The sequence below is a fragment of the Lingula anatina genome, chromosome 6 (genome assembly GCF_051362555.1).
Source record: "Lingula anatina isolate TDL-2025a chromosome 6, LinAna3.0, whole genome shotgun sequence".
Lineage (NCBI taxonomy): Eukaryota > Metazoa > Brachiopoda > Lingulata > Lingulida > Lingulidae > Lingula > Lingula anatina.
In genome coordinates this window covers 8918902-9040797 of record NC_141772.1, presented here as the reverse complement: position 1 = coordinate 9040797, position 121896 = coordinate 8918902, and the positions used below count along the sequence as shown (strand labels likewise).

Sequence of the window (121896 nt, the reverse complement as noted above, 5' to 3'; positions counted from 1 at the left end):
AGATATGCATAATATTCCATACGCACCGAGTCATATTTGATTTGGCGAATTTTACCAGTATGTCCTCTATTTCTTGCAGCTACGGATTTAAGGAAAAAACGCAAAACATCATTTCACAATTAAATATATATTTCCTGTTTGTCATTTAGTCCATCTGTCTGTCTGCTTGTTACATTACAAATGAGTTTCACTAAAACAAAAGTTTCTACAACACCGTATATATTGGGTTTCTTTCACTGGATGACATGGTGTTTCATTTCAACTTACCTTCCGAATCCGTGGACAAACAGACCATCAGTATTACCACTAAGAAGATTGCTACCAACCTGGTGTTCTTCATCTTGAGGATAACGCTGCTTTAAAAGTAAACTGGGTGACAACGGTCCCTTTCCTGGTCTTTTATATTGAGTTTGGCGCAACATACCGTAAAGGCGAAAAACGATTTCCTTTATATTTTCCTAAAAGTGATGATGAACTGTGATGCAAAATTTTAGAATAAATAAATATTAGAATAAATATTGTATGTGTATCTTGTGTTATTCATATAAGTATATTAGTATAAAACAAAGAATAGAATAATTTGTTTGTCGCGCAAAAAGTCTGGTCACTGGGGTAAAATCGTCAATGTTATCTTATACGCAATCGCCATTGGGGTAATTTAAGCCCGATCCATCGCGCTACGTTTGAATTAGAAACCCTCTGCATTATATTAACTGTACCAATTTTTCCAAAAGTCACCTCACAGGTTAACTGTCCTTGGCCCCGATCACGTGCACCCGTGCAAGTACACGCAAATACACCAGTACGAAACGACAACCAAACGCCTCGTTACAGAGTATTGAGTTAGTTATCTTTATGCCAACCCTAAAATGCCAGTGAAATTTTAAAAAGTGCTATTTTAATTGTTATCTCCTACTGCATGTGGGCTATATATAATTTTCTCACATCTGTAAATTTTGTTTTTTCGCCTTCATCCCCTGACGTTGAAATGATGTTTTGGATGACTTCAGCTGTTAAGTTCGTACAACACCTTGTGTCATGCATTATGGTTGTTAAAGACATGCCAGATGTAACCTTGTGGCCTGCAGCTGTCTCCGTTATAATCACCATATTTTACTTCGTATTGTATGCATTGTCACCGGCTTCGTTTCTGATGTGAAGCGTGTTAAATAATCTGACACTGCAATTTTTTCACAATTCCCTGCTGACGTTTATAATGCTGGCATCAATTTTTCTGATTTTTTTGTGTTGCTTTTACCTCCTAATCCCCTGAAGCAAAAGAAACGTTTTGCATGGATACGCTTGTAAAGACACCTTGTGTCATATTACATTCATTAACGACATTCCAGAGGTAACCTGGTGTCCTCCATTACCACCATAATACTGGGTGGAATTAGAACGCATTCAGAACAGCGGACTAACAGATCCGCGGATCAACTATGGCGACCGGTTTAAAAGCTTGCCGCTTACTGATTAGACACGTTTATAAAAATAAATTCCCCGCGGGGATTACACAGCGAGCATTTAAGTTGGTCGGCCATATTTGATCCGAGGATCCTTTAGTCCGCTGTTCTAAATGCGCTCTTAGTGGACTTAATATGTTGTTATTGTCTTTGGCACAGGCTACATTTTAATATTTATTTCTTCCAACTTCCATTAGCCTTAAAACAATTTGCAATAATTGCCTGTTACCATTCCCATACCCTCTGCAGTTTATTGGTGTTTAAGTAGATGTTGTAGGAGTGCAGTTTATTTTCTTGAAAATCACTCAAAATTATATATATTGACTGCAATATGCGATATCTAAGATTTATTTCTGTTTTACATTGAATTTCGTGATTGTGTATAGTTACGGTTAGTATGACATTACACAGAAGAGTGGCACTCATATTTGAAAGAAATAAAAACGAGGTGGGCGTTAAAAATGTAAGATATGGCAACAGCGTGGTTAAAAAGGCTATGCTTTTGTCTTTTCTTGGTGTATCCCAATAATCTTTGGTATCTTTAATCTGTATCTTTCTAACCCAGTATTTTTCTAACCAACAATTACGAGTCGGGATGCATGTCCTCATACCGCGGATAACACCAAGACAGTGGGTATAAAATAAAAAAGGACTCTCAATTCTCAAAGACACAAGTACAAGCAAGTTGTCTATTTATTATACCTAAGAAAGCACAAGTTATTTCCTTTAAAGCACAGTACCACTTGTATTGTCATATTTGCCTCATATACATGTCCAGACTGAGCGACAGCAAGTAACCAAACAGCGCACAGTGCCATGCGGTTCTACACGGAACAGGGTTTAGTCTCTTCAACTGATTATTTAGAATCAACCCCACCTTTTTCTTCCTCGAATTGATCAGTTTTTACATTATCAGATAAGCAGCATTTACTTTAATAATCACTTCAAGTATAAATCTCCCGATGGCGACTAAAGTTCAGGATTGGTGGCTAGTTTGTCGTAGCCAACGTTTACGTATATTTTCAATATATGACTGAAGGTAAACGCTAAGTTTCTTAATATAAAATGTTAGTGTTTGTGCACTGAAGCCTAATAGATATTATATATTAAGTTGCCTACTACATTTCCGGCACAAATTGCGGGCACGGTTGATAGGTGTTGTTGCATTCGTCTCGAGCGGTATGTACGGTAGCAGGTGTTTGTAAATCACTCCCCGTCGATACCAAGTTCTTTATCCTGTTCATCTGATTCCTCCGCAGCCCTCTTCATGATTCTCTTCAAATCGTTGTCATCGTCAATCTACACAAAATCAAAAATTGAATTCAACACAAAAATTCAATGTGCTATTCGCCCTTGTTCATATGTCGTATAGAACAATATATTCAATATTTGGAAGCAATCTTTACTTCACGACAGAGAATACGGAATGTTAAATATTTCCAAAATGTTATGTGCCACATTATCTGATGAAAGCATTCGAGGTAATGTCCATCATTATCAAAATCATCATTATTATCAAAATGTTCTGATATTAAATTGTTTCAGTTTTGATGAATATCTTAAGCTGTGAAATGTAAATAAGCATAATTCTGTTAGTTAAAGTAAGTTGCTTAACCTAGTTCATACGCACCGAGTCATATTGAATTGGGTGAATTTTACCATTTGCTCTTCTTCTTAATTTTGAAACTTTGAGATTAAAAAAGAAACACAAAGTATCATTTCAAAAGAAAATATGCTTCTCTGTTTATCATTTTGTCTATCTGTCTGTCTACTTATTACATTGCAAATGCACTGTCTGTTGTTTAATATTGAAAAGCCATCCAATGTTCCATAAATGTAATCATAATATGTGCTTGTAAAATTCTAAAACAACTATGTTATATGCTTTCACACCCGTTTTCCATGGCATGATGGTTAAATACATGTGTAACTTACGGGCTTCCGAATCCGTGGACAAACTGACTACCAGTAGTACCACTAAGAGGATTGCGACCAACGCTTTGTTGTTCATCTTGAGAAGGTCGGTATGTACGTATAACGCTGTTTTAAAGTGTACTGGGTGGTAACACCCGCCTTTCCCCGTCTGTTATATTGCGATGGACGCAACGTACCGTAAAAGAGACTTCGATTTTATTTGTATCCTACTTAAAATTAATCATTTATGATTCAACGAACTTTGCCTATGCATTATTAGTAAAAAGATATTGTCCTACAAACACATATTGCCCTACAGACACTGATGCATGTTAGTAAAAACAGAAGTAGATTGTATTGAATTTTTGGGCAAAACGCCTCTTATTACTACTGTAAAATCCTGTTGTCATCTCTTGCGCCCGTGAGAAAGATGACCCCGTTCCCCTGCGCTGGGTTTTTAAATCACCTGCCTTTTCTTATTATAATTTCCCCCAATAATGTCACCTTACATGTAAACTGTCCTTGACCGCGTTCACGTGCAATAATCAAGAGTAAAACGCTTGAAACAGAACTTAAAATGCTTCCATCATGCATTAGCTGAGCTTGCTCCTTTATTTGTGTCTTTCCACTTGGTGCAATTAAAATAACTTGGATTACACAGGAACGATTTCGATATTTTTCTCAAATTTCTTTTTCTGTATTATAGTGATAACCCCTGACACTGGCATATCCATATCCATAGGCATAGCCACAAGAACATAAAGTTTGTAACAGGTATAAGGACATTGATGTAGCTATTCAAGAATATTCCGTCACCAATTGACACTTTATCAGTGAACATTTCAAGTGACGATGGATTCTTTTACTTGTTCTAAGTGAATTTACATATTTCGGATCAAAACTATACAGCTATGTTGTCTAATAATACAATAATCCGAGGAGGAGATTTATTTCATTATATGTATCATCTTCAAGGTCAGTTGTTTTAGAACTGGTTGTTTAATAGCAGCGAAATAGCTATCACGGCCACAAAGACTGCAAGATCATGTGATACCTATTAGACTGGCTAGTAAATATTGTCCACATTTGTCTGGTAAATATAAACCGTTTGTCATATCAGCACGGTAAAACACCTTTATTGGTGAAAATGGGAAAGGATGGAATCAGTTTAAGTTTCATAACTAATAAAAAGAGAAAAGATATAGCTGTCTTCACACCGGGGATGTCTATGGACCCATTCAAGTGCTTCTTTTCACTGTAGGTATGCAGTCAAACTGGGACAGTGACGGTGAAAAGAAAAAGCTAAGAGGACACATATTGTCTTAATAAATATTGAATCAACATCATTTTTTTCGAAATTTAGATTCTTAAAGAAAACCAGAAATTAGCATGATTTTGTTTACCAACGCCCTTCGCGAATCTTTTAGCACAATGTTGTTTGTAAAAAAATTATTTGGAAACTCTAGAACAAGCTAATAATTTTTGCTACCACCTTGCACGGAGTGATCTTATTTATTTTATTTCAGTCCAAACTCTGATGGCTGTAACCTCGACACTAAAATGCAGCCTTGCACCTTGAATAATCCTACCTCTAGGGATTTATTATTTCTATACACATTTGTCCCACCCCAGTTGAACCAGTTATGGGCCACTGCTTGTACATAGAAGTTCTCTATTTGTTATGCCAGCCTCTGATAGGTGCAACCTCGACGAGAAATTCGACCCCTCTGTCCTGCCTCTACAGGTCACGCCCACTGCTGGGTACATCACGTGACCAGTTGCACTGCGGATACAGACGCCGCGTATAACACCAATAGAGTGGGTATAAAGCACAGAAGAGTCTCAATTCTTATAGACACATGTATAAGCATGTTATCTGTTTATTTTCCTTAAGAAAACACGTGTTATTTCCATTAAAGCACAGAGGCACGTATATTGTTATTTTGGCCTTACATACATGTCCAGGCTGACTGACAGCAAGTAACCAATCAGCGCACAGTGCCATGCTGTTCTACACGGAACAGGGTTTAGTCTCTTTCAATTATTATTTGAAATCAAACTCATCTTTTTCTTCTTTTAATTGATCAATAACATTATTAGATAAGCAGCATTTACTTCAATAATAACTACAAGTATAAATCTCGCGATGGCGACTAAAGTTCAGGATTGCTGGCTAGTTTGTCGTAGCCAAGGCTTACGTATATTTCCAGTATATGACTGAAGGTAAAAGCTAAGTTTCTAAATGTTAAAGTTTCAATGTTAGTGTTTGTGTATTGCAACCCAACTGATATTATTTATTAAGTTGCCTACTACATCTCTGGCATTAATTGCTGGCACGATTAATAGATCAGAGAAGGTGTCGTTGGGTTCGTCTTGAGCGGTTTGTACGGTAGCAGGTGTTTGTAAATCACTCCCCGTCGATACCAAGTTCTTTATCCTGTTCGTCTGATCCCTCCGCAGCCCTCTTCAAGATCCTCTTCAAATCTTCATTGCCAATCTACAAAATGATTCAACGTGCTATATGCCCTTGTACGTGTTATACAGATCACTATATTTGATTTTGGGAAGACATCTTTACTTCATCACAGAGAATACAGATTATTGCAGGTTTTTAAAGAATAATCTGTTAATCTGATGAAAAACATGAGAGCTTATACCCGCGTTTTATCAAAATGGTCTGATATTAAATTGTTTCAGTTTTGAGTGATGCAAATATTAGTCTGTGAAATCTAGATACGCATAAATCTGTTAGTAAAATCAAATTGCTTAATTGATTAATTATTTTGTTCATACGCACCGAGTCAGATTCAATTGGGCGAATTTTACCATATCGTCGTCTTCTTCTTCCTAAACATTAAGGGTTAAAAAAGAAATACAAAATATCATTAAAAAATTGCTTTCCTCTTTATCATTTTATCTATCTGTCCATCTACATGTACTTATTACATTGCAAATCCACGACGGTATACGAGCCACTGTCTGTTGTTTAATATTGGAAAGCCATCCAATAGGCCACATGTATTAATAACGTGCGCTCGTACAATTTTTTAAAAAAGTATGTCATATTCTTTCACTCTCGTTTGGATGACATGGTATTTCATTTCAGCTTACCTTCTGAATCCGTGGACAAACTGACCACCAGTAATACCACCAAGAGGATTGCGACCAACTTGTTGTTGTTCATCTTGAGGAACTCGCTATGTTCGTATAACGCTGTTTTAAAAGTGGACTGGGTCGCAACAACCCCTTTTCCCGTCTTTTATATTTCGATGGGCGCAACGAATCGTAAAAGAGAATTATATTTTATTTGTATCCTACTTAAAATTAATCATTTATGATTCAACGAACTTTGCTTATGCGTTATTAGTAAATAGATATTGTCCTTCTAACACACAAATTGTACATACAACTTGAGTCACTGATACATATTGATAAAAAAATGAAGTAGATTGTATCGATTTTTTGCGCAAAAAAAGCTCCTGATTACTACTGTAAAATCCTGTTGTCACCTCTTGCGCCTGTGAGAAAATTTGACCCCGTTCCCCTGCGCTGGGTTTTTAAATCACCTGCCTTTTCTTATTATAATTTTCCCCATAAATGTCATCTTACAAGTACACTGTCCTTGACCAAGTTCAAGTGCAATAAACAAGAGTAAAACGCTTGGAACGCTTGGGCTTGAGCTGCTTCCAACATGCATTAGCTGAGCCTGCCCCGTTATTTGTGTTTTTCCACTTGGTGCTATTACAATAACTTGTATTACACAGGAAATGGTTTCGATATTTTTCTCATATTTCCTTTTCTGTATTACATGTGTAGTGATAATCCCTGATGCTGGTGTTAAGCAGCCCATGCAGGCACATCCAACGGTACATAAAGTCTGTAACAGGTATAAGGACATTTATGTAGTTATTCAAAAATATTCCGTCACCAATTGACACTTAATCAGTGAACATTTAAAGTGACAATGGATTCTTTTACTTGTTCTAAGTGAATTTACATATTTCGGATCAAAACAATACAGATATGTTGTCTAATAATACAACATTCTGAGGAGGAGATTTATTTCATTATATGTATCATCAAATTGGTTGCTAAATAGCAGAGAAATAGCTATTACGTGCTAGTAAGACTGAATGATCATGTGATACCTATTAGACTGGCTAGTAAATATTGTCCACATTTGTATGGTAAATATAAACCATTTGTCATATCTGCACGGCAAAACACCATAATTGGTGAATATGGAAAAGGATGGAATCAGTTTAAGTTTAATAACTGACAGAAAAGAGAAAAGATAAAACTGTGTTCACACCGGGGATGTACATGTATATGGAGCGACTCAATTGATTTTTTCAGTGCAGGTGTGCAGTCAGAAGTGGTTAGGCTCTTCAAATTGAAACTGAAACACATTTGTCCTGTCTCTGCTCTTCACGTCAACTCCAGGGTACGTAAGGGGGCAGTGACGGCGAAAAGACAAAGCTAAGAGGACACTAAATGTCTTAATAAGTTGAATCAGCATACATTTTTTTAAAATTTAGATTCTTAAAGAAAACCAGAAAGTAGAATAATTTTGTTCACCATCTCCCTTCGTGAATCTTTTAGCACAATGTTTCATAACTGATAAAAAGAGAAAAGATATAACTGTGTTCACACCGGGGATGTCTATGGACCCATTCAAGTTCTTCTTTTCACTGCAGGTATGCAGTCAAACTGGGACAGTGACAGTGAAAAGAAAAAGCTACGAGGACACATATTGTCTTAATTAATATTGAATCAACATCATTTTTTTCGAAATTTAGATTCTTAAAGAAAACCAGAAATTAGTATGATTTTGTTTACCAACGCCCTTCGCGAATCTTTTAGCACAATGTTGTTTGTAAAAAAAAAATATTTGGAAACTCTAGAACAAGTTAATAGTTTTTGCTACCACCTTGCACGGAGTGATCTTATTTATTTTATTTCAGTCCAAACTCTGATGGCTGTAACCTCGACACTATAATGCAGCCTTGCACCTTGAATAATCCTACCTCTAGGGATTTATTTATACACATTTGTCCCACCCCAGTTGAACCAGTTATGGGCCACTGCTTGTACATAGAAGTTCTCTATTTGTTATGCCAGCCTCTGATAGGTGCAACCTCGACGAGAAATTCGACCCCTCTGTCCTGCCTCTACAGGTCACGCCCACTGCTGGGTACATCACGTGACCAGTTGCACTGCATTAACGGCAAAAAATCAGCGGACACATAAAGATTAAAAAAAGTTGCGGTTAGTATGACATTACACAGAAGAGGGGTGCTCATATTTGAAAGAAATAAAAACAAGGTGGGCGTAAAGATGTATATATGGCAACCACGTGGTTAAAAAAAGCTTTGTTTTTGTCTTTTCTTGGTGTATCCGACCAATTTTTGATATATCCTATCTGCATCTTTCTAACTCAATATTTTGCTGACCAACAACCATCAGTCGGGATACAGACGCCGCGTATAACACCAATAGAGTGGGTATAAAGCACAGAAGAGTCGCAATTCTTATAGACACATGTATAAGCATGTTATCTGTTTATTTTCCTTAAGAAAACACGTGTTATTTCCATTAAAGCACAGAGGCACGTATATTGTTATTTTGGCCTCACATACATGTCCAGGCTGACTGACAGCAAGTAACCAATCAGCGCACAGTGCCATGCTGTTCTACACGGAACAGGGTTTAGTCTCTTTCAATTATTATTTGAAATCAAACTCATCTTTTTCTTCTGTTAATTGATCAATAACATTATCAGATAAGTAGCACTTTCTTTAATAATCATTACAAGTATAAATCTCGCGATGGCGACTAAAGTTCAGGATTGCTGGCTAGTTTGTCGTAGCCAAGGCTTACGTATATTTCCAGTATATGACTGAAGGTGAAAGCTAAGTTTCTAAATGTTAAAGTTTCAATGTTAGTATTTGTGCATTGAAGCCCAATTGATATTATTTATTAAGTTGCCTACTACATCTCTGGCATTAATTGCTGACACGATTAATAGATCAGCGAAGGTGTCGTTGGGTTCGTCTGCAGCGGTTTGTACGTTTCAGGTGTTTGTAAATCACTCCCAGTCGATACCAAGTTCTTTATCCTGTTCATCTGATTCCTCCGCAGCCCTCTTAACGATTCTCTTCAAATCTTCATTGCCAATCTACAAAAAGATTCAACGTGCTATATGCCCTTGAACCTGTTATACAGATCAATATATTTAATTTTGGGAAGACACCTCTACTTTATCACAGAGAATACAGAATATCACACATTTCTAAAGAGTGACCTGCCGGATACCCTGATGAAAAACATGAGAGCTTATACCCCTTTTTATCAAAATGGTCTGATATTAAATTGTTTCAGTTTAGAGTGATTTTTTAAGTGATTTCTAAAGTATAAAATGTATATAGGCATGCGGGTAATAATAAAAAATACATGTAAGATGCTTAACTTAGTTCATACGCACCGAATCATCTTCAATTGGGCGAATTTTGGCAGTTGCTCTCCTTCTTTTTACAAAAGCTTATGGGTTAAAAGAAAAAATACAAATTATCATTTTAAAAGAAAATCTGTTTTCCTGTTTATCATTTCGTCTAGCTGTTCGTCTGCTTGTTACTTTGCAAATGCGGCCCATTTTCTGTTATTTCATATTGGAAAGCCATCCAATGGGTCACGAATAATCATAACATGTGCTTGTAAAATTTTAAAACAACTGTGTTATATTCTTTTACTCTCGTTTTTGATGACACTCTGTTTCATTTTAGCTTACCGGCTTCCGAATTCGTGGACAAACAGACCACCAGTAGCACCACTAAGAGGATTGCAACCAACTTGGTGTTGTTCATCTTGAGAAGGTCGGTATGTACGTATAGCGTCGTTTTAAAGTGGACTGGTAGACAACACCCCCTTTCCCCGTCTTTTATATTTCTATGGATGCAACGTACCGTAAAAGAGACTTTGGTTTTATTTGTATCCTACTTAAAATTAATCATTTATGATGCAGCGAACTTTGTCTATGCGTTACTAGTAAAAAATATTGTCCTTTTAATACACAAGTTGCACATACAACTTGGGTCACTGATACATGTTAAAAAAACTGAAGTAGATTGTATTGAGTTTTTGCGAAAAAAAGGCCTCTGATAACTACTGTAAAATCGCGTTTTCACCTCTTGCGCCCGTGAGAAAATTTGACCCCGTTCCCCTGCGCTGGGTTTTTAAATCACCTGCCTTTTCTTATTATAATTTTCCCCAAAAATGTCATCTTACAAGTACACTGTCCTTGACCAAGTTCAAGTGCAATAAACAAGAGTAAAACGCTTGGAACGCTTGGACTTGAGCTGCTTCCAACATGCATTAGCTGAGCCTGCCCCGTTATTTGTGTTTTTCCACTTGGTGCTATTACAATAACTTGTATTACACAGGAAATGGTTTCGATATTTTTCTCATATTTCCTTTTCTGTATTACATGTATAGTGATAATCCCTGAATCTGGTGTTAAGCAGCCATGCAGGCATATCCACAAGAACATAAAGTTTGTAACAGGTATAAGTACATTAATATAGTTATTCAAGAATATTCCGTCACCAATTGACACTTAATCAGTGATCATTTAAAGTGACGATGGATTCTTTTACTTGTTCTAAGTGAATTTACATATTTCGGATCAAAACTATACAGCTATGTTGGCTAATAATACAATATTCCGAGGAGGAGATTTATTTCATATGTATCATCGTCGAGGTCAGTTGTTTTAGAACTGGTTGTATAGCAGCGAAATAGTTATCACGTGCCAGAAAGATTGCAAGATCATGTGATACCTATTAGACTGGCTAGTAAATATTGTCCACATTTGTAAGGTAAATATAAACCATTTGTCATATCAGCACGGCAAAACACCATGATTTGTGAATATGGGAAGGAAGGAATCAGTTTAAGTTTCATAACTGATAAAAAGAGAAAAGATATAACTGTGTTCACACCGGGGATGTCTATGGACCCATTCAAGTTCTTCTTTTCACTGCAGGTATGCAGTCAAACTGGGACAGTGACAGTGAAAAGAAAAAGCTACGAGGACACATATTGTCTTAATTAATATTGAATCAACATCATTTTTTTCGAAATTTAGATTCTTAAAGAAAACCAGAAATTAGTATGATTTTGTTTACCAACGCCCTTCGCGAATCTTTTAGCACAATGTTGTTTGTAAAAAAAAAATATTTGGAAACTCTAGAACAAGTTAATAGTTTTTGCTACCACCTTGCACGGAGTGATCTTATTTATTTTATTTCAGTCCAAACTCTGATGGCTGTAACCTCGACACTAAAATGCAGCCTTGCACCTTGAATAATCCTACCTCTAGGGATTTATCTATACACATTTGTCCCACCCCAGTTGAACCAGTTATGGGCCACTGCTTGTACATAGAAGTTCTCTATTTGTTATGCCAGCCTCTGATAGGTGCAACCTCGACGAGAAATTCGACCCCTCTGTCCTGCCTCTACAGGTCACGCCCACTGCTGGGTACATCACGTGACCAGTTGCACTGCATTAACGGCAAAAAAATCAGCGGACACATAAAGATTAAAAAAAGTTGCGGTTAGTATGACATTACACAGAAGAGGGGTGCTCATATTTGAAAGAAATAAAAACAAGGTGGGCGTTAAAATGTAAGATATGGCAACCACGTGGTTAAAAAGGCTTTGTTTTTGTCTTTTCTTGGTGTATCCGACCAATCTTTGATATCTCTTATCTGCATCTTTCCAACTCAATATTTTGCTGACCAACAACCACCAGTCGGGATACAGACGCCGCGTATAACACCAATAGAGTGGGTATTAAGCACAGAAGAGTGTCAATTCTTATAGACACATGTACAAGCATGTTATCTGTTTATTTTCCTTAAGAAAACACGTGTTATTTCCATTAAAGCACAGAGGCACGTATATTGTTATATTTGCCTCACATACATGTCCGGGCTGAGCGGCAGCAAGTTACCAAATAGCGCACAGTGCCTTGCGGTTCTAAAAGGAACGAAGTTTAGTCTCTTTCAATTATTATATGAAATCAAACCGATCTTTTTCTTCCGTTAATTGATCGATAACATTATTAGATAAGCAGCATTTACTTCAATAATAACTACAAGTATAAATCTCCAGGTGGCGATTAAAGTTCAGGATTGCTGGCTAGTTTGTCGTAGCCAAGGCTTACGTATATTTCCAGTATATGACTGAAGGTAAAAGCTAAGTTTCTAAATGTTAAAGTTTCAATGTTAGTGTTTGTGTATTGCAACCCAACTGATATTATTTATTAAGTTGCCTACTACATCTCTGGCATTAATTGCTGGCACGATTAATAGATCAGCGAAGGTGTCGTTGGGTTCGTCTTGAGCGGTTTGTACGGTAGAAGGTGTTTGTAAATCACTCCCCGTCGATACCAAGTTCTTTATCATGTTCGTCTGATCCCTCCGCAGCCCTCTTCAAGATCCTCTTCAAATCTTCATTGTCAATCTACAAAATGATTCAACGTGCTATATGCCCTTGTACGTGTTATACAGATCACTATATTTGATTTTGGGAAGACATCTTTACTTCATCACAGAGAATACAGATTACTGCAGGTTTTTAAAGAGTAATCTGTTAATCTGATGAAAAACATGAGAGCTTATACCCGCGTTTTATCAAAGTGGTCTGATATTAAATTGTTTCAGTTTTGAGTGATGCAAATATTAGTCTGTGAAATCTAGATACGCATAAATCTGTTAGTAAAATCAAATTGCTTAATTAATTAATTATTTAGTTCATGCGCACCGAGTCAGATTCAATTGGGCGAATTTTACCATATCGTCGTCTTCTTCTTCCTAAACATTAAGGGTTAAAAAAGAAATACAAAATATCATTAAAAAATTGCTTTCCTCTTTATCATTTTATCTATCTGTCCATTTACATGTACTTATTACATTGCAAATCCACGACGGTATACGATCCACTGTCTGTTGTTTAATATTGGAAAGCCATCCAATAGGCCACATGTATTAATAAAGTGCGCTCGTACAATTTTTAAAAAAAGTATGTCATATTCTTTCACTCTCGTTTGGATGACATGGTATTTCATTTCAGCTTACCTTCCGAATCCGTGGACAAACTGACCACCAGTAATACCACCAAGAGGATTGCGACCAACTTGTTGTTGTTCATCTTGAGGAACTCGGTATGTTCGTATAACGCTGTTTTAAAAGTGGACTGGGTGGCAACAACCCCTTTTCCCGTCTTTTATATTCTGATGGGCGCAACGAATCGTTAAAGAGAATTCTATTTTATTTGTATCCTACTTAAAATTAATCATTTATGATTGAACGAACTTTGCTTATGCGTTATTAGCAAATAGATATTGTCCTAACACACAAATTGTACATACAACTTGGGTCAGTGATACATGTTAATACAAACTGAAGTAGAGTGATTTAAGAAAAAAGCCCCTGATTACTACTGTAAAATCCTGTTGTCACCTCTTGCGCCTGTGAGAAAATTTGACCCCGTTCCCCTGTGCTGGGTTTTTAAGTGACATACCTTTTCTCATTTTAAATCAGCTGTCTTTTCTGATTATAATTTTCCCCAATAAAGTCACCTTACAAGTACACTGTCCTTGACATGTTTCACGTGCAATAATCAAGAGTAAAACTCTTGAAACGCTTGAACTTAAAATGCTTCCATCATGCATAAGCTGAGCCTGCTCTTTTATTTGTGTTTTTTTTCCACTTGGTGCTATTACAATAACTTGGATTACACAGGAATGATTTCGATATTTTTCTTATATTTCGTTTTCTGTATTGTAGTGATAATCCCTGAATCTGGTGTTAAGCAGCCATGCAGGCATATTCACAAGAACAAAAAGTTTGTAGCAGGTATAAGGACAGGTAGTTATTCAAGAATATTCCGTCACCAATTGACACTTAATCAATGAACATTTCAAGTGACGATGGATTCTTTTACTTGTTATAAGTGAATTTACATATTTCGGATCAAAACTATACAGATATGTTGTCTAATAATACAACATTCCGAGGAGGAGATCTATTTCATTATATGTATCATGGAACTGATTGTCAAATAGCATCGAAATACCTATTACGTGCTAGTAAGAGTGCATGAGCATGATATTGGACTGGCTAGTAAATATTGTCCACATTTGTCTGGTAAATACACACACTGGACAAAAGAAGTGTGACCCCCTCAATCAGAGAACTGAAAGAAGGCAGATCTTGGGTAGTTATAATGCCTGGTTTACTTATAATGTGACTAATGAGTAAGAACCCCTGTACCATGGAATCGTATTGTTGGTCTTGTACATTTACAGCAAATGTTATTGATGTCTTCCTCCTATTGACAAGATACAGGCAATTTTCTAACGATTATAGACGTCAAGTTATTAATCCGTAGAGGCGGAATATAAGCAATGTCAGACTATCGATGCAGTTGGTTTGTTCAGTCAGAACCGTGCAGAGGGTCTGGTCTCAGTATAGAAACACTGGATCAAGAGACAAATCGCCACTGATAGGTCGTCCAAGAAAAAATGCTGACCGTGAAGACCGACGACTGATTTTTATGTCCAGGTTGTCAAGGTTCGACATTGCTTGTCAGTGGAACGATTTCACAAATAAGAATCTGTCTGTGAAAACTGCTAGGCGTCGGTTACATGCTCAGAGAGTGTACAGCAGGGTAGCCAGACTGAAACCTCTTATATCATTACAAAACAGGCAAGGTAGAGTGAACTAGGGCCAACAGGATCTGGAACTGGACAGTCCATGACAATTGGTCCTATATAGTTTTTCTGATGAGTGTCGCTTTGATCTGACCTCTATGGACAGAAGGGTCCGATGCTGGCGAACTGCTGGTAGTAAAGTATTTGAACCACATACACTGAATTTTCGAACCCGGAGAAGCATATTCATCATGGTGTGGGGCAACATCAGCATCCATGCCGTTGGTGACTTGGTAGTGGTTGATGGAAACATCAATTACTTGAAATATATCGATGTTTTGGAGTCAAACTTGCTACCATCTATTACTAACATGTTTGGTGACAGGAATTAGCCATTTGTTCACCAGGATGACAATGCTCCTTGTCACAGACCCAGAGCAGTTGATTATTGGTTCGACCAACAGGAAATTCGCAGGGTGATGTGGCCTGCCCAGAGTCCGGATGCAAACATAATAGAAAATGTGTTGAATGATAAGTCAAAACTTTTGACAAATGCCCGTCCAACCAGCAGACAAACTCTGTTAGATTCAATGTTTCATGCTTGGGCCAGCATAAGCCCTGAACGCAACAGACAATTATATGAATCCTTGCTTCGCAGACTGGCAGCTATTATTAGGTCACGTGGCTATGCCACTAAGTACTAATTTTGGACTTGAAACTGCATATCTTGGTAGAATGTATATTTTGTTCTCATTTTGCTTTTTTTTTTTTTTTTTTTTTTTTTTGTGAAATTTGATGTTAATAAAATGATACCAGGAGCATATTATTCCACAGTCATTTATCTCCCCCAAAGTATTGGTTCAGTAGGGGTGACACTTCTATTGTCCAGTGTGTGTATAAACCATTTGTCATATCAGCACGGCAAAACGCCATAACTGGTGAAAACGGCAAAGGATGGCATCAGTTTAAGTTTCATAACTTTTAAAAAAGGAAAGATGTATATGGACCCATTCAAGTGCTTCTTTTCACTGCAGGTATGCTGTCAAACGTAGTGTGGCTCTTTAAACTGAAACACCATTGTCCTGTCTCTGCCTAGCCACGTCCACTCCACGGTAGGTAGGGGGGGGCAGTGACGGTGAAAAGAAAAAGCTAAGAGGACACAACTGCTCTCTATAGTTCTCTTCACATCTTCTTTTCTAATCTTAAAAAAAAACAAATCGTGTAATACGCCCTAGTACACGTTATACAGTGCATAAATTTCATTTTTTTGAATCAATCATACTGTCTTTTTTACTTCATGACAGAGACAACAGTTTCACAAATTCCTAAAAAGTGTTCTGCTGGATAATCTGATAGAAAACATTCCGGCAAATAACCACGTTTTTTCTCCCGAAAAAGTCAGAAATATTTCAATTTTGAGTGATAGATGTGCATCATATTCCATACGCATCGAGTCATATTGCATTTGGCGAATTTTACCAATAAGTCTTATTCTTCTTGCAGCCACGGATTTAAGGAAAAACCGCAAAACATTATTTCACAATTAAATATGTTTCCTGCTTTTCATTTAGTCCATCTGTCTGTCAGCTTGTTATATTACAAAAGTGTTTCGCCAAAAAGAAAAAGGTTCTAAAACATTACCAGGTATATCAACACCGTATTGTGTTTCTTTCACTCTCGTTTTGGATGACATGGTGTTTCATTTTAGCTTACTTTCCGAGTCAGTGGACAAACAGACCGCCAGTAGTACCACTAAGAGCAACCAACTTGGTGTTGTTCATCTTGAGGTGCTTGGTATATTCGTATAACGCAGTTTTAAAAGTAAAGTGGGTGACAACGGTCCCTCTCCCCGTCTTGTATATTGAGTTTGGCGAAACATACCGTAAAGACAAAATATGATTTCATTTATCTTTTCCTAAAAGTGATGATAAACTGTGAAACAAAATTTGTGATGCAAAATTTTGCTTATGCGTCATTAGAATAAATATTGGACGTGTAAATATTGCATATTACTTGTATTATTCATATAAATATATTAGTATAAAAAAGAATAGAATAGAATAGAATAAAAAGTTTGATCACTGGGGTAAAATCGTCAATGAGTCATTGAGGAAATTCGAGCCCGATCCCTTGCTATGCACTTGAACTGTAAAGTCGTCTGCATCATATTTACTGCACCAATTTTTCCAAAAGTGTCACCTCACAGGTTAGCTGTTCTTGGCCCCGATCACGTGCACCCTTGCAAAGACACGCCAATAATACGCCAGTACGAAAGGACAATTAAACTTACAATCGATATTACAAAGCATTAGTTATTTATCTTTATGCCAACCCTTTGCCAATGGTGTTTTGAAATAGTGCAATTTTAATGTTATCTCCTATAGTCTAGTGAGATTTTTGAAAAAAGGCTCTGCATAAGAGACAAGGGGCATTTTGGGGTAAAAGTTGGGAACCAGGCTTATTAGCACAATTTTGGGATGCTGAATCCGATTTACCCGGTTCCCAAGCGAAATTTTGCGTTTTTAACGGTCTAATTTGCAAAAAAACAAAATGGCCGCCAGATTTCCTATTTTCTGCAATACCTCTGGAACTAGACAGGCAAATATGACAAACGAAGTGTCTTAACCTATATTTTCAGGGTCGAGGAACATTATTAAGATGTTTCTGTTAGAACTAGATTTACGCAATTTTCCTAAATATGCAAATTAGGATCGCCATTACTGAAAAACTGTTTTACTTCTGTATCTCTGTAACTAGGCAAGCAAACATGACAAATGAAGTGTCTACACCTATGTTCTCAGGGTCAGGGAATGTGATAAATCAGATGTCTTGTATTATGGGTAGCACTGACTTTGTGAATCGTGTCCAAGTATCACCTTTTATTGTTTCTTCCCTGTATCTGTCAAACACAAGTCAATCTGCTGATAGTTAGAACCTGCCTTCAGAACTGCTCTTACGTACGTGTCAGCCTGCATTGTCAGGCTTTCCCAGTGAAATTGTCAGTGCTTGCCCATCAATTATAAGGCAAGGTGAGCAGAGGCGGATCCAGGTTTATTTGAAGGGGGAGTCCGCGGATGCAAAGCCCCCCCCCCCCCCCCCCCCCCCCCCCCACTTGGCAACGGGTTAGGGGCCTGTTGAAGGGCCACACAAAATTTTGGTATTTAAGAGGGCGAACGGTGCCATTTGGTATGGTTTACAACTATGATTCAGCTAGTCAAAATTATAATTTCAAGGGGGGACCAGAATTCGAAGGGGGGGGGGGGGGTCAGGGCCCGCCTTACGTAATATGTGGCAGTTTCTCTGAGCAGTCCTCTTCGGCTGGTTACAGAATGCGTATAAAAGGGCAGCAGTTCTGCAGAATAAGTCTCTATATTTCGACAACGTCCAGTCAGAAGAGTTTGATATTTTGCAGACTCTTAGCTGACCTTACGGTATGTGAACTAACGGCAGCAACATGCCACACTATTGTTGCATTATGCCAGAATGGACAGAAGCAAACTGCTTGCCAGACAGCTGAATGTGTCCCAGGGAGCAGTTTCTAACGTCTTACAGAAACACGCCCAGACTGGTGCATTAACACAGAGACCACGGCCAGGATGTCCTAAAGTAACCACCTGAAGGGAAGACCGCTTGCTTCTGCGGTTATGTCGCAACAACCGGACAAAGACAACTCTTGCTGTACAAAATGAGTGGCAAATTACCATTCAAAAGCATGTTTCTAGAACTCTAGTGAATGCAAGGCTACTTTTAGCTGGTTAACTCTATGAACAGAGCAACATGGTGGGATAGACGCCATTTGCGTTTCCAGGCACAGCACTGGGCTCATGTAGATTTTTACAGATGAGGCAGGGTTTGAGTTCCACCACCGCGATGGCTGAATCAGAGTCAGTAGGTTTCCAGACGAGTTACTGCACGAAGATTGTGTCACACTACAGTGACTTGTGGCCGTGGCAGTATCTGTGTATGGGCCGGTTTCCACTCTGGAGCCAAAACACTATTGGTGGCAATTGACGGAAACCTCAACCAGATAAAATACAGGGACATTTTAGAGAATACTTGATTGCAATTTGCAAGAAGGTACTTCCAGGACAACTTCATCCTGCAAGATGACACTGCCCGACCACACCATGCCCATGCAATAACTGCTTTTCTGCAAAACCAAGAGGTAAACCAGTTGCCTTGGCCGACGAAATTCCCCTGACATGAATTCTATAGAAAACCTGTGGGCATAAATCGCTTGCAGAATCAAGAGCTTACCCGTCCACCCTACAAATCGGCACAAGCTTAGGCAAGCTCTGGCTAATGCGTGTAACACAATACTGGATCATACTCTCAGAAACCTCTCTGCATGGAATGAGGGATCTGGTTGCAGCTAGAAGAGGCTGCACGCATTGTTATCAGTTTCCATTTTTCACATTTGTATTGATGATTCTTTTGTGTCAGAGAAAATCCTTACCAACTGATATTCTTGATAATATCGAGTTCATAAGAATGTAATACCTCGTTATCAGCTTTAAAATTATCCATGCGCTGTTTATAACGCTGATTTGAATATTAAATTATTATTTAAATTAAATTTTTGATGATGTATTCACACGGGTTGATTTATTAAAGCCATATCGAACAAGATAACAAGTGTTTTTTCATCCATTACTAATATATGGGAAAAATTCAAAGAAAATATGTTTGAAAAAAATCCATTTTAAATGTGAAGTCTGTACATTGCATCACATGAATTACTTGATTCAGCAAATCCCTCCATTGCATTAATACGGTAATCTTTTTTAAATCTAGGTAAAAGGGGCCATTTTGTGATCCAATATGTTTACATCCCAATGGCAGCGCAGTATTTAATTGCAAAATTCAATTCAGATTCGAATAATTGCTACAGTGTGACAGTGTAGCACTCATTGCTGATTTGATTATAGTGAAAATGTCTTAATCACTTTCCCGCTGAAAACATGGGTGTGGGCACTTCATATGTCATGTTTGCTTGCCTAGTTAACGTAAAAGCAGTTCTGAAGGCAGATTCTAACTATCAGCAGAAACAATAAAAGATGCTACTCGGACACGATTCACAAAGTCAGTGCTACCCATAAGACAAGACATCTGATTTATCACATTCCCTGACCCTGAGAACATAGGTGTAGACACTTCATTTGTCATTTTTGCTTGCCTAGTTACAGAGATACAGAAGTAAAACAGTTTTTCAGTAATGGCGATCCTAATTTGCATATTTAGGAAAATTGCGTAAATCTAATTCTAACAGAAACATCTTAATAATGTTCCTCGACCCTGAAAATATGGGTAAAGACACTTCATTTGTCATGTTCACCTGTCTAGTCCCAGAGATATTGCAGAAAATAGGAAATCTGGCGGCCATTTTGCTTTTTTGCAAATTAGACCGTTAAAAACACAAAATTTCGCTTGGGAACCGGGTAAATCGGATTCAGCATCCCAAAATTATGCTAATAAGCCTGGTTCCCAACTTTTACCCCAAAATGCCCCTACTATTCATCTTTTGTGGATATCCCACTAGACTACTACTGCATGTAGATTATAAATTATTTTTTCACGTATAATAATTTGATTTTTTCCTTATCCCCCGAAGTTGAAATGCTGTTTCTTATGACGTGACCTGTAAAATTCGTAAAACACCTTGTGTCATGCATTTTGTTTGTTAATGACATGCCAGATGTAACCTTGAGGCCTGCAGCTGTCACCGTTATAATCACAATATTTTTACTTCGTATTGTATGTTAGTCACAGGCTTCGTTTCTGATGTGAAGCGTGTTAAATAATCTGACACTGCAAGTCTTTTTTTCATAATTCCCTGCTGCTGTAAATAATGCTGGTATATAGTTTTCTGATATTTGTGTGTTGTTTTTATCTCCTAATCCCCTGAAGCTGAAACACGTTTTGCATGGATACGCTTGTAAAGACACATCATTTCATGTGACACCTTGTGTTATATTACATTCATTAACGACATTCCAGAGGTAACCTGGTGTCCTCCATTACCACCATAATACTGGGTGGAATTAGAACGCATTCAGAACAGCGGACTAACAAATCTGCGGATCAACTATGGTAACCGATTTAAAAACTTGCCTATTACTGATGAGACACTTTTATAAAAATAGATTCTCCGCGGGGATTACACAGAAAGCATTCAAGTTGGTCGGCCATATTTGATCCGAGGATCCGTTAGTCCGCTGTTCTAAATGCGCTCTTAGTGCACAGGCTACATTTTAATATTTATTTCTTCCAACTTCCATTAGCCTTTAAACAATTTGCAATAATTGCCTGTTACCATTCCCATACCCTCTGCAGTTCATTGGCGTTTAAGTAGATGTTGTAGGAGTGCAGTTTATTTTCTTGAAAATCACTCAAAATTATATATATATTGACTGCAATATGCGATATCTAAGATTTATTTCTGTTTTACATTGAATTTCGTGATTGTATATAGTTACGATTAGTATGGCATTTCACAGAAGAGTGGCACTCATATTTGAAAGAAATAAACACAAGGTGTACGTTAAAAATGTAAGATATGGCAACAGCGAAGTTAAAAAGGCTATGCTTTTGTTTTTTCTTGGTGTATCCCAATAATCTTTGGTATCTTTAATCTGTATCTTTCTAACTCAATATTTTTCTAACCAACAATTACGAGTCTGGATGCATGTCCTCATACCGCGGATAACACCAAGACAGTGGGTATAAAATAAAAAAGGATTCTCAATTCTCAAAGACACAAGTACAAGCAAGTTATCTATTTATTATACTTAAGAAAGCACAAGTTATTTCCTTTAAAGCACAGTACCACTTGTATTGTCATATTTGCCTCACATACATGTCCAGAGTGAGCGGAAACAAGTAACCAATCAGCGCACAGTGCCATGAATTCTACACGGAACAGGGTTTAGTCTCTTCCAATTATTATGAGAAGATAAACCAATCTTTTTCTTCCGATAATTGATCAATATCATTATCAGATAAGCAGCACTTACTTGAATAAGCACTTCAAGTATAAATCTCCCGATGGCGACTAAAGTTCAGGATTGCTGGCTAGTTTGTCGTGGCCAAGGCTTACGTATATTTCCAGAAGGAAAAAGCTAAGTTTCTAAATGTAAAAGTTTCAGTGTTAGTGTTTGTGCATTGAAGCCTAATTGATAGTATTTATTAAGTTACGTACTACATTTCTGGCATAAATTGCTGGCACGACTGTTAGATCAGCGAAGGTGTCGTTGGGTTCGTCTCGAGCGGTTTGTATGGTAGCAGGTGTTTGTAAATCACTCTCCGTCGATACCAAGTTCTTTATCCTGTTCATCTGATTCCTCTACAGCCCTCTTCATGATCCTCTTCAAGTTTTCATTGCCAATCTACACAAAAATTCAATGTGCTGTATGTCATTGTACGTGTTATACATATAACTATATTTAATTTAGGGAAGACACCTTTACTTTATCGCAGAGAATACAGAATATCGCAGGTTTCTAAAGAGTAATCTGATAGATAATCTGATGAGAAACATGATAGCTTGTACCCACGTTTTATCAAAACGGTCTGATATTAAATTGTTTCAGTTTTAAGTGATGCAAATATTAGTCTGTGAAATCTAGATACGCATAAATCTGTTAGTAAAATCAAATTGCTTAATTGATTAATTATTTAGTTCATACGCACCGAGTCAGATTCAATTGGGCGAATTTTACCATATCGTCGTCTTCTTCTTCCTAAACATTAAGTGTTAAAAAAGAAATACAAAATATCAATAAAAAATTGCTTTCCTCTTTATCATTTTATCTAACTGTCCGTCTACTTATTACATTGCAAATGCGATCCACTGTCTGTTGTTTAATATTGGAAAGCCATCCAATAGGCCACATGTACAACGGTAATCATAACATGTGCTCGTAAAATTTTTTTAAAAAAGTCATATTCTTTCACTCTCGTTTGGATGGCATGGTATTTCATTTCAACTTACCTTCCGAATCCGTGGACAAACTGACCACCAGTAATACCACCAAGAAGATTGCGACCAACTTGTTGTTGTTCATCTTGAGAAACTCGGTATGTTCGTATAACGCTGTTTTAAAAGTGGACTGGGTGGCAACAACCCCTTTTCCCGTCTTTTATATTTCGATGGGCGCAACGAACCGTAAAAGAGAATTCTATTTTATTTGTATCCTACTTAAAATTAATCATTTATGATTCAACGAACTTTGCTTATGCGTTATTAGTAAATAGATATTGTCCTTCTAACACACAAATTGTACATACAACTTGGGTCACTGATACATATTGATAAAAAATGAAGTAGACTGTATCGATTTTTTGGGCAAAAAAGCCCCTGATTACTATTGTAAAATCCTGTTGTCACCTCTTGCGCCTGTGAGAAAATTTGACCCCGTTCCCCTGCACTGGGTTTTTAAATCACCTGTCTTTTCTTATTATACTTTTCCCCAATGAAGTCACCTTACAAGTTAACTGTCCTTAACCACGTCACGTGCAATGATAATGCAGGTGTGCAGTCAGAAGTGGTTAGGCTCTTCAAATTGAAGTCGGAAACTCTTCACGTCAACTCCAGGGTACGTACGGGGGGCAGTGACGGCGAAAAGAGAAAGCTAAGAGGACACTAAGTTGAATCAGCATACAATTTTTTTATTTAGATTCTTAAAGAAAACCAGAAAGTAGTATAATTATGTTCACCATCTTCCTTCGTGAATCTTTCAGCACAATGTTGTTAGTAGAAAAAGTTTGGAAGCTCTAGAACAAGTTTATACGTTTCACTACCACCTTGCACGAAGTAATCTTATTTATTCTATTTCAGTCCAAACTCTGATGGATTAACCTTAAATGCAACCTTACACCTTGAGTGATCTTACTTCTAAGGATTTATTATTTCTATACATTTTTGCCCCACCCCAGTTGAACCAGTTATGGGCCACTGCTTGTACATAAAAGTTCTCTATTTGTTATTCCAGCCCAAACTCTGATAGGTGCAACCTCGACAAGAAATTCGACCCCTCTGCCCTACTTCTACACTGCATGAACAGCAAAAAATCAGCGGACACATAAAGATTAAAGAAATTCATTAACCTACATCCAATTTCCTATTCAATTTTTATTCCTACATCCAATTCCTACATCCAATTTTTATTTTTCTTTTTTAGCGAATTTATGCAACTGTGTATGTCAATCAAATTACTATTTCGTGTCAGTTAGAGTGATCAGGTTATACATACTTTCACCGGCTGAGAAATATTGTCCTCATTTGTTTGGTAAATATAAACTATGTGTCACATACCAGCACGATTAAACGTCATAATTGGTTAAATTGGGAAAGGCAAGAAACAGTGATTTTTCAATATTAATAAAATAGAAAATATATTTACACGCCGCGAATTAGATGGGCCCATTTTAGCATGTTAATTTATTGCAGGCATGCAGTCAGATTTGATTTGGCTCTAAAAATATATAAGACAAAAAGGGCAGCCGTGCCCTCCCCACCCCCCCCCCCACCCCCAGCCACACCCACTGCTCGATACATCACGTGACCAGTGGTAATAAAGAGAAACGTCTCAGCGGACACATAACGATTGAATCAATTTTGAATCAACGTCAGTTTTTTTTTTTATTTTGGAAATTTAGATTATTATTGAAAACCAAAACTTAGACGTAGTACCATAATGATCACCAACGTCTCTTGACGACTCTATTAGCAAAATGATATCTGTAAAAGAGTTTGGAAACTCTAGAACAAGTTCATACTTTTTGTTAACACCCTGCATCGAGTGATCTTACTTTCAGCGATTCATTATTTCTACACATCTTCATGAAAACAACTTACCGGTAGATATGTGTGACACCAGCTGGACTTGTTCTAGGCCACTGCTTTTACGTAAAGGCAATTTGTTGGAACTGGTTTCAATTGTCCTGTCGAAATAGGTGATATATGTCAAGGTCAAAACACAATAGGATATGCAAGGTAACTGCAAATAATTGGGAGTGCAATTTCTTCTTTTTTTCATAATGTATGGCCTACTAGGCGTGAAATAACAATTGGTATATACAGTGCAATTTTGATCTAGCAGAAGACAAGATTTGCGTCAAAAATCCTTTGTCAAAAGTCGTTTAACAGGAATCTGAAAAAAAACTTGAAATGAATTAAAGATTTGAGCATGCAATATTGCAAATGGAAATGATTTTGACATCAAACCGGATCATACTGCTAATGTTAATATCGAAAATATACTCATGAGTTATGAATAAGACCTTCATTTAACTTTCCCACGCTTCTAATATGAAAAGACTCTTCTCGCCACCCCAATATGTAAACCCTCTGATTTAATCTTATTATTTGTTGTCCTGCACCCGAGGGTGACATGGAGCGCGAGGGGAAACACCAGGTAATGTCAACCTGTCAACAGGCCAGCAACTGTTTATTATATACCCTAGTTCAAGGGACGTACATGTACTAAGTACCCGTTTATAACGGATGTTCTGGTAGCTTTTATTTATAGGCCTCAATTATTTTTGGACGATTCAAATCTTACGTCGACGTATGAGCTTCTAAACTGTAAATGAGCACAGTCCACATACTCAAATCCTATCTTATTTTCTGTGCCCTATTTCAGAGATTTTCAAATTTATTATCAAATCCTTTTTTTGTTTTTGTTTCCTTTTTTTAACAACTACCAAGGATGATGAGTGCTCTTCCATTATGGCGCTGACGACAAATGTAACTAATGCCGAGGTATGCGTTGCAGGCCCGTAGCCAGCAATTTCAAAAGGGGGGTTCTTTTTCTGAAAAAGTGGACCTTTTCCCATAAAAAATTATGTACCTAGATCAAATTTTACCCAGAGTGGACCTTTTCCCAGCTAAAGGGGCGAACCCCCCTGGCTACGGGCCTGCGTTGTTAATTGACCATTTAGATATATCCTCGATTGTGACAATCTCATCCGTTGCAATCTCAGCCGTGGTAAAGTCTCAAGCAGTCATTTGTCAACTTTTGTAAATGACCCATGTCGATCTGTTGTTGGTTGTGTCAATCTCACCCGTTGCAATTTTAGTTGCGGTGAAGCCTCCAACAGTCATTTGTGTGTGGATCAGTTGTCAATTAGGACAATCTCACCTGTTACAATCTCAGCTGTCGTAAAGTCTTGAACAGCTGTCATTTGTCATTCTTTGTAAATGGACCACGTGGACTAATCTCATCTGTTGCAATGATGCTTGTACCTGTACTATAGCATAGTATTGGTATATTCTTCCATTACCAAGTCATAGTGCCTCGCACGTTGTCGGGGGTGGTCAGGAGCCATGGCAGCGCGATTATGCATCTAACATGACTTGTTTTTGCTTAGAGGGCTCATCTTATTTCTCATAATAGTTGAACATTTTTCATACTTTATCAAATACGTAGGTACTGATAATTGATATATATTTTTATTTGTGTTTTTATTTCAGAATCGAAGCTTATTATTATTTGGGCATAACTTTCAATGTTTACATTTATTTCTGTGAAATTATTCTAAAATACAGTGTGAACATTTTCATTGGACTAATTTCCCAAAACACGGCGAGGCATTCCTTCAAACAGGTTTCCCAGTGTTTGGGCGGGAAAATATTCGACCGGAATATAGCTGGTTCAGAATTGCCTAGGACCAGTATACCGTTGATTCATGGTCACAGTTTCTATACGGGTGCATACCTGGCGATCTTAATACCCCCGGTAGCCGCTCAGTTCCTTATTTGGTTCTACAAGTAATCTGCAATCACAACTCTGTGTGGACTGGCATTGTCATCTTGTAGAATAAAATCGTTCCTGTGGTGTCCTCCAGCAAATGGGAGGCAGGAGGTTTCCAGAATATTCCGGCATTTGGTGTGGTTCATTTTTCCTTCGATGACTGCCTGTGGAGTTGTCAGTGGTATTGGCTCCAACGTGACTTTGGAACTAAAACAGATCCTCGATTCCAACGTCTTTAATCTCTATAGGCTGGCAAATGCTTCGTACCAGGCCTCTCCAGGAGGTCAGCGATCTCCAATTCGACCATATCGTTGGTACAGATCGCATCCGACCTCAGCAGTGGAAACCACGCCGTGGTTCCAGCGTTGTTCATTATGCATGTACAAAATACACGGGACAAAAATACCGGTATTTATCTTAACGCCACGCGAAATAATTAAAAATGTCATCAGGGTTATGGGAAATATATATATCAAATCAAACAAAGTGATTTTTGTGACTGCTGTCCATAGCCCATTAAATGTGGCATAAATAATTCACATGGGGCACGTTTACATTTTCCTGAGCGTATTTTATTTTCCTTTGTTTAGTTTCAACATATGCCACGTGTAGTTTATGTTGCTTCCTCCTATATTCTCACCTTTCATATCTTTGACTTTTCTGAATATTTTTTCAAGGTACAAGTTGATAAAATTTGGTGATAGAATAGTTTGAAAGCAGTTATTCATTATACATGTACCCATACAATATATTAAATTTTATTTTCTATATATAGTTTCATTATACACTACAGGTACATGTTTAAGTGACGCACACTTTAATATGTCAACATGCATGAACAATTAACACAAACATTCAGACCGGACTTGTTTTTGAGACAAGGGCATGTTTACGGTATTACAGTGTACGTGACCGTGACCCTCACCTTAAGTTTTAGTGTACCTGTGACATCTTAACTAGGTCAACCTTTTCGACGTGATGTGACCTACATTCCATAAATACACCGTGTGTCAATAGAGTCCGGATATATTGACGCTGTGTCATTACAACTTTTGCGCAGTTAGAGAAATCATTGGTCTTTACTGGACTGTTTTTGCCTTGTGGTTCTAAGGTGAGTATATTTTATAATTTAATGTATCTGTACACGCAACAGCATAATAGTTATCGCGCCAAGCTGCACTGTGCTAGTAATCTTTGCTGACACAAATACTGGTAGTCATACGCGTATATTTGATGTACGTGTCGTACCTGTCAACGTCTTAAACACATTACGAAAAGTTATTGTCATATATCGTGATCAAATACAGAAAGCTGATCAATCACATACTGTATTCTCCGCGACCTTTAAGAGATAAGAATATGCCAGCTTGTGGATTATATAGATCACTGTCAATACAGGTAGACAGCGTGCGGCGTTTTGACAAGGGTTGTTCTTGTTGCTCGTCCGTTGGGTTTTTTTGCTTCTCGCCTGTTGGGAATGTAATATGCCTGCATTCAGTTGTTAAACTGTAGGATCTTTTGTACCAATATCTCTTAGAAACTGCTATCTTCATGTATCTACATGTAGTGTACTGGCTGTTACAGGGAATCGCGGGGAGGGTGTTTGCACAGTTTGATGTATTGGAAATGATCATAGGCTTAATATCAGGTCAAGAGAGAGAGAGAGAGAGAGAGAGAGAGAGCATGTTATGTACTCATTTTATTAAGATTTATTATTTTCAGTAAAATTGCTTTAAAAAGCAAAAACCAATGTTAAATTCAGATTCGTATTAATGTGTGGTGGCTCATCCTCGCGTATACAAGTAGGCGTAATACTTATTAAAAGATTGTTCCGCATTCCAATGTTATTAGACGTATTCACCTATAAACTGTCAAAAGTGCGATAAATAAATGAATAAATAAAAAACTGGTTCGGCGATGTTTTCATCGAAGACTGCCATCTTTGTAGAATTACAAAAAAAAAAAAAAAAAAAAAATTAACATATTTTATTTCAGATTATCTAAGAACATTATATGTTGCTGATTTTAGGTATCCAAAGAAATTTGAACAATGTCAGCCAGACAGGTTTTGTCAATATTGTTGTTTCTCACCATCATAAACGTTGGTAAGTAGCATTTCAATTTAATTCAAATTGGAATCGATTTTCGAATTCACACATTTTGAGTATGTTAATAGACTCTTCATTTTGCTTAGTTGCGTGTACTTGAAGCCTAGAAAATTAGTGGGTCAAATTTTGCTTTCTTTTTATCCCCTTTCATGCTTTTGATTCGCCCATCCAATATCTTCTGACCTCTTGTCTGTCTGTTAATCTGTCCACATTTTTATCTATCTGTCTGCCTGTGAAATACTTAATCACATAAAATGGTCTCTTTACAGCGTTTGCGGTACTGTGCTATCATTGCAACAGCCGTGACCACCCAGACTGTGGGGATGACCCTTTCAGTGGACTTAACCTGACCACGACCATGACCTGTGTCCGATGTAAGAAGTGGAAACGATTACAAGATGGTAAGGAGTCCATATAGAGAATAGATCACAGTAGATATGTTTTCGTTGGTTTCACGATTGTCGATATATCGAGAGAATGGGGTTTGTACGGTTTATAAGATGGTGTTATTGGATTTCTAACAGTCTAATTTGACAGACTGGGAACGACGTATCCTTCTGTCACGTGATTTGTCTGCACAGTTGTTTGCAGTTTCCTGCCAATTGCCTGGCGTTGCATATCCAAGCACATGTACGTCTTGGGCGTCTGCGGTTGTCTTTCGCTGGTGCCGGTGTGGCAGGAATGGTAGTCCTAGGAATGGAAGTTGAAGGTCCCATATGATCATTACAGGTTAAGATTGGTCGTACATGTAGTGCTTGCTCTTACGAAAAAGTCATATAGGATCTGTTGGCTCATGCCTTTCAACAGCTATCTCTGAACTTCCAAACGTCTGAAGCCATTTCACTATATATATATATATATATATATATATATATATATATATATATATATATATATCGGTATTCACTTTCAGGATCAACATATATCGAACGTGGCTGTGATACTTCAGGAAGATGGTCATACATAAACGGCTGCTTATATAAATACAAAAGTGGCAGCACTGCGTTTAGCGGATCCCGGAGTGGACCAAACACAGGCGCCATGCCTTGGATCTCGGGGACCGAGAATCACGAATGTTACTGCGATACTAGCCTATGTAATCGAGGCTCTGTCCTCCACACTAAGGTCACCATTCTAGCGTTTTTCATCAGCGTTTTTGGTCTGTTCTAAGTTAATGTTCATTTTGTATATAACCTTCATAGTGTTGTATGAGTACATGTACCGGTGTTACGAAACTGAGGGTCCGCGTAACAGAAAGTCTGCCCTTCATATACTGTAATTACAGTGGTGAGGGTTAGTCTGACCTAAGTGGGTCAAAATCTAGGGCGAAATCAAAATCTTATAGATTCATCTTACAGGTGCAAATAATGGGAAGCGAACAATCTCTATCATGGTTGGACTCTCTGTCTCCCTACACCGGCACATGTGTACATATATGATTTAGGGCGCATTCCCATAGATTTTAGATCGATCTATCCCTGTGGGGAGTCTCACTAGATTACTGTCAGATAATCCGGCTTAAATGTCCGTCCCGCCTACTACAAGGTGTAAGGGGGTAATTAAAACTTCCGTGCCTGGTCGGCTGACTGCAATTTAGCGTGAACCCCCAGGGAGTTAGGTCGATCTAGTAAGATCGATCTAAATCTCTGGGAATGCCCTCTTAGACTAATACCCCAGTGATGGAGCTGAAACTTTCTTGTTTTTGTACTTTTATATGTTACTCAGACAAAAAGATACCAAGATAACAATTGAGCCTGGTGATTTATTTGTAAATAATTCAATGACAAACATTTCATATTATTACTGATTTGTGGAAGGGGTGGGGAAGAGTGTACAACTGTTTTGGATATATAAATCAAAAATTCAACATGTGCAGCGTGCGTCGCAGCACATTTAATCCATTTGATACTGAAGCGTTTTATGGGTGCTACCTTGTCCATGTATATAACCTCTGATTTTTACTACTTAAATGTAAATAACGTACGTAAACACACGAATTGTAAATGCAAATATTTTGTTTAGTTTGTTGTAAAAATTGATAAGTAGACACATACATGTACAGTGAACCTACATGTGAACTTTGCCATCGCAGCCTTCTTCTTGGAAAGCATTGTCACTACCAAATACTCGTACACGCACCTGTACCGTTGAAACTTAGCCTTTTTTAACGTTATTGTACACTGCTACAGCAACAATTATTATTATTATTATTTTATTTTATTTTATTTTATTTTATTTTTATTTTTATAGGAAATTACAACGGAGAACAGAGAAATAATCACATAGTTAAAGAGATAGCAACTGCTCGTATGAGATTCATGTAGAGGCATAGTAAACATCTCATAGAAGCGGGTATCGCAGTGATTCTTTAATAAGTTGTTGCCATCAGACCACGTGGACCTTCATAGGAGGTTATACCTCCGTAATATTCTCTTTAGATATTATTACAAAAAATACAAACTTTTTAGGAAAAAATAATGGACTAATTTTGAATGTCGGAATTGATTCATTAGCCATTGGTGAATATGGGAAAATTGTTGTTTACCCCAGAAAATCAATTTTGGGGCCAAAACGAACAGTTGTTATCCCTTTTAATACATTGTTCCTAGGCATATACATGTAGAGCGTATTAGTTTTGTTTCTCCCTCAGCACAAATCACATAGTAGGGAGTACTGATGTTCTACTGCCTATCCCCCATTGCGTTTGTTGAGATACATGCAAGCAATCAAGCAATGGCAACAGCACCTGTACCATAAAGTGCTTTAGGTTTTCATCGACACTACTGACTTTGTTACTTACTTAATCAATGCAATTGAATGTATGGGTTCGCATCAGATAGACATAAGGCAGATTCTCGAGCTGGTGTGCTTATGATACGCTTGTAGCGCTAGTTTAATTGGTATAACGGTCATATTTTAGGCAATTGCAAAAGGCGTATATAAACGAATGTGATCCATATGTTAAGATAATAAGTAGATTTTGCTGTAATACAGTATTTCCAACCTGCTATAATGGTAGTAGGGAGCCACCAATACACGAGGCTGCACTGTAATAAGCATCCTAAGAAAATAAAATATTATATGCTTTGTGTGTGTTGATGTGCTTTAATACAATTATAGCTGCAGTAATTATGCTGTTTTGTCACAGGTAGAAGGAAGATATAAAAGAGGCTGGTGTGTGTGTGTGTGGGGGGGGGGGGTGAAAAGTTAGGGACGCACAAACGCGCGTGCGCACGAACACACCGACAGGTAATTTATCTTATAACAGTTTTTTCAATATTTTGAGCTCATGACATCTCATTACATTTTACTCTTAAAAGACATACCAGGTAAGCGTAGGCATTATAATAGATTGTATGTGTGTGCTATAGAAGCCATTATATAGAATCAGACCTGTCTCCGCACGTACAGTGTACTAGTATGGTGATGACGGTCTTTTTCTTTCTTTGGGGACAGACAATAAGTCAAAAATCCCTACTATCTTATTTGGAAATATACATTTCTATTGTCAGGTTTTAGGCTAGAACAATTTTGGACATCTACTGCATTTTCGGTGCGCAAAGAAAAAGAGGATTAAAAAAAGTCCACAAAAATCTTAGAGAAAAGAACCCTTCAGAAATAAGATCACTTAAATTAAACGTATTACAGGCAAATAAAGAAATAAAGAAATAAAGAAATAAAAATTAAAATAAAACGGGAGATACTTTTAAAGTACAGCATCTTCTTAGTAAGCGCAGAGATATCAAGAAAGAATCGGCATAAGAAAATGCCATTGCTAATAGTGACGTGTTTGCATGTGAGGCAACAACTATTTTTTAAATATAAGATAACCCCTGATATCAGGACCCTCTAAAACAGTATACACAATTAAGGTATATATATATATATATATGATTCTGTAACAGACTACAAGCGGACACTGTGAATGTGGTAGTTGGGTCGACCCACACAATTGATAGGTCAGATATTATCAATGAAATGCCTCGAATGTACAGTAAGCTACATGTACGTGTATCTGTTTACCTTTTATTCTTATCGTGCGTTAACCATTATCATTACCTTAAACTTCGTCATTTTCATGAATGAGGAGTTTCATATCAACTATTGAAATTTTGCTTTTTATTTGTTCGAGCAGAAAAAGAGCTTAGGTGATCCTTTAAGCAGTTCGAGCACGTAAAGGTGTTAATGTATTGTGTTTTGGTCTTGTTTTCGTCGGGGAGATAACATGCGCTGAGATTCTCTCTTCTACCCTGTAAGGTGTTGCCTGATTGTATAATGCTTAATGTGGCAATAAGTACAAATGCTTCTAACATCTCAGGTCACTTAAGTGCAAAGAAATAAAAACGCTCTTGGCCCAGGTGGCTTGGAGCAGGGCTGGACATAGCGTTTGGCCGGCTGGAGGGGTCTCGATGCCAGAACAAAACAAAACAAGGCAACTCCCCTCGCCGCCTTGGTCAAGCACAAAGGGTGAAAAGTTGGCGCTCCCTAACCAAGGACTCGTGGGTCGTTAAATAAACAGTTAACCGTGTGGAAAGCGTTTGGTGGTTCTCTTTGATATAAAATGGCACTTTCTCTCTTTTATAGCCTTGCACACGCTTGGAAGGGTATCTATAAAAAGAAAATACACATGAAAGTAAAGGGTGATACATAACCTCGGAGTATGTAAAGGTTTTTGCTGTATATGATTATGCAATGACCTCACTATCATTCTTCTAAAAATAATCGGACAGCAACAAAAGATGATTGAAATATTTGCGCGTCGGGTCAAAGGTGGTACTGGTGGCGGCCTTTCTTAGAGTTTCAATATTGGATATCAAAATAACGGGTCCTAACGCTGCACCGAAATGTTACGTGTCTGTGACGTGTAAGAAAAACTAAAGCGTTACCTGGGAAGCGTGTTTATCGATGTCTTACGTAAAATGGTAGAAAGGCTACAGAATTGTGTTATTAAATTTAGTGATAAAGGTCTTTTTTTCTTTGAGGACAGATAATAACTATAAGTCAAAAATCCCTATTATCTTATTGGGCAATATAAATCTCTAATGTCGGCTTTTAGAATATTTTGGAAATCTAATGCATTTTCGGTGTGCAAAGAACCATGCATCAAAACAAAGAACACACGCAATTTTTGATTGGACCAGTTATTTTTATTACATTTTGTGCACTGCGTAAACCTCTAGGTAAACTAGTTTTTACATTTACTTTATCTCTTTGCAATTTGGTATGACTTTTCTGCTTCTCTGCAATCTAAATATCTAGTTCAAATCATAATTTTGGCCTATTTTTTCATAACATTTAATTTAACATGGTTTTACTTTAATAAGTTTAAAAAGTAATCCCCGTATGATACCATAAGCTTCGTTTGCCATTAGGTCTAGACATTACCATTTGTAAGTAAGAAATAGAAACTCGATGATGTTTCCCATTACAATAAATTACACATACTTCAAATCTCCTTTTTCTTCTTCAAATCAAATTTGAATTGAAAGTGCATCATCTAACCTCAATGCGACGCATTAATTTCATTATCCCCACACATTAATTTCAATAATAACTACATTTTATTTAAGCTATAAAATATCACGCACAACCAGCAATAAATTAGGATGAAAAATCTAACACAGAAACAGCACATTAGGTATATCCACTCATAAATTTTCCGAATGGGCAGCAGGCTCGTTTCGTGAAAGGGTCGTAGGTTTTGACGCACCTGAATACCTCCTATTATAATCGCTTTGTTGGGAGCAAATGAGACCTCTCTATTCATCTGTCTGTACATATTTTCAGTCACCGTATATTGCGCCATGGTAATGATACGTCCAAAACGGTAGAGGCATAACCATGCCTGCCTTAATCAAAAACGGACAATGTTGCTGCTTGTTTGAGCTGAGTAGCGCCGTTGTTTGCATTTCACCAACACGATTTTCCTTGTATTACAATGCGCACAAAGAAACAATAACAACCGCTTGCTTCTAACTTTGAACGTAAGTTGCCGCAAAATAAACACGGTCGCAGCGTTCTGAATGAACATTTCATATTACTGTGGGGGGATTTAATGGAATAACCCCCATGAAAAGGGCCCGTGAGTGAAAATGTTAAACACAGCGTTTCGGTTTGTTTGACATTGGTTATAAATAAGGGTACCTTATTATGACAAATATTTTGATATTTTGAAAGGTTAGTGTACCATGTCATAACCCAGAAACATCAACGAGTGAGTATTGATACGAAGACTGGAGACGTGATAGAAAATACAGTGCAAACTTTGTCATACAACGCATGTGCCGCTTATTTAGTTGAGGCTGTTAGATGTTACGTCCATGATAACATAGCTTATGTGTTAAGGTATTTGTCACTAAAGATTTCTGCTTAATAAGTCATTGCACGGTGAATTTTGTGGAGCAATTCCCACTTAGATATTAAGCACATTAAATAACAAGAAATGTTAAAATTTTATGGTAAAAATTAATCGTTTGGAAAGAGCTAGAAAGTGCTTTGACTTAGGTGATATGACGTTTTGGAAATAAAAACGCTTCGTCTCAGTTGAAATGGTTTACAATGTCACTATTTTTACGCGATTGAGAGCTGGTGAAAAACCTATTTCACCATAAAAAATATTAAGTTGAATATTTGAAATGGATTTCTTATAAAACAAATAGGACAATGAAAAATAGAACATCACTAAATCCAAAAAGAAATAAGAAATCCCCCTTTCGTCGCTGTGTTTGACTGTACTAGTACATGTATACTCTCACAGAACAAACAAGCGTAGCAAACAACGGTAAAACCAAGATTCCATTGTACTGGTGTCAATGATTTCCGAGTGGTGTCATTGATCTAACAGTCAGAATGAATATCGCATGATCTTAATTCCCAGCGCACTGCACATCCTATCATGAACAGAAAAAAAACAGAAAAATAAAGAAATATTTACCCCCCCTAATTCTTTCATTTTTGTTCTAGGGGCGAAAAATTGAGACATTATCAAAATTTAGAAAAGAATTGCAACTAACGGTGAACACAAGACCGCAGATTCTCTACTGATGTCAATGATCGAACGGTTAATATCCCGTAATCTTACGTCTACGAGGACTCCGCGAATATATTAGCATGGGTATACAGTCAACGTTCTCCGAAAGAAATACGCAAGGATAATATTTCACTGTTATTGATTCACCGTCCACTTTTTCTACCACTATGGCGTACATCTGTAAAATGTGTATGATATAGTAGAGTTGATTTAGACGTGTTGACCAAAGTGGATTTCAATTAACACCCTGTCCTGCGGCACGTTGCCCACGCAATCAGTCACATGATGCAAAACTGTTGAGTGATGGCTCGGTAGGCATGCTTTAAACAAAATGGTTGAACTGTTATCACCGTGTTTTTAGGAATTTTTATTATCATAACTGTCAGCGGTTATATTTAATTGTTATGCGATTTTGCCTTATTGTTTGTCATAAGATCCAGTGATCACAACAAAATATACGTATGCGCAGCAGTGTCAAACCACAGGCCAAGTATCGATTTAAAGTAGCTGGTATTGCATGAGAGTCATTGTCAAATTGCACGACTATAACAAGAACGTATTTTTTACATTGCATGGCTTGTATCGAATTAATGCCTCTACCTTCCTACTTCAGATTTTTACACGTTTTTGATGATGGCAATAATACGGACAAACTGAAAATGCAAATAAGTCTCGTTAAATCTTAAAACTTAGATATGAGATCAAATAAGATATATTAACATCGTACTGTTGCAATTGATTGGATTGTCGCTGACCTGACAGCTATACTTTTTACTACTCATTCATCACAAGTCACATTATCTTTTAAGTTAAAATCTGGGACAAGACAGTTTTTTTTTTTGCCAAACCACACGCAACCTTTACTGTACATTGGCACTTCTTAGAAGAACACGATGTGACATTGCTTTCCTTTTCGACAAAATATCAAAACCCGGAAACTATCTGAAATAAAGCGGTGTGTACGGTTTCAGAGCGACCGTCTTCGTTTTTCTTCAATAAAATCCATATTCCTTGTATTTTTTTCTTTTACGGCATCTTAAGCAAAATCAGCAACTTATCCGACTCCAAAAATATTATTTATCCCAAAACAATCTTGTTCTACACTGAGCAAATATATAAATCCCCATGTGAATTATTTATGCAATGTAATGGGCTCCGGACAGCAAGCTGTAGGTATACTGACAGCATGGACAGTAATCAGTAACACATTGAACAACAACATTCACCTTGTATAATTTGATATATTTATACAGTAACCCATAATGCTGATAAAAAATTTAAAAGTAACGCGTTTAATGGGGGCGGTTTGTGTTTATGCTCAGTTTATATAGACCCACCTTGGAAAAAAAACACTTTGCTCACCCAATGATCCACAGAGCTAGCTAAGAACAACGGACTAATCACGGTACGTTCCAGCCACGCGTCGCCGGGGTGCTTCATGACGATCTGGTGTCTCCTTCAGGCTCTGATTGGTGCCCAAATGCCATTAAATATCACGACATTCTGAGCAACAATCAAAATATGAGGAGATGGTGGTTTCTAGGCACCCACGACAGAGGTCCTTGACGCTGGTGACATGGTGAAAACTTTACATCAGCTGTTCCCGAAGCCGAAGACTCAAAGATAAGGGCGCTGATAACATCATTCATAAACATCATATATTGCACAAAAAAAAAAAAAAAAACGCTTTTATGCTGGTTTTAGATTTTCAATGCAACCCACTTAATGCATAATGTAAAATACCTTGACGAACTCGTAAACTTGTCTCCTTCGAGTCTATGCCTCGGTTTTGTCTTTTCATTACTATTAAATGCTGGGAGTTTAGTCAGCAATTTGGACAACTGGTTAATAGATTCGCATATTTCACCCTCACTGCGTGACTACCCTGACAATAACAGTATAACTCCGATGGAAATTCATACAAGCTTTGGTTTTTTCCTCCATGTAAAAATTACTCCGATAGAAATTGCAAATTTTGTACATCACCGGTTGATGTTTTGCATTAAATCACAGACATAAGCGAACTTGCACACGGGTTTTCTTTTCAACCAATCAAAAAAAAAAAAAATGAATGGCAACAGCAATAACAACAATAAAAAAAAAAAAAAGAATTATGAAATGCAATATATGCACCAGTATATATATATATATATACAACAACCACTGATGTACCCTTTAGTAACTTGTACAGTCGAATAAGCCGTATTAAAATACTTTGCACTGAGGTTTACATGTCTATATACAGTACTTCAAGGGAAAAAAAGCACCAAAAGTATACCATCATCTAACTGTTTACCTTGTATCTGGTTCGTCTGAACACATCTTTGTACTGCAGAGATGTTAATGCTCTGCAGTAGTCTCCTTTCTGTTGATGGTTCTGGCAAAGAATACTGATCCTACACTTTTCTTCCCGTATTTATAGCAACCCAAAGTGCACAAAGAATATTTATATAAACATGCAGGGCGCGCGATCACGTTTCTCAGCACAGAACAAACATACATGCACACGTTTTTACAATACGTAACACACTGAAAAAGAGATGGAAGAAGCGTGTGTATAAGATTTGCCACTGTAAGTTAGTCGTCGAGGATCCCGCGGCCTCACGTGACGCAGGTTCAAACCTCAAACAACGAAGATCACGTGTCACGGGAGCCGACTGACGTTATGAAATGTATTTCTGTCACACTGAATGTTTGTTTATCGTTTTCAAAAATAAAGTTCCGCCTGTGAGTCTCGTTACACGTGAATTATATAACCGCTATGGATGGTTCAAACTGTTTGAAATTCGGATCTACGTGAGTCCTGAAATAGCTGTTTATTTCAACAATGACACGTTTTTCTAGCTTACCTATCGCAAGTTGGAACAAATTTAAAAAGGCATATTTGCTTGTACAGGTTGAAATGAAAGGCGCATAGCGGTACGTTTTTTTTTTCCGCAGTTGGTGCATTCCAAGTAAGAATTCACCTGCGGGGTAATTTGGTTATCTGACACGTGACCACACCTTACTGGTCCACAAAAAAGAAGAAGAAAAGAAAAACCGTACATCTGAGACTTAAAGACAAAACCTGCTACATGTACCTGGAGAATGGATGGCCCACTGCTGAGATCAGAGAGACCACGTTTGAAATCTGCATGGGTACCTTCTACAGTTCTACGTCAGTATAGCCATAGTGTTTATTTAGGAGACCCATCCACCCACGTGCACTTGAACTTACACCGCGATGTTGATGTCAAAGTTTTATCTACAGAAGTAAACCCGAAAACCACTGGATGCGACCACTCCACGGGTCCTTATCGATGCTATAGAAAAGAGAGTAGTTTGGTTTTCATTCCACGGTTGCCAATACGAGCAAATATTGACACGACATCACTTTATCTGCCTCACCTTAACTTGGTGCTCTAATAATTAACCTACATTGCAGTATACAATATACTTAAATGCATGCGACTCAGCAGAATATACCGGTATTTTATGAAATGTAATATCTCCCACCACAAAAAGGGTATTTTTCTTCAACCTCATGAAGTCAAAACCAAAATAGAAAAAGGGACTCACAGGTTTATTAAATGCCCAGGTAATAGCATCTTATGACGTACCAAATGGGCACAACTGCGCTATTACTAGTACGTGTAGGTGCTACTGAGTACTTGGATTTCCAAGCGACAGATATAGAAAGAAACCGCATGACGGGTCTTAACCTTACTTACGTTGGTGCTTATATTACATCCTACACGAGTCATGAAGACCCTTACCTAAGACAAGAAAATAGCCACAGCCTGCTTTCTGTAAAATCAGAGAACTAAACCGACAAATACTTCCACTCAAACATCAGTCTGTCTACCCCCCTCCCCCATCCGCAGCAGGGCGGCATATGCAGGCCCCTATATGACACATTTCTACTACTTACCTACACACCAACAACCTGGTATTTTTCAACAGTCTCTTCACCACTGATTGGTAATCTGTGAACAATACAAGACAGTACCACTTGCCAGAATGAGTGGCTTGTTGCACTGGACCTTGTTTGGGCTGCGACGAACCTGTGGACGTCTATTAGTACATGTAAATTGCAAGCAGTCGTGAATTTCGCCACCTATAGCTCACTTGCGTCCTGTCTTCATATAAAAGCGTCATATTGGCACACTGCATTACACTGATATTCATATATACATACAAATGTTCAATCTGTACAAATGCTGGTGATAAATACGCAATGATAAGCGAATATGATAATTCATTTCGCGCCCCAGATCTTCAGTGTGGTCTCACTTTCAGTAAAGCTAAGTGCGGAAAATTATGGAGAGCGCCTGTCAATAACGAGGTTTTGGAGCGGAGGGTCAGCAACACGTGTTGACAGGGGCAGTATCTAGCGTAATATAATTAATCTGCGCGTGATGCTGATTGTTTATCGATGAACTTTGGTCAAACCAATCGATAAAATGGTCAAGGATCACTCTCGGCTGACCAGAATGGTGGGATGAATAGCTTGTCACTGGCATTAACATGTGCGTGAGTGACTATTCTGACAGATCTCTCAGCTGACGGCGTCCACACGCATATCAGTTATAAAAGCATGAATGGCGTAGAATTAACAGAGATTACCACAAATTAAACCGTCGTCTATATTAGCAATATGCACTCATCAAAACATGATGCTTTAACAGCTCTCTTTAAAATTGGACCCTGGCTGGCGCTTAGGCCTCTATCTATAGACACGTGTATCAAAATTCTTACAGTTTTGCATTGAATTGCTTTGTTTCACATGGGATATTCTGTCACGTTATTATATGGACCAAACCATCCCAAGAGGAATGGCTGTTTTCTTATGTTTCTGAATCAAGTATATGTATACCGAAAAAAAAATCAATTTTAACTGCGTTATTTTGCCGTTCTACTGACATGCATATTTTTACGACTGATTATGATTGTCGCACACAGTACAGAAACTTTGTTTTTCACTCACGAAGTGTACAACCGTCGCGCTTGATAAATGTAAGTCACGGAGTGTAAATGAAAGACATGAATAGGTACAGAACCAATTTAACCGAGTTAGTATGTAGATACATCTTATAAAACGATGTCCTTATTCCCAGCACTTCATATTTGAGCACTTAAGTCTTTCAGAAAAGGCCATTTGAAACGCACGCGAATTTATTCTACGGATAATTTGAGATGTTAAAGGATTAAATTGGAAGTTATTCCCTCTGACAGCTATTATCAATTAAAGGGGGTATTGGGTGCAGACGCATAGACAGACTTAGTTTTTTTATGAATTAAAAGATAGTGTTTCTCTGCTATTTCTTTAATTGAATCACGAATGACTTACTGTTCCATTTGTTTAGCAATCACATGAAGAAAGATGCATCCGTCACGTAACCATGTAATTTCAAGGGATATTGTGAAGATTTCGTACACCCCATAGCGTCGGCTGTAGTTTCTATCCTTTTTCGCCATAACTACTCACGCTGAGTGATGGCAGGACTGATGACGTAACTTCCTGGCCTGGACAACGTAATGACGACACCAGGGACAGAGACGTCGCTCTCCTGCACCTAGCGACGGGGCGAAGGTCAAGTCCGTTCAGCGTGAGCGGTCGGCGAGAGTTAACCAATCACTGGTTGTTATCTCCGGTGTCGTCCTTTCACGTGGTGCTGATGTCAAATAAAGACTTCACTGTATTTCTGACGATTCCTTAACTAGTCAATGTCCCCAGCTGGTAAAGGTGGCATCTTTCCAAGATGGGTCACTAACCTAGTACCATCCTTCGAGGAGACTCTTCTGTTTTGTGAAAGAAAACGACTCTCACCACTGTGACAATATTAAGGACTTAGTCCCTTACGCGTTTATTTTATTAAGTCAGTCATCAAGATTGCGCCATTCATTGATAGCTGACGAAGCTGATTGAAGGTCACGTAGTTAAAAACAGTCAAGTGAATAGTCCCTAAATCCTCCATCTCCCCCTCTCTCATACATGACGCGTCCCTCTCTCCTTCACCACTCAAGGTCCGGCTCAGCCACGTCCTTCTCCCCCGCCAACGCCGAAACAAGTGAAGTATGCACTGTAGCTTGGTGCAGTCTTTAACAGTGACCCGTCATCTGAACTAATTCGATTTGTATGCACCCTTTATACGGCGCGTTACACGTGGTTTAGCCCGGAATTCTCAGCGCTGTGTCAATCGAGTACAAACCAGTGCGTTTAATGGGCTGGTCGCCTATAAAACATAGGATAATACCGGGGTGCAAGAATTAATATTTGATTTATACGTTCGTTGTGGCGGTGTTGCTAACAATTGGAAGGGCATTAGCTGATTAATGCCATATTGCAGATATGAGCAGTTGACTTATTATAGTTACATTATGGGTCTGCATGGGTAATATTTGGCTCACAAAGAGGGTTGCTTGATGAAATAGGTTTCAAAATTAGGCGGGAACTTTTTTGTATTCCTACACAATGTTGTACACAATGTTGAGATTTGAAATTGTGATTTGTTTTAGGTGATATTGCTCAGTATGAAAATTATTAAAGTCCGATTGATTATTCGTCGGTCTGAAAATATTGTAATTGTAAAAAAAAGGCGCTGGGCGGGACAGTATATATGTAGTTTGAGGAGAATTTGTTTTGGTCTAACAATTACGTAATAAATTAAAATATGAAATCAATCAAAGTAACAAAGCTGCAAAGTAAGAAAGAAGACTTCTGAACAAGAAAATGAAAAGATAAAATCCGAGAAAATATTTATTCATGTGGGCATTTATAAAGGTTTATCATTTTCACAAATAGGAATGCATGCCGAGCTCCCTAAAAAGGAAACATAATCTTTTGCTACAAAATTTATGGGTTTTTTTTCCTAGTTGAACGTTTTTTATATAATTTTGAGATTTTGAAACATGTGATAACCTTGTTTTCAGAGCTTTCTTAGGATTAGAAAAAAATAAATTAATACATCATAAAAAATGATCAATTCAATCTTCCTGATATAAACTATAAGTATAGGCCCAATGTTCGGGTACGCTTATACTTTTCTTAAGAATAAAAACCTATCTTTCAACATGTAAGAATTCTGTAGCTACATGATCTAAGGGAAGAACTTCTCAGCCTATAAAGAGACCTCTCCGTGTGTCACGTCTTAACGATATTCAAATGTATACAGGGATGTAAAGACAATGACACGTCCCTGATTTATGTGCGATGCATTTAGCGCAAACTGAAAAGAAGGAGTTATGTGTTGATTTTAACCGGATGTTACTTGTAAAAACGCTGTCCTGTAGACATTAAATTATGAATGATCACCTGATTGTTTTGCCATTTTTACTAATCTATTTATTTGTCAAGAGTGCTTTTCTTTTTGTGGTGCTCTAAACAATTATCTGCTTAATATTCTTTTAAAAAGATATCAAGTAGTAAAACATTTAAATGTGATATATTTTTGGTCTTAACTAAATCCCATACCGACAGTAAACAGTTTAATTTTTAATTTTTTAATTTTTTCGTTTTGACTACATATAAGTAGTTGGAAAAATTAAAAATTAGAAAATAAAAGGTAACTATATCAATTGACAAACTAAATATGTTACCATGCAGACTTGATCCTATGAAATACTGAAAAAAAAAATGTTAAATCTATTTGAGAATAATGGTTCCCTTTTTGAACACCTTGCACAATTTTATTTAATTTCAGGCAGCATATATACATCCACCAATGTCACAAAAGAAGGAAAACCACGTTTTTTAAAAATATTTTTCCGTTGTGCACTTTTTCCAAAAAGAACGAATCACTGCAGAGATAACTTAGGTAGACACAGTACTGTCAGGCTATAAGTTCAATTATAGTCACATAACTCAGCAATGTTCATAGGCGGCTTTTGCTAATAGGACGGGGAGGGTGGGTGGATTATACTATTAAAAACATAGAACATTAGTCAAGGACAACGTTTTATGAAGGATATGTAGGATGGAAAATAAGTTATATTTTCTATCTCGTTTCGCTACAGTAGTTATTAGTTTAAAGAGGGTGCTAAGGGACAGTCACGCGCCTGCTGCCCTTCTCACCCCCCCCCCCCCCCCCCCCTCACCCGCCTGCCTTCCCCAGATAAGCCACTGATTTGCTGCCATTGTTATTATGTCCTGAACTCTCACGGAAACAAATTTCCAATTACTGGTAACATGGCATTACTCACAGTTTCATATTCAAATCAGCACAACGTGTCGATAATACCGAGGTAAAGAATACATGAATGAAAATATGGCTACGTGATGAAATATGCTTATTTGAATTTTTGCTAATGGTGATAAATTACGCTTTTCTTTGTTAGTAAGATGTACAGTTGACGCCTTATTTGGTCTGTAGCAATTTGGTCGCTCTTCCGTATCCCATAATATATATTATTTGGTTATCCATGTAATGCATAAATCTTTAAGTAGGTCAGAACATTTTAAATTTGTGTTTTATGTGTGTACCAGATGTGAAGTAATTGTTCATTTTGATAGAGGAAAGATGATTCTATAACAATGTTCTTCCTTTGTTAACTGTCAACCTCCTTTTCTTATATATATCAACTCCAGTATTATATCCCAGGTTTATGTATTAGACACTGGCATCTTGGTGCTTTACAAAATAAATAAATAGATAAATAAATATATAAATACATGAGTGTATGGAAATAAGATTAGTTAAGATTAATTTAAAAACATAAATGAAAGTAAAAAGAGGTCTATTAAAATAGATTGAGATGAGCTGAAAAGAGGGGGTTTATAAAAATGCTACAAACACCTACCCCGTATGTATACTAAATTGATAAAAATTACTTATATTAATCATAGTGATAAGTACAATTTTGGTCTTTTAAAAATTGCAAAAAAGTAGCATTTTTAATATTTCAAAATCATACACAATCATACTTGGGAAATCCTTATTGTTCTTTTATTGAGATTTGTACCCGGTTGACCCCCGATATGTAAATGTGTTGGTCACAAGCCACTTCACACTGGGGTGTGGAGCAGGACCGTCCTCAGTACTTTGACACATTGATTTATCTGGCACATATATTTGGTAAATATTTTCCAGGGTAATTAAGTGACCTTGATTTTGTGAGTATGACTTTTTTTTAAAGTAACATTTTTAAAATTACTTAATTCCAAAAATCAAAACCATTTAGAGCAGATCTATCTATCTATCTTTTTTAACTAATGAATGAATATATCTTTTAATTTAATGAATGGATTTGAAACAGTGTACCCATACCGTGACATCAATGTTCACTTGTAGAAGAGCAAAGACAAAAATAAATAAAAAGAGCATGAAAACACAAATAGCTCAAACATGTGCTTCATTTAAAGTAAGATCGATCACGTAAATGTTCACAATAAAATCATATTTGACCCTTGTACACACACACACACACACACATACTTGTCTATGTGTACCAACCGAGGACATCAGCACAACACCATACAACCGAGGACATCTTATTCCTTGGTTAAATCAAAATAAAAACATTCAATTTAGGGTAAAATCTATTCGAGTATGAATGTTATAAATTAATTTTTTATAAAAACTAATTTTTTGCTGACAAGAATTTTACATTCTAACCGAGGACACACACGGACACACACACGGACAGACACTACACATTACAACCGAGGACATGCATGCATCTACATGTAATAATGATTGTACTTTTAATGCAAAGCAAATTTTATATAGCGTTACTTTGCAGCAATTCACATTTTTATGAAATTCTTTCATATTTAAGGTAAATTCCAAAATAACACCAGAGGTGATGATTAAATGAACAGTTATACAATATTTAATGCTGGGCTTTGCCACTTTTTTAGAATTGAAGATTATGAGATAAAACATCAATTAATTTAGGAAAAGAAAGGATACTGATGAAATAAAATAAAAGACCAAAGAAATTCGTTTTCAAACATTTTATTTTCATAATGCTTATTTTCTATTTAGCACTCTTTTATTATCATGAATTTTATATTTTGATAACACAAAGTGTCGTCCATTGGATACAGACTTGCACAGTACACAATTTTACAATTGAGGACATCATGCCAGCAGCACCCAAAATTGTGCTTTCTTCCAATTTGATGCAATATTATATAATGCTTAACAGCATAATGATCATCAATTTTTTATAATAAAATATTAGCATCATGAATATTCAGAAAATGTGACTAGCAAAGGTTTTCAGGTTCATAGAACTCCAAAGTCATACTTTGAAAATGCTAAATGTATACAAGAGAGCACTGTACTGAAATGGGTTTCTTTCCATTTTTAACTTTTTTTACATAAAATAATACAGTTTACTGCCATTTCACATGATCAACTAAGAAAATTGTTGAGATGGCAAAAATATCAATATAACAAGTTTAAATGTCCAATTTCCTCCATTCCGAACATTGTGAATGATTGAATCTGACAAACTACAATGATACGAGTTCATTTCCATTTTGGCACTTTTTTTACACAATACAAGATAACAGGTTTACCACCATTTTTATATAATCAACTAGCAATATTGTCAAGACGCAGAAATTGTCAAACAACCCATTTTACATATCTAGTAAATTCAATAATGAGACTGTTTACATGCCTGACAATCAAATCTGAGGAAAACCACTTATATACAAATAAAAGCTGAAGTCCCTCAAAACTCAACCAATCAATCTTATTTTTAAATTTGATTTGTATATAGATAACATTGATCACTCTTGTGAGTTTAATGACAACAGGCCTATCGGTTCTCCCTGAAATGTGCTTACAGTGTTACTTATATGCTGAAAAAAAAAAAAAACAGCATAAAATTTGAAAGAAAAGGGCCTGGTCATGCTGATTTTCAATCTTGACCATTCTTTTACTCATAATAATCAGTTCTGTGAGTTTCATGAAAACAGGCTTTAAGTTATTGGTTTCTTTCTGAAATGTGCTTACAGTGTTACTTATATGCTTAAAAAAAAACAGCATAACATTTGAAAGAAAAGGGCCTGGTCATGCTGATTTTCAATCTTGACCATTCTTTTACTAATAATCATCAGTTCTGTGAGTATCATGAAAACAGGCCTATTGGTTCTCCTTGAAGTGTGTTTACAGTGTTGCATGTACACTGAAAAAAGGAGAAAAAAAATGCAAAACTTTTGAAAATAATCACCCCATTTCCTCCATTTTGAGACACTGTATTACACAGTACATGATAACATGTTTACCGTCATATTTATATAATCAACTAGCAATGTTGTAAAGATGCAGAAAATTTCATACAAACACTAACATATTTACATATCTAGTTAGTTCAATAACGAAACTGTCAACATGCCTGACAATCAAATCTGAGGAAAACCACTTATATACAAATAAAAGCTGAAGTCCCTCAAAACTCAACCAATCAATCTTATTTTTAAATTTGATTTGTATATAGATAACATTGATCACTCTTGTGAGTTTAATGACAACAGGCCTATCGGTTCTCCCTGAAATGTGCTTACAGTGTTACTAATATGCTTTTAATAATAATCATCAGTTCTGTGAGTTTCATGAAAACAGGCTTTAAGTTATTGGTTCTCCCTGAAATGTGCTTACAGTGTTACATATATGCTGAAAAAAAAAAAAACAAAAAAACAAAAAAACAAACAAAAAAAACAAAAAACAAAAAAAACAGCATAACATTTGAAAGAAAAGGGCCTGGTCTTGCTGATTTTCAATCTTGACCATTCTTTTACTAATAATCATCAGTTCTGTGAGTTTCATGAAAACAGGCTTATTGGTTCTCCTTGAAATATGTTAACAGTGTTGCATGTACACTGAAAAAAGGAGAAAAAAATGCAAAACTTTTGAAAATAATCACCCCATTTCCTCCATTTTGAGACACTGTATTACACAGTACATGATAACATGTTTACTGTCATATTTATATAATCAACTAGCAATGTTGTAAAGATGCAGAAAATTTCAGAGAAACACTAACATATTTACATATCTAGTTAGTTCAATAACGAAACTGTCAACATGCCTGACAATCAAATCTGAGGAAAACCACTTATATATATCAAAACAAGGCTCAACTTCCACAAAACTCAACCAATCAATCCTATTTTCAAACTTGATTTGTATATTGGTAACATTGATCACTCCTGTGAGTTTAATGACAACAGGCCTATCGGTTCTCCCTGAAATGTGCTTACAGTGTTACTTAAATGCTGAAAATGGCAGAAAAAAAACAGCATAACTTTTGACAAAAAATGGCCCGGATATGCCGATTTTTGATCTTGACAACCCTTTTACTAATAATCATCAGTTCTGTGAGTTTCATGACAATAGACCTATTGCTTCTCCTTGAACTGTGTTTACAGTGTTGCATGTATGCTGAAAAAAGCAAAAACAACAGCAAATTTTCTGAAAAAAAAAGCAGCCCATTATGAAGATTTTCAAACTTGACCTGCGTTTAACTAATATTCATTAGTTCTGTGAGTTTCATGAAAATAGACCTATCGGTTCTCTTTAAAATGTTGCATCGCATATAATATTATGCTGAGAAAAGGGAAAAACAGCAACTTTGTAAAATTGGCCAGATCACACTGATTACGTTGATTGCAATTTATATAGCATTCCTTCTGGGAGAGATCGATCCATAGTTAGTACGATAGGATCTGGGAACGGTCCCTTAATCGTTTTTGCCGTGTGCATATCCAAACTGTAGGCCTATATATCAGGACGCGTAATTGTCGGGGCGTCTTTTTTTTTCTTTTTTTATTTCACAGCGGTTCTTGCAAATGCGGTGTTTATGAATATGTGTGCTCTGTGTTAGCGACATGGACCGACAGGGGCCCATTCAAAATATAATTTCACTTCAGTTGTTAGATTTAGTATTTATTCTAGCAGCCAGGTGTATAACAAACAGGTCAGATCTACAGGTGAAAAGAAGTGACTGTAGTTCGCAGAGCCATTATGTAATAATAAATGTTTCATAATGTCATAGCCTTCTTCAAACTGTCAGGGGTAGATTAATTCATAGTTAGCTAAGGGGCCCTTTACACTGGACGGCGTCCTTTCTGCGTCCTGTAGTACAGATCCATTTGAGAGTACAAAATTATAATACTTAACTTTCTGACAACTGGCCAATCACCAAATATTCATTTTTTTCAACCAAAGCAATGCTTGTACCTCCTTTCTACGACCACAGTGATGCCAGTTTCTTGGTCGCACAAAGGACGCCGCCCCAGTGTAAAGGGGGTTTACGGACGATCCATTTACCCTTTTCATTTAATTCTTGCACCCTCAAAAGATTGTCGGTCCTAAGATCTACCGAGTGAGCCACAAATTCAGACAGTTCTTCTTTATTTAAACCACTCCAAGTCAGTTGTACTATACCATGGCCCATAGGAGCCTACGCGTGCGTCTTTTAGATGCCCCTTTACATGCGAAAACGACAAGGCCTATGCCGAGTTCGTCTTTTATTACAGAGCTTTGAGAGCCGAAAATGGCATGGCTGTGTCTCTTTCGCCACTTACTGAACTCCAGAGATGCGAGATTAACACGACCCATGTCGTGTTTGTCTCTCAAAAGACACTGTTATACAACATGAAATAGGCATTACGTGTGATTTTCGCAGCTGAATAAGTAGACCCTTATAAACGAAGTTGACGTGACCTTAGAGTCATGTCGCTTTCAACTTTTACAAACCTCCAACAAAATCTATCTCCACACAGACGCGCGCGACATGTACTATTGGACATGGGTCAGTTGAAAGCGACATTAACCTAAATGGCTCATGTTACTTTCAGCTAATTAATTTGAAACAGAAGGACCGTCTTAAAACCCTTTATATTTGAATCCTTGAAAATAAAAATATGAGGCCATATAATTATTACAAGCAATTAGCCACACTGTTATCTAGATAGCACTAAATTTTGATGGGATTCAAATGAAAAAAATGTTTTGGGACAGCACAACACTGTTTCAAATTAATTGGATTTGACATATAAGAGTTGGCAGAAAGTAACATGAGCCCTTTAGGTTAATAGGGTTTCAACTGACCCATGTCCAATAGTACATGTCGCGTGCGTCTGTGTGGAGATAGATTTTGTTGGAGGTTTGTAAGAGTTGAAAGCGACATGACTCTCAAGTTACGTCAACTTCGTTTATAAGGGTCTACTTATTCAGCTGCGAAAATCACACGTTATGCCTATTTCATGTTTTATAACAGTGTCATTTGAGAGACGAACGCGACATGGGTCGTGTCAATCTCGCAACTGTGGAGTTCAGTAAGTGGCGAAAGAGACACAGCCATGTCATTTTCGGCTCTCGAAGCTCTGTAGTAAAAGACGAACTCGGCATAGGCCTTGTCGTTTTCGCATGTAAAGGGGCGTCTAAAAGACGCACGCGTAGGCTCCTATGGGCCATGGTAGTACTAATAAAGAAGCGTGCCGTAATATGTACAGTGCGATGATAGTTATGTAGTTACGTAACGGCCTAGGAGAGCTTAATTTGATAAAAAAGCCCTTTAGTTTAAAAATATGAACTTACTGAATATATAGACATCTGAGATATAACATTAGTTTCAGTTTAGTCTGCCCTTTACAGCACAACCGAGGACGCGGAATTTGGTCCGCCCTTTACAGCACAACCGAGGACGCGTGTGTATAGCCCATTTTCATACAAAAAGTTGGACAGTATTTCTGATACACTCGTGGCGGGAATTTGGCCCGCGCTATACAGCATAACCGAGGACTGGCTCAGAATAGCGTCAAATTTCACCACCTAACTTGAAATGGGCCCCTTTATGCATTCCACTGCTTATGTCAACCGAGGACGTCCTCGGTTGGAGGTGTGTCCTCGGTTAGTGGGTTTCGGGCGGGTGTGTGTCCTCGGTTAGAATGCGTGCACAAGAGCACACACACACACACACACACACACACACAGAGGACATTGCTACCCTTAAAAATCCCCAGAATTAGCATGTTAAATCGAACGAATCGACTATTTGAAATGACACTTTCACAATTTCCTAAAAATCGGCCACGTGAGATCACATTTCACTTTTCTTGATTACCAAGCAGTTTTCAGTCGATGGGAGTTTCGTGGTCAGATATTTCCTACTCTTTATTAAGCCTGTGGATAAATGAAAATTTCGAAGACCTTTGCAACGAATTATCTTACTGCGCAAATAAAAAAGCACAAAACGCCATTCAAATCTTAGTCAATTGATTTTCAGTTCATCCCCAGGTATTTCAAAATAAGGGAACGCTTCCTTTACCCGGCGATATATATGCACGCAGGCAAGAAGGTCACCGGCGATCGATTTCTAACAGAGGCTCTGTCCATTTCTATAGATAATTATGATATTATTGTGTAAGCACAATATACACACACGTTGTGAGACGGTTAGGGCCCTAGTTTCGATTACTTACGCAAACATAGTTATGAATATCACCTAAAACTGAACTTGCATAATATTGGCACATGGGAATCGCTAGAGTGATATCACAATATTATAATAAATATGCGAAACGTGAATTAAAGGATTAAGCGAATTAAGCGGCATAACGAGGCACTGTGTTCACTCTCAAAATCAAAGCGCTGAACCGATTTGTTCTAAAATTACATAAAAACAAATCAATATTTATACTGATTTGTAACAAGCGGTAATAAAATTGGAATCAGAGCTCCGGTGCACCGGTCATTATTTGTATTAAACCATGATGTGTTTATTGTGATGCGTATCATGAAAGCTGTTATGTAAATAGCGTGTTACACCTGCCTACGGGCCGACGCGCTTTCGGGGAAAAAATTTGGGAATTTCAGATAAAATAATGATTTGAATTAGTTGGATTGTATCACTGGTTCTGGTAAGAAAAGTAATATATGACACACGAACAGTAACGAACAGAACAGTTATTTTATGTTGATTGAATTAAGAAAGAATGACGCTAAAAGCTGGGAATTATTTCACGAAATTATATTATTTATTTTACCGGGCGGGTTTTATATACGACATGCAATTCATACCATGTTATTTTTTATCATACTTGTAGGAACGTTCATATAATTAAAATTTAAATGTGAAAACAGTCAAGCTCTGCTATATACAGAGACTTACGCCAAACTTACGTCACTTTAATGCCTATTTACGTTAAAGTTACACTGTATGTACCCGGTATAACATGGTCAAAATTTTTCATTTATCCAAAGGCACTTTATGGTGGTAAATGAATTAAGCTGTGTTCTGGAATATGCAAAACACAGTCGAAAGTGAACTGACATATGGGTCGCATGCACTGAATCTGAATAAATTGTTTTATAAGTTGTGGCTTTTTAGGGATATAACAACACGGATTAACAATGATTAGATGCTGCCTAATACAAGAAACATATTTATCATAAATGCCTCTGCTTGAAATTGCTGTCTTTGATTATGCCAGTGACAGGTGTCTCTGTCAGCCCTAAGATTTTTCTCTAGAAAGTGGACAGTACCTTTTGTGTAATGTTTAGTACATGTTGTATTATTTTTTGACATGATTGAGGGGCAGTTTTATTAACTAATAATCTGACAAACTTTTATTTTGACAAATTAATTCATAGACTGATTAAATCATCAATCAAAAGGGAGTGTTTGCCTTCGATAAAAATGAAAGCAAAGTTTACCAAATGGTAAATATGAAAATGAAAAATTCAGAATCCAATTGATCCCGGTATTAAATTCGTACTAAAAATATTAAATTCGTACGAAAAACATCTACACCCAGCAAACGGGGAGATATAACTCTATCTACCTTTGTCTGAGACAATTAAGTCCTCTATTGAGGATATCAACGAGTAGCAATATTTCCAACACATTTTTAAAGGAGGGCGAAGCATCAGAGACGTGCATTTTTATAACATTAATCCTTAACGTCTACCTCTGATTCTGTCAAGTTCGGTTAAAAGAAGATCTTAGACTGACATATGCCACCGCAAATGACTGCCTCGCGAAATGTTATTAAGACAAATTAGTGTCATACGGAGAGGGGTGTTCTCAATACAGGTGATGTGGAAGAGTTCATGTTTATTAAGCAGTCCAAATATCGCCATCGTCTTCAGACATAGAATGATGAGTATGTTATGTATTGAAAACGTGGGACTTGCCTGTTATCTAAACCTTGTCAGCTTGTGACACCGTGTACGCATGTAATCCTGACATATCATTATAGGTACACGATTCCCCTAGCTTCTCTTTCTCAAACTGAACATACGTTTATGTACAGTGCAGTCCACGCATAAAAACATGCACACACGCGTGCACACATAGATCCTCATACGTAATAGTACATACAGTGTATAAAATCACTTGTACTATTATGAGCTGGCCCCAGTTTCACAAAAAATCTTAAGTCAGTTCCCTGGCTTAGTTGACTAGGATTTCCTTGAGAGTGCTGTTACACTGCTCCTGGTAGGGTAAGATGTGCCCATGTGACCATGTAACCTTGATAATTAAGTTCTTAGCCAGGGAACCAGACTTAAGTTTTTTTGTGAAACCAGGCACTGAGCTCAGGATTGGGACTAAACAACTCACACTAGCAGTCACGGGTAAATATACCCGTATCCATATACTACGAGTTGGTAACGAAGTACCCAGAATTCAAATTTTGCATGCTGATTATGCACCTTCTGCAACACCTCTAGAAGAAGTGGATTTAGGGCAAACAGATTCTGTTATAGGATCGCACTACTTATGGGAGAAATTATCCTATAGATGCCATGGGTTTTCAGAGGAGAGCAGTGGCTATGCAGGCAATTCGGTAGGGGACTATAACACATTCAAAGAAATATATCGGTATGTGGCGCATTAGTTTAACTTTACACCTTTGGAATGCTTTTTTAAATTAAAAAAATTGCTTTGAGGCTTCAGCTTCATGAGAAATAAATATTTAAAATTTTAGACGTATTCTCCACATTCTCTGTCATTTATGTTTGTGTTCATATTTTATTTCAGAAAATTTCAAAGATTGTCATTGTGGTTCTTAGCCACACGCGCAATCCAGCGCAGTCGCAACTGATGCATTTACTTTACTGATATATTGAATCCGTCCTGCACGAACTAAAATTGTGCTGCAATGTGCCGCACATCTGATGCAATGCAATCACCTCTTTGAGGAGCAGAAATAATTGGAACTGTGCATTCAGCGAAAGAAAATCAACATGGTTCTGTAGCAAAGTACCGTTAACATTCTTGTTCGCATAGATGATACATGCACATTTGTTCTCTGGGGCCTTAACCGCGTAGGTGATGATGCAATTTTGTTCTGCGCGTTCTTATTCGCATAGACGATGACGCAAATTCACTTTCCGAGTTCTTATTCCCATAGGTGATACATGAAAAACTGTTCTCGGGTAAGAAGTACCATTAGTCCTCGTACAGTAAACTAACGAGTCCCTGGCCAGTAGACCAGTAGGCTAGTAGATGAGCGGTATCCTGGAGTTGACCACCGCTGGACCATGGTGTCTCTTGGCCAGGCTTTGCTGGACCCAGTGGGGTTTGTAGTGACCCCTGAACCCCAGCATGGCAAAAGCATCTGGAAGATATATACACACACAAATAATACCAATATACAAATACATACAAATATATAAATTTACCTACAAATATACAATTATTACCAATGTCAAGATTATACACATACATGTAGGCCCGTAGACAGCAATTTCAAAAGGGGGGGGGGGTCTTTTTGTGGAAAAAGTGGACTTTTTACTATGAAACCTTCGTGTACCTAGATCAAATTTCACCCAGAGGCGGGGAGGGGGGGTATTTACTGGCAAAAGTGGGGGGGGTCTGTTGAACCCCCTCCCTGGCTTTGGACCTGCCAGTGTAACTTGTTCAGTCAATCTCTCTATACCTCTAGATGCATCACATGTAGATATATCCTCGGAATATGTACAATTAATATAAAGGGATCTTTTGTACGCCCCAATGACATTTTATACAGATTGAATGCAGGTATATCATCTCTACCTGTGACGTATGTTCTGGGAAATAGTATGTTGTCAAGGGTAAATTAAATCTATAGCCCACAGCAGCATACACGTATATTGCTGTGTCATTGACGTCACATTATGAATACAATCATCTGAGTGTAATAAAGGTTTATTGTGTTCTTTGCAATATATAAGACATATATTGAATGTATATATATAAAAGTATAAAGATGTAGTACTAAAATAGAGCTTTAAGATAAATTCTAAGTTATAAAACCAATAATGAGGTTAAAAATGGTGATTCGTTGTTGTTTTCAAAAGCTAAAAGTTAATGGATAGACCTAGATCATTGACACGTATATAAACAGTATGGGATAAAAGTGTTTCTATATCTTTTTGTCCGACATTTTGGTAAAACATATCTATAAACATTCATTCATATGTCATTGTAACTGTAAAATGTGATATTTCCCTCTCCAGTATCTATTTTATCCATTCCTCTTTTTTCTTTTTGACATGTATAATTTGGGACAATTACAACAACCGACAGCATACAATAGCAACGTGTCAGTGAGAAATGTTTATTTAAAAAAATAAGTTCCGACTTTAAAAAATGACAGACCTCTGTAAGCCAGATTCACATCGGACGCTCCAAGCATTTTTAACGCCTCCTTGGCCATTACCGAATTTTTAGAAGCTTCATCAAAGGTAAACACCACCACTATAGCACTGAAATGATCAAGAATTGTATTTAGTTTTAACTTAAACGCCAGGTGTTTAATTGCCATTAATGTCCTCGTGTTCATTGATTGGATTAAGTCGTTAATTGGCTTTGAAATGTGCACACTCGATGTTAGCGACGACGCTCCTTTCAAATAAAGGTCATATGTTATACTTAATAAAATTACCACTTAAAATATTACCAAGCGTTATTCTCGTTTGTACTTTGAATTTTTTGTTAGATCTGTTTCAAATGTCAAGGCGAGGATTGATCAAATATGTATCAGCTTCCCAAGCAGCTCGTTATACGGATTTCTACTGCATGAAGAGAGAAACAAAAATCGAAAAGCCAAGCTCATTCAATGAACACAAACCACATGGCATGCAAGCGTACTCTCCTTGAATATATTTTTTATTACTTTTTAACCGAACTCACCCAAATGGTATACTATTTTTCACGTAGTGGAACACTGCGTTGTCGTCGTCTGGTTTGCCAAAGGGATCGAAGCACACGTGCGCCATTTTGGCCCCTGAGGTGCCGTTAAGGACCAGAAAGTTGAACCCGCGGTTGAAGCGGTTGGAGTACATCCTTCCGTTAACCTGTAGAAATACACATGATCTGAGGCTGTGTTCAAAATAGAAGTTATCGTACTAGCAGGATCGATCCTTCTCAGCGGGGAATCTCGCCAAGGCGCATTCAATGTGATCAGATTAATTGTCTGGCGCGCCCCCTTAAAGAACTTGGGTAAAGTATGGAAAACTTTGTGGTCCATGATGTTATTCATGTTGCTTTGCGAGGGGGCGTGCCAGAAAATTAAGCTGATTACACTGACTGAGATAAATCGATCCTGCTAGGAAGATTACTTCCATTCTGAACACCGCATGCAGATGACATGTATGTATTTACAGCGACCCCTCCCTCCCCCGTGACATTTTGTTACTAAGGACATTTTATCCTTTCATTTTCTATTTCCTTTCAATATAAGGTAAAAGGATAAAAATGTTATTATTTACCAGACAAAATATTTGCGCAGCTCTATGTTCGTATTCTACAATAAAGGCTTCTGAAACATTAAAGTAGCGTTTTGAGTACGAGCATAGTGTATCATCTGTATGTGCCTGCTTAAAACATTTTAAAATCATTTTTGATTTAGAAAGAGTAATTGTTGCTGGCACTGTGGGCCACACATTAAACAAATATACATACTTTTGCAAAAGCTTGTTTGGTGAGACCCTGTGTATCGTCTAGCCCCATTCCTTCAGCATACACATCCACGAATTTGTGCTTGTTCAACTCTGGAATGACACGTATAGGCTGATCGTTTATCAAGGTCGTTTATCAGGGTGGGTTAAGCTTTTTCTAAAAACCGTTATCATATTATATTTTCGTAATTCTGCGAACTATTTACTTGTTAAAGTCAGGTTGAAAAATCATTCTTCGGATAGAATTAAGTGGGACACATCAGATTACGGTCTGTTGGAGAAATATTGTCGAAGCATGCTCTCAGTGGAGCGAAAGAAGGCGATAAGGAGAAAAACAAAATTCTGCACCTCTACTTCTGCACCTCCACTAAATATCATTGTTTTGTTTTGATCGTTCACAAAGAAATCCCCCTCTCTACTCTCTTTGTAAGCTTGCTTTCTTTTGATTATTCACAAAAATAGCCTCTCTCTCTCTCTCTCTCTCTCTCTCTTTGTAACCTTGCTTTCTTTCGATTCTTCACAAAGAAATCCTCCCTCTCTCACTTGACGTGACTGATTCAATTCACCTTGCAAAGCTGACTGAAATTGTTCTTCAGCTCTGGATCGCTGCTCTACTTCTCTTGTCAAGGCTTTGGACAATTCTGCCAACTGTAAAGAAATGTTGAAGAAAATCACAATTTTTATTTTTTTATACATTTCATGTCGTCCGTGACATTTAGTGCAGAGAATGTGAATTCTATTTTTCATTTACAAAATGTCAAAGGTATATTTTGTTCAGCTGGGAGAAAGAAATCTAATTAATTTTTCATTACGCGATGCTTCATTATTAGGAAAGCCCGAAGGGGGAGGGGCAACTGGGTAAAAAAATCATAGACATTAATATCAATATTAAAAATGTAATGGAATTGTTAAAATGATTGTCAAAATATATTTTATTTGCAAAGATATTTGTTCTAGGACTATGGAAACTATTTTTTTTCCGGGAAGACGTATTTAAGTCTAACTTATCATTATTGTAGATTTTCACTTAATGATGCTATTTAATTAATAAAGTAATTTGGGGGCAGGGGCAGATGGATGTATAGAAGCGATATATCGAACCTAGTTAAAGATTGTCAAATTAAGTAACCTGTTTACTCTTTGATTCATGGCTGCTTTTTTCGGCCGCTAACACTGCTTCCAGTTGGTCAATACGGTTCTCTTGCTGCTCACATTTCACGTGATCCCCTTTACCAGGTCTGTTGATGTTCTGCTGAGAATCGAGAAAGCGAAAATTGTTTCTGAACGAAAATCTTGGTTTGGATTTAGAAATGTAGTTTTCTAGCTGTATGATGCGCTGTTCTTGCTTTTGAACGATCAGAGTTAAATTGATGCGCCTTGCGCGTTCCTCTAGAAGAGATTTTTGGAAATTGGTTAAGCGCAGCGCTTGCTCTGTCTGACGATTCACTGAAGGCAATCCGTTGCCGCTGTGAGCCGCCACATGCGCGTTCTGACTAGGATTCAGCAGGGGCGGTGGCTGCGTCGTCGTCGTTGGTGGTAAGACCTCGTTTATAGCGTTAAACTTACTCTTTAATCCCTTCGTTTCGATTTCTTTGCTAAGTTCCTCCCCAATGTCATACAGCAACTGCTCGAGTGCCGCGATCTGTTTCTGCTGCTCCAAAATGACGCTTTCAAAGTCCGAGGAGGCGTTTTTGTGGACTTTCTCCTCTTCGAAATACAACCTCCGTAGTTGCGCTGTCTCATTTTCTACCTTTTTAATATGTTTCTTGCTCTCTTCTAACTCGTTTCTGATCGTTTGTTTTAAATTCCTGAGGGCTAGATCCAGCTGGGTTATTTTCCGATATTGCGTGACGAGATCCTTGTCAGCCCTACAGGTCAGATTCAAGCGTTTCTGGCGTTCCTCGCCGAGGTTGGTTTCCAGCTCCAGCAGCCAGTGGCGGTGCTCCAGTATGTAGTCGTGGTGAAGGCGGGACAGGTTGTACAGGGATTGTATGTCTTCTGGTACCGCGGTACTCTTCATACTGGTCATTTCGCTGTTCCCTGAAAATCATACGTGTAGTTGTCACTGTAAGATTATTTTTATATTTTAATCTTTTGAATTAAAAAGAGAAGATAAAAAGAAAAAATCGCTGCGAAAAAACCCTCATTTTCAGCAATCGACCAATTTTCTCTTGTAAACAATAACAGCATCAAGATTAGGTCGGTAAAGATACAGTATATTTTTAATAAAAAGATGATCAAAAGGCCTCATGTCAGAGAGAGTCCGATTCCCTTGATTTTGACCAAATTACGTCACGCTAGCCCTACCCTGTACGGATCTAAGGGTGAGCAGACTCATTCTTTTCAAGGGGAGTAAGTATGTTTAAACTGATCACTTAGGAGGGAGGGAGGGAGGGAGGGAGAGAGAGAGAGAGAGAGAGAGAGAGAGAGAGAGGTGGGGGGTAAAGAAAAACGATGATTTTATCATAACCTTCATTGTTACTAGAACAGAGACCTGCACACCCCCAAATATTAGATAAAAAAAGATTTTAAAATAATTTATATGAAATATGACAGTTCACAAAAGAATTACAATGCTATAATTGATTTTTTTTTTTTTTTTTGAAATTGAGAAATAGACTTCATTTGGGGTTCTTCATAACAATAAATTGTTACCATAATTCACCACGGTCAAAACGCAACAGTTTCTACAAACAATAACTGGTTTCACCTGGTCGGTTTTCCATCAGTTTATACCTATGATAAATGGATCCTTTCTCTCACCTTGAAATGAGTTCTTACCAAGCTTTGTTCTGTTTTCTTTAAGTCCTGCAGCGACGGTGACCAGAAAAAGAAGAAGCACCACACACGAGCCGAGAGTTTGGATCGGCATCGTTCTGCCCCGCTTCCCTGGCGAAAAGTGTCGAAATTGTTTTGCGAGAAGCGTTTTCTATTTATTCGGCCCATTTAACATTGACCTTTTAAATGGCCGGGTAAGGTTAGAATTAACACTTCATAACGTTTGGCGTAACCAGCTGTCACAAAAATTTGCACGGTATAAATTAATTTGACAAGGCCTCTTGCAGTTGAAAGAAAACCCTTGAAGTGAAAAAAAATATTTTGCGTCATTCAAAAATAATGACCAACCGGACTGTGATGTTCATTTTTGTGGGAAACCAGAAATTTTCTAGAAAAAATGGGAGAAATTTTGCAAAAAAAAGTATATATATTTATTCAGTTAAGAGAAAACTAAAACTGTTCTACCGCTATAGTAACTGATACGTTGGGGCAATCATGTACCTCGTTTTTGATCAAAGTTGATGAAGCACATTTAGCAAATATGAACTAATATTATATGAAGTTTACTTAAATTTCACATTATGTATTGCTGAAATATGAATATAGATTTCGTTATCTGTTTGCATTTAGAAGCTTTCAGCATTGCAATGTTGATGTATCTGGCTTCTTTTCTACTTTTCCATTTGATCTCTCTCTCTCTCTCTCTCTCTCATTCCTTTTCCTTCTACCGCTACTGCTGCTAACGTTATTTGACTCAGACCCTGGGGGAGCATGGTTACGGATGACATCTCTTATTAAAGCTCGCCTCATTCAGCGGTCCAAGAAGTGCACCTCTGGAAGCATTTATGGGCCTTTGATACAAGGATCGGGACGCCTTGACTAGGGCCAGCTAAGAAGTTGCGGTTACCAAGTTGCAGGAACACGTTCCAGTTGCTGCCAATATTTCACCTCTGCATTGCCGCTTTATCAGTGTTTGCTCTCTCACACTCTGGGGGTAACGGCCCTGGCGAGGAAAATGTTTGAAACACATAATTCTAAATTCCGGCATTAAAAAAAATTCGGTTAAGTCAAGTGAGTGAACGGTGTCCAGGAATTAAAAAAGGAAGGCAAGGGCAGTGCTCACCTCCATTTGTTCTCTAGGCGCCACTCCCTGATAAATTAAAAAGGTATAATAATAAAAATAGGTCCATTGGAAAACATAATTAAGTTCAAATATCATAGTAAACAAGGCAGTTTTACCAAGTCATGCAGTGCTGGTGGTAACAAAAAATGTTGTAATTTCAGATAGTTTTTTATTTAATGTTTAAATTTGATATTAACACAGTCATTTTCCGTTTATTTTAATGCAAAAAGGTCTCCACTCTCGCCAGGAGACAGTCACACACGTCGTTTTATCAGAGAGAGGGTTGTGGGCGGTTCAGCTACTTGGTACAGATCTTATAATAACTTATAATAACTTGTAACTAACTTGGAACACAAGCGAGCCATGCGTGTTTCAGGGAAAGGTAGTGGGATTATAGTTTTTTTTTTTCGTGTCTATTTACATCGTTAACTAAGCAAGTACACTAGTTATAGATTGAATTGAATTAAAAATAGGAAATTAAAATATGTAGACCATTAAAATGTGCCGTGATAAGATGAGCTTTCTACGGAGAAAAACAAGAAATGCAATATAAAAAATACATAATTAACAAATGGCCACTATCAGCCACCAATTATAAATAGTTATATATCCTGATCTCACTGAACCATGTGGTAGTATCTTTGAAATATGCCATATAGAAAATCAAACCATGAAGTGACAATGTTCAGGCGATGTACAGGTAAGATCATTGCCCTTTCCATTTAACGCGCGATAAGAAAAGGTAATTGCCACTTCCCTGTAAACCAGACCCTTTTTTAGGTGGAATAAAACTGTAGAGACAGGCTCTTTGTCTCATTAAGCCATCTGCAACTAGGTTCTACATGCAGGTTCTCTGAAACGAACCCGATTGACCCGAGTGTGTTGTGGATCCATAGCCGCAAGTCCACATTTCTTTTGCTAGCTGTTGGGTGATATTTCATCTGAAGAAACATAAATCTAGCTTGGTTGACGAAGAGGCAGCTGATCTATTCGTTGAAGGCATGACACCATCCAAAATATGCAGCTACTGTGTCATTAACGTGAAAGTGGCACACGTCCGCTGTTAAAAAATGAAAAAAATAAATCTCAAAGTCGTGTTCAGCATCGTGATGAAAAATAATAAGATATAAAAGGGGGTGTGTCGGGGGGCGGGGTAGCATTTGGAACTTTATTGTTAAAAATAAATGTCAAATTGCTGGAAAGTATGCGCTTTTACAGTTCACAACTAGGTCTTATCATAGTTTTTTAATTAAATCACAGTTACTTTTTTGTTTTGTCAAATATTCATCGGGAAATCAGTTGTCTGTGGTATGATGAAAAAAAAAGAAAAACAACAGAAAGCTCATTGCATTACAAGTCTAATGAATTCCTTCAAGAACTAGGGAATATGATGTTACATGTTTAATGCAGGTTTGACGCTTGACGTTTTGGTTATCTTTGATTTCAACCTGGGAGCAGGATTAGATTTGGAAAGCAGGCATTACTCCGGTCCTGTGAGGCTATCGTTTGCATTGACAGTACTTAGGGATGGGTTTCCTGACATTTGCATGAATCCATAATTGTCCTGTCTGACTTCTGGATAACCAGTGGCCGGAGAAGGGAAAGGGGGTGTTCTCGAAAATAGGTTCCAGGCGTTTAAGGGTGCATTCCCAGAGATTTAGATCGATCCAGAGATTTAGATTTAGATGGACCTTACTCCCTGGGGGTTCACGCTAAACTGCAGTCAGCCGAGCGCGCACCATAGTTAATTACCCCCTTACAGCTTTTAGTAGGCGGGACAGACGCTTAAGCCGGCTAAGCTGACAGTAATCTAGTGAGACTCCCCACAGGGATAGATCGATCTAAAATCTATGGGAATGGGGTCTAAAAGGTCAGTTTACTTGTCATTTTTTTTTTTTTTTGCTTGTTTACTTGTCCAATGTGGACATGTGACATATTCATTTGCAATGCTTTAAGCATTCTTAGTAACAAAAATATAGAACGAGATCAAAACTGTCATCAATTACAAGTCCAGAAAGGTTTTTTTTATTGTTACATAAATGTTGTATTCTATGTATAGTCAAAATAAGTTGCACACATATATACACACACATTAAAAACTCTCACCAACCGCATTTGGCATTCGAACTCTTTATCTTGATATGCGATGTATTTACTTCATAATCATCCTGCATAAATATATTGTATATCCAAGAAAGCCAGTGTGCTATCACATAAGGGGAAATAACTAATACTGGTTCACGGAAATAAGCTACAACTGGACCTAGGAATCGAGCTGTATTACTCCGTGACTCCACGTCGCTATACCATTCATGTTTTCTCTTATATGATACTGTATTCAAGTAAGTGTTGAGATCCTGTTGTCAGGAGGACAGACAGACAGACAATCAGTCAATCAGACAGACAGACTCTTTTGAAGGAAAATATGACCAAAATGCGTAAATAACTTGCAACGAAAGACAAAGAACAACAGGAAGAAGATAATTATAATATCAAATTACAACGTATATCAGAAGTGAAACCATGCACTATTACTCTCCAGAGCTAATAAATCTCTTTTGAAACATATGAATATTAACACCACAAATGTATTTGCGTGTGCGTACAAATTAAAACGACCAATGAACTGATTGCACATGCTAGTTAACGAGCTCTGGGTTGGAGAGAGAGAGAGAGAGAGAGAGAGAGAGAGAGAGAGAGGGACAAGTTGGGAAGGGCGTTACATGTAGAAAGCCAGCAAAATACCAGCATCCGTTAGCTGGATTTCCATCTTAAGAGGATTGTACAAAAGAACATTACGAAAACAACCTTTTTCTGCGAAATGTTTATCATCAGGTCATTCTCAACGATAAGCTATAGGGTTTAGGCGATTACCTGCTCTGAATAATACGCCGTACACGACTACATCATATCAATAAAATTCGCACTTCATAGAAAAGTAATATTATTGTGACAAACGCTTATTGATCAAACAGGAAAAAAAACGGAATTACGCATAGAGGAATTACGTATATCATAGACCTACAAATTAGGTAAGACAGAAGTGATTAGGATAGCAATCCCTATGATATTACACTGTACCATCACGTAGGTACACCACGTGTATCACCACCGAGTGCGTAACGAATAACGAGTATTCTAAGGATGAAAGGATGAACAGCAAGAAGGCCTCTTAACATGTGGATGTGAAAGCGTCCGAGAATAAGAAAGGGAAACCGCATGCTTAAAGATCAAAGAGAGCCTGTTGTCTTTTAGGCATTATTTTTCTTCTGTATTGGACGCATTTAGAGGACATTATGCTGATCTGCGATAAATGGCTTGATATTTCGCCATTGTAACTCAAACCCACACACGCTCTCCCATGTGTGTGAGTGCGCGCGCGCGCGCGCGCGCGTGTGTGTGTGTGTGTGTGTGTGTGTGACTAACCTATTTGGATAAGAGTAGACAGTTATAATAAATGTCAGCTGTAAAAAAATCAGAAACACGTGTGTTTGGGGTGGGGTAGGGTGGGGGTTAATAAGTTAGAAAGAGTTGTTTCAATAAGATAAGTGCTTCGTACATTTGTATACCTGTTGGTATGTAACCGAATGGACAGTAAATGACGTTTGTTTGACCGCATTAACTCTTTTATCATTGATACAGTCAACTGTTTCATAGTGTCGCTTTCCCTTTGCGTACATGTATATTCTTTCTTTAGTTCATCACTCTTTCAGGACTATCGATTCCATTCTAATCCCTTTGTTTGGATATAATGTCATCACTTACGTCTGTTTTCGCCGTCATCGTGCACCTCCCTCTCGTAAACACAAGAAAAGAAAAAAGTGTTACTTATTATTCACAAAAGTAGGCCTACATGTCAATGTATCGGTATGATTTATAATTCTAACACAGTTCGAGTTCAAAAGACCAATCTCACTGAATACTTTTTCGACGTTTGAAGTTTTCTTTATGAATTTTGCAATCACCACAACTTTTGAATTCCCATAGGATAGAAGTCTGTGATGTATACATGTTTCAGCGTCTACATTAACACCAGTGCATGTTCATAATTTGGTGCTGAGAATGTATCAAAATTGAAGAAATGTACACTGTTTTCGTTTAATTAGTTATTGATCATTTTTATAAATTTTGATGTCACTACGTCTATATAGTTGTCACCATTCATGTCACTGTCCATTTTTTTTGTTTTTTGTTTTTTGCTTGTTTGTTTTTTTTACTATTTTCAAAGTTATTTCAATGAGCTAATAAACCATACTTTATAAATTTTGGGAAATTGTCGGTATACCTAAGTGAACTTATAGGAACGTGACCCAAATCATGACAAACACAATTAATTTAATATCACCTTAATGTAAATGTTTAATAATGGAACTTACACAGAGGAATAAAATCCATCGGATGACCATAAAATGACCATTAATGGTTTTGATTAAGCACCAGAAAGCGCCTAACTGACCGAGCTCCTCCAAGAAGCGATCCAAAGGAGATAAACCTCTTTTTTAACACAATAACTATATCCCTGCATAATGAAAATTTATCGTTTTTTTTCAGTGCATCTATCACGCAATCATGTCTTAAGATAGATAAACCAGTGGCAGGTTTTCACTTGTGACTAACGAACATATATTTTTCTTAATGAGGGCCATTTTCCTCAGGACCATGTCACATGTACGACGAAGACTCGGACATATTTATCACTCTAGCCTTACTTATCGCCGGACGAATTCAAAGTATACCAAGGGATGTTAATCCCTGATGACATCCAAGCGTCGTTAATTCTTTAAGCCTCGGCGTTACATCGAGGCATCAGGGTCGAACAGAACCAATTTGTCGAGGGAAATCGAGTATAGCTTTACATTAACCTTAAAGACCAAGCACCATATCCTTTGGCGCTTCACAGATTTTGTGAAAAAAAACGTTACGACTGTACGGCCGTATTTGTGGTAGACTGCAGAAATTGCTGTCAATTCTTTCAACAGCTGCAGTTTTGAATGCAAGTGTAATGATAGAAACATCTAAAGCAGACGTCATTAAAACAGACGTATTTCTTCTTCTGAACTACTACCCGGCGATAATGCAACAGGAAGCTAATCGTATTCCTGTTTCTTAAGTCAGTAGTTGTCTTCAATAGGTCTCGATCAGCTATCCGTTATAATACCTCAAACAGACGACAGTTATTTATAGGTCACGCTGAGCGTAATTGACGTCTTTGAAGGTGCGATTGTCGAGCTCGCACGCAAATTATAGATTCATTGCATTTCGACAAACGTTGTTTGTGTCTTCACCAGAAATGGATGGTCAATTAAGTGAGAAACGGTTTTGTTACTCATGAATGGACAAATGAGACGGAATGATCAGACGGTGAGCAGAAAGCATGCAATCACCAAAGGGTGCGGTTGTTGAACGCGAGATGTGTAGTGAACCGCTTGTCACCGCCAACGTGTATCGAATCTCTCGTCCAGGTGGTCGGGACTCTAGTTACTGTTGGCTTAAAAGATGCATACAAAGTCAATTTTTTGTCACAAAAACCAACAAAATGCCAGCATTTAGTTTCAAGTATTATAACTAAGAGAATTACCAAAAGGCAATATTGTTTAATTTTACCCAAAAATGATGTTTGAACAGATTTTTCTGCTAGCATTCTATGCTGTATGTCAATGGGGCAGAAAAGTAGGTCACGAAAGTAGTTTAAATTTCCGACCAAAAATTTAAGAATGGAGCAGTCTGAAGCTTTTTTATGGCTGATCGAGTGATCTATTCAGTTTATCCCTTGGCATTTCGAATTTATTTGAGTCGTATAAGAAACTAGTAGAAGTGGTTTACATGTGTTACTGGGATTCCACGCTCCACTAATGCTCGGTTTGTATGTACCTTTAATTGAAATTGGGCATTTTTTATGTGTGGATTGTGGTTAGCCACTTCGTAACATCCGGGTAGAAAAGCGCAGTTGACGTCGTGGACAGTAGTAAAGTAACAATACTCTTTAGGAATCATTCTTTCTGAGTTGAAATAAAAGCTGATAGTACCTAAATGGAATGTCTTGCTTGACTTCGCCATAAACACATATTTGACACACTTAGCCATGTTTTGAAAATAACTCAAATTGTACATTTTGCGCAGAAAGTAAATTAGATAAACATATGCATGTGCAAGACAAAACATTCCCATTAGGAACATACTTCTGTTTATCGTCGTTTAAATATAAAACATGAGGCTATCTCACTCAAGTTTTAAGTAGCTTTACCGCATGTACTCTAAACATTTGGTCTTTCTATTTTCCTCGTGTTTCCAAAACGTGACTAATGCTCACGCGGGAATAAAATATGCAGATAAAGGGCAGTGCAGATAGGTGTTTTAGTTTCAGTTAGCGCACGGCGCGCATATCTAGCATTCCATGAAAAAAACGACACAGTAAAGTGTCTCACAAGCGGGCATGTCCACAGGTTCAGTTACCTGATTATGACGTGATTTATGTAAATAAGGCGGGGATTATATTTCGGAAAGGAGAATATTCTGTGGATTATCTGAGCTTTGAGCGAGATTTAAAAAGGCTCGCTGGGCCCCCGTACAATCATTTCCAGCTACAGAGGCCAGCAGAGCACCAGCTAGTAAACTTTTTGTTTTTGAAGAGTTCTCCTGCTGTATGACAGGTAAGAATGGTAGTTCAAACACAGGGATCTGGTCAGTTGGAGTGGGGGGAGGGGGGGGGGAGGGGGGATGATGGTAAAACAGCGGAATACTCGATAAATAGAAAAAAATTGGCTCTGGGCTATGGTACCTGTAGAAGAACAGTATGTCAAGTCTTCTGCTTAAGCTAAAAAAGAGAAAAGAAAAGAAAAAAGGCTTTATCTCTGTCCAACTGATTCGTAATTCTCTGCACCTGGACAGAGACTACACGTGCTACCGCGTAAAGCAAATTCTCAATTCTATCGGTAAGAACCGCTGGGATATTTGATTCTTTAATATAATTAAAATTCAGAATTTAAAACGGGAAGTTGACACATATCTATATATGAAGATTTTTGTAATTTATTATGGCATGTTAATAATATATATATTATAAGTAAGGTGTTTTTATTGGAACTATTTAAAGGGACACACAGTTCTTTTTTCGTCTTATTTCGTTGAAACCATTTCTTGTCCTCAGTTGTGCTTGAATAGGTATTTGTATTTCATCAAAATTGACAATTGTCGTATTTGACATTTCTTTCTTGCATTCTGACACCACAAAAGGCCCCCATAGCGAATATTTGCATCAAAATGAATAGGTATTGAGAGACAAATTTCAATGCAACTGAATTCATGATGATGAATGAGCCCAAGCTTGAAAAAGAAAATGTTCAAAAATCTTCAGAACAAAAGAGGATAGGAATCCATACAGATGTAATTAGAAAGACGACCATGAATAAACACAGGGTGAGTAGAAATTACCGCCTCTTCAGTTGTAAACAAATTCAGACTCAAAACCATGGTTTTATAAATTAAGGATCTAATCATCTTGAGTGTTTTTCGGGAAGCGATTTCTTGGATTGATAAGAACTGATAAGAATTCCGCTATTCGGGATTATCCATGGATCTATAAAGGGAAGGTAAGGCATGTCGCTTGGGACAACAAAAAAATCATATATTGATCTGAATACATCTTGTTCTGGTATAAATGCATAAATATTGGAGTTTGACATTAAACAATACGGGGGCAGTTACCAAATCACAACATAAAGGTTCGCTTAATAATTTGCCTTTCTGTCTGTTTTTAAATTATTTTGTACAGAACGTTCCATCCCTATTACCCTTTGCAAATTCAAAGGTTGAATTCGCACCGGGACTCCGTCACGCGATACATCGCTCTCGTCATCTGGGATCAACTCGATGCCCGAGCCCGTCTTACCCTCTGACAACGATCAGCTTAATTGCCACTCAAGGGCCGTTTTGCTCAACAATTTCCTGTAAACAATTGAATGAAGAATCTTAAGTTGTCTTGACGTTTATGCATAGTTAATTTGCTATTTGAATCGAAGATATTCTCTAGGCGGTGGCAAAAGGTAAAAATTAATAATTAAAGGTCGCAGATCGATAAGCGACTGATGGATCAGCTGGCTGATAGGTTGCAAGGCCGACCAATTGGAAAGATTACTTAAAGAATAAATATTCCATAACATTCAAGGTAATACATTTTGAAAATTACACACACTATTTGAAACGATAGCACCAAGTATACCTGTTTGTTTCGCATACCATATATTAAAAGAAGTCTATGTAGGTATTCTCTGTCTCTCTATTGCTTGAATTCAACAAGAAAGAACTGTTTTGCCGCATGGTGTTATTGGCTATATGCATCTATAACCAAGTACCAAACATAAACACTATACACTTGAGTACATTACTGATGTGGACAAATCTGCGATGTCTTATTTTTTGATAGCCTAAAGTTTCATTTACGAAATACATTTCAATTCCATAAGTGTCAAAGCAGTTCACGTAATCCAAATGGTTTTCGTTTGACTCCCATAAAGAGCCCATTATTGCGCCATTACAGTACCAATTCACTGGAAATGGCATTTGCTGGGTTGGAATTATGAGCAATTAATACCCGCTGGGACAGTGTGTTTGTTTCAAGTGCCATGGAACAACGTTCTCCTTTCTAAAACTCATTTCCTAATGTCATCTAAAGATGATTTTATTTCGTCTCAATCGGCCAAGAAACCAAGATTTTTAGAAAAAGGGAAACATTTTTTTGATGTTTTGATCCCCCCAAGATTTTAATGTGACGTATACTTAGACAAAGCACTGATTGCCCGACCGTCTTAATTAAAGACTTTATCGGTGAGGTCCATTTCAATTATATGCATGTAGGAATAGATGAAAACCGTTCCTTGCCTTTAATGTACTGTAATTTTGGTCGACAGCAAGGTTACAAAGCTGGAATGGAACTGTATTTATTGGTTCAAATGCTGACTACAAATTGTAGCTCAACTGCACCTATTTGTAGTCTCCAAAAGAAAAACAAAAGAAAAAACATATACATTTGAAAAATGTTTTAAAACATCTATCAATTCTTGTGCAATGTACGATTTACCTCAATATCAAATATAGCAAAAACGAATTTTCCTGGAGATTTAAGCATTTGTGTGTGTGTGTGTGTGTGTGTATCCAAAACAGTTGGTAAAAATAGCTATAATATACAAACTTTTTTTAATTCCTACCGTCACAAGTTAGATCAATACCGTATCCTCTATCTCCATTACGAGAGGGAATCAAATCTTTATAAATAAATAAATAAATAAATAAATAAATAAATAAATAAATAAAGATCGTAATTCAGCCAACGGTTTGAATATTGTATATACTTTGGTGATTAAGACGAATGTGTACACATAGCTTTCCTATGTAAAGGTCAAAGGCTCGACGCGGGACTTTCAGTAAAAAAAAAAGAACAACAACAGTCAAAAACACATTATGTGCAACGGAGATAAACTGAATGAGAATTCCTCGCGAGTTTTAGTTTACATACAGAGCTCACTTAATTCAAAGCCACAATAGAGGACGTTTGCCAGTTTAATATATGAAAAAAAAAGATAATGCTTTAGGGATGGCGATCTTTTTCACTGTTTAAAAGCGATCCTAATATTTGTATTTTTAAGTGTTCTCTCTTGTCTGTATACTAAACAGTATGTACAGGATGTCTGTACTAAATTTGAATGGATTTCGAGCCATTGGTCAAAATTCTATATTTTCTATGTGGATTTGGCATTTACAGTGGTGAGATACCCCAAACAAAATGTATGTGTTACAATAAATTGCAATAGCGCGGATATTAAACATGTTATTCATTTCCTCAAAGCGACATAGAAAAGCCGTATCAGTAACAATGGCAGGCATCCAAACCAAATCTTATAACTTGCAAAATCCTGGCAGTAATTTACCCAGAATTCATTAATTAATTTAAGAAAGTATACAGTTTGATCTTCGAGACAGTGTAAAGCTGCATACTTGTATCCCAAACACGTTCGCGTACAAACAGGACATTAACATCAATCCCATACAAGGAAATGGCATTCACATTTGCCACATTGTTCCTAATGACATGTCAGTCCAAGGTAATTATGACTCAAACATGTTTTGTATTTTTCCATCAGATCTAATAACCTACTAAGGACAAGGAGCCGAGCGGGCTGATCCTATTTAAGATCCAGCACCGCATACTGCAAACAGTTACTGTGAGAAGATCGGTCTTTAGCTATCTACTGTGACTGAGCCAAAGACATTTAGTGAAACATTACGCGCAAACCCGCGTAAAAACTTGTACGTTTTTAAAATTTAAAAAGAGACTTACAGAAGAAAAAACAGGTTGACAAGAACAAGGAACACCGCAGGCATAACAATGTTGAATTCTACGGAAGAAAGCACCAACCAAGGTGTGTGCGACGCATTTTGGAACGCCACCAACGCCTCCACAAGAGAACCGGGCAATTTGAACAAGTACATTTTCATTGTAACTGTTTGCATCACCGGACTGGTTTGCATCATCGGGTTATCCGGGAACATTCTGTCTTTCGTCGTGTTCCTTCGCGAGAAGAAGAAACCGTCCACATCCCTCATTCTCCAGGCTCTTGCTGTGTCCGATTTTTGTATATTACTGAACACTTTGGTCGAATTTTCCATCCCCTTCATATACCCGTACACTGGTTATGCCGGCATCTACTTCAGGGCTTTCCAGACATTTAGCATCTATACGTATCCGTTGCATTACATATTCATCACAACGTCAACATGGCTGCTGGTTCTCCTGAGCATTCACAGATTCATTGCCGTATGTAAACCCATGAGCAAATACAAGTTCGAAATCAAGAACACGAAGGTACAGGTAATAGGGGTATATCTGTTTGCACTGGCCTTCAACGCGCCTAAATTCTTCGATGTCCAGTGCGTCGGCATCACTTACTGTACAACAACAACGGATGACATGTGTTACAAGACAATCCTCAACAATGACCTAGCCTTCAAGCTCAGCTACCGGATCGTCTTGACGAACGTCTTCATGTACATTGCACCCATCACCATAATATCCGTCCTGAATGGGAACCTAATTTTGACCCTGAAACGCTCCGGCGAGAATCTGAGTTTTTGGGGCAAACGAAAAGCTGGCCGAGATAGCATCAATGCCATCCTTATCATTGTTGTGGTCATTTTCATGATTTGCACCACGCCCATTTTCTTGTCACAAATCATCATGACATTCGGTGAGCATTTTCCAAAATCCGTCATGGAAGGCTACTTGTATTTCCTACCGATACTGTTTCTGCTGGTGGCTCTGAACGCTGCAGTGAATTTCTTCGTCTACGCCTTGGTGGGTGTGAGGTTCAGAACCATTCTGCGCGAGCTGTTCTGCGGAACGCCAACGGGCACCGCTCTGAACCCAAATATCGCCAAAAACATCCGAACCCCTTTCAACCCAAGTCTCAGTCTTGAGAGTAGAAGCAGTGCTTCGACAGGGCCTTTAATAAAAGATGCTAAGCAAGGCACTGGAACGGACAGTGGACAACCGGCCTCAGATGAGCCGCAGTTAAGTAGCTCTACCCGGTCAGTAGTGACCACTGTAAGTTACACACTGTAGGGGTCTATATAGTAGGAACAACACCTTTAAGGCATGGAAGACGTTAAGGCGTCCAATTGGATCAGTTAGTTTTCAGTTGGGCATGACAATGTAGGCCTATTGTATTTCGTTTTGGATACAATGAAAAGCTACGTGTATTATAAAGCCTCGTTAGCTGTATTTCAAAGCTTTTTTTCATTCGCCATGCAATTTTTGTTTGTTGTAATGCTTTTATTTTTAAGCATTTCATGTTACCATTGATTACTACAATGACAGAAGAAACGGATGCCACCTCCCAATGTGTCTCTTGTATTATATTCTGACTTAAAAATAAAATCAATGAATACTTTTGATAGTAACCTTACTAATGCAATTGACCTTCCTTCACATTGTATTCTGCCGGCGTGACTGCAACCACTGATTACCACACAGAGTATTTATAAATGATAAAAGGAAATGAGAGTGACATGCAGATTTGTGGCGGCATAAAATATTAATTACGAACCACTTCCAAGTGACTGGTAACCCATTTCGTGAGATAAACATGTGCGAATGCGGTTTCTAGGTTCTAGGGCCGGCCGTTCTTAACGTGACCATCTAGACGTAAATGCTCACTTGTATTAGCATTTGCCTTGATACTGATCTTAGACCATACCATTGTGGTATTAGTACATTAAAATTTGTTCCTAAATACATTTGACCAAAAAAGTGAACATATCAGTATCATTTTTTTTTTCGGTAAATCCCGGCAACAGGCGTCATACTATTCAAACATTTACTCAAATATATTTTGTGGGAAGACCCGAAGATGTCTTTTTCGGTTTCTGCAGTTTCTTAGTATCACTGCAATGCTTTTAGCACGCTGTTTTGTAGTCAGATAATATGATGACTTAATTCTGTTTCATTTCCCAATACGTAAAACCCCATTTTCATTGAGGACGGAATGCACTTTGATCACTTATATGAGCACATTTAGTAATTCCATTTGTTTATTAAAAGGTAACTATTTTACTTAAGTTTAGTATAATATGGTAAAAAGGACATGTTCATAGGGTACCATTTACCGGTTATTGACATTTTACAAAGCAAAATGGCATTTTTTCGCATGCTTTATCTGTACATATATTTAATCTACCAGTATATGCCGCATGTTGCTTTAAGTAAATATTGTTAATATGACCCGAACAAAAGTGGGTTTAACCATGAAAAACAAACTGAATAAAATGTTTTATACCGTTTCATTGTCAAAAATAACTTCTTACTGTATTTTGATGTTCTTATGTTTACTAGTACTTGTAATTACATTTAGGGCCATTTCGGTCTTTTTGTTTACAACGAGCTTAAAAAAACTTCATTCGGGAAATCCATTCACCTCGCCAACCACAAAGTAACAAGTGTGGTAAATTTGTATCTGTATATTAACACGTAAACGCCAGCTACATGTAAAAGATCGACGGTCTATAGGCATTTCAACAGACAGACGTCTTCTTAAGTGCGCTGTTGATGGAAATGTTTTCTTCCTTTTCAAATGCTTTCTTGGGAGCTTGAATAGGAGCGAATTCAAAACGACGAAATGTTTCTTTTTGAAAGGTGCATGAGCACTAAGATTAAAGTCCATAGGAAAAGGACATTTATGAAAACTAATACGTTTTATCCACAAGCATTGCGCTGTTTTGGGAATATAAGATCGACATTGCGTGTTATGGAAAATGTTAATAAAGGATAAAAGCAATGGGATGTGTGAGCTAAACCCTGGCGCCGTAGACATTTCACATTTTGACATTTGGGTTTTAATTTTAAAAGAAATTGTTGGATGCTTACTTGGGATCAAAATTTTATCTCCGTACACGTATGAATATAAGACATTTACATATACTGGCGGTTTGCAGAAACAATTGCAAGTGACGACTTGAAATGAAGTGGAAGATGTTTTCTTATTCTTTTGTTACAATTCCCCAAAAGAATACACAAATTACCTTGATGAAATAGTCTTTCCAAACATTTGAGTAATTCATTAAAAACACCACAACCAATCAGTTTCTGTTTGTGATACGCAATTAGGACAACGTCACTCCAGTCGAAATATGATTCCCTTCATAGAAGCAAGTGCAGAACTATAGAAACAAATTGAAATGAAGAACATCATTTGACACTGACAAGCTGAAAATACTGAAGACATCCTTTGTCCTCAATTGAGCTTTAGAGACATATCCACAGTATGCTTAAAACGATGGCATATTATGTATCATCATTATAAATTATTGCATTCTACAAAAGTATTACCATAATTTGGCAGAGGGGTGAGTCTTAGGTTAAAGTGTCAGGTTGGTCGAAATTCTCCGTCATCAAAAGTCTACCATTTGCCATGTCAAGCTCAGTCACTCAATACAAAGAACTCATGTAGTATTCTATCTCGGTATCTTTATCATTAATTTAAATGTTGAAATGGGGATAAAATTTAGACGTATAATCGTGCAGCAGTTTGTTTTATGCCTTCATATGACAAAAAAGACAGGTATCCTATCTACCTGTTTACATTTACAGCGATATAAATATCATGTTATACATGTGCCTTTCTGAAACCACAGCATGGTATACAGACTCACCCGTTGTGTTGTGACATCCGTAAGTTGAGACAATATTTGAGCCATGCAGGTGGAAGTGTTTTCTGTGCAGCTGTCGCATTCTTATTGATCGCGAATATCATCTACAGGTATAAAATTTTCTGATGAAAGAATACCCTATACCCGGCTAGCTCTACTTGGGCCGCAGATGAAATATGTGCATTAAGAAATAAATAAATGAATAAATAAAAATGAATAAATAAACAAGATTAAATAAATAAATAGATAAAAAAAATCTAATATATCATAACTCCCGGTCAGATATTCATATTCAAAATAAAACAAAAAGTAAGCATGTCTTTCATTTCATGTTGGATTGGAGGCAAGCGTAACAACGTTTAACATTGTCTCCAATGTTATTAAGCTTAAGCTTAAGCTATTAAGTTACACACAAAGCAAACACTCAATTACATCTTACCTTTATAACCGTGGAATAAGTAAAACGTCTTAATTTTCACAAGTCCAACATTTCATTAATGCTCACAGTATCAGTACTATATTAAGACGACAGAACAAGAAAATCAGCAAATTGAATGCTGTTTGGAAGGAAACAAAAGGTGTTGGTTAAGTCCACCATTTAACCTAAGTACCAAAAACATTATTGGTAAATGTGTAGCACTGACTTCGGAGACCCGTGTGGTGGCTCATGTAAGAGATCGGTCTAATTGGCACCAGAATTTAAACCTCTTTGGATATAGCATAATCGTGACGTTCCTGATCAGCTATGATCATGGTTGAGTGCACACCAATAACGCGTTTTATTAACTAGACTTATTTTCTCAGCATCAAAGACATTCAGAGGCGGAGACTCACGAATAGATCCGGAAACAGGCGAATGGCTGACGTGGATAGGTTTGTCATTGTCAGCTTCCCCGTCAGGTCTTTGATTTGAAATAGAAATATTCCCTCTTATTTCATTAAACTTTTAAAGTTGTTGTAAATCTGAGATACCTGAGATTCTTTTCATTTTAAACTTATCAACAAGTTTAACCGCTATAAATAATGTGATGGCCAAGATGTTGAATTGGTTTGTTTAAATATGCATGCACACGAGGTAAATATAAACGTACAAATATGTAGTTAAAGATTAATTTTGAAGTTTGACAGCCAATGTGCAAATGCATGTGGTTACGTACTGGCCTTTCTTACTCCTACCCTCGAACAAATAAGATAATATAAATTAATTAATTCGTTCCCTTGTTCTAAATGATTTTTTCTAGTATATCTACTGTATTCTGCGATAAAATGAGAACAATCTTATCTGGAAATTAAATAAATTATCGTTGATTTCTACTAGAAAAAACTACGAAAAATTGTTTAACTGAATTTTTATTTTCTGGAAGGAAAAAAGTTTTCTCTCTCTCTCTCCTTTCAAGAAAGAGTTCAGCAAGAATCTTTTACTTCCATCCAACCAAATTAGACAACCTCTGAGAGTGAGCAAGATAGAAAGTTAAGTATCCGTTACATCTGCCCAGTAATTGCCTACAACACGGCATCATTGGACATTAAACGCGAAAATGCGTGTCAGCAAGCAATCTTGAGAAAATTACGGGGCGAAAAACAGGAAAGCAGCGCGATCATCGTCGTTTGTCCCCTGCGCGAACAGCTGCATTTTCTCCCAAGTTCTCATTTGCAAGGCTTCTAATTACCGGAACGAGAGCGAATGCCTCCGCTGCGGTAATCGCAGAAAAGCGTTATAGAAAAATCGCTTTGCCAACTTCATTAAATTTTCATAATCCTTTCTATTGCATAGGAAATATGCCCATTTCCTCGGCAGTTGAAGGAAAATTGCTTTTCCCCTCATTTCATGTTCCTAATGGCCGCCACACGTATTCAGTTACAATGGGGAAAGCGTACGGCAGCTGCATTACACTGAACTTTCAACCAGTATTCTATAAGCGACATCGTCACACAAGAATCAGGATATACGTACACATTGTAGCTAATTAATACCTGAGCTGTCACGCCTATATAAACCCAACCGAATTTTCAAACTCCAAGACTACAGGGAAACTGTGTTGGATGATAAGTTTAACCTGGTTTTGATAGCGACGTTAACGTAGTGCTTAACAACAAGAGTGGAATCAATGGCAAGCATTCCGAATACAGGTCTGTACGTTTTCTACTGAATCCTTAAACCATTTTTTGACATTTTATTAAGAATTGCTTCCTATGTATGAAATTATCAGACATGTAGTGGTCTCAGACTGTAAGCACACGTTGAGTTGAGTTTTAAGATTTCCATTCAGCCTGGTACACAGTAGAATTAAAAATATACAAATACTTCAGAGGCTACGGTGAAGATTTTTTTTTCGTATTTAAGCAATACGTACATTGCTTTTATTAATTTCATTTAATTTTTAAATATATTGGTAATTTTGTTCTTATAAGTACTTGATTTTATGTAAAGTCTGCTGAACATTTTAAATGGCTTTTGGATTGGTGCAATTAAGTGAACGAATAAATAAATAAATAAATAAATTATTACTTTTTTAGATTAATATTTCAATTTCATCTCACAGGCCAAACAGGTGTCAACCAGCTGGGCGGTGTTTTCGTCAACGGGCGACCCCTGCCGGACCAGGTGAGAATGAGGATTGTGGAACTCGCGATGCTGGGGGTTCGGCCCTGCGATATTTCTCGTTACTTGCTGGTGTCACATGGCTGTGTTAGCAAGATACTGACGAGATTCTTCGAGACTGGATCGACACGGCCCGGTTCCGCTGGAGGGAACAGACCAAAGGTAGGTCGAAAGATTGAGCTTATAGTTTTTAAGCCTACTAATTCCGTTGTTTACATCAACTTGACTGAACTCTCTGAGCTACATTAATTTAACAGATAAAATCTCATGAATTAAATTAACCTTTATCTATCTGTTCCAAACATTTCACCTAATCAGTGAAGAATTTCATCAGCTGTGTACATAGTGTCATATAAGAATAAAGTGCTTCAGTCAGTTTTAAGCCTTATATTCACACGCGCGCGCGTGTTCAAAATATTGATACAATTATAGGGTTTACATGTTTTTTTTTTTCAGCTTCATGCACTTCACACTGGGTCTCTGCTCGGCAAAAGGCACTGCTCTTCAACGACAACATTAACGCCATACAAAGACGACGCACCTGTAATAAAACGTGCGTCGCTTGTAATTAATAAAGATAAGAACATTGCGTCGAACACAAGACAAGGAGGCAACCTGGGATCAAACCAAATGCACATGTCACGAGAGTTTAAGTCTGACATCACAACGGCGAGCACAGGTACCTCACACCAGCCTGCGCTCTTCGGGGTTTCCAACGTTATTCCACGGAGGCCTCTTCGAAATACGTCATCTGCGCTTCTTCATAGGTCAACACCATGCAAACTAGCGTTTGTGTCGACAAAAATGCAACAAACTTACGCGAATAATGACATGAGCGACGCCGTTCCATATCCACAAATTAGAAACGTTTATCAGGCCGCAAGTAACACTTTCAAAAAACTTTCTGCTCAACATTGTAATGACACAGCAAGACTGAAAACGATTGTTTTGACGAAACACCAGAAGCATGATAACATTTACAATGAGGGGGAAGAAGATTCTGAAAGTACTGTCAATAAAATAAGTAGAGATAATGACGAGAAAAATGACGCCATTGTCACATCGAATATTGAAGGAATGATTGATTCTAAAAAGAGGCACATGGCCACTACTCCAGTAGATTTAACGCTGGACCTGGTTCGACACGGACGCCCAATAAAACAGACGCCAGTGAATCAAGAACTCTGCCTCAAAAAGACCAGTCATATTAATGAAGAATTACAAAACCCATTTCTAGTTGGTACCCATGAACCATTTTCTTCTCAAATGTTGACAATGTCAGCAATATCAGTGCGCGATTTTGCAAAAGTAAACAAAAAAGACGATAGAGCCGCTGCCAGATTGCCCCATAGTATTGAAAGCATTCTCGGTAGAAACAGGCCAAATACTGGTGATGCTAGTAATAGTTGAAAAAATTTAGTTGCTGGGAAAGTCATTAATATATATATGTTTTGTAACACGTACGTGTATATTGCAGGTAATGTGCATTTCAGATTGACTATACAGGTACATGTATATAGATTCATGCTGAAGTCCACAAAACGCAATTTTCAACATTCGAGGAAAACCAGCCTTGCTTCGACAGTTCCCTCATTTCCTCTGCAATCGGTTGTCTCTCTGAACAGAAGGGCCGAATCATTAAAACGCATGCGCAAACATTGAACGGAAAATGATCAAGTAGCAAACGTAGCCAATAATTTAACATCTTTGTATTGAAAAGCAATATTTCACATCGAAGAAATTTTAAGGTAGCTTTAGAGGCAAGGGGGTTTGATAATAAAACAATTTTGCGGTTCATAAAATGCGATTTGTAAATGAAAGACTGTTTTTACAAAACCACGCATTTTGATTGGAAATAATTTTTTTAAATAAAATACAAAACATGATCTCACAAATTGCCAATTAAGTCTCACCGTATAAGTTACATCAGTCTTATCACAAAAGTTACAACCAACACGCTATAAACGATACACATCAAGATTAACACTAAGATCACACTAAAAATACATGTTACATACACAATCTAAACAATTAAACACCCACAATAACAGTTCACGTACTAGCATATATCGTTCAACTCATTGGATTGAAGTTGCTTATTAATTGTGCACATCTACCTCTATAGCCTTTCAAAATTCTGCCAATTACTAATGTAATAATAAAAGTATCACCATTTTCATTCACAAACGAAATAATGTTTTTTTTTCTGAAAGATAATTCATAAAGACATAATCGAATAATAGAATATTTCCTTAATTATTCCAAACAAAAAAGTCACGTCTATATCTTATGCCTTCTACTTCTACTTAATTCATTTAGGAACAGAATTCCCTTCTTTTTGGTATAAACACGTAGTTTTGTTTGCAGTATTATACAGGCAGATAATCTAATATCTTACATTTTCATTTTTCAAAAGTTGTATAATTATAATATGAAATATTGCAGAAGTTGCATTTCGCTTCCTGTCTTAGCTAGTCCATTCTTTTCCGACTATTTAACCCGCTTTTCAATCAACAGTAGATATTCAACAAGTACATTTTTTAAAAATTTTGCAACGCATAAAATATGTTACAGTATAAGGATAACACACACCATCCCTGAAAAATTAAGTGGTGTTAGACAAGGGCATTTCACTGTTCAGGTATGGCGTCGTGTGTTATTCTTATACTTTTATATCCCATATCCGTTCATGTCTCTTACTACGTTCATTTTCTGAGTGCAATGCATATAAAACACTTCTTCCAAAGTGGTTCAACAGAATGAGTTCACTTTACAAAGTAACAATATGTACAAAATTTTTGACCAATGAGCTCATTGTTTTGACAAATACAACGTCAAGAAGCATATGTCAATACAGAGCGTTTTGGTCGTATATTAAATTGTTCACAGATTAGGATTAATCTTATAAAATTAAAGACACTCGTTGTCTATATAGCTAAAATACACCTACTGTCAACGACCTTTTTCTTAGAAATATTTCCACTTTGAACTCGAGACCCTGTCTGATCATGCACGTCATCAATGCCTCATGCAAATAAAAATTAAATATCTGTGTTATTTTGTATTCAGCACAAGATGTGTTTACAAAGTAAAACGTTGATAAACACACATCTAAGTGTCATTTTGCCCAGATATTAGGCTATATGCGTTTGGTTTGGGCCAAAAGAGATCTAGTTGCCTTGATGTGTGGGTGTGTTTCGTCCTGGCCATGTAACTTGACCTCTTCGTCCATTGCATAGTTTAAATATTTGCTGGCAGCTTCCATGTCACCTTTCTTCATGTATGTGCGCCCTAAAAGTCGCAGTGAACGAGACAAGTTATCCCTGGTAACATTACCACAGTCGAGTCTTGCACACAGAATTCTGTAATACGTGACAGATGTACTGTGCAACTCTATTGCATCATTAAGCTTTCCCCACATTTCGTATGCGAGGCCGCAACTGTAATAGCACTGTGCTACGTTTTCATTCACACAGTCCGGACCAAACACCATTTGCTGGTAAGTTAAAGTTTTATTACAGTAGTTGATGGACGCTTGGTAGTCTCCAACTTTTCTGTAAGCTCTCCACAGTAGTCTAAACGTTACAAAGATCATATTTTCTGGGATCCTGCTGTTTGTGCTCTCCTTCAAAATACGCTCTGCACTTTTCAAAGTATCGATGACGTCTTGCCACCTTGACTCTTTTTCGTAGTCTTTTCCCAAAGTAAGTAAGTGCCGGAACTCTTTCACCACTGTTTCATCCATGCCGTCACCATGCCAAATTGGTAAAGTTTTATCGGTTGTTGATGGAGCCAAATATTTCTTTTTATCCTGCTCATTTCTCTTCTCATTCAGTTTGATTTTCATTTCTTTTAGTTCGGTATCTTTCTTATCAAGCCTCTGCTGAAGATCGTGGCACTGTCGCTCCAAGTCCGCCGTACCCGCTTCATACTGGTTCAACTTCGCTTCGCATTGCTTGATGTGCATTTCCTGCTGAACCAAGGCCTCGTCTTTCATTCTGCTTACTTCTTGCGCATCTTCCAACTTTGTCTTCAATTCTGCGTTCGCATTCTCTAGATCACTGTATGTTGGACGGGAGTTTCCTTCCGGAACTGAAAAGATGAAAAAATAATTTTGAAAATTTAACGTATTTATTACGTATACGTACATGTACCTGCTCATTTCACAAGAACTTAAACCCGCTTTAGAAATAGCATTGACATATCTGGGAATGGCCACTGTGAGTCTTATCCCCTCTCTCCAGCTAGGTCACCCCCCCTTTCCCCGTCGGCAGGTACCCTCCTCCAAAAAGGATAGCAAGCGAAAGAAAATATAACAACTTTAGTGATATTGGCCTTTTTTTCTACTTCATATTGCAGAGTGAATTAAGAATACAAAACTTTTTTACTTTCGAAGAATTAAGGATATACCCGCTTCATACTGGTTCAACTTCGCTTCGCATTGCTTGATGTGCATTTCCTGCTGAACCAAGGCCTCGTCTTTCATTCTGATTACTTCTTGAGCATCTTCCAACTTTGTCTTCAATTCTGCGTTCGCAGTCTCTAGATCACTGTATGTTGGACGGGAGTTTCCTTCCGGAACTGAAAAGATGAAAAAATAAATTTGAAAATTTAACGTATCAGGCCCGTAGCCGGGGTTTCGGGGGTTCGAATGAACCCCCCTTTTTGGCGGGAAAAGGTCCCCTCTGGGTAAAATTTTATCTAGGTACATGAAGGTTTTATGGTAAAAAGTCCACTTTTTCAGAAAAAGAACCCCCCTTTTGAAATTGCTGGCTATGGGCTGCGTATTAATTACGTATAGGTACATGTACCTGCTCATTTCACAAGAACTTAAACCCGCTTTAGAAATAGCATTGCCATATCTGGGAATGGCCACTGTGGGTCTTATCCCCTTATCCAGCTAGGTCAACCCCCCCCCCCCTTTCCCCGTCGGCAGGTACCCTCCTCCAAAAAGGATAGCAAGCGAAAGAAAATATAACAACTTTAGTGATATTGGCCTTTTCTACTAATTCATATGGCAGAGTGAATTAAGAATACAAAACTTTTTTTATTTTCGAAGAATTTGGGATCCGCTAGTCATAGTGAATCCATTTGGCATCGATAGCTTGTGTAAAATAATACATCAGTGTTCTAATGTACTTTCTATTTTCATTTTATTTGCGATACTCACCTCCTAGTGACAAGAACAGTTTCTTCTCAAAATCAAATTCATTGTATCTAATATGAGTCAAGCGCCGCATATTTCTGGGTAAATCTTCCAAGGAGGCGTCCATCAAGATAGGAACGATGATGTCTTCACTCGTCTCGGCAGCCTTATGCAGCGCCATATCTCTTTCATGCTTGCACCAAGGACTAGTAAGAAAGTCTTTTGAAAGAAAACAGATAACGTATGTGCACTTTTCAAGAGCTTCGTCAATGCAAGTCACTGTTGTAGTACCTGCTCGGAAATCCTTCTTTGAGTAGCAGCAGCTGACGCCCCTTTTCTCCAATGTGTCCATGACACTTTCCACAAACTCAGCATCAACCTTACTATGTACCAAGAACGCATGGTATTTGTTTTGATAAAGTACACCCCTGTAAAAAGCAACATAACTTTTTGAATTTGATGCCCGCAATACGCTTTAGCAGAAAAAAATGACAATAAGATGGAATATATTTAAGAATAAAAAGGAATAAAATGAACTGGTAATAAGATTAAAATGTTGTGAAATAAAAAATAATTCAAAGATTTTTAAAAATAAATAATAATAATTATAATAGTTATTATAACGATTATATTATTACAATCGATTTTTCAATAACTGAAGAATTGATTTTGTTAGCTTTTACTTTTTTGTAGATTTTTCTAATATTTGTCTATACATACAATTTCAAAACCACGACAAGAAAATTAGGGTAAACAGAAAAATGAAAAACATTTACATCAGTTATTCATGTACCTATTTTCTTTAATGTGCGTATTGAAAAAAAAAAGAGGCAGAACAACCGCCATTCATGATCAATCACATAAAAGATATTAAATTTACCCAAATCTTCTTATAGATTAAAACTTATGGACTGAATTAAGCAGCATGACAAGATATTCGCAGTTTCATTTACATTTCCCCCTTCATTAGTTTACTCACTTAGATTCCGTCGTATTGAATTCCGTCAAAGATCTGTCAGTATTATTGACAACATTAGTTGATGTGTCGCCATTAGATGAAGAGAAGTCCATCTCTCTGAGAGAGAGATTGCCCGTACTCGAGGTTATGGCGAAGAGCTCCATTCTGTAACAAATCGACGAGAGTTATTTTGCACACTACATCTTATAAATACGGCATATAAGTGTAAAATGTGTCTTTCCCTAAATCCCGAATCCTTGAGTTAGACGTAAACACACGCACACACACAAGTAATGATGTATAAAATTCATTATTTCAAAATGCATTACATGTACGATGATAACTTGAATGGATTGAAAATGACACAGTACCCTGGACACACACGCACCCATGATAAACCTCGCTTGATCAAGATTTAGACAGTCTCACTTACAGTCTACCTTTCCAAAGTTCATGACTATAGGACAATATGTTCAGCCTACTCGTGGCTGAACAAATAAAAAGCAACTTTAGTTTAAAACTGAGGGACAGGTACAAACAAATAAACCAAATCAACAAATTCGGGTAATTCACCGCATGTACCCATTTGGCTAAGCAGGCCTATACTGAGGTACGTAAATCTGTGACACACAAGCAGCTATTTCATCACACATTTTCCACGTGGATGGATGACAATAGCCTGTCGATATATGCATATGTTAGTTATTCTAAATATCAATATATTATACATTATATATTTGTTGTATATCAAAACGCGCTGACCTCACTTGCCAGTCTGATAAAAAGAAGGTGAAACCAGGCGAAAAATGGCGTCCGGACGTAATGGAAATTCCAATACTCAGATTAAGACGGGTGAAAGAAGGGGAACCCCCAATGGTCATGGACACTAAAGATAAATAATCATAGGGCCTATTCAACAGCTTTCCAGCAAATGCCATCAAATATAAAGTGCCTCGTAGTTATTTTCGTTGCTAACTCGATATAGCTATAGCCCTACTGTTGAAAATCGCGTAAACAACTCTCTTTGCAGAGAACAGGCAGTGCATAAGCGTACCTTGTAATTGATCTGAGACGCGTTTCTTCCTGGTCGTGGGGGATCAACCAGCAGCAGGCGACGACGGGGAATCCCCGAAAATTCAGTTGACGCATTATTCCGGTTCCCCTGAGGACCTTGTAATAAAATCTCCCTTTTTTCTTTGCCGTTTGTAGGCAGGACTGCAGTGGACATGGGCGTCCGCAGGGGGGGGGGGGGTCTATGGGGTCACTTGGAATTTTGGCGGGCACGTTAATTGCGGGTACCCAGCCAATCATTAACTCCCCCTTCAATGACTTTGACCCCCACTGGAATATTTTCTGCGGACGCCCAATCAAGTTGATTAGACGGGGTGCACTTTAACGAGAATCTCCGAATAGATAGATCGATCCTGCTGGTACGATAAAACTTACACACATCGAACGCGCCAGATAATCTTTTTAATCACGCGCTGGAGTGAATCATTTACAATCCTTGAAACAGAAGTATTATTTAACTGGATTCGCCTTTATTTTTTTTTTCTACAAAATATAAGCTATTGGGTGACCCATAGATTCACAGCCGCTACAACCTCTTCAAATCCTAAGCGTCAATCCATTTTCAAAGAAAGAGAAACAAACTCACAAAACGTTATGTCATGCAACAATTAAGAAAGTTGCATTTATTTCTATGAACATTTTACATGCACTAAGTACATGCTATCGACCACGAAATAAAATATGACAATCAATTTCAAAAAGACAAAACACAATTCTTTGAATGAATTTGGGTACAAAACAAATCGAATGATTAAATCAACTTTTGAAAATATTATTACTAGTAAGACCTATTATAGAGAAACTGATCTCTTTTTAAAATAGAATGTTTGATGTGTCATAATTTCAAATATACTGTCTGTGCACTACAATGACCTGATTTAAAAATAATATTGATAACTTCCAACACAATTTAATTAAAAACATGCAATTAAAAGAAAACTTGGGGTAAATCTACTTGTTGAGGTATCAGATATCATTGAGTATCATAATATAACAAGACTAGATAAGGCACATACAGACATTAACAGCTACATGTTGGATGAATCAAACAATTCTCAACTAAATCAGTTAACCCCCCTCCCCCCCCCCCCCCCCCCCGCCCACAAGCATACTTAAATAGCTCATATGCATAATTAAGAGAAATGTTAAGTTTTTCCTTCTGTCCATCCTACAGTGAAACTCAAGCACTTGCGCTTTAAATTAGAAAATGCTGTTTTAATTCTGGTTTTCAACCACTCACCTGGCTTACCAATCTAAAGAATAAATTAATTAATTAATTAAATAAATAAATAAACAAATAAATAAAAATCCCTTGAACTAATCACAAAAAATGGCATTCTTTAACTAATTACATGTCCCAAAAAATCTTCCTGTCTATAAAAGTTTAAGATTAAAAAATTAAAATGAACACTGGGTTAAATGAGTTAAGATGTGAGATAACATTCTGCCCTTCTCTAAGTTGTGAGTTTTTGAGTAAACACTGAAACTTGGCATAAGCAGCACAGGTTATCTACATACATTGAAATATTCCCAATTTAGAGTTAAAGGGATAATAACTCTTCGTTTCTGCCAAAAAATGAATTTTCCTGGAGTAAACAACAATTTTCCCATACTTACCAATGGTTAATGAATCCATTTTTATATTCAAAGTTAGTCCCTGGTTTTTTTCTAAAAAGTTTGGTTTTTTGTTAAAATCTCTTAAGAGATTTTAACAGAGTATAGCCATCAATGGAGGTCACGTGGTCTAAAGACAAGCTCAGATATCAGAAAAAATAGCTATAACTGCTGTTCTTGTGGTAAAACAGAATATATTATATTTCTATGAGTTATTCACAATGTTTTTATTGTGAAATATAGATCTCATACGAAGAGTTATTATCCCTTTAAGGTCCACCTCATTAAGCATTCTATCTCCACCTTCAGGGATGAAGTACAACATATGTTATTTATAATAATCAACATAGAATATGATCATATAACGAGGAAAATGAGGTCAGATAAAACAATAATTGACCAATGACATCATCACTAAACATATCCTGATCAATGATGTAATTGATTTTTTTACCAATCAGAGAAATTGAAAAACATGCAATCATTCAAATGACAACAATATTTGCTGACAATGGTCTTGAAACTTTTGATGCTATCTTGGTATAATTCAGTTGAATAATAAAATAATAAAAAATAATAATATAATAATAAAATAATCAGACCCCAGCCAACGCTAATAACTGAATACTAAGTTAGTTATAAATGACTCTTTTTTTTTTCAATTCTTAATTTTTCACACATCTAAAATAAACTACATCAAACCAAGTTTTATAAAAATAACTTATTTCTCTCTCTTTTGGCATTGCTGTTTCATTATGGCATAATCTTTTTCACAGTGCTTACTTAATTTTTTGGGGCGCAAGAAACTTTTGTTTCTGAACTAAATAAAAACCTGTGTAAACAATTCAGTCATAATAGCTCAATACCCCTCTTTCCTTTCAGAAAAAAATATTTTAAAGGGATTTAATTTAATTAAAAAAAAGGGGTGGGGAATTTTTATCCATTTATACAATGGCAAAATGTCGCTATAACTAGCTATTCTTTTCAATCAGTATCCATAAATCTCCACAAATTACTTCAGCAAACTAAAAATTTTATAACACACGAGTGTTCTGTACTAAACTGATATACAAGTAGGTAAATCAAGTAGAGGACAACAGTCTAATGGTGTGTATGCCATGAACGTCCCCAAAATTAATGAAAAATAATAATTTTCAGCAATATCTGTCTGGAACTTAAGCACGCATCAGTTTACAGCTGATATATGACACAATTTGCCTTTCCAAACACACACCCTATAAATGTAACTTAAAAATCATCAATGGAAATTTTAAATTGAAAAAAAAAAATTAAAAACCAGACATCTTGAAGATGAATGAAATAGGGGATCTTTGTGGATCCTGATGGCCACCAACCTGTTATACCTAATATGATCTTAATCAAGAAAAATATGATAATTCTCCCATCTTAAAATACTGAACATGATCCTTATCTTTTGGGTAAAGCCTAAAATATTAGAGTACTTTGTACTATAGGAGATACCTTAAATTTTACCATTGGAAGGTAGTTAAAGCAATTACTTTTTAAAGTTGCTCATTTTGAACTTCACTAACTAAAGACTACAAAGTACATGGGCAATGCTACATCTTGTACCATGATTAAAAACTCAACCTGCCTACCTACCTATCCTATACCACGATTAAAAAATCTCAAAACTTCAAAAATGTCCCTTGTGACTAACCATTGTTTAACTTACTGAGTATGGTTTTAAAAACAGCACTTTATACTGTCACTAGCACGTACATCACATGTACCTTCTACACTACTTTATTTCTCTTCGTTCTTTTATTAATAAACCAACCAAGCTGTCCTCCCTCTGCTGCTCATTGTCCTGCAGCACTGTTTTGTCCTCCCCTCGCCTCTTTTCTCTCCTTCTTTCCATCATCAGCATTCCTGTGCAGCATGTAGACCCCAGCAGCCAGTCCGCCTATGTTGATCCACAGTACAATGCCTCGGTGCCACAGGTGACTAACTGCCTGCATGGCCTGGGGGTGGACGAGGAAGACTTGATTACTGATATTAATTATTATATCGCTCACACATATGCAACAGACCTTTCCATCTCTCTAACACACACACACACACACACAAAAAATAAATAAATAAATAAATATAATTGCAAAAAAATGCAAAGTAATTAAAACATAATAAAAAAAATTAATTAAGCTCATGCATTCGTTACTTTGCAACAGATCTTGTCTTCATAGATGAAAATTATCAAACACAAGCCAAAAAACTTTCACACCGTTAGCTTACGGCCAACCTGAATGTAGGCCTTCATCAGACTGATGTGAGCAATGTCATTTATAAGAGGTTCCTGGCCACTATACCACCTAGCAGTCAGTGAGTGTCACACACACACACACACACACAGTTACACACACACACACACACACACACACACCTTGGCAATGCTCCTCCTGTCGTGTGTGAGCAGACAGGCTCTCCCAGTCTTAGGTTTGCACACTCTGGCCATCTCAGTTAATGCTTTAGGGTACAGCACTCTGTTGTCCATGGTGGAGCCCAGTCTGAAGTGGAAATAACTGATGTTTATAAATACATATAATTTTAATGCAGAAGTGCAGCACAGCAATTATTCACCACTCTGTATATAGTGGTTCCCCACTGCCCCAGCTACCGTTAATTGTTACATATATTTGTTACAAACAAAGCATGTGGTATATAGGGTGTAGCTGACAAAATGTAAAACAGTATTCACTGTCTTGTTTTTGCATTAGCATATCATACTTACTGCATCATAGCTGCTTTTAAATTTTTTCTTTTAAGACAAATATTGTGATTTATTTTTTCTGTGAAAGCAAATACCCAGTTGAGTCAAAACTGATATTGGAACTCTAATGCAATCTTACTCACAAATTATTATCTTACCTTTTACCAAATGGCTGAAATGAGGAAAGAAAATTCCATTATTAATATCCAGTTTATAACATAACATGTATAGTTTTTATAATAATTACAACAACAGTGCATTTTGCTTTAATCAGTGTAGATCGGGTTAGAATGTTACTGGATAATCAACATACAGTATAGAGTCATTTACACTGAACAAAAAATGTAAAAGTAGAACTGAAAAAAATTAAAAAAAGGTGCCATAGTGGCTGACTTAAAGACACTGGTAAACAAGTGGGTTTTCAAAGGAGAAAATATAAATAAATCACAACTGACACAAAACATTTTCACAACATGACCAATCCTCGCTGTAATTTCATGATTTAAAACAGTATGACTTGCAACTGTAATAAATGAATAAATAACAAATTAATAAACAAGAACCAACTTACCAAGTCTGTAATAAAGACGTCCACTGTGTTATCTCGTAGAGGTAGGTTAGTCACGTCCCACTTCATCACATCACAGGTAGCTGACGACCTGATTTTAAAAGTTATCTTTAGTTAATAATATAATTTTTTTATTTTCCCTTGCTCATTAATACTGAAAAGTAAGTTCATGTAAAAATTTTTTATTTGGTTTTCAGCCTTATGCACCTGTATAGACATGGGGTAGGTAGGTAACAGGTAATTAAAAATCCAAAAATCCAGAAAATTAATATATTTCAGGTGGTTACAACTGGGACTTATTACAGAGAAAACTAGAAAACACTGCCTATCTTTTTCTTCTAATGCTGAATTTAAACACACAAGTTTCAACTTTCCAAAAAGGTTCTGAAAAGATCGGCCACACAGCATCCCACTTCCTCGTTATTGATTAAAAATACAATAAAGGTGAAATTTAAATTTGTAAATATACCCTACCTTCCTTTCACTCTCCTCTTCTCACGGACAAAGTCCAGGTTCTGCTGACATCTAGGCCAGGCCTTCTCATGGTTGTCACCACATATATGATACGCATTGGGCCAGTTTACAGCACCCTGAAGGACAAGATAATATAGATGTCACCACATATATGATACGCACTGGGCCAGTTTACAGCACCCTGACGGACAAGATAATATAGATGTCACCACATATATGATACGCACTGGGCCAGTTTACAGCACCCTGAAGGACAAGATAATATAGATGTCACCACATATATGATATGCATTGGGCCAGTTTACAGCACCCTGAAGGACAAGATAATATAGATGTCACCACATATATGATATGCATTGGGCCAGTTTACAGCACCCTGAAGGACAAGATAATATAGATGTCACCACATATATGGTAGGCATTGGGCCAGTTAACAGCACCCTATAAGAAGTAGTAAAATCCAATATCATACTCTAAAATATATTATCAAAATGAAAGACCTGGTAGTAAACAAAGTAAGTGAAGATTCAAAAGTACATAGATGCCCTAGTAACAGCATCAAATATACTAAACCAATGTCCCTCTTTGTAGATTTTGAGATAGGAATGTAAAAGTGTTTCTCCACAAAACTAGTAAATTTAATTCGAATTCAAATTCCTCATTTTTCATGTCTCTATAGATATAAAGCCACCCCCAAACAGGATCACGTACCTCTATAGATATAGAGCCACCCCCACACATAGGATCACATACCTCTATAGATATAGAGCCACCCCCACACATAGGATCACATACCTCTATAGATAGAGAGCCACCCCCACACAAAGGATCACATACCTCTATAGATATATAGCCACCCCCACACAAAGGATCACATACCTCTATAGATATAGAGCCACCCCCACACATAGGATCACAAACAACATCGCCAGGCAGGATATGAGATAATCTGGAAAGAAACAATTTGATATAATTTTCTTATACATGAGCAAAATCAAATTGTGTCAATATTGCTTTGCATAATAAATTTTAAGTATAAATTGTGCCCATTGTCATTCATTATTTTTTCAAAAGTCTTTTTGTACTTTTACTTTAAAACTGTTACCATATAATAGCTTTAGTTATGTAGTTATAAGTGACATGTACTTTTAGGTAATAATCACTGTAAAATGCACCTAAGTCTTGTAACATAATAAAAAGGATATAACATTTTTCAAACTTTCTCAAAAGCTTAAAGAAAAAAACATCATGAAACAATGTGAAATGCATGAAGGAAAAGACTGATAACTTTAAAAAAATTACATTTTGAAACTGCAGTTACACAACTACACACATACATATAATGGAATTTCTTCATAAGAAATTAAAATGTCTACACAAGCTTGCAGTATCAATTGCTTCAGCATTATTTCAGGCAGTTAACAAAGAAAATGTGCATAAAACAACATATTTTTCCTACCGTAGCATGTTATAAGCTATAGTTGTCTTTAGTGTGGTGGGTCCAAAATCCACAATATTTCTCTTGTGCAGGCTTTCCGTGGTCAGCCCAAGGGTAACATATACGTCATTATCTGCTATATTCAGAACCACTTCCAAATCATGATTCTTCAGATCCACGTTCCATCCAAAATAATCCTGAATAGTCCCTCCAAATTGGGACGCAGCCTCCATCGACTGAAAACTATGATTATTCCCTGTCCTGTAACAAGTGGCCCGAAATTTGGGCAAATTCGGATTGAAAGTCCTCTTCTTTTTGGCGGCAGGTTCGTCACTGTTGTCTAAAGGAGTGGTCCTTAATGCTTGTTTCAACCTAGTGGTCAGTATGCTACACTGAGACGTGGGTTTCCCCATCACAGAATGGTCAGTATCACTGTGAACAGCATCGTCCTGTTTGGAGGAAAAGAAACAATCGCCACTGTGTGGGGCCACTTCAGTCACATTGCTGTTCTGTTTAGAATTAAGGCAGTCCTTGTCCCCATTTTTCTGTTGGATTATCACTTTTGGTTGGCTAACTGGTTGTTGTTTTTGTATCGATATCTGTGATTGGCAGGCTGAGGGGTCTATAGGATGTGGCGACACCTGGTGTGCAAATTTGATGAACTTTGACCAGACGTGGAGGCCCAACTCCCAGTTGACTTCGGGCACTATACCTTTGATTTGTTTCATTACCTCTTCCTGTTTTAAAATACAGAAAAAAAAGAAATTTAGTTATTTGAATTATAAAAACAAACCAACAAACAAAACGTGTAAAAGACACTTTCCCACACCCTGAGCTTCAGAGATAACTTGCCACTAACCACTTCACTATAGCATATCTTCATCGTGTCAAGTTATCTCTGACGAAAATAGTTTGACCTAGTTTACATAAGCCAATCAAATCCATGTTTCAAAATTTTTCACCAAAGTTTGGTGAAAACGCTGATTGGTTGACCGTCAATTGGCAATCCTCGGCTGATTCCGCAAGCTCCATACTAACAACAAAGTTATTGTCAAGTGCAGAGACATCCGAGTAGTTCCAAGTGCATAACCGTACACAAAGAAGGCATGGCGTCTCCTACGAGTGACTACGTAAAATAATGTGTTAAGTTATCTCTTGATTCTTTGCAAAATATGAGTATATCGGAATTGAAACCAGAGCAGTTTGAGGCCCTGCATCATTATCTACTGAGGGATGATGTATTTTGCCCACAGGTTACGGCAAGTCCCTGATATTCAGCCTTATCTTTAATTGGTCCGGATTTGAACAAAGCGCACTTTGACTCGTTCGCGTTCATTGGCTAGATCGTTCAATGAGTTATTGAGTGCGGGCTTTAAATTTGTTTTGCGGGCGGCGGGGGCTATCGAATGTGGTCAGAGGTAACTTGACACGATGAAGATAGGCTATAGTGAAGAGGTTAGTGGCAAGTTATCTCTGAAGCTCAGGGTGCTTTCCCATTGCTTGCAGTATCAATGTATGCTAGGTTTGCAAATAATTTTCAACCATGCAATCATGTAAAAAGTTATTGCATTTATCTAGTATTTATGAATGAAGACTTAATTTATACCAAGTCTTGAAGTCTGATGGCTTTAGTCCATAGGCTAGTCCATTTGCAAAAAAAAAAAAAAAAAAAATGCTGTTCCTTTGACCAATAATTTTACTTCACACAAGTGCTAATAGACTTGCACTGATTTTAGCTTTCTTATCTATTTCATTAAAATAAACAAATAAATATCCTCTGCCACAAAAAGGAAGGGAATTTTTCTAAAATTCAACCACTGTCCAAGCAATCAACAGACAGCATATGAAGTCAATTTTTTGCCACTTAAGCTGACCAACATATCTATAGTTTCAAATAGTATAACCAAGAGAATCACCAAAACACATTGTTCAATATTACCATAAATAATATTTGAACAAATTTTTATGCTAGCTTAATTTCTACTAGTATGTTGTCAGTAAATGGGGCAGATAAGAAGGTTAAATTTACAACCAAAATTTTTTTAAAAGCTCTTTTATGGTTGATCAAGTAATTTATTTAGTTTATCCCTTGTCAAATTTATTTAAGACGCATAAGAAACTACGTAGTAGAAGTGGTTTATATGTGTTACTGGGAATCCACACTCAGTTCATATGTACCTTTAACAGAAATATTGATCAGATCTTCATGACCCCCAACTAGCAGACACCAGGAAATTACTTGCTATATGTATTATATAAGTTCACATTACATTCATTATTCAGTTCAGCTCTGAACCACGTTAAAGGCAGTCACTCTTGTGTTGCTTATGCAAGTTCCAACTTATTGATTATTGCAATTAATATGTCAAATCCACAACAAGCTGTCCATGCACGTGATAATTTGCCTGTTCCCTCAATCATCGCTGACAATTCATATTTACTGGTGGCAGTATAACAACTTTGAAATATGCTAAGCCTTAATATCTACTGTTGGGCTGATATCCATTCTTTGATATCTGCATATTCTATTAAAAATAAGGGTGTTTGGGTGGAAACCATGTACAATATCCCTTTGTATGTATGTATGTATGTATGTCTGACAAATAATACACTGCTGTCTCCTAGACCAATATACACAAATTGAATAGAATGTCTCGCTATCACACAGCATGCTACTGTGTATATTGGGCTGTAGGACATGTTGCATTATTCCTTAAGTTTGTAATTCTGCAACTGTGTCACTTATGTCATTATGGGTGATTTTGTATAAACATAAATAAAAGTAAACACACACACACACACACACACAAAAAAAAAATGTCTAATGTTTAATAATTGTTATAATTGCATGAATATAACATCAAGTTAAGGTTCAATGGGTACCAAAACTTACAAATTTGACATCACTTTAATAATTTTGATTTCATTATTAATTCTTGGTGACTCAGAAATTAAAAAAAAAAGAAAAAAAAAACACAAACCTGGTCCTTTGAAAAGTTGAAATCTTCGTATCGTTTCACTACCACATACAAGTTATCAACACCCCCAAGCTGTAGCACCTGTGAAATAAATATATAAATAAAATATTTTTAATTATTATGATCAATTCAATATTAGATGTAACCCAAGACACATAATATCTTTTGCTCATCTTTCCTCTTTCCTTGACTTGATATATATATATATATATATATATATATATATATATATATATATATATATATATATATATATATATATATATATATATATATATATATATAATAAGGGTATATATATATATCATATTTTTGAAGCATCAGCATTAGGAAGTTAAAGGACTGCATACAGGATATTGATGAGAATTAAAAATAAGCAATCTTTCCCTGACATCATGTATTACAGATAAAATGTACAGGGCCACTGGCAAACATGGACTTTCCTGTAGAAGATTACTTATAGCACACTCCATAATATCAATCAATGAACTCAACTAACGCTATCTACATTTAAAATAATAAAATCACGTCCCTCAAATAATTGACTATTATAATATTTATATAAAGTATGTACTAGAAAGCCTACAGATACACAATTATTTACAACAACATATTTAGCCTGTGGCTAAACCTGAAGATCTGGAGTCATTCAGTACAGTGCAGATTAAGCAACACTGGAGTAATCAAAACAATGCAATCACCTGGAAGGACCAAAATTAGAATATACTATTACAATCAACACACACACACCTGCAGTTTTATAATAAGAAGTTTGAAATCATTTCCACACATTATGACCTAACACATGACCCTATGTCAAATTACATCAAATATAATTAAATAGCAATGTGCATGCTGGCACTGTCCCCTAGAAACAAACAGATATCAAACAATATCATGATTTGTCAACCTATATTTTATCCCTATTAATTTTCCCTTGAAGGCAAGATAGTATCTTATAGAATTTTTTTGTACTTTTTCCAGTTGAACCAAAGGAGAAATAGTAATAAAATTAAATAGGACAGAGCTGGATATAATCAATGTTTGGATTATTCATTTGAAAATGTCTTACATTATCAGAGGTTGTTATATCATTTGTAAATGAACCTTTATATATATTTTTTTATTTTCATTTATTTTTCTTACAAAATTTTGCTGACCATTATGTCGAAAAAGCTTTCAAGGCAAAGACATTAGCATAAATGACTTTAAGGTCACTTGTTTTCTAAGAACAGAACAAAACTAATTTTTTCATTTGTTAATAAAACTATAAAGCAGTTACTTTTACAAGACTGTGATTCTTTCATTATTTTAAATTATAACATCAATATAAATGCTGAGTATATAACTTGCAAATATCATCATCACTCTAATATTTATCTATAACAAGCAAATCATCAAAATTGGAATACTGACAAATAACTTGCAAAAAAAAATCTTGCTTTCAGAATTTTAGAAAGAAAACCAGTTACCTTTACTTTTAGAATTAGTGTTAAGCAGCATTACATATTATTATATGATGAAAAGTCTATAAGTCTTTACTGAACAATGTCACCATATTTCTCTCAATCTGCGGGGTAAATTGTAATTAACAGAAAAATTATCATTTTAAAGGACTTATCTTTTATTTAATGAAACAAAATTAGGTCACTAAAACATTTAATCACAGTATAAGCTACAGGTAAATGCTTAATAAATATTCTACAGTATTTTATAGCTCTCAAAATGGTCAAATGTACAATATAACTCTCCCCGGATGAATTTTTCATCCATCCGTCTTCAAATTACGACCTGCCAGTATGGTATCACAATTGCCATATCTGCTTCCTATACTGGTAGTGCTAGTATGTAAGTACCGTTAAATGAACGAACGTGCCTTCCATATTTTACGTATTTCTTATCCCATAGTCGCTATTTACCTTGAATTCTGCCTTTTTCCGCCATTATTTATTTAACACTTCAATTTAAATCCGTCATCTTGAGAATCAATACACCAGACGTAAATGAGGGCAGTTACGCCACGCGTGTTACGTAATAGTGTCTGGCTTATGTCTGGCTTTTACCAGCCGACTTAAACCCTTCCTAAATAGGTACAAAGAACAAATAAGTCTTCACAACATAAAAGCCATTCACATCATCCTATAACTGCATTAATAAACAGGGTAAAATCCATTACAAATCATTCGGGACAAAAGAATGACGGGGAAAACGGCAGCGCTCACAACCAAAACACGGTCGCGATAACGATACCTTTTCCGCTTGCTTCACAGGGATGTGAATAAAAATCCTGCCTCTTCCTCTGACGACTTTACAGCCCAACTTCTCGACGGCATCTTGCAATGCTACGACTTCAAATCCGCTGGTTACTGTGGCTTCAATTTCGCACAAATCCTGTCTGGAGGAGGCCTCCACCACAGGCGAGATGGGCGCAGACATGTTGACTATGGCAAATCTCGAAGTGGTCACGTGGAGTAAACCGACATCTCGATAATGAGAGATAAGTAGTTGTATCGGTGCTACCTTGTTACCTCGAGATAATAACATGATTTTTTTCGATAAATTCTGCCCTTTGCATGTAATTAGATTATCTAAAATATAAGGAAATTGGTTTTTGTTTAGTTAAACAAATGTAAAATCACATACTTAAGTTAGAAATCTTTGTTGATACTTGTTGATACCTGCAATTGTAGCTTTGGATTGGTCGCGTCATGATGGCGGAATGAGGTGCTCGCTTAAGAAGCTTGCTCAGGGAATTATTTGCATTTATGTCGCCTTTACCTGCTACACAACGTATTTATGGCTGCAGAAAACACTAAGAAAAGCAGAAAATACAGCTTTCCAAAATGGGATCAAATTTGGTAGGGGGAAGACCATCGAATGTTTTTTTTTTTTTTTTTTTTTTCAGTACTAGTATTAAAAGTACAGTTTAAAACTTTAATTCAGGTTCTTTTGTACGCTTAAACTGTTCAATTGCTACAAAATATAGCGCTGTACCAAACAAAGCTTTCGATCACGACAGTGACCTTCTTCAGTCATAGTGTGGGTTACTACTTGAGGCTGAGCAATATTTACTAGTGTATCAATTATAGTGCTGTCCCATATGAGAGATAAATTGTCTCCCCCCACCACCACCACCACCACCACCAACTCTGTCTCTTTGTTCCATGACTCTAGATTTCAGTGTTCTCTTTGTCTCTCTGTCCCCTTGACATTAAGTTAATACATGATAGATTGCACCACTGACAGCCAGTTGTCTCACATTTTGGCATTTTGAAAAAGCTACCAGTGGCTAACGTCCCAGACTGATTTATTTAATTTTGATATACTACTTTTTTCCAGCTTTAAGTGGTACAAGGCTCTCTGCAAAGAGCAAAGAAGAAAACTGGAACCCGTGGGGGGAGGAGTTTGAGAATGAAAAAGGTGGACAGAGAAGACCCCCTTTCCAGGCCCCAGTGTTCAGATTGTCAGATGTTGAAAAGCAGGCACTTCATGGCAACAGTCATCATGGCAGCATGTTGCCATGGCGCCAGTTGGAGCTTGGTGCAGTGAAAAAACTCCCATCACAGAAAATACATAATATTGAATTATGGGGGAAAGCTGCCATTGGTAAGGATATGAATTTCAATGTTTTGTTTGAAGAAACTTTTGACTTTATTCATATTTATCACATTTCCCATTTTATTCTAAGGCCATTCTGTGGTATTTGGTCTGCAGATCTTAAAGTAAAAAATGTAAAAAACTTATAAATGCTGAAAGTAGACTCCGGAATCTGTAATAAATTAGAAGCTTTCTACACATAACATTAACAAAGTACATCAGACTAAAATACATTTAATTAGGAAATAATGGATAAATATCACTTTGCCAAATTACATTTAAGCCATTTTTAAATTTTTTTTATTTAGTATTTTGCTGATATTAAACAAATCTTTTTAGAGACCTATTAACATGCTCACAATAATGACATACTGGTACAGACTTCTGTGAAAATTATTGTTACAGTTATCCATTTATTGAGAGAAAAAGATAAGTGACAGTTTAAATTTAATGCCAGACTAATGTTTCAGGTCTGTACCTGTGGGAGCACATCATGAACAGTACCTTGGAGGACAGGTTGGGAGGAGTCTGGCAATATGGCAGCAAGCGAATACAGAATCTCATTTTTAGGTGATTTGAAGAATTGCACTTCTCTAAAAGGGATTATTGTCACTAAATTATTTTAGTGTGGTATTCTTTCATTTTGTAATATGACTACTAGAAAATGTTATTTTTTATAACTTTTTTGATTCAGTTGTTATAGAATGTATATTTGATGTGGTAAATATAATGTTACATAATATGATTTCTGTTTTAATTGATATTTAGATGAATTACACTGTATATGCATTTTTGCTCAAAACACTGTCCGAAATGAATGTTAATGCTTTTAGTTTTAAGTTTTTAACTGGTAACAGTTCAGACTGCCAGGGTAGCGAATGTTTACATTTTCCCAAATTTTGTCTCCCCATGCCAGGTTTAGGACTGGACCAGGGGTTGTCCCTCACAAAGCCCCCAAGGATGTTGAAAACCTAGTCCTTGTTCTCAATGGACGGGAACAGTCCAAAATAGACTTTGCCAAGATTTGGCTCGATTCGTTGTCAACTTTTGAAAAGTTGAAGAATGTAGCTGTGATACTCTTGGGCAATGAGCAGTGTGATAATGAGTGGATCAAGCCGTATTTAGTTCAGAATGGAGGACTGGTGAAGCTGGTGTTTCTTGTTTATGATAGTCCAGATGTGGACAATGTGAACTTCTACCAGTGGCCACTAGGTGTCGCTACGTGAGTGATCAGACAAAGAATAGAATATTTAATCATAATTATAGAGTACCAGTGCTGGTTGATTGTTTGACTGATTTAAAAGGTATGTAAGTAAATTAAGATAAAAAAAAACATACTAATTACACTGATTATCTGAGACTGACATATTTGAAGTTTATACAAAACATGATGCATTTGCTGCCTTTCTCATGTCATGCTCACAAAGTGCATATTTTGAGATTTAAAGTGACAACAACTATGTATGTTTAATTAATGGTGAAGCTCTATGAAATGATATGATAACATTTCTTTCTTCCATTTCAGGTACAGAGGTTTTCCAAAGTTTAGGGACACAATAATCAATGCAATGAAACCGAGGCAATATATATGTAACTTTTTGGGCACTGTGTACCCTAATTCTTCCAGAGAAACTTTGATGAAAATTCTGACTGCTCACAACATGGGTAACTTATGCTACCTCAAGCCCAGATATGAGTAAGTCTGTCATAAATTATTTTGATGTTATGAAATATTTAAGAAAATGGGTGGAAAATGGTTACTGAAATTGTTTACTGTGTTTGTTTTGTGAATGTGTTGAATTACTATAGTACAAATGTATTTTTGTTTTGAAAGTTCAGGTGAAATTTGTTTTGCTTGGGAATATCATGACTGAAGCACTTGATTTGTGTATTTTGGATAGAGTTAAATTGCTGCTCTTGTGTGCATCTGTTAAGCTTACACTAAAACACATCTTTAAGGCATGAATTTTTGTCTTTTTTCTTCAACAACCTCAACCTGGTTTAACTGTACTACCACTTCTTGAAGTGTTGTTTTGTATTTCTTCTTAAATCCCATGTGTTAAGACTTAAACTAAAATCTGGTGATGTTTGCAGGTGGCTCCCCCTAGAGTCAGAAGATACAAGACAGGATTTTATCCAAGCATTAAAGACGAGCGATCTCACCCTCAACCCAGTGGGGAAAAATACAGAATGTTACAGAATTTATGAAGCGTTATCAATGGGCTCTGTGCCTGTTGTGGAGGATGTCATGACACCAGGGAATTGTGGGAAATCCAAGGTATCCCACAATGCACCATTACAATTATTAAAAGAACACGATGCCCCAGTTATATATGTCAAAAAATGGGAAGAACTACCTGACATATTAAAAGCCGAACAAAAAATGTCAATATCCAAGGTTATTGAAAGAAGAACAAGGGTTTTGAACTGGTATAAAGAATTCCTATTAAAAACAGAAGAGTACTTTGTGGGCATTCTTAAAGACAGATTTTTCAGCAGTTGAAATTAGCTGTCTGGAATGGATGTTGGGTCCGAATTTGGTTTTCCATCTTCTGTAGCAAAAACTAGCAATTATTTGCTATTACATTATTTTTATTATCATGTATCATTTGTAAATAGCCATTAGACATATCAATTTTAGAGCAGTTTGATGGGTTATTTTTAGAATTCAACTTGCTCACAAACGAGAGTGTAAAATATTAACACAACATGCATGTCATTATGAGAATTTGGTATTCTTAGTGTTATGAACGTATCAAAGACTTTTCAAATTTTAAAAATATGTTCATTTAAGGTCCCTCTAAATGTATTACAATTATGAGGTCTTTTTTAAGAAGTTAATATTAACAAATATAAAAGCTTGCTGATGCTAGGCACAGGGCATTTAAATCTCTGTGAGACATTTTAAAGTGCCATAGCAAGGCATTTTTTTTTTATTTTGTCAAACATTATCTGTAAGATATTATTTTATGGTGCTATTCGATTATTAGAGGTATTTATCTGCATAATAAAAAAATCACAGTCTTTTGTACACAAACTTAATATAACCTTTACTAGTCGTTTCCTTTTTTTTTTTTTTTTTACTTTAAGAAATGAGTACAACAGTGCTGACGCTCGTGACGTCACTGGTGACGCTGGCGGAAGTGGGGCCATTGTCTGTCCAGCATGTAAGAATAACGCATTTAGGTTCCAAATTGTTGGCGGGTATCTAAAAAACTGATCATGATTGAAAAAATTAAGTTTATGAAAACAAAACTTGGGAGTTGTTGTAACGACTCTAGCTGCTAGGGTTTTTCTGAAGTCACACCAACTAATGTCGCCTCGTTTGGAGTTGCTTGAGTAAGATTTGGTGAGTTATCGATTTTGCTGTCTCGTCAAGTGAAGCTAAAGGTCATTGGCTGTGTGATGCCCGGCCAATTATCTTGTTTTGCATTGGTTTCCTAGTTGTTGCGAGCGCGCAGTTCAACGGATGATTCATTATTGTCATCGTTTTCAGTGCGACACCCTTGCTGACGTCATCAGACATCCGAACAAAACGCTATCAGTTGTGCTTTCTCAAATTACTGTCATCTAGAAAGGTGGCCCATATATCACAACGTGGATGTGCAGAGATGTTCTACTTTTGGAAATGGCTTCCTATACAAATAAGAGCTAGAAGCAAAGTTTTCGTGCAAATTGATCAATGTTGTACTTGCAATTTAATATCTGAAGGACCTAGCATAATATTGTAATTATAATCTCATCACCGCATTTTCATTCTAAAAAAAAAAAAAAAAAAAAAAAAAAAAAAAAAAAAAAAAAAAAAACAAAGACGAAAGATCTCAGCTGTTTAAAATGATTGAACATTATTGATTGTTCATTAAGTGCCCGTCAGGCATCATCGTGGTCCTCTATTTTGCTATAAAAATTTGATGGCTTGACTTCATCGCTATGCTATCCGTTAAAAGCAAATGTAAGGTATAATATTTGTATGTAGCTCAATGCTGAGAGATATTCAATCATCCAATCCCCTGAGATAATTAGCCCACCTTCATTGTTAAACAGTTCGATCATACGCCCGTAATAATGCTTTGCCACTTACATGTATGGGATAAATGGTAATCAATAATGATGATTCTGTGACACTACTGTTAAAACGGTGTACATTTTATTTATAGAATCGCATGTACACGCGATGACAGATCTTTGTTCGGTTTGCCTAATGTAAAAATCACGTGACGTTTGCGCGTCGGACAGCGCCCAATGTTTTCCAGAGACGGTAGCTAAACTTTCCAGAAAATGGAGAAGGATCGCAATAAAAAGACTATCATGATCGGACCAATGGTGGAAGTTGCTAACAGACCGATCGTCCAGAAGAGCGAGGTGAAGTTGTCATTTGCCATTTATCATCATCATCATCATCTCTCTCTCTCTATTTTCTCTCTCTCTCTCTCTCTCTCTCTCTCTCTCTCTCTCTCTCTCACACACATACACACACACACACACACACGCACGCACGCACACACACACAAACACCACACTTGTTTAAGTCACTAATCAAAGCAATTATAATGGTGATAATAGTAATAATAATGAAAATAATAATGTTAATAAGAAAGTAAATAAAATAAAACCGTTCTTGCAGCCATATTATATTTGTGAGCACAACAAAGCTGGAAATACTTGGAAGCAAATCCGTGTCAGTTATCATGGCTGTTGATGATAATGAAGGGCGCATTACTAGAAGGCTGTTCCAGTCTTTTCAATGGCATGCCTTGGATTGTTATGATAACTAAATTATTAATCATAAATGAATTAACTTTTTATTTGATTGGACAGGCATCCAGATATTTGAGTCTGTGAGTGGAAAGTTTGTGGTTTCATTTTTAACATTATGAAGGCTTTGAATCACATTTATTTCCATGAGCATGTAAATTTCCGATATTGTGACTTACTTGTATATAATGCATATATATTCTAAATTAGTTTTAAATGATATCAGAATGAGTTTTATAAGCACATTTCAACTGACAGTGCATTTTGTTGTAAAAAAAATCCCAAAGATATATGTGATAGAGAACACAGTGCGAAAACTGCGTTGTTGCACCGGGTTACTGCCTAACTACTGGGTACCTGAAACGGTTAAAGATTAAAGGTACGAACCGAGCATCGGTGGAGCGTGGATTCCCAGTAACACATGTAAACCACTTCTACTAGTTTCTTATACGACTCTAATAAATTCGACATGCCAAGGGATAAACTGAATAAATCACCCGATCAGCAATAAAAGAGCTTTAGAGTGCTCTTTCTTTAAAATTTTGGTTGTCAATTTAACCTACTTTCGTGACCTACTTTTCTGCCCCATTAACATTCAGCATAAAATGCTAGCAGAAAAATCTGTTCAAACATCACTTTCCGGTAAAATTAAACAATGCCTTTTGGTAATTCTCTTAGTTATACTACTTGAAACTATATGCTGGCATGTGGTTGGTTTTTATGACAAAAAATTGACTTTGTATTATCTTTAATTCATTTAGTTGATGCACAGTGCATAAAAGTACATGTACACGGTACGTTTATAAAGAACCTTATTTTGGGTACACATGGACCATATTCCGCTTCCAGGAACTACTCGAAGTTTCACAGAAAAAATCTACAGTTGGGGACCGTTCACATGACAAGTCTATTTTCAAAAAATCTATTTTCTATTCGCGGTATCTTGTGATCACGGTCTGTGCCCTGAATACCCCGCGGCTTAATTACTGGCAGCGTGAGCCAGTTACTTCCAAAGCTGTAATTAATTCTCGGCTGCGCTCGGAGTGATCATAAGATACCGCGAATAGAAAATAGATTTTTAGAGAATAGATTTTTCATGTGAACGGAGTCTTGGTCTTACCTGTAAAACCTTGTAATAACCTGCCTTGAAGGTCATTCGGGTTCTTTGGACTCGATGATGCGGTTTCTCTCCAATAAGCAAAGTAATACACACTTTAACACATCTCTACATAGTTTTAGTATAGCTGTGTGTGTGAGTACATGTAAATGAAGTTTTTACAGCTTAAATCAAATTGGGAAGATTCGTTTTGTAAACCCCGGCTCTGGTTGACTAAATTCTCCTCTCTCTCTCCCTCTCTCTCTCTCTCTCTCTCTCTCTCATATCTCTTTTACGGTACAACATATCTACATTTGTAATAATCATTTATAACCTAACTTTGCTATCACTCGATCTTTTCCATCAGTTACAGGCAGGTATATTTATAATATATTGCATGTAACATGCAACTTGTCATGACGTTGCATCTGAATATATTAAAATGATCTAAAATATTTTACAGTTTATAAATAATAATTAAAAGCGTGACTTCTTTATTAAATTTTGTCATATCTATCAATGACGGGTATGCAATATTCTTATAATAAACTGAATAAAGGCCTGTATGAAAAATGTAACTTTCCGTGCTGTTACATCTGAACATATTAAAGGGATAACAACTGTTCATTTTGACCAAAAATTGAAATGGATTTCCCGGGTTATTTTTCCACATTAACCAATGGTTAATGAATCAATTTTGACAAAGTGTGTCCATGTTTGTTTTTTTCTTTCTAAAAAGCTTTCTTGTTGTAATAATCTCATAGGAGATTAGCAATCTCATAAGCGATTATTACGGATGTTTTACCAACTAAGGAGGTCACGCGGTCAGATGGCAAGCACAGATTCTAGAATAACTGCGATAACCGCCGTTTTGGTGGTAAAACAGAAATTATTATATTTCTGTGAGTTGTTTACAATGTATTTATTTTGAGATATGAATCTCATACGAAGAGCTGTTATTCCTATAAAGACCCATCTTAATACAAGTACAAAAATACAGGAGACCATTTCATATTTTAAGGGTTCAGTACAACCTGAAAGTTAAGAACTCTGAATACGTTAAATGACCAGGAAATTGTTCACCAGAATAAGAACAATAAAGCAATAAACAGGTAAGAAACAGCTTGTAGCTGTTTTTTCCTTATTCATCACTAGAGATTTATTCTAAATCGAAATAATATATCCAATCTTATAAAGTGAAAACCGACTGCAATTCAAAGTTCTTTTGTAAAACCGGAGCCTGTTTCATTCCAATGTATAAGGCTTGTTTATGCTGCAAAACATTTGTCATCTGTTGTTAAGCTTTCGGTCAACGTTATACAAGGACAGGGTATGGACAGATCCTTGAACGACTTTGTAGAGTGGCATTTCCTCTACCCAATATGCATTGACAACGAAATGGCTCTCAAACACCTTCCGGTAGTCAGAAAACATTTCCTTTAAAATGTGCTAATGCGGAGGAAGCATAACCTTTAGTTTCGCAGTGACATTTTAAAGCTCGATTATCTCTTTTTAGTCTGTGCCGTTAAGCGTGGATGGCTTGGGCCACGGATAAACGACGCTCCTTTGGATGCACTTCCAAGGGAATACTTGAAGGGAGGGGGCAATAACCTGACCTGCAACTAGCCAGCGATCACCTTAGATGATAAATAGCAAATACACATACTCTTGTCCTTTAGCAAAACATGTCCTTGGTCTATGTTAAAATAGATACATACATTGTAGGGTCCTCCGCTATTTAGACAATGCTAATGTTAAAATGAAAAGGACAGCTGGAAGAAGACCCTTCTGCATGGAGTAAAATATTCACCTGACCAGCATTTCATTACTTTGAGTTTGCAGGATGCCCCCTTTGAATGTGAAATTCAGTCTAAATGTACATGTGATTAAAATGTGAGTGTACCAGTATGCATGCGTGTATGTGTGTGTTGGGGGTGGGGGCATAGCAATAGGCCTATAATATTCCCTTACTTTGTTTAGAAGTAAAACGCCCAAAGTTAAATAACGGAAGAGAGTCAGATAACTTAGCAGCATAATGAATACAGAACATAAAATTTTCCAATATCACTAACAGACAATAATGCTGAACGCGTGAGCAGGGATCAAGTTAAAACCAATCACCCACGGACCGTTTAAAATAGAAATAACGCTTTAAAGAGACGTTCTCTATTTATTTATTGATTAATTTATCTTTATTCGAATAACTTTCGTCAATGTGATATTTTTGTCGCAAAAACATGTTAGGGTCACTTACAAGATGGAATAAAAGCTTTTCTGTGTTCCTGTATGATATAGAGCAAATTAATTATTAATGTAACGTTGTATCGTGTTGTTAGGATTGGAACTACTTTGGAAGCCCCTGAAAGCCGACACTTTTTGTTGTACGGCAGTTACGAAATAGGCAAAGCAAATCACGATTCCTGCGATAATGACACGCATTGCTAAAACCTCTTTTCTCTCACGCATCGCATGTGTTGCCGTGATTGTTAGCGTTGCGTCCGTCACTTGAGCTGAAATTTAATAATACATGTGATGGGAACTGAAATGAAATAAATCCCGACAGAATTATTAACACGTAATCAAATCGGGAAGATCCGTTTCTTAAATGGGAGACCCTGGTATATGCAACAGGCCATTTTGGTCTTAAGACAACGTCGATTGGTATTAGGCCGATAACTTAAGAAACATTGATCTTGTCATTGTGTCCGTCTTGACGTTTAAAAATGTTACGTTCGCTGTGTAAATGTATGTAGACGTAATCGTTAAGTTGCTGTCCGTCATTTCACGCTCCAAGTACTGCATCGACTATACTGCTTTGTCCTGAGAAAGTGGCGACATTTTATTCGTATGCATAATTTAAACTGGGGTAGCGGTGCAAAAATAATTCGTGTTGTAAACAATAACAAGCGCGCTACTTAGAAAGTTTTAATTGACGGTGTTAACTTAAGGCCATTAACAATTCAGATAAACCTTTGTAAGATGTGTTGTCCACCGGCAGTTTTTTCAACAGACTCTGTTAAAATGGGATTTAAAATGGGATATGAGGTGTGCCAAGGAATATAAAAAAGTGAGTAGCCTCAAATATAGATATGAAATTTGAATTGTAATTGCTGAAATGGTAACTTCGTGTATATTTAAAGGGATAACAACTGTTCGGTTTGATAAATAACGGATTTTCCTAGGGTAAACTACGGTTTCCCCGTGCTATCCAATGGTTAAGTAATCCATTCCGACATTCAGAGTTAGTCCACGTAAACTTAGAACTTCGAAGCAACCAATCGCTGAATGAGAGTTTGATAAGCCGCTTGCAGGGGCGGATCCAGAGATATTGTCTGACAGTCTTCCAAATTATCTTTTTTGATTAATCCTCCATTTTGACCTTCTTCCAGCAGAAAAAAATAGATACCCGTCAATGTAAACTTGAATATCTGACCGTCTTCCAGAAGACGGCCTCAATCCGCGTGCCCCAACTCTAAATGTTAAGCAATATAGAAGTTGATCTGCATCGGGTCTAAGCCCAGGCAATATAAATAATGCAATTAATATAACCTTAGCCTTCAAACGGATTCCCCAGGCAAATTCAATAAATATAAATTAAACACAGCCATTTCCTGATCATTTAGCAAATTTCTTCACTTCTTCACCAACAGAATTAATTTCATTCTCTGAATATCCATCTAACTGTTTTAACCTTTTCCAGACAGTATCAATGGACGAAAGCCTTGAGAAGGAATTCGCCACCAGCACCACTGCCCACGGCTTTTCCAGGGCAGCGGCGTCTAAAAGCATCTCTAGAAGGATAGCCTGGGTAGTGTTCATATTGGCGGGATTGGGGATGGCCACGTGGATGATCACCCTGCGCTTTATTAACTACTTTAACTACTCCACATCCACGGAAATAAAAATCACCTTTGAACCCAGACTGGCGTTCCCGGCGGTTACCATATGTAACTTCAACAGGTCAGTGTTCATATAATAGAGACCTCCCACAAAGTTGATATTAATTTTAAAATACGTTTTAATGTGTATTTTAAGGCAGACACGATGTATATGTTTCACATGAATCATTTGTCGTATATACATAGTTACAGAAATATATATTTCTAAACAATGCAGTAAACAACATTGGCAGCCGAAATAAAGTAAAGACAGCTGCTGACTTGAGTATTAGTTCGTTTTTTACCCGGGCGGTTGTAAATCATATGTAACGCCGTCAAAACTCATTTCCTTTCATCTTTGTGATGATAAACAGAATTTGAATTATGTTTCAATCTGTAAAGGTACATGAAGAAATTCCTGACATCAGACGACTATTACGTCATACAAGCGGCAAGTGCGACATCGGATTACTACGACAACTATTACAATAGCTATGGTTATCACTACTCCTACGGTAATCCATACAATTACTACGATTATCCACACCATTACTACGGATACTCAGGCCATTCAGGTTCTGGGTATTCGAGTTATTCAGGATATTCTGGCTATGACGGATCTTCGGGCTCTACTGGGTCTTCGGGATCTACTGGATCATCGGGCTATCCCGGGCCTTCGGGCTATGACGGATCTTCGGGCTCTACTGGGTCTTCGGGATCGACTGGATCATCGGGCTATCCCGTCCCTGCGGGCTATGACGGATCTTCGGGCTCTACTGGGTCTTCGGGATCTACTGGATCATCGGGCTATCCCGTGCCTTCGAGATATTACGGATCTTCGGGCTCTACCGGATCTTCGGGCTATCCCGGGCCGTCGGGATACACCGGATCTACGGGCTCGACCGGATCTACGGGCGCAACTGGGCCATACGGTTCTACTGGAAGCTCCTCTGGGGAGTCTGGATCAGGCGAAACCGACGCTGTATCTGATTTATTGGCTGGAATGTGGGCGAATATATCAGAACTGTATCCAAACGGATTCGATTTTGGGAACTTCAGCATGGAAAAGGGCTGGCAATTAACCAATGAAACTGTACTGAAATGTGAGTTTAAGGGAAGGTCGTGTGACCTTGAAAAGGATTTCCAACATGTTTTTTCTTCCTATGGGAACTGTTATACCTTCAACGGCGAACTCAACGCGAAGAGATCGAGATATCAGGACCAACCGGGACTGGGCAACGGCCTGCATTTGGTTCTCAATATAGAACAGGTGTGAGACTTTCAATGGTTTGTGCAATATATTCATCGAGCATCTAGCACCTGATGCGTCCTGCACGTTCGACCAGTTCGGTTAATTGACAAAAATATCATGGAGTCCACCTGCCCCCTATTGCTCAACCAAGCTGTATTTGCGAGTAGCTTCAGATTTAAAGATGCGTTCGTATAGTAACTATTCGATTCTGTGTCAACTATTATATAACCCAAGTTTATTTACTTGTGATATTTTACAAGGTTTCGAGTGCCATAAATGTTTCATATTATTTAGGTCATCGAACCTTCCAGCAACTGACACTACTTTATCAACTTGAGCATTAATTCTGATGCTTTTACAACACGTGGCAAGACCCCTCACAAAATTATATGTCATAATATTGGGAATAATTTTTGAATAAGTTGACCCCATCCCATAATTAAAACCAAATCAAAGAGCAAAAGAAATGCCTCATATAAACATTTATATTGATATCACCTATTTCGCGTAACCTCTTATCAATACTGGTTTATCCTTTTTTTTTTTTTTTTTTTTTGTCACTTAAAGCACGAGTATTTGGACGATGTTCCCGACGAAACGGAACAAATCGGGATTGTATTCCAAGTCCATTCCCAGTATGAGCCGCCGCTGATGGAGACGAGAGGTTTGGGGGTTTCTCCGGGATTCCACGTCTTTGCCGGGTTGAAAAGATTTCAGGTAAGCTGATGCTCTTGGTCTGAAACAATTTCTATATTCTAATATTTGGCATATGTCTATACACCACAAATAAAACAAATGAGGCATTTGCAAAATATAATAGTAATAATGATGTTACAGCAAATAACAGCGACAATTATCAAAATAAACTCAAAATAAACTGGAGTTAATAAAACAGTGGCACATGATAAACAATGCATGAACCCTTAGTTCTATCAAACATAACTTTATGGCTATCGATACGAATTCAGATTGCATGGCATTTTCATTGTATATAGATTATTCGAGGAACTGTATTTGGTGTAGATATTTAAAAAAAAACTATTTTAGAAAAAAAATTTAAGGAATTTGATAAAATATTACTTTACATAGTTTTTAAATGATGGTCATTTTAATCCTTACAGACTGTCAATATTGAGCCGCCTTGGGGGAAGTGTAACAAATCTCTGCGTCTGGATCATTACCCCAAGTACACGTTCTCTGGGTGTATCATTGAATGTAAACTTCAGAAGACTGTGGAAAAGTGCGGCTGCAAACCTTTAGAATACCCAGGTAGGCCTTTACTTTCCAAGGGTCTGTTAAAAAACATGTCTTAAGGTTTTAGCTGAGATCACAATCTGCCTTAATCGTAAAGCCAATTACGTGAATGACTTAACAGTAATGGTGTACGAGCTTTTCAGAAATGCTTGGACCAATGTAAATTTTGATTTATACTTAAAAGTATAGCGTGTGATGGATGGAAATCCCTTAAAACTAGGCAAGCGGCCTTTTATATTATTTGTGAAGCGCAGCTTATTTGACCAAAATCGTGGATGTCTATGTTAAAATGCATACGTACCACCGTCGTCGTTGAATGGTCGTAGCCAGTGCTTTATGCTTTGCATTTCTTGCTACTGTACTCCTGCTAAATTCTCTACTTTGAAAATTACTGTTAAGATATAAATTTCTTTCACAAGTAGTATCTCAGCATACAGAGAATTGGAAACATCAGTTTCATTTCTTAATATGTATTTGACTAGCAGCTCGATATGATTATTATACTGTTGGTTAATTGTTCCAGGTTCCCATCCCGTATGCAGCCCGCAGATAATACACGAGTGTGTACGAGAACAAATGCGTGAGTTGATTAAAGTTACTAATACGATCTTTGTATGAGTTTAATTAATGATAATTTTAAAAATCAACTCCAATTATCTCATTGATAAGCTGAAGCAGCATATATGGAAGTTTATAATTATAATATTAATAATAGAAGAGTGATCAAAGCTGGGCGTAAAGGCAGAGAAACTTTCGAAACGATACTTCGCAATTTTAGTCGTGATTGTCATCACTTTTAATTCTTTGAAATATATTATGGTGTTGTTTTAGCTGGATGCCAAGGGAATTCTAACAACGCCATAAGAATAAGTCACTTTACAATGTTATAGGTTTGAAATTAAAGAAACGACGCGACACACACACACAGAAATAAATTTAACAATCGGCGTTTCTATACTAAGCTTTATATCTGTATCATTTGCCACACATTACTTATTATTTCGCTCTCTACATTTCTCTACACCTAACACAATGTACCCATTCGTCTTCCTTTGCTTTTTTGCTTCTCCAGTTCTCCAGTTCTCCTCTCTCTTTAATTCTTTTCGTTCCCTTTTTCCTCCTAGAAAGTTAATTAAAAGTTGATACAGTCATGCATATATGTTGCAGGTATCATTAACCAGGACTTCTCGAAGCATTGTTCCGGGTGCACCGTGCCATGTAACAGTACCAACTACAACATACAGCTGTCGTACGTGGCCCTACGGAATGCTACATTGCACCATAAGTATGGCCAGCAGGTTATTCCAACAGGGTATCAAGGAGACTACATACAGTACGTACCCGTGTCTTTTCCGTTGTCTGTCTTTTTTATTCACTTAGTCATCCAGTTATCTACAAAGCTATTAGTCAAGCGCTTTCAAAGAGACTCGACTTTGCTTTTTATATCTTTAATATTTTTAGTATATACGTATGCATGTATGTGTGCTTGCGTGAGTGTGTGCGTCAGTGAGTGTGAGGGTGTTTGGTGTATTTGCTTATTAATCTATCTGTTAACCATCCATTATACATTAATATGTGTATCCTTACAAGTAGGCCTACATACCCTATACGTAAATCCATTGTACATACCGTATATTATAATCCAAATATTTATTATTATTACTATTGTTATCATTGTCATTGTTATTCCATTGACGTTTTAATTGAAATCGTAATTTCTAAATGGGTCATACAAACTAAGTATTTGCGTTACGTCTTAGAGAATTTTCCGTTGGTAACGAGGTGAAATTAAAAGAAAAAAGCACATATAATTTTACATATTTTCTTTCGGTCATTTGAAATTACCCTGTCTTTTGAAAGGTAAAAAACACGATACCTCAACTAACATTCCCATGACATGCTGTGATCACGTACATTAACTAGAAGCTGGGCCATATATCAAGGCTACAGAGCTATCAGACAAAATGAGCGCTTTGAAAAAGACTCGACCTTGCCTATTTGATATGCGATTCAGGTCCTCGGGGAGAAAAACCCATTGACTTAATTGACAAAAACATTTTTGTCACGGACGTCCTTAAAGAGAAGGTTATTCACGTAGGCCTCACTAGTCATCCACCAATTACAAATATGTGCTTTAGAGCTCGTTCTGCGTAGATTGATCGCTGATTGCACATTGATTTCCCCTGGCGTCGAGTCGAATACGGAAAAACTGGTAATTATACGAGTCCGCTGGAAACAAGAAGAGGCGTGCTAATCTGTTAAACTGATTGCATTCAGTGAGAGGCCCTGCGGAGTTGGATCGATCTACGTAGAACCATAGTTTCATTGGGAATGAGACCTATGAATCGTGTATTTTGCGTATCAGCATTGCAGCTGTTGGTGACCTGCATGGGTATCAGGTCGTACAGTCTCGTTTCGAGCAAAGCGAATAATTATGAAATTCACTTAAACTGTGTTATGTTGCAGGGACAATCTTCTGGCACTTGATATATATTACGAAGAACTCAACCTTGAGTCCATGGAACAGAAGAAGGCGGTGGAAGAGTCGGGGCTTTTAAGTAAGTTCACACAAAACGATGCTTTCATTTTTGGGGGATAATTCACTTATTAATAGTAGCGTTGGTGAAAAACACGAGAGGTTGCATTATAGGAGTACAAGACATGATCTCACTTTTCTTAAGCAGCAAGTACTGTAAATATTAAATGAGAGACGAATATGGCTATTTTTGATTTGAAGTCTAGACTAGGCATCTTATTATTCAATTTTCCTTGTTTTTCAGTTTATTGCAAAAGAAATATGTTAAGATATTTGTGTTTATTTCAGGTGATATCGGAGGTCAGCTGGGGTTATTCATGGGTTTTAGTGCGCTCACATTCATAGAGTTTTTCGAGTACATCATTCTCAAATTTCGCAGACTGACACGCCGAAGAAAACAAATTGAGCCGATAGTTTAAGTAGAGGGTTGTTAAGAGGCAAAACCTTCGATACCACATATAGACGATTGGTATTATATTAATAAACGCCACTCGTTGACGTAAGAAATAGCTGCAAAACTCACTGATTGCCGCAGCAGCTATAGGTTTGTGGGGCTATAGGCCTAACATCAATTTCGACTGTACATGTTCAGCGACATGTACAGAATGTGTACAATTTTTTCCAGTATGTAACTACGGGTGAAAATCAGAATATTTTGAAATTCGATAATTAGCACCAGTCTTTTGTGGAAGTTTGGATATCCATATTGGTTTTGGGCTATAATGAGCAAAAACATCAGAGGGTCATATTCCACCCTGTTCCGGATCTTAAAGAGACTATTGCTCAATTTCTTGCTGAACACATACGTGAGTCAAATGTAAAGGTCTAACTTGTTTTTTACCAAAACGTGAAACTTGTGATCCATACTGCATCACCTGTTGTCAATCCTGACCATAAAACCGACATCTGTATTTCCTCCAGAGAAACACTAAACCTGTCCTGCCAAGAAATATATTTTCGTTGAACATTCGGGTTCAGGATACGCGTTACTTCTCATATGGGCAAAACAATATGCATTTTTACTATACAAACGCAATGACACTGTGATAAAGATCTGGAAAGCATAAATTTTATTGGAAACTCTTCTTTCTTCAATCTGAAATAATTCAGTCGTATACCATTCAAACGGTGAGTGAATTGCTAACTGTCAGGCAAATTGTTCTATAGGCTACATTAATGCACACATTTACATCTATGCATATATTTATCACTAATTAATTTATAAAGTGCATAGCATGTATTATACGTATTCACAAGTATATATTGATAATAAGGTCCGTCGTTACTGTGATTATGATATTTAATCTAGCTTCAATAAATTGTCCAATTTTGTGTATATGTGTAGATTTTTTCTTCTGTTGTAGGCGTATGCTCAAGAAGCATATATACTGTACTTTACAGTAGTTAACTTAATATTCTCATTTGCATGAGATATGCAAATTGAAGCCCCAAAAAGTAAATAACATTATTATTAGTTAGTTGGGTTCCTGGGATATATTGTCTAATATATGGTTACCAAACAGAACTGGGGAATACGATATGCGTATCCAATTCTTGGGTTTTCTTCTCCATGCTCTCAATTTTGTAAAAATAACGATAAGCCGTTTTTCCAACTATTATATGCCATGATTTCTGTGATTGTGAATCAGTTTAACTTTTCAGCCATTTCTATCATGTTACACATATGCGTTAATAATAAACGGATACGAAATAAAATGTATGTTTTGTGTTAACACATCTGTCTTCTGTGGAGTCACGAGTTAGCATAGTAACAAGGCAATAAACCTTTCAACTAAAACAGAATACCACATACGTTGTATACTTCATGATATAAATAGTATCACGTGATCATTATCTTAGCTCTCCAAACACATGATACTTGCATCCGGAATACATTTCCGCAAAACGATCATAAAAATAAAATGAACTCTAGAAAAGGCAAAACATACTGATTTTGCATCAAAATTAACTTCGATAATACAACTTTTTGTCCAATACTATAACATTTCTAGAAAATATATATGGCTGCTCGGTCTACTATTTGTTATCAAAGCTACTTTACAGTTTATACCGTTTTCTTGCTTCAGACATTAGGCATGTCCATTAGGCTTACTCGAACTCGATGTTAAACAGACCTTTTGACGAGCTCGTAAAATAGAGATTACTTATAAATACTGTACCATGGTGCTTCATTTTCTTCCATATATGGATAGTTCCTTCCAGTCAGGTGTGCTAGGGGCATCTTGAGGGCCACCTGCGGAACCACCATGCGTGGTTTTGTTGTCCGATCAACGATTGGTGGAGCGTTATTTCGAGTACTAGTAGAAGCCTGCGGTTCTCTAACACCCCTCCAGTCTTGCGAGTCCCTGTTTCCATATTGCGACACGCCTGGCGTGTATCCAGTCGGTTGGTAATTCTGGTTACTGAAACCACTGTGCAGGGGTTCCACTATGTTAACGAAAGAAGAGGAGTTATGAGGGGTAGGTTGCAGGTTCGTACGCCTTAGATTATTGGTTGTATAAATATTTTCTTCGTATCCTGGTATCATCGCCGTAGCTGCACCGAGGTTCAGTGTAGCCTTTTTCCGTTCTGGGTGTTGGGGGTTCCTGTTCCATCCATCTTGGTAGTCAGCCTTCCAGTAAGGCTTCGATTCTGACGCAATTCCAGCCTGTTCCACTGGGGCATATCTGTTATATTCCCCAGAACGTCTTACGCCAGGCGTACCATGTTCTGTAGCATCCATTGATAGCGAATTAGGAGGACGTGTTTGATCCACTGCAAGGTTGACGTATGTATTCCCTTTGGCCCTTGTTGATACGTTTTGGTTCCACAGCTCAGGATCGTTTCTGAAGTTGTAATAGCCATGCTGGCGAGGCACTTCAGTTTGCTTGACATCCTCCTTAAATTGGCCTGGCGTATAGTCATTCGACACGATTCTCTTTGGGCCATCCGGAAAGGGGTATCCTGATCTATTTGGTTGAGGGTAAGAGGCAAGAGCAGAGCCGAAGTCTGACTTAACTTTGTCTTGCTTGGCTTGATGAACATAGGGCTGTTTTGTTTTGTCCTCGTGTGGGAGATGCCAGTAATTTCGGAATTCGTAAGGGTTAACTGGATGAGAGCCGTGGATGTTGTGGCGATCTTGAACTCCATCATCACGAGGATTAGGGAAGTGGCCACCTTTAGGTTTCTTTATGTCAGGCCAGACTATGAAAGCAGCTGCTATCACCACAATAATCAGCAGAGCCACAGCCGCTGAAGCACTACCGATGGCGATTTGTTGAACGGAAGAGACCCTGGAACTGTCCGTGTTTGTTGGTGATGCGCTGGTTGTCGTGGTATACAAAGGTGTTGTATTAGGTTGGGTCGTGTACACAGCTGTTGTGGTTGCTGCTTTAGTGGTTGCTGCCGTACTTGTTACTGGCTCTGTTGGAGGTAACGGATAACTGTAGACAAAAGATACCGAGACGATATTCGACACTTGTCCTATCTGATTTTTGTCATCTGAGGCCAAAAGCGCAATGAAATACGTGATGTTGGAATTGACTGTTTGGTTGAATTGGACGCGAAAAATTTCTCTTGCGCCTGCTGGCAAGGGTGAATCAAGTTTCCCCTGGATAAGATCCTTGTCAAGGAGTTTATAGGTGTTATTGAAGTTAAGTCGGAGTTGTGAGACTGAGGTGCTGTAGCGAATAATGTAACTCGATGCTGAAAGAAGGTAAATAAATGAATAAGAATAATCAATATAGGGCAAGCTGGATGTTAAGGTTTTGCTTTGTATACTGATCATACAATGCATTACGAAACTCTTCAATCTTAAAATAAAACTACATATAAAATCAACGACCCTTTTAGACGGAGAAAAAAATTACTTTGTAATAAAACATTCTTTATTAGCGTCTTTGAAAAGTGGTTTGAAATACTGAATCAGATTTTTTGCATTTATAAATATATATCATGAAACGTGAAGTGATTATCCTTTGTTGTGCCTATAGCGTTATCGACAAGGCCTTCAGGATAATCGCTTTGATTTGCAAGTAAATACATAAGTGCTTTACTTATTCTAAAATACGGATTTTTGAGTGTAACATATAATACACGTAACTTTGCATAACAATAAGATATGGCACTTAGGCCTTGTTAATGTCTGAATGCAACAATATGAGACATAACGCAAACAATTTTCTACTTACCATTTCCTTGGTCCAGATCATCACCAGTCGCTGTCCAGGATAGTGTAACACTTTTGTCATCAGTGTTAACTGCTACCATCGCCAGGTCGTAGATTCTGCCAGGAGGGTACAGGTCAGGTGGTTCTGAACCAGGCGTCGAAGTTGGAAAATTCTTAACGGTGAATAAACCACCGCTGTCGGAACGCTCGAATGGTTCTATTGGTGTGTACACAACCTCCAGCTTCGCTGCATTTGCTGCAGCTTAAAAATGTCAGCAATTTTGCCAAAAGGTTTGTAAAATCACAAATTGCAGGTATTTTTCTCAAATTGCGCAATGACTCAATTCTTTAGAGCAAATAAATATAAAACTGAAAGATTTGCCTAAATGACAACTACTGGTTTAGATGTATACATGCAAACATATTACTTTGTCATATTGCTTGTTGTCGCTATCTTGTGCATTAACACTGCATTACGGTTAATCTGCGTATTATATCAGAATTGATCTAAAAGAACGTTGTACGTTATGATTAAACATACTTGAAACACAGAACGAGAAGGAGACTTACACGTGGTTATTTCTGGTGACAGGAAATTTTTACTAATGTTGACGTTAGCACGAATGGTCATTAGGCAAGTTAAAAATATTCAGAACGAGTTTATAGCTTACTTGTGTTGGTAATGATTGGTAACCTTTGTCCACCAACTACAGACTTAACTGAAACACCTTCTTCGCCTTTCACTACAACTCGAACAGAATGCTCCACGTTGCCTTCAAATTTCAGGAAATATGCCGAGTAGATGCCATCGTTCTTGGTATTATCCGCGCCTCTGTGAAAAACAAAAGACTGACATGTAAGACATATTTTTAATTATTTCCCAAAACTATAATGTGTGCAACTAAGCAAGGTTTAAATAGCAAGCCTAGGGAAATAGGACCAGCATGAACGTGAAAATTGGAACTCTCAATTTTATTTGGGTTAAGAGGTCGTATATGTTTTATGCCAACAGAGTCCATTGCAGTTTATGTAAATTTTGGAGCGCTTCATAATAGGATACACTCACTTTTTCGAGCAATGTATGCTTGTAACGTATTTTCTATCAAAAAAGTATGAAATACCGACAGGGTTTAATTAAACGAAATTATAATCATGGAAGCATTGTCTTCAAACTGAAACAGCAAATACGTTTCTTCACCTGCCCCGTTATCAAGTAGTGGTATTTGGGTACTCCCACTACTTGTGTCAACATAAGCCATCACAGTGGCGCCAACTACCGGTGTGTAGCCTTGACTAACCTCTCCGTATATGGCAATGCGGGACAAACTGGGATCTGGAGCGAAATTTGTACATGTTACTAGAGAATGAAGGATAAGCGTAGGAGCGGGGAAAAGGGTGCTTGACGGAACTTTTAGTCTTCAGTTGTTAAGCCTCATCAGTCATAATACTTTTTGAATGGCTAAGAATACTGTAAGGGGTTATTTATCATACAAAAGCAACAAATGGGATGTTTATTGCACCCGATTATTCATTATTGCATCTCTTTTTGTGCTGATTTAAAACAATGAAAATCTCCTTGAAATATATAAAATATTGGCATTTTTATTTCTCGTTGTTATGTATAAGTATAGATCATTCAAAGCTTTTATCGTCAATTGAACACCTTTCTATTTTGAGGTGAGAAATCTGGATTGTATATACTTAATACATGTAAACAGAAACCATTATCATGATTATTATCATTTGATACGAAATTACGTTCAGAGAAATTTTGTAAGGACATTTGGAGAAAGAGAAAACTAATTTAATGGGTTCATTAACCATAAGTAAGTATGGGAATAATTGCCGTTTACCCCATGGAAATCCATTTTTGGCCAAAATGAACAGTTGATATCCCTTGAAGCTTAGTTTTGTGCTGACCCGTATGAGGACGTGCGTGCTTGTGTCACCCCAAATAAGCGCAGCATTTAGTTTGGAAAGATAAATACCACCTTTACCTGCAATATCCACGGTATCACTGCTCACACTGGCACTCAGTACAATGGGTGCGGCGTTTGAAGAGGGGCGTGACGAGACCTGCACCTGGACTACTGCGTTTCCGGAACCCGAGCTGGTGACAGTATAGAGCCATTTCCCGACCTGTTTAAAAAGGCAATTTTGGCGAAAAACACCTCTTTTACAGAAGTATATGTACTTTATGGGAATGTTGCGTTATCAGATGGCAAAGTATTACAAAAAACATGAACATTTGACCTCTTTTACTTTCGATTTCTTGGGATGGGTCCCTTTTGGAATATCAGCTCTATATGAGATGTAAAATTCCACAATAAATACATTGTAAATAACACATGAATATAATAAATTCAATTTTACCACCAAACGGCCTTAGGAGCAATTATTATGAAATCTATGTTTGCCATCGGACCAGGTGGACTTTATAGATGGCTCCCCTACGAACTGAAATTTTTAAACATCTTGGACTTACTTCCAATGTGGAAACGGATTCATTAACCATTTGCAAGTATGGGAAAGTTCGTGTTTGCTCCAGGAAATCCTTTTTTTTTGGCACTTTTTCCGCCCAAAATAAAGACTTGTCATCCCTTTAACTTAAAATCATCCCATTTTCACAAGTCACCGTCTCTGACAATTTTTTATTTTCATAATTATTTTTTGTGTATGTCAATCGAGAATAAACAGCAATACGCATAATTTTTATTAAAACTGAGATATTTCATCATTTTGGTATATAGCTCTACCTGCGTAGTGCCGTTAATATCAATACTCAGTACTCCAGACACACTGTCCTGCGTTATGTTCACATTGTCAGGTGCTATCAGTGTCACAGTGATCGAACCAGTGCTCCATGTGAATAAAAACCGTGTGTTGTTTCCAATAGTACTGTCAATATATATGGAACCTTGAAAAGAGCTACCTCCACCGGGAACTGTAAACGATTCTGACAATATCTGAAATTGAAATATATATTTTGAGATGAAGTACCATGCAAGTCAATAAGGCAGTTTGGGAGCATATTGAGAGCAGTTGAACCTATCAAAGAATAGCCTAGGACTGCAGCAATTAATTGATAATGAAATTTTAGATATTCTTAATATAAGGATAAAATACATCGCTTGTTTGCTAGCTCTGAGCGCTTACGGCAGCCGCGCTGAATCCTCCCCAGGAAGGCAAGAGCTTCATCACCCAGGGGCGGATTTAGGTCGTCTTCTGGGTCTTCCGGAAGACGGTCAGATTTTCAAGTTTACATAGACGGGTATCTATTTTTTTCTGTCGGAAGACGGTCAAAAATGGGGGATGGCGCAATAAAGATAATTTGGAAGACTGTCAGAAAATATCTCTGGATCCGCCACCGACCCAGTCAGTATCTTGTCCAGAAGTGACGAGGCCTAGGCATCCATTTTATTCTTTCTTTTATGTACAACTTCAACCCAATGGGTTGCAATTCTTAATTAAGTTATTATTGGTTATTTATCATTATTTATGACATATTCTTTACCTGGACTAGAACATCTTTCTGGCCGCTGTTTCTCTGAGAAATGGTCTTAGACAAGGAATCCGTTAAAGACGTAGATAAAGCATTTCCTGATTCAAAGAACGATAGGCCTCCAGTGTCTTTAGCTAACGATATCAGTTTTATATCAGCCGAAGCCGTAAAAAGTAAGGTATCCACTAAGACTTCCTTCTGTTTCAGGATTGGCTTCATTTCAGAAATGTATGGACTAATATTTTCCCCTCCATCACTAACAACGACCAAAATGCCACCAGCTGCTACCATGTTGTTGTTTTCTAACACCTAGAATACAAGTCAGCATTTATAAGTAGATGGGACCGAGCAGGAAAAATAAAAAATATTCAGATATATACGTGTACGTGTATATTTAAATATCAATACCGGTGTCTCATACACAGATACTATAAATGAGATATTCAAATTGGATGCAAAAAACATAAATTACTTTATTTGAACATAATTGTACAGGTAAATGAGAAGACAAAAATTGTAAGGGTAATAGTGACAACATCACAACGAGGCCATGGTATTTTGTGCCCGTTATTATGCACTGGTTGCATTTTTAAAACTATGATCAATACTTGATATAACCCTATATACTTGTATAAACCGCCTAATTATACAACAGAATATGGTATCGACTTACATTTATGCCTTCTTGGAGACCACAACCAATGCATGTCCCTCCCCCGGCGCTTAGTCCATCAACAATAGAAACCATGTTTTCTCTCACTGATCTAGAACTCATTGTCGTTAGATGCTTCATTATGGTAGTGGAAGCTCTTCCACTAAATTTTACGATGCCGACTTGGCTCTCTTCGTCAACAGTGTTGAGAAGAAACTCGGCACACGCCTTCTTAAGGTTTTCCAATCTGCTCTAAAATATTGAATGAAATCCAGTTTATGCTAACAGCTGTAATGATTAAATCTTTCTTCAGGTAGTTTTAATTATTTATTTCTTTATCCATCAGTTAATCTACTAATTCATCTACGGAATTAATTATTTTTTTGCTGTATCCGTACTGTCGAGGTCACAGGACTTTGAGTGTTGAACACAGCAAGTGTGACGTCATACCTAAATTCGCATTATGGCAGCACTGATCGAGTCTATTGGAAAACTGAAAGAATTGTCAGTACATATCTAGCACATACATTAATAGAGAGTTGATAAATACATTTAATTTAACGGATTCCTAACAGTAAAATTAATGAACAAATTTTGTGCCTATGTTTGTGTCCTGTATATTGACCTTCCAAGAAATAAATTACATAGTCCAAAAGACATAGTA

General features: G+C 37.1%; 9 protein-coding genes and 5 long non-coding RNA genes across 18 annotated transcripts in view; 5 read left to right on the top strand and 9 right to left on the bottom strand.

Annotated features, from left to right (window-relative positions):
• Nucleotides 1-2096: 2096 nt before the first annotated feature.
• LOC147761093 (uncharacterized) lies at nt 2097-3539 on the bottom strand. Its single transcript, XR_015335193.1, has 3 exons — nt 3399-3539; nt 3094-3149; nt 2097-2762 (listed from the first exon to the last, which is right to left on the bottom strand). It is a non-coding gene; the product is annotated as an uncharacterized LOC147761093 (long non-coding RNA).
• A 1682-nt stretch (nt 3540-5221) lies between these two features.
• On the bottom strand, nt 5222-6652 carry LOC147761092 (uncharacterized). The gene is made up of 3 exons (XR_015334910.1): nt 6489-6652; nt 6175-6224; nt 5222-5874 (listed from the first exon to the last, which is right to left on the bottom strand). It is a non-coding gene; the product is annotated as an uncharacterized LOC147761092 (long non-coding RNA).
• Nucleotides 6653-8905: 2253 nt separating this feature from the next.
• On the bottom strand, nt 8906-10282 carry LOC147761091 (uncharacterized). Its single transcript, XR_015334915.1, has 3 exons — nt 10165-10282; nt 9862-9917; nt 8906-9555 (listed from the first exon to the last, which is right to left on the bottom strand). It is a non-coding gene; the product is annotated as an uncharacterized LOC147761091 (long non-coding RNA).
• Nucleotides 10283-12256: 1974 nt separating this feature from the next.
• Nucleotides 12257-13682, bottom strand: LOC106150478 (uncharacterized). Its single transcript, XR_001237129.2, has 3 exons — nt 13516-13682; nt 13202-13251; nt 12257-12901 (listed from the first exon to the last, which is right to left on the bottom strand). It is a non-coding gene; the product is annotated as an uncharacterized LOC106150478 (long non-coding RNA).
• An 8171-nt stretch (nt 13683-21853) lies between these two features.
• LOC106150472 (uncharacterized) lies at nt 21854-25039 on the bottom strand. Of its 2 annotated transcripts, XR_001237128.2 has the most exons (4): nt 24949-25039; nt 23083-23227; nt 22782-22831; nt 21854-22477 (listed from the first exon to the last, which is right to left on the bottom strand). It is a non-coding gene; the product is annotated as an uncharacterized LOC106150472 (long non-coding RNA). The 2 variants fall into 2 exon arrangements; XR_015335281.1 differs by lacking the exon at nt 24949-25039 and having other exon boundaries at nt 23083-23275.
• Nucleotides 25040-27822: 2783 nt separating this feature from the next.
• On the top strand, nt 27823-32040 carry LOC106150464 (uncharacterized). 2 transcript variants are annotated; one of them, XM_087015522.1, is made up of 5 exons: nt 27823-27956; nt 28875-28950; nt 29223-29354; nt 29867-30078; nt 31204-32040. In XM_087015522.1, the coding sequence occupies exons 2-5, from the start codon at nt 28896-28898 to the stop codon at nt 31237-31239; spliced, it is 435 nt and encodes a 144-aa protein (XP_086871648.1). In that variant the 5' UTR covers nt 27823-27956; nt 28875-28895; the 3' UTR covers nt 31240-32040. The 2 variants fall into 2 exon arrangements, with proteins under 2 accessions (XP_086871648.1, XP_013378771.2); XM_013523317.2 differs by having other exon boundaries at nt 29867-32040.
• Nucleotides 32041-53493: 21453 nt separating this feature from the next.
• On the bottom strand, nt 53494-60056 carry LOC106170860 (uncharacterized). 2 transcript variants are annotated; one of them, XM_087016144.1, is made up of 7 exons: nt 59629-60056; nt 57995-58905; nt 57432-57513; nt 56870-56958; nt 56099-56262; nt 55565-55671; nt 53494-54542 (listed from the first exon to the last, which is right to left on the bottom strand). In XM_087016144.1, the coding sequence occupies exons 1-7, from the start codon at nt 59735-59737 to the stop codon at nt 54424-54426; spliced, it is 1581 nt and encodes a 526-aa protein (XP_086872270.1). In that variant the 5' UTR covers nt 59738-60056; the 3' UTR covers nt 53494-54423. The 2 variants fall into 2 exon arrangements, with proteins under 2 accessions (XP_086872270.1, XP_086872271.1); XM_087016145.1 differs by having other exon boundaries at nt 53495-54542; nt 59647-60055.
• Nucleotides 60057-70895: 10839 nt separating this feature from the next.
• LOC106182061 (FMRFamide receptor-like) lies at nt 70896-73607 on the top strand. Its single transcript, XM_087016421.1, has one exon. The coding sequence runs from the start codon at nt 71148-71150 to the stop codon at nt 72378-72380; it is 1233 nt and encodes a 410-aa protein (XP_086872547.1). The 5' UTR covers nt 70896-71147; the 3' UTR covers nt 72381-73607.
• A 3463-nt stretch (nt 73608-77070) lies between these two features.
• On the top strand, nt 77071-79430 carry LOC147761090 (uncharacterized). The gene is made up of 3 exons (XM_087015161.1): nt 77071-77092; nt 77506-77726; nt 78021-79430. The coding sequence occupies exons 1-3, from the start codon at nt 77071-77073 to the stop codon at nt 78972-78974; spliced, it is 1197 nt and encodes a 398-aa protein (XP_086871287.1). The 3' UTR covers nt 78975-79430.
• LOC106167195 (uncharacterized) lies at nt 79280-85830 on the bottom strand. 2 transcript variants are annotated; one of them, XM_087015197.1, is made up of 5 exons: nt 84723-85830; nt 83690-83833; nt 82735-83138; nt 81975-82145; nt 79280-81656 (listed from the first exon to the last, which is right to left on the bottom strand). In XM_087015197.1, exons 1-5 carry the CDS (start codon nt 84977-84979, stop codon nt 80704-80706), a joined length of 1929 nt encoding a protein of 642 aa, XP_086871323.1. In that variant the 5' UTR covers nt 84980-85830; the 3' UTR covers nt 79280-80703. The 2 variants fall into 2 exon arrangements, with proteins under 2 accessions (XP_086871323.1, XP_086871324.1); XM_087015198.1 differs by lacking the exon at nt 84723-85830 and adding an exon at nt 84431-84652.
• A 2-nt stretch (nt 85831-85832) lies between these two features.
• LOC106150442 (tRNA (guanine(6)-N(2))-methyltransferase THUMP3) lies at nt 85833-97016 on the bottom strand. Its single transcript, XM_087015199.1, has 9 exons — nt 96793-97016; nt 94546-94623; nt 91586-92301; nt 91006-91075; nt 90127-90242; nt 89656-89743; nt 89243-89256; nt 88758-88881; nt 85833-88338 (listed from the first exon to the last, which is right to left on the bottom strand). Exons 1-9 carry the CDS (start codon nt 96976-96978, stop codon nt 88177-88179), a joined length of 1554 nt encoding a protein of 517 aa, XP_086871325.1. The 5' UTR covers nt 96979-97016; the 3' UTR covers nt 85833-88176.
• Nucleotides 97017-97213: 197 nt separating this feature from the next.
• Nucleotides 97214-101186, top strand: LOC106150449 (ribitol-5-phosphate xylosyltransferase 1). Its single transcript, XM_013523279.2, has 6 exons — nt 97214-97400; nt 97882-98148; nt 98610-98709; nt 99056-99361; nt 99665-99835; nt 100234-101186. Exons 1-6 carry the CDS (start codon nt 97262-97264, stop codon nt 100640-100642), a joined length of 1392 nt encoding a protein of 463 aa, XP_013378733.1. The 5' UTR covers nt 97214-97261; the 3' UTR covers nt 100643-101186.
• A 6249-nt stretch (nt 101187-107435) lies between these two features.
• On the top strand, nt 107436-113790 carry LOC147761089 (acid-sensing ion channel 2-like). The gene is made up of 8 exons (XM_087015160.1): nt 107436-107950; nt 108271-109138; nt 109688-109837; nt 110242-110389; nt 110898-110954; nt 111542-111707; nt 112841-112932; nt 113199-113790. Exons 1-8 carry the CDS (start codon nt 107700-107702, stop codon nt 113327-113329), a joined length of 1863 nt encoding a protein of 620 aa, XP_086871286.1. The 5' UTR covers nt 107436-107699; the 3' UTR covers nt 113330-113790.
• Nucleotides 113791-113962: 172 nt separating this feature from the next.
• LOC106162058 (calcium-activated chloride channel regulator 3A-1-like) overlaps nt 113963-121896 on the bottom strand; it is a 12150-nt gene continuing 4216 nt past the window's right edge. Inside the window, exons 6-13 of the mRNA XM_087015159.1 lie at nt 121254-121484; nt 120593-120889; nt 119835-120044; nt 119076-119217; nt 118277-118411; nt 117750-117908; nt 117101-117340; nt 113963-116615 (exon numbers count right to left, since the gene is read on the bottom strand). Of these exons, the coding sequence (XP_086871285.1) occupies nt 115072-116615; nt 117101-117340; nt 117750-117908; nt 118277-118411; nt 119076-119217; nt 119835-120044; nt 120593-120889; nt 121254-121484 (2958 nt within the window). The 3' untranslated portion in view covers nt 113963-115071. The remainder of the gene's footprint in view (nt 116616-117100; nt 117341-117749; nt 117909-118276; nt 118412-119075; nt 119218-119834; nt 120045-120592; nt 120890-121253; nt 121485-121896) is intronic.

What these genes read in the sequence shown, in the direction of transcription:
- LOC106150464 (XM_013523317.2), top strand. Translation starts at nt 28,896, where the DNA reads ATGTCAGCCAGACAGGTTTTGTCAATATTGTTGTTTCTCACCATCATA. An exon ending in TCTCACCATCATAAACGTTG is followed by an intron (nt 28,951 to 29,222) that starts GTAAGTAGCATT and finishes GTCTCTTTACAG; the next exon opens with CGTTTGCGGTACTGTGCTAT. An exon ending in GTGGAAACGATTACAAGATG is followed by an intron (nt 29,355 to 29,866) that starts GTAAGGAGTCCA and finishes ATTCACTTTCAG; the next exon opens with GATCAACATATATCGAACGT.
- LOC106150442 (XM_087015199.1), bottom strand. Translation starts at nt 96,978, where the DNA reads ATGTCTGCGCCCATCTCGCCTGTGGTGGAGGCCTCCTCCAGACAGGAT. An exon ending in TCAACTTTTCAAAGGACCAG is followed by an intron (nt 92,302 to 94,545) that starts GTTTGTGTTTTT and finishes ATTTTAAAACAG; the next exon opens with GAAGAGGTAATGAAACAAAT. An exon ending in ATAGCTTATAACATGCTACG is followed by an intron (nt 91,076 to 91,585) that starts GTAGGAAAAATA and finishes GTTTCTTTCCAG; the next exon opens with ATTATCTCATATCCTGCCTG.
- LOC106170860 (XM_087016144.1), bottom strand. Translation starts at nt 59,737, where the DNA reads ATGCCGATCCAAACTCTCGGCTCGTGTGTGGTGCTTCTTCTTTTTCTG. An exon ending in AAAAATAGTATACCATTTGG is followed by an intron (nt 55,672 to 56,098) that starts GTGAGTTCGGTT and finishes TGATCATTTCAG; the next exon opens with TGCTATAGTGGTGGTGTTTA. An exon ending in TGTGAATCTGGCTTACAGAG is followed by an intron (nt 54,543 to 55,564) that starts GTCTGTCATTTT and finishes TATATCTTCCAG; the next exon opens with ATGCTTTTGCCATGCTGGGG.
- LOC106182061 (XM_087016421.1), top strand. Translation starts at nt 71,148, where the DNA reads ATGTTGAATTCTACGGAAGAAAGCACCAACCAAGGTGTGTGCGACGCA.
- LOC106150449 (XM_013523279.2), top strand. Translation starts at nt 97,262, where the DNA reads ATGAGGTGCTCGCTTAAGAAGCTTGCTCAGGGAATTATTTGCATTTAT. An exon ending in ATGGGGGAAAGCTGCCATTG is followed by an intron (nt 98,149 to 98,609) that starts GTAAGGATATGA and finishes CTAATGTTTCAG; the next exon opens with GTCTGTACCTGTGGGAGCAC. An exon ending in ATACAGAATCTCATTTTTAG is followed by an intron (nt 98,710 to 99,055) that starts GTGATTTGAAGA and finishes TCCCCATGCCAG; the next exon opens with GTTTAGGACTGGACCAGGGG.
- LOC147761090 (XM_087015161.1), top strand. Translation starts at nt 77,071, where the DNA reads ATGGCAAGCATTCCGAATACAG. An exon ending in GGCAAGCATTCCGAATACAG is followed by an intron (nt 77,093 to 77,505) that starts GTCTGTACGTTT and finishes TTCATCTCACAG; the next exon opens with GCCAAACAGGTGTCAACCAG. An exon ending in CTGGAGGGAACAGACCAAAG is followed by an intron (nt 77,727 to 78,020) that starts GTAGGTCGAAAG and finishes TTTTTTTTTCAG; the next exon opens with CTTCATGCACTTCACACTGG.
- LOC147761089 (XM_087015160.1), top strand. Translation starts at nt 107,700, where the DNA reads ATGGACGAAAGCCTTGAGAAGGAATTCGCCACCAGCACCACTGCCCAC. An exon ending in TGGTTCTCAATATAGAACAG is followed by an intron (nt 109,139 to 109,687) that starts GTGTGAGACTTT and finishes TGTCACTTAAAG; the next exon opens with CACGAGTATTTGGACGATGT. An exon ending in TATCAAGGAGACTACATACA is followed by an intron (nt 111,708 to 112,840) that starts GTACGTACCCGT and finishes GTTATGTTGCAG; the next exon opens with GGACAATCTTCTGGCACTTG.
- LOC106167195 (XM_087015197.1), bottom strand. Translation starts at nt 84,979, where the DNA reads ATGATTGGCTGGGTACCCGCAATTAACGTGCCCGCCAAAATTCCAAGT. An exon ending in CGTCTCAGATCAATTACAAG is followed by an intron (nt 83,834 to 84,722) that starts GTACGCTTATGC and finishes GATTTGTTACAG; the next exon opens with AATGGAGCTCTTCGCCATAA. An exon ending in TTCAATACGACGGAATCTAA is followed by an intron (nt 83,139 to 83,689) that starts GTGAGTAAACTA and finishes TGCTTTTTACAG; the next exon opens with GGGTGTACTTTATCAAAACA.